This window comes from Ictalurus punctatus, chromosome 18 (genome assembly GCF_001660625.3).
Source record: "Ictalurus punctatus breed USDA103 chromosome 18, Coco_2.0, whole genome shotgun sequence".
Taxonomy (NCBI): domain Eukaryota; kingdom Metazoa; phylum Chordata; class Actinopteri; order Siluriformes; family Ictaluridae; genus Ictalurus; species Ictalurus punctatus.
Window position 1 is genome coordinate 12631233 of NC_030433.2, and position 144179 is coordinate 12775411.

Here is a 144179-nt window from a genome sequence, read left to right on the forward strand (position 1 = left end):
GCAACAATATTCAGATTTACTGTGGCATTTAAATGATGGTTGATTCATATTAAGAGGCCAAATATGTGCCAAGAAAACGATTCCTCACACCATTACACCAATACCAACACAACCAGAGTGAACTGCTGATGCAAGGCAGGTTGGGTGCATGGATTCATGCCATCTGTCCCTACCATCTGCAGCACTGATCTATGGCAACACAACTGAAGCAAAAACAAAATTAGACTTTGAAGTACAGTCTCCAAAGTTCCCGTTAAGATGCAGTATAAACATATTACAATAACCCAACCATGGCAGTTTGATGGTGATTTGAACAAGACCTTCTGATCTACACTTCCCTAAAACTACACCTAAAACTCTGTGCTTCTACATTGAAACTGAATTTCCCCTTCCTTGTATTCTTCAGGGAAGACCATGGAAGACCTTAAGAAGCAAAGTGACTGTCAACCTCGAGAATCTTTGATCAATGTTTATGATGAATTTCCGGACGAGATACAATACACCATTGTGCCTCATTGTGTGCCATTGCAACGGTGTTTGGGCTGCTGTACAGACGAGGAGCAAATGTGTATGCCTAAAAGAACCGAGACAGTTAACTTGGAGGTATGAGTGATGTTCAGCAACAAGATATATCACTGGAAAGAAATTGTTCTGATTCTTTATATTATATTGACTCAGATCTCATAATTAACTCTTTTAACGGTAAACCACATGCTTGTTATATTTTTGAATAGGTGTTCCGCACTTATTCTAATGGCACATCTGAAATAATCAAGTTGCCATTTTTGAAGCACACTCGATGCCAATGCAGGTAAGTCACCTTCATAAAAACACATAGGAATATCACCACAATAAATTGGAATATATGACATTCAGATTCAGAATTATTTGGTATATAATTTACTGAACAATATAATATAAAAATATATCACCTTAAACCAACAGTTATTATTATTATGCACAGTTTTATTAGGAGATAATGTATTAATTGACTCATTGACTGTTTTGTGTGTGTGTTTATTTATTTATTTATTTATTTATTTACAGGCACCAGAAGAAGAGTAATAATTAGACTGATCCTTTTGTTAATAAAATGTACTGAAAGTTTCCCCCGCCCCATCCGAATAATCAATCAATCGAAAAAATAATCGATTATGAAAAGAATTCTTAGTTGCAGCCCTAATGTACTCATTTATACATAATATAAACGAAACATGAATGAATTTCTATGCATATATACACAACACTTACAACAGCACTTTAATGGGAAACAAAATTTCAGTATTTTTACAATACATTGGTTACATAACATATTACATATCCATATGACCCTACAGTGGATTGGCACCCGATTCAGCGTGTCCCCTGCCTTGTTCCCAGACTTCCCTGGGATAGGCTCCAGGCTCCCCCGTGACCCTTAGTAGGATAAACGGTATGGAAAATAGATGGACGGATGGATGGATGGATGGATATCCATCTTGTTACAAAATCTCTCATTTTTAATGCATGAATATTCATGTAATTTCAAAAATATTTCAAAATGTAAACATTTCTGACCCCCAAAAAAAGACGGAGCTGGGCCAGTGCTGGATCAGTATCAGTCCAAAACACAAAACCTTCTCTAACTCTCTAATATTGGAATCTGGGTCAAACGATTTGTTTTTTTATTTGTTTTTTGCTATCTGGGATCATTCTCAAGTTCACAACATATGTTTTTTATGAAATATGAGTTATATAATATTATTCAGTCATTAAATTTAACAAATGTATGAGGGCAGACCTCTTTTGTTATACCAATAAAGTATAAACCAAATATAAAATGGCTTTTTGAAGTAGGTTTAAAAATTAAACCAAAATAAACAGCATTCTCTACAGTATTTTTAAGTGTTGAATGTCTACTGTTGACTTACAAGCTGCAAGATAAGCTACTGAAATAAAAAGCTCAGAATAAAGTAAATAAGGGGAAACTTGCATATATAAATAAAGGAAAATCTCTTGGTCTGCTTTTCTACTGCATTGTTTTTATATTCAGTCCCTTGTTGAATCGGGTTAAGTAGTGATCATTTATTAACTATTACCTATCAGTGTGTTGTGTGTCATATAAGACGTGACTCCAAACACCTACCACTTCTTTTCATATCATATAAATCTTTCACCTTTTATTAAAGATTTCTGCGTAGAGGAACAGCATGAGTAAAAAATAAATAAAAAAGTGGTTAAAGATGGTTGGTGGAGCTTCCGATGAGTGCTTAACAACATAACAGGAAATGCTTAGTAGGTGACTTTTTTTCTCTGTAAAAGCAGTTTTCTGTGTCACATTTGCAGGAAGATTACACCAAAATACATGGGAAATATAGATAACTTTATTAATCTCAGAAAGAAATTCACAGATTACAGCAACAAGCAAAAAGTATTCAAAGAGTAATTAAAAAAAAAAAGTATAAAATATATAAGTATAGGATATAAAGTAAATATGACCGTATATACACAAGTGAATATAAAAGTAACAGTGCAGTGATATTAACTACAGGAAAGCTGAATAAGTGTAACTAGTGCAGTTACTGAAACTGCACTAGTTACTGCAGTTTCAGTTACTGCAGTTACTGAAACTGTGTGTTGCGAATCAATTTGGCTAATGTGGAGGAATTGGAGGATGTTCTGTCTAGATGTTAGGAGGCAATAACAGAGACGACAAAAATTAAACTCTTATATGCTCCTTTACACTCTCAGCACTACAGATTTCTTACCCAATTTTAATACTAATTAAAAAACAAAAAACATACCGTATGTAGATGGACCTACCACTAACATGTCCTGACCATTGCTCATTGCTAGCCTATCAAATGGCTGCTGAAAGCTGATTTACAGATGATGGCCATGCTTTTTAAGAAACTAGTTTCTCCTCAAGAGGACTAATACAAATTAACTTACAGATGGAGAACCCTAAATTTCAGCTCAGTTGGATTTATTGTCTCTGAGAAACAGTTTTCTGAGCTGCTTCCTATTGAAGACCATGCCCACAACTCAGCATACCTTTTCAGGACCTTGTCTGGAAGGGCTTTATAAAGTTCCACTCGAGTCCATGCACATACTCATGAGTTAAAGTTGTGTGAATTAAATTGAAGTGAAGTGTACTTTTCAATTTAATGCAATGGGTTTAAAAAAAAACATGACCTTAACCCTCTAGGAATTACAGCCATTTTTACAGAGTCCCTCCTTTTTCACAGGCTCAAACATCATTGGACAAGGTAACATAATTATAAATATAAGGATTGTTTTTAATACTTGGGAGCAAACCCTTTGCAGTCAGTGACTGCTTGAAGTCTGGAACCCATAGACATCACCAAATGCTGAGTTTCCTCCTGTTCAGTTGCTGCTTATTTGTGGGCCTTTTTGCCTTCAGTTTTGTCTTCATTAAGTGAAAAGCATACTCGGTTGGGTTGAGAACACTGGACATTTATTTTACTGTTATTATTGTTAGGTTTTTTGTTTTTTTTTGCCTTCAGAAGCTCTTCTGTTGCTTTTGCAGTACTGTGATGTGCCGTCCTATCAGTTTTGCAGCATTTTACTGAATCTGAGCAGAAATTATAGCTCAATAGCTCAGAGGCAAAAATAAATAAATAAATAAATAAATAAAAAGTTATTGTACAAATAATTATGGACCCGACTGTATACTTACAACAGTACTATAATATGAAACTAAATGTAAGTATTTATATGATAGGCCTATATAGACTATTGCATATTACATATTCATATTGTTACAACGTCACATATTCTCTCTAATTTAATGAATGGCTTTTTGTGCAATTTCAAATTTTCTTGAAAATTTAGTTTAAAATATAAATATTTCTGACCTGAAAAAATGATGGCGCTGGTGGCGAGTCAGTATTACTATCAGGGATAATTCTATACGACATATATTTTTTTAAACAATGAAAAATGGCCATAACAATTTTGAGCCATAATCTGACAAGCTAGAATCTGAAGTGTGTAAAACCATGAAAGCAGACTTCCTTCGTTATACCAGCAATCTATAAACCAAATATGAAATAACTTTTTAAAAGTAGGGTAAATGTAAAACTAATTGGCAACTTCAGTTAGAGACCGTTGGGGGCGGGGTAATGATATGCATCCCATGGTACATTGCGAATGTTCTTTTATAATAATTGTAGTGGGCCTATTTTAAGTAATTTAGCGTTGTTAGAAGTCTGTTTTTATAATAGATTGATCTTATTTTATATTACTTCACCTGATAAATTGAGTTCGATAGTGATAATTTATTTATCATTACCTAGGAGTGTGTTGTGTTTGAAATAAGACGTGACACTGAAGGCCTTCATTTATTGCTCCCGGTTTTCTTCGTAGCGTTTAAATTTTTCGCCTTTTACTAAAGATTTCTGTGGAGAGAAATATTCAGAGTATTCATTAAATTTTTTGTGGTTCCACTTTATTGTGGGTCTTTCTTTAAAAGTTCAAGAGTAGTTCAGAGATGCAAACAATACAGGAACGAAAATCGCTTAATAGCGCACCTATTCTGTCACCAGGTGAAGTACAGCATTCAGTATCAAATTGCACGCGTATTATATTGTAGATCTAACAGCAGTCTTGGATTAAGAATACAGAGGCTCTTGGGAACAATGTCTTGTAGGTTAAGTGACAATAGTGATATATTCTATTTACACTGTAACAGTAGTGATATATTCTATTTACACTGTGACAATAGTGATATATTCTATTTACACTAAGTGACAATAGCAGTTTCTTAGCGATATGCTATTTACACTTAATGAAAACAAATAGCAATATATTCTATTTACACGGCCGCAGTGGCTTGTGACGTCACACATTATTCGTTCACTCTTGCAGATAAATCATGAAAATAAAAATCATGGTTGTCTCGAATATCTTAATTATTTTTAAAATATATTTTCATATAGGCTATGTATTTAGGGCCGAATTATCCAATGGGCATTATGGGCATTATGGGCGCACTTGGAGCCCAAGCAAGGGGAAGAAAAAAAAGATATTTTCTTTTTTTCAGATGGTGATGTCTGCCACACAAGATTAAGAAGTTTATCGATTAGGTGTAGGGATGGCTTTATTGTCTTAATAAGGTGGCATCCATTTAATAATAATAATAATAATAATAATAATAATAATAATAATAATAATAAATATAGTCATTTGCACTCTGTTATTACTGCATCATGTTAATGTACAACAATACTGAGGTGCAAATAGTATCTGCCACTATAAGTATAAATAGCATCTAACAGCTATTTGAACTTATTGCAAAGAACTTCTACATTTATATATAGCTAAATATAATCAAAACACTATATTTACTTAGACCTACTGTAAACGGCTTTTCAAATTTAACTCACCTCAATGGAAAAGAAACTCACAACAGAAATGAGAATTGAGGGTTTTTTTTTTAAATTTCTCTAAAAACTATGGTATATGCACAAAAAACAAACACACAATAGAAATAATAGAAACAATTAAACATATGTGTATATGTACATATGCTAGAGTTCTATTTGTATATGTACATGTGCAATATCCACAGTATTTATATACATGTGGAAGATCTGTGAAATGACAATTAACTGTTGAGTGTGTGTTTCTGTTAGAGTCAATCAGTGGAGTAGGAGGTATTGGGTATGTTGCATTGTGGAGTCTGATGGCTGATGGCACAAAAGAGCCCCCCCCCAAACGTTTTGAGGCACGTGGCTCAATGAATCTGTTGCTGAATGTGCTCCTGAGCCTCCTCAACTCAGCATAGAGAGGATGAGAAGGACTGTCCATGATAGCTCTCAGCTTCCCACTCATCCTCTTCTCAGTCACTTCCTCCACTCTGTTCAGTTCCATCCCTACCATAGAGCTGGCCTTCCTCGCCAACTTGTTCAGTTTGTTGGCACCACAAGTCCCAATGCCACCTCCCCAGCACATCACAGCAAAGAAGATAACACTGGCCACCACAAACTGGTAAAAACATCCCTAGCAGCCTAGTGCACACATTAAAGGACCTGAACCACCTCAGAAAGAATACTCTGCTCTGTCCTTTTTATAGAGGGCCTCAGTGTTGTCTGACCAGTCCAATTTGTTATTGAGTTGCACTTCTAGGAACCCAATGACCAGAATGACCGAGTTTCATGTCTGTAGCATATGTTATTTGGTCCACAAGACCAATGTGTTTCATAGGAAAAATAACATGAGAGACCATTGGGGGCGGGGTAATGATATGCATCCCATGGTGCATTGCGCATATTCTTTGAAACTGAATGAGGTGATTTAAGTAATTTGGCATTGGTATATATTAAGTAGAAGTCTTTTACACATTATGTTCTTATTCTATATTAATCAACTTGATGAATTGAGTTCGATAGTGAATATTTATTTACCATTACCTAGTAGTGCGTTGCGCTTGGTATAAGACGTGAAACCGGGAGCGGAAACGTTATCACTCTTGTTTCTCTTCATATCGTATAAATCTTTCGCCTTTTACTAAAGATTTCCGTGGAGAGGAACATTATGAGTATCAACTAATTTTTTGTGGCCCCACTTTATCGTGGGGCTTTTATTATATGTTTAAAAACAGAGCACATATGGTTAATTCCGTAAGTATGAATTGGATATTTAGTCATGAGACTAAAAACATCATAAAAAAACACTATTCAAATATAACTTACATGAATAATAACAATATATGACAATGTTAGCATTTGGTCTTCTTGGTGTCCTGGGTTTTATTCCACCTGGACAACCATTTCATACCTTGTATGAATGTCCTGTTTTGGTTAATAAAGTCATCGCTTATCTTGAAATGTTCTGGGAACTTTTAAACTCAATGTGTTCTTATGGCTATATGACAACGTTTAGATAAATAACCAGACTTCGTTTAGGCTATTTATCATTTATATTAGTGAAAAAATAGTAATGTAGGACTACAAATTCTTGTAGTTATTTGTAAACTGTATGATCATTTCCTTATGGTGATCATTAGCCTGTACTTACAACAGATAATGTTCTAGATAGTTTCTACATTGTTAGAAAGTTAGTAGTTAATCATAATAAAGTGAAACAGTTGTGATTTTGAACACCTTATCTTATATTGAATCGTTTTATAATTCATATGAACCTAAGACAAGGGAAATATATTTCTATGATCTCAATAATTATTTTAAAGTACTTTTAAATGAATTTGTGCATCAGTATGAGGGAAATAAATCACCTACTCTTGAGACTTGTAAGAAGACGTGGCAGTGACGTCACGGTGTGTGTTAGAACCCGGATGTTCACGGCTAACAACGCAGCTACACTCAAAAAACAAAAACAAAAGGGAAAGTAGCTGAAGTAGCTGGTCTGTCTGGTAAAACATTGTAGTAGTTTAATTAGTCATATTGTTATATCTAAAACTGAGCTTCGAAATGCATGTAGAATATTTATTCTGAGAGAACAACTGTTAGAATTTCACTCAGTCGACTGTCTACTCTGTTTTACCAAGCTAGCTTATATGGAAGATTATTCAACTAGCTCAGTATAATGGTTTTAATTTCTTTTACCGATTTACCGTCTGTTTGAAAAGTTATTATACGACGTAGTTATATATTATTTCTACAAAATGAGTAAAACTAGCAAAAGCTGATGCGAGAAAGAAGTTACCTAGCTAATGCTTATTGCCAAATACGTGTTGGTTAGCATATTGCACCCTGGTCAACCAGCCTTACAGCTCAGAACTGTACTAATGAATGTCATACATTTTTATCATTACCATGCAGGAAATAAAGATTGTTTTAATATATATTTCTTATCCATGACCGTGCAGGAGATATTAATACATTTTAATGCTTTTTCGGTATTTAGTTTATTTTCTTGGTCGTTTTAATAATCCCTAGATGTAAAATGGTATCCACTTGTTGATGGTCCTGTTCTCAGTTATCTGATGTGTAGCAGCACTCATGAATACCCGCCGGCGCCACACTCCTAGGAACAACCAGGAAGGGGTTTACACTGGGCCTTCACAGACCCAGACCCAATTGGTCCAGCCGCTGGAGAACCCACTGTGTGTACCTCTTCCCCTTGCTCCTTCTGTAGACTCCATCAGCATGTCCTGCCGAGACCGCACCACTGAGTTTCAGTCTGTGTGTAAGTCACTGCAGGGGAGACAGGTGAGCAGGATTACTGTTTGATTCTCTGTGCTATACGTTGTGTTATTCTGGCACACATTTAAAAAAGCAAAAACAAACCTCAAATCCTAAAACGTGGAGAATCTGTTTCTATTCAAATATTCATGATGTGCTTAGTGATTCTGGTGCTAGTTTGTTATTTGGTGTTATATCTACATTATTCCTGTAAGAAATTAACAGCTGTGTGCTCTTAGCTATTGTAGGAAACCATTAGCCAAAGTGAAAATAGAGCGAAGTGTCAATGAAAGAAGGTGAAACTTTAAAAAAAAAAAAAAAAAAAAAAATGCAGCTCTTGTGTAACAGTTTTGGTGGGTGGTGATATGGGGCACATGGTTGGAAGAAATCAAGTGGATTAAGTATTACAAGAATAATTTCAAGGTTTTGGTTTTCAGAGTTTACCTACTAAAAAAATTAAAGTATGTAGGTTCCTAGGGCTGGGTATTGCGACCAATTTGGTGATTTGATTCAATTCTTATTCATATGGATTTGATTCGATTCAATATCAATTAGTTATCAATATTTCATTTAAAATGTATCTGAAACCATCCTACTTGGCTATATTACTGAAATACACAATTGCTTTAATAATAGGGCCCACACAATTATGTTTAATTACTATTACTGCACACATTGCACATTATTGTGAAAAAAAAAAAATTGTAAATGTGCAACAGTGAAATTCATTAACAACTTGAAACGTTTAAGAAATAAAACCGTTTTCAAAATTCAAGACATGAAAGATGGCAACATCTTCAGGACAACAGGCAAACTTCAGATAATATTCACATCCTGTCAAGTAAAGCACAATCAATATCTTTTTGTTAAATTGAAGATCGATTAAAATCTGAGAATCGATAATTTTTTTACCCAGCCCTAGTAGTTCCTAAATGTTTTTCTTGGCATATGTATAATAATCATCTAATTTCAAAGATACCTTAAAAAACTTTAATTAGTGATTCAGATTTGAGCATTTTTCCTTTATAAATTTTGTCTGCCTCTGGAATTATCCCTGTTCCCAGCCAAAGCAGACCTGCTTAGCCCTGTTCATTGAAAGGCAACTCATGAGGCATACAAGGCAGGGAATTGGTTTGGGAGATGGGCAGTACTTGCTTGTTTTCATTTTCATTCAAACTACAGACAACAGAGAGCTATATAAATTACAAACTGCTTCTTTTACCCACTAGAATGGAGCACAGGGCATTAAACCAGTTCACAATGCTGTCAGACAGAGGAGTGACTTCACGCTCATGGCAAAGTAAGTAATAAAGCTTTCTTCCCTTAACTCCTACAGTGTCTTCCTTATACACACTTCCTGAGTTATAAGAATGATATTTATTCTTATGTCTTCTGTAGGAGAATTGGCAGGGACCTTAGCAACACCTTTGCAAAGTTGGAAAAGCTGACAATATGTAAGTGTGCGCAACAGTTCAAGCCACTTGACTTGTCCAAGTCTTAATCCATGTCCTATGTTGAGGTTTGTGACATTCTGTCCTTTTGATCACAGTGGCCAAACGGAAATTCCTCTTTGATGATAACGCAGTGGAGATTGATGAGTTGACATATATTGTGAAACAGGTACATATGTTTATGGTCTTGCATGCATAGTTAATCCTTTTTCAGTTCTGCACTTTACATTTGTCTGTATGCTTGTTTGTTTTTGCTCAGGATATTAACAGCCTGAATAAACAGATAGCCCAACTGCAGGAGCTTGTCCGGTCCAGAAATGGCCAAAATAGCAGACATCTTCAAACACATTCCAATACTATTGTTGTATCATTGCAGGTATGGACACCTCCCAAACATCTACTGACTTAAATAAGTGGGGGAAAATTTTGCAAAGTGAGATGACATTTATGCCTTTTATGTCTCTTCCAGTCAAAATTGGCATCAATGTCAAGTGACTTCAAGTCCGTTCTGGAAGTGAGAACAGAGGTAAATCGTGATACAAACGAATGAGCATTGTTTAGTGAATATTTCACTCATAATAGTAACTGAATTAATTTTGCAGAACCTGAAGCAACAGAGAAGCAGGCAAGAGCAGTTATCTCAGTCGTCAGCCTCCACCTCCTCCATTCATGACTCCAGCTTTAGTAAGCTCCAGCATTACAATTGGCCTTCCTGTAGCTAATAAATAGGTGGATATGTGTCAATATTAATTAATTATGGTCCACGTACCAAGGATGCAGGCATCCAGTTTCACCAACATGCATGACATTTAGTAGGCATGTGTGTCTTAAGACAGGCAGATTTCACAATTTCCAAGGCCATTAACATAAGTCAGCCATTTTGGATTTTGTGTACCAAACTTTTAAGTACTCTTTCTAGATGGTTCAGCTGATTCATACAAGAGTTGGTCAGGATGATGTCAAGATATTAAATTGCAAAGAAATTTTAGATATCTTAAACCGTGTTGCCATGGCGATGCACTCAATCAACATGTAACTACACTCCAACAGGAATTGAGGCATAATTTCGCTGTGCATCATGCAATGTGGCCTAAAGTTTATATTTATGTGCAGTGATGGGGCATCATCACATACACATGCCTTTTGTGATACATTGTTATTGCGCCACCAACTGGCAACAGGTAGTGTGTTTTAATAAGCAAACATTTTAATAGTCTCATAAGGTGCTGTCATGTGAAGGCAGTACATTAACAAATGATGTTCAAACAGGAAGTGTGACATAATTCCACTTCACATGATGCGATGTTGAGCACATACGTTATATGTAGGTTAAATGATGGAACAGTCATATACACATGCTAGTAGACTGCCATCGGCACTTGTGCCTCCATGACATTTTTCGAAAATGTGGGTATCCAATTTCACCTATACTCACCAGATTTGTAAGAAATATTTGTTGTCTTAAAATGCAAACATGTAGGCATAAGCATGATGAGGCATAAGCACATGGACATGCCAGTAGTGATCCACTGTCTTAGTGCCACCAACTGGATACAGGACGTGATGCTTATAAAATATTTTTTTCAATAGTCAACCTAGATATTTCATCAGATTATTACAAAGTATATTAAATGATGTGACCTAGTTGCATACTGATAAGATTAGTGACTCATTGCCATTACGCTACGACATGGCAAGAGTAACGTTTTATACTCTATGTAGAAAGTTAATCAGATTTGGTCAGCATTATGCAATGAAATTTCTGATGTTGAATTGCAAAAGAATTGATAACATTTTGAACAGTGGTGCCATGGTGATGTAATTAAATAATCCATGACAGTTTGAAGAGAAGGTGTGGAATAATTCCCCTGAGTCACCTCCTAAGACATATAGGGCCTATATGTCTTAGGATGTGACTCAGATTTCGAATGAACTTTTCCATAACCAAATGTAATTACACCCACATGGCCATATTGACACATTGTCATAGCGCCACTAACTGGCAATAGAACATGAGGTTATGTATATTATATTTTTTTTTAAAAAGAAAAAAAAAAGAATCATAATCTTATAGGAATTCGTCACATTTCAATATTGCGAGTGTGACTGACAACCTTGAAAATGCTAAATTTTTATGTTATTGATTATATGATAAATGGCAATGCCACCACAACACAGTTAATTAAAATATGACACTTTAAACAGAAAGTGTTCCTTAATTATTCACAGTCCATCTTGTGATTGAGCTGATATTTCTGTTGTGTGTAAATGTAGTGTTCCTCATTTATTTAACATGCCAACTGATGTTGCTTCACCCTTGGTGCTTGGATCCGCCAGTCGCTGCTTGCAACCATATTTTATTTTTAATTTCACATCAGGCAATTCAGTGTTGATGCAGGATAGTTCCAACAAAGCAGATATCTCCATAGACATGGATCTGCGTTCCAGCCAGCAGATGCTACTCCTCAATGAGAAGGTAGTTCATAGTGTGATAGTTTATTCATTATAAGGTAGCAAAAGCTTCTAGTTGAGAGTTTTAATATAATTAATCTAGTCTGTTTTATTAATATGTGTGTGTGTGTCATCAGGAGTCTTTTATTCAGGACCGAGCAAACACTATGCAAAACATAGAGACTACTATCGTAGAGTTGGGATCTATTTTCCAGCAGTTGGCCCACATGGTGAAAGAGCAGGAAGAGACCGTTCACAGGTAAGAGAAAAGAAGGCACGAGAAACCTAGTGACGTGCTGAATCTGGAATACACAAAGATGCTAGGTGTTTTAGTCCTGTATCCTCATATGTGTTTTTTATCCTGTATCTTATCCTCCTTGTCACAGGATTGATGCTAATGTAGAAGACACTCAGCTCAATGTGGACTTAGCTCATACAGAAATTCTCAAGTACTTTCAGTCCGTCTCCAACAATCGCTGGTTGCTCATCAAAATCTTCCTAATCCTCATCATTTTCTTCTTCATCTTGGTCATCTTCTTGGTCTGAAAACTATGGACAATGTGACAATTCAGGACTGAGTCCCTTAGAAGAGCCATTTCTTCACATTAAGGAACAAGTAGGGAGTTAAAATGTAAAATAAAGCAGTAAAATGAGCAGTGTTATTTGATACTACTAAAGTAACTTGGTAATACTGGCAGCAAGTTATTTTCTTGTGGCCAAAAGAATTTGGTTTTAATTATTGAGTAATTTTATACACACAAAAAAACATATTCTCACTGCACTTCTTTAGATTAGAGGACAGGGTAGCTACACCATTTCAGCTGTAATTAGCTTGTTTCATTAATCCTTTTTAATGATCTTTTGGGTTTGAGAATAATATGTATAACGTGTAACTGGTGCTTACGTCTCAGGCATTTTTTTTGCAATGTGATTTGGTACCCATGTTTATGCTGAGACGGCGATCTAGGGCAAAACTCTTAAATAGGGTACTCTGTCAGTTGTGCCTCATTTATAGCTAGCCAAAAAACATTACATTTAGCCAAAATTGGAAGAAGGATGTGTGAGAAATTAATTTTTTTAAGAAAGACCTGGATTTGCAGTAATATTTACTTCAGGAATATGCAAGAAAGGTCATATTGCAGCACCAAATCAAATAAAACTTTACTGAGATAATTGTGCTTCATGGCATTAATGAAGATTGTATTATTGGAAGAGTTAAACAGTATGCTAATTCCCATTAGCATGAAAGTTATAGAAATGACTGCATTTTATTGAATACATTAGTACCATAAATTAAATGGCAGGAAAGTTTACATCTGATATACAGTTCATATCATAAAGTGCAATTTTAGGGTTTAAAATTTAAGGAAGTAGACACTAACTCATTGTTCACACTGACATTCCACTTCCTAAAATGTACAGCTGTACTGTGAACCAGGGAATAAAAATCCAGCAGGTCAATGAGGTGGCTTGAACAAATAATTAATATAACTTTAGTTTCTTTTTTGATCTGCTCTGCCCTGTTAGTTTTCATGTGAAAATATTCACTCTGTCTACAGCCACTTTGTTTCTTGACTGTTGCAGGTAATCCATTTTTAAAGAGTAATAACAACTTCTCATGGCTTCTTTATACTTATGGTCAGTGATTTTTGACAGATTCAGAATTACAGGCATTTCTGTTTGTTCTAAAACTAGATCACATGACCTATTTTACATTCCAACAGTAAATTTGATGTAATATTGATCAGTATCTTAAATAATTTATGTGAAAATAAACTTACTATTGGTCATTGTGTTTCATGTGACTGTACATGTGGATACTATATAACTAAAACACTGAACCCATAACGCTTTTATAAAATTTCTACAGATGCCAGAATCTATAGGTAAGTGTTTATGCACATATTGATTCATGCTTTTCTTTTTTGGTCATCTTTTAAATTCATCTGGTTTATATTGCACTCAGATTTTTGTTCAGCACAATCTTGACAGAAATAATGTTTTGTGGTTGCGGTTAGTATAGAGTAAGTCATTTCCATTCCATGCCTTTTGATCGGACCAGAGTGAATCACCATCTGATCTATTTTGTAGGCAATAATGATAAGGAGAAATAACAGGGCTGGCTGTTTAATGTTGATACACTTTTTTACATTTTGAGAAGGTAAACTGTGCCAGGAAAGAAACTATTATAGCATTTATAATAAAGTCTATAAAAATGTTTCTTATATATCTTAATTAATGTTTATATGTATGTATGTATATATATATGTGTGTGTGTTTGAAAGAAGGTAACTGGTTTGAAGAGAACCCAATTAAACAAACAAGACAATATGATACTATTTATTTATTGAGGAAAATTATCCAATATTACATATCTGTGAGTGGTAAACGTATTTGAACCTTTGCTTTCAGTATCTAGTGTGACCCCCTTGTGCAGCAATAACTGCAACTAGATGTTTCCGGTAACTGTTGATCAGTCCTGCACATCGGCTTGGAGGAATTTTAGCCCATTCCTCAGTACAGAACAGCTTCAACTCTGATGTTGATGGGTTTCCTCACAAGAACCGCTTGCTTCAGGTCCTTCCACAACATTTTTATTGGATTAAGGTCAGGACATTGACTTGGCCATTCCAAAACTTTATTCTTCTTTAACCATTCTTTGGTAGAACAACTTGTGTGTTTAGGGTCGTTGTCTGTATGACCCACTTTCTCTTGAGATTCAGTTCATGAACAGATGTCCTGACATTTTACTTTAGAATTCACTTCAAACAGGCAGCAATGTTCTTTTTACAGAGCATTGGCTTTCTCCTTGCAACCATGCCATGCACACCATTATTGTTCAGTGTTCTCCTGATGGTGGACTCATGAACATTAACATTAGCCAATCTGTCTGACTGGATTGGTGGAGTCCAAACTTTTCAGAGATGGTTTTGTAACCTTTTCCAGTCTGATGAGCAGCAACAACTCTTTTTCTGAGGTCCTCAGAAATCTCATTTGTTCATGCCATGATACACTTCCACAAACGCGTTGTGAAGATCAGACTTTGATAGATCCTTGTTCTTTAAATAAAGCAGGGTGCTCACTCACACCTGGTTGTCATCCCATTGATTGAAAACACCTGACTCTAATTTCACCTTCAAATTAACTTCTACTCCTAGAGGTTCACATACGCTCACATATGTATTATTGGATCAATTTCCTCAATAAATAAATGACCGAGTATAAAATTTTTTGTCTCATTTGTTTAATTGTGTGCTCTAGGTCTAATTTTAGTACTTGTGTGAAAATCTGATGCTTTAGGTTATATTTATGTCAAAATATAGAAAATTCTATGTTCTGTAGGTATTAAGTAACTGTGCATCAATATAATTTTAATATTAATAATATTAATTTGAATTAAACTTCCTTGATTTAAAATGCTTACAGACGTGTTTTATTTTGCTATTTGCAAAAAAAAATATTTTAAGGAATTGTTTGATTGAAGTAAATTGTGATTGAATTTCACATAGTATTGTTTATAAATCAGGAGAGGATGTAAAGTCTTTTTATGTACATTTGCACCACAGCCAAAGAAGTATGAAAGTGAGTATGCACTAATTTTTTTTTCACTTTCTCTGATATTATCATTATCATTATATCAGTGTGTGTATATATACATATATATTGCACGTCATAATTTTGTCAGGTTTGTGCACTCTCCTTTATGGAGCTGAAATCGGGCATGCTCCTGACTCTCCGGCGAAGTGGGACCACCACTCCGAGCTCTTCATCCTTGGCCCAGGCCTGATCCTCTTCGCACAGCGTCTCTCTGTCCTGTCCAGCTTCACCTTTGCTCCAGTGGTTTTTGAGACACTGGTGTGAGGACAGGCCAATAGAGAAGATGCTCTTACTACGATGCTGGCTCCAGAAGATGGCTCGAGCCCGCAGAGATCTCTCCCTGAATGTTAAGTCTTCATGCTGCTCGTCCAGACAGTCACACAGCACCAGGCGGAAGAGTTGCGGCACCTCTGTCACCTCCGGTTCCAACTCTGATACCAACTTCCTGAGTCTGTGCAGAACATAAGAACAGGCAGGTCACAGAGGCCATGAGATGTCAGCGTATAGCAGGATCAGGATGAAGATTCACTTGATCATCTGTTCATTCATGCTTAATGTAGGTCCTGCATGAGAACCCTAACTCTTGTCTATCCACCACTATGGGCTTTCTTTCACACTGCACAAAATACCTGATTGTTTGGAACCAGACATCTATAATTGTGCATTTTCCATTGGTCACTAGTCCAGTAACAAAGATTTCAGTTGTATGATGGTGAAGGTAATAGAACTGTCACTTCTTTATTTTTTTTTCTCAATCAGGCTCAGTGAAAATTGTATATAGGGGATGTGAACTGTAGCAATAGAATTTTAAGACTTTCAAAAATAGCTATAATTTCAGGATCACTATTATTTAAATAACTGGTTAAAATGGAGCTGTTCCTTTGCCCTGATACATGTTTTATATGAATGACTGTTGTGAGTGCAAATTGACCTGATTTCTGACCTAATTTTTCCCCAGTAGTTGGCCATCATGGTGAAAGTGTAGGAATTCTTTTTCCCCATTTTCTCTTCAATTTGTTTTGTTTTCAAATCTCACCCATCAGCAAGCTCTCCCCTATCATACAACAGCTACCAACTGGGGAGGGTGAAGGCTAAGATGTGCTGCTGATGTTGCATCACAGGAGAGAGTAACATATTCGGAAGAAAGTGCTATCTGTCCTCTTCCACATCACATACTTGAGCTCATAGACACCCACAACTGGCTAGTACCAACTACAACAAAGACATAAATTTCATTCATTTTGAACTTAACAATGGTATCATTTTGTAATGCAATCAAATTTACTATCATCATTGTGACTGATTCAGCTGTCCATTTAGTGGAAAATCAATTTAGGGTTTATATGTAGGGTCTTATTTCATATCTGCGTTATCTTTATCATCTACTCACATACACAGCAATGGCTACTATCACACATTCTTGGAGCAACAAACTTGATGACCCACCTGAGAATTACAGGGCCACACTGAGAGGGAGGGATCTTTAAGCAGAGTTCCTGAAGCTCTAGTAGCTCTCCAGGCATGATCTCGTATGAGGGCTTCTGTTGTGTCACTGCTAGCCAGCTGTAGTCCACACAGGAGCTGCGTCTGCGAATCTCGGCTGCCCTCTCCTGACATAAACGCTTGGTGCGCTTCAGCAAAGAGCCCAGCTCCTGCATGAGTGTGTGGGTCACCATCTCAGCAGGCGAGCGCTGACTAGGACACTGGGGCTCCAGAATGAATGTAGCAGACCAAGGAAACATCTGAATAGAGGACAGGAGGACATAATATCCAGCAATGATCTGAGCAGTGTAATTAAATACAAAGTAGACCCAAAGATAGAAACTCTTAGGAAAATGGATAGTTAAGGATTCCTAGCTTCGTATTTTAGAGAAACACTGCTGTAAGGTTCTAGATAGAAACATTGAGTCCCTTTAGGGTTCTTAATTGAACTTTTTTTTGCCTAATAGTATAAGAGTGGTCCGCACATATACCTTGTCATGTGTCACAGCTCCATTGACAGCTTAAAGTCTTAAGAGTGTCAGAGAACTGAAATGAAACAACGCAGTGACAGCTTGTCCTAACTACAGATAATACATGACCAGACCTTACCTTTAAACCCAGAACTATGCTAGAGTCCCCTCTTGTCATCAAATGAGCCAAACATATTTACAAGATCCCGGCACCAATCTGTCCTACATGGCTGGCGAGTGGCTTAAAGCACCGTTCCTGTCAACACAATCTAATGGGCTGAGGATAAATGTTAATCCGTTATTACTACAGTGTACTTTTAGCCTGCATTTTAATGCTTCAGCACTTTGGACTGATAAAAACAAATGCAACCAAGCAGTAGCCTTGATGCTGACACAGTCTGCTGAAGTTATCACACTGTATTTCTAAATCCATACACATATATTTTGAATATATTCTCAGCAACCTTGGATTAGAGTCTTGTCAGTGTGAGATCTATCAGGAGGGCTGAATTTGTACAGTGTCTTGCATAAGCATTCACCTCTCTCGAACTTTTCCTTTTCTAGTGTTACAACCTAAAATGGAAATGGATTATATTATATTGGGATTATATTTCATGAATCTACACAATATAGGCCATAATATTGAAGTGAGAGGAAATCAATATAGTTTGCAAAATTCTAAATAAAAATTAAAGGTTTTCAGTTCTGGTGCATTCAGTTGCCATCAGAAGTCACACAATTAGTTGATCGGCATCAACCTGTGTGTAATTAAACTGCCATGGGACTTGTTCCTGAAAGGCCCTAGACTTTGATTAGAGAACACATCTGAGCAAAAAGCATTGTGAAGACCATGGAGCTATCAAAAAGTATCAATAAGAGTTTGGTTCTACAAGAAAATATCGCAAACTTTGAACATCCTGTAGATCCACTGACCCAGCGATTAAATACTTCAATCTATGCAACTAACAAATTTCTGTTTTGTTTTATTTTTTTTTGTTAAAAAAACCCCACTGTCACAGTAAAATATTTATATAATATAATGATGGAGAAGATATTAAGACTATAAAGCTTTTCTGTCATGTGAAGAAAACTGGATAATGATGTAAACTTCAGTGCTGGTAATCTTTGTACTTCTCACTATTCTTCCATCCTCGACAGTCTCCCCTCCCCGTTCTTATGTTAAAAGCCTGCCAGTTAGATTAGATTATTAGATTAATGTGTAATGTAAGAGTTCTTCACGTATTGATCAAGTGCAGGAGAGTGCTGTTTCTTTGAGGTGTCTGCTCCGCTATTTCCCATCAGGATTGAGGAAAAGCTTATACACGCCGTCTTCTATCGGTCACTCATCATGCATTTCACTGAGCATAGAGTGTTTCAAACTTTAAACACTCACGATTAAATATTATAATTGCTGATGTCCTTTGAGAGTGTTTATTCCTAAATGCTGTGAACTAATGTTGTTTTATAGTATTTTACAATGCATTTTAGAAATCTGTTCAAGTGGGTGGAAATTGTGTTAGAATTGTGCTTTTCTGAGTTGTTTGGCAGTGGTCTGCTGTGTACTGGGCGAAATGGGATAAAATTGCACACGTTTGCAAACGGATCAATTTGCGGCCTCTGAAGTCCATGCATCATCAGAAAAATAGCACAAAGGGGGCTTAATTGAAGACACTTGTAAAGTGGGGGATAAACACAGGCATTAGTGTTTAATCAATTTGAAACTTTTGTCTTAGAACTGAGACACTCCTCGCATTCTGTCTCCAGCCCATCAGGAAGTCATCATCAGAGCACAGCATTTACTTGATGTTTTGTTTTTTGGAGCAAATGTGCAAAACAAATTGAAGACAAAGGAAACTGCCACCTACATTGCCAGTAAAGGGAATGAGTAAGTTTTCTGTCATGCTGTAGATTTTAAAGAAGGGAAATAGCTAAAGCATCCATAATTGTATGCTGTAGTGACAATTAAACGATTGTAGACAATTTTGTTTTAGTGGCTAGCGGTAGTATTGTATTTTTTGACAAGTGTGATCAAAGATATAGATAAAGTAATAACCTAAACTGTAAAAAAAAAATCACATCTTAGCGGGTGAAAATATCTTTAATATGGTCAAATTAATGTAGTATTTCAAATGACAAGATTACCATAAACCAAATATAAGATTATTAAACCTATATCTAGGTTGATTTAAAAAATAAAAACTAATTTCAAGCTTTAAATTTTCCTATTCTATTTGCAGGTAATTTTCTTCCTTTCTAGAAATCAATGCTTAAATTTAAATGTAGGGGGAAAGATGATTTCAAACCTGAAAATAGTTTTTTTTTTTTTTTTTTTTAAAGTCTAGAAATATGTTTAATAATCTTATAACGGGAAATACTAGATACATTTATCTATATTAAGGATGTTTTCACTTGCTAAGATGCCATATTTTTTGCAGTGCATTACTTCACTGAGAGGCAACGTTAACTTTAGGCTGCTTTCCTGTGGATAATGTGTGATACAGTATACAGTCACTTTGGGATTTGGAATGTCTTCATGCCTGCATAGTCGAAAAATTGTTTGTTCATTTTTTGTAAACGTAACAGTGACCACCATTTATTTATAGTAAAATACTTTTTAAAAAATTAAATACAAATAATAACGAGTGCATATTGTAAATGTAACAGAACCCTTTGAATGTTGTTAAGGTTAAAAAGAAAGAGAACAAAGACTCAAGGACTTTCAGGTAGGACATTTTACCTTGATACAGGTCAAAAGAAAACAGACAGTGATCTCTGTGGAAGGATTTTACAGGAAGGATTTTACAGGAAGGATACCTTCCACTTCTTATTTTAATCTTCAGTCTTTGGACGGTAAGTGGCGAATAATCAGTAAGAAGTGGAAAGTATTTTACTTGCATTACTAAGATTGACCATGTTGTGGCAGGTCGTAGGACGTAATCAATCTGTGGTCAGGAAAATGTGAAAGCTGAGAAATAAAAAGAATGGGTGAAAGAGGAGATGGTAAGGCATCACATTTTATCTCATTTCACGCGCCTGATGCTGGAGCAGGCAGGGCTCATCATGAGCTGTTAGCTATTTATTGTAGTCTGGATTGGTTCAAATCTCTAGTCTTTTCTTGAAGCCTCATATATTTGTGCTGGAGCATCTTTGTCAAAAAAAACCAAAAAACTACCAACTGATAACCAGTCAAGCACAGGAAGGTACAGTTTTTTGGTGCTATGGATTGAGGAATTCCTTACGAAGAACATTAAACCGCAGGTAAGACTGCATAAGATCTTAGTCATGGCCATCCTTAGCCACCATTTACTCCAACATCCAAAAGCTCCTTAATTTGGTTGTGTTCCAGACTCCTTTTTTGAGCAGTTTGGCAAGGTCAGCCATCATACAAGACATCTCTAAAGTTTTTTGCAAAACTGGAGAGCTGTTTAGTTCATGAAGATGTATTTGCACTTCACTCCATGGAGAAGGAGGACTAACATATAATGTGATATTCTTCATAACACTGCTTCTAGATTACCAGGTTGAATTGTAAAATTCAGGGTGTCTCAAAAGTCTCTCTCTCTCTCTCTCTCTCTCTCTCTCTCTCTCTCTCTCTCTCTCTCTCTATATATATATATATATATATATATATATATATATATATATATATATATATATAGGGGACTATGTATGCCAGCACCATGTCGACTGTGCCTTCTCTTGTAGATTTTTGTGGACGTCCACTTCTCGGTTGATCCGCAACACTTACAATCTTTTTGAATTCATTAATAAGTTTGGCAGCAGTGTCTTGTGTGATGTGCTTGTCAGTCGCAACCTTGCAACAGCTTCCTGATCCAGCCATGAGAAACATTTCAATGCGTTCTTCTTTTGTCAAAGGCATTCTTAAAGGCTAGCTGAAAAAATATATAATATAAAATAAGTATGAAAATTTTTGGAAGACATTTTGCTAAAAACTGTTAATTTCCCCTTCTGTATGCATGGAGACGTTTGGGACACCCTGTAAGAGCTGTATCAGATGTTACTTATATTACAGTGTAATTTGACTGTCTATTTGTTTGTATGTTAAAAAAGTTAAAGCCTTTATTAGAACTTCTTTTATTAACACATAACATTTGTATTGCTAAACATTTAACATAAGTAATGTAGTCAAATGCATATGGCTCTTTTTAACACACTTTAAAAAAAAAAAAAAAAAAACTAAAAATGGCTAAAAAAAAATACAGAAGCCCTATGCGGCCATGCATTGTTAATTTTTTATTTCTTGTTTTCACATGATCTCGACTTAATTTTCTTGTGATCTCGACTTTTCTGTGTACTCAACATCTATCGTCCTGAAGGGGTTTTTGAATGGGTTTTTAGTTAAATGCCTGAAATAAGGTCAGTGGTTAACACAAGCTCAAGATATGTTCACGTTTTATACTACAACATAAAATACATCAGTAATACCCCATTCAGCATTTTTTAAAAAGCTTTTACGTGTCTTGAAAAAGACGATTGCTATCACGTGGCTAATGGTAATACAGAGGTTGTCGGGGACATTAAACTCATCTACTACAGCCTCGTTGTGTTTACACTCATACTCTTGCAAACTTGTAGATTTATCAATTTATAGTATTTTTGAATTATATTGTTTTTTAAATAAAGATTGAAAGAGTTGTCGGTAGCTTAGTGGTGGTGAAGTCATGTGACTGTGGTGTAGTTCGTTTATAGCCTAATGTTTGCTTTTTTACTTCTGGTGATTGTATTTAGGCTTCAAAATCCTAAAAGGTTGTGTTCATTTGTGAAGATTATCTTAACGAATGAAACATGTAAGAATCATAAACTTTTGTTGGTCACAGGGTTTATTTTCTGCAATAATCCAAAAACCAGTGGAAAAATCCTATTGGCTTTTTCTCGAGGGATCCAGGGTGGTGCTAACTTCTGGGGTGGCCTGCAAAAATACGTCATTCCTGCAGGATTGACGACTTCTATATTAGTGTCCGACACTTGAGAAGGGGACATCACTCTCTTAATGTGGAGATAAAGACCATCTCTACAGTGAGCAATTATTACATTTATGATGGCGAAGATGTCAACGTGCATGTAACACCAGTCCCATTCACAAAGCATGACATTTTCTCAGGATACAATTACAACATGAGAAAACAGCTTTTGGTTATGTCAAGATCACGAGAAAAACAACTTTTGGTTATGTCAAGATCATGCGAAAACAACTTTTTGTTATGTTTTGATCACGAGAAAACAACAAAGAAAAAACATTATAATGCATGGCTGCTTAGGGCTTCCATAAAAAAAGGCACACTGCAAAAAGAAAAAAAAAAAAAAAGGTCTTTCCAAGTGAAAATATCTTGAACAAAGGGAAAGTTATCTAATATTTCTCATTATGAGATTATTATATAACAAATATAAAACCATTAAATCTATTTTTAGACATATTTATATATTTCAAGCTGAAAATCATTTTATTCTATTGGTGCATAGTTTTGCTTCTTTCTAGAAATAACTAAAACCCTTCACATAAGCAAAATTATATGTCAAAAATAGATAGCAATTTCAAGCTTGACATTAGTAACAAATATCTAGAAATAGGTTTAATGATCTTTTATTTGTTTAAAAACCATCAAAAAGAAAAATATTTGCCTATATTTTTCTATATTCATAATATTTTTACTTGCTGTCATTTTTTACAGTGTAACTAACATGTAAGCCTACACATGTAAAAACCTTAGTACCACATTAACACAATTAGTACCATTAACAAAATTTCCCAATATAATAAAGAAAAATAATTTTCTGCTTCATTATCTCCAGACATATAGCACTGCTTAACACTGGATATCATGAATATTTATTCTTTTTAAAGATTTTTTTTAAAGCTACAAGAAACATCTTGTATTGTTTGTTTTGCTTTTTTAAAATTACATCGTGCTGTTCTGATGAAAACAGCTTTACCCCATCAAACAAACTTGAATTTCTAAATAATCTTTAAACATAACCACAGACGCATGCATGCAGTACAATCCTATGGTTCACATGAAGAATTTCTGTTATGTCAATGACCAAAACCTCAAGTAGATCTAATAATAGATATCCTGAGTGATCTTACATGCTGACATGAATCCAAAAGGCAACTGTTCAAGGGGCAGATGGCATATTCTTGCATCTTCAGTATGCACTCGTGTCCTTGTCGATTTCAGCACCCGGCTCAGCAGTGTCCATACTAATGCATTGCCTGATATTTGGGAAGAGCATAAGGTCATCTTGCAGAGGTTGTCTGGGTAATGTCCAAGGACATATTGCTATTTGTCCTAATGGCATCTGGGATGTTTTGTGCTGTTGGTACACTGACAGGATGTGTATAGGCCAAGTATGTAGCAACGCTGACCTTGAAGGTGAGAAGGATCAATAGCCACACTCAACTGTAAAGCAGATCCCTCAATAATATGGGGTTTACTTGATTGAACAACACCTGGGCACCCATGATTAGATCCCTGTGGTTCAACAGACTACCAGTAAAGTTCCACATGGAGTCTATAGACCACTATATACATATAGACATAGCAACTCTAGTATATCATATTCCCCTTCCCCATTCAAAACTACTTTTGTTATACTTCCACTCTCCCTACATGAGTAAATCATCACTCTTCTGTAAATCAGTTCACGAGACACCAGTGATTTACCGCTGCCTCCTGTTTAACAGCTGTTGAATCACATTCAGAGCCTGGGAGAGAAGAGAGCTGGAGGCTCTTGCACAAATTGCATTGAAAGAGCAAAGTGGGCATAAAAGTTCACAACAAACTGAATCAAGCTGCAAATGGAAGTTGTGCTGAACACTTCAGGAGCTGTCGGGATGCAAGCAGATACTGTATGTGTGATCATTGATTTCAGTTTCAAACACCTATTTAAAATGTACATTATGACTTTCTGAATTTGTAGGTGTACTCCCCTAGATTGTTTATGATTGATGGATGATATTTCTGGGTAGTGTCAGGGTGATTTCCCCTTCCCTGTTCTCACAGACAGCAACAACTTTGAAATATTTAGTGAAAGCACCTTAGTACAATGAGCAGCCACTGAGCATATTACATTTTTACTGAATATGGCACAGAGCCCAGTGTTTGGAGCATGGCAGTACATCAGTTAATTACAAATCCCAGTTGGTCAAAAAGAGAGCCACAGTACAACAAATTTAATCAGTCTATCACTGTTGTGCATAACCAGCACAAAAGTCAGAGATGACAAAGGATGGGTCTTAAAAAGAAAAGTTGGACTTATGTGACCAGAAAGCATGTGACCGCTTAACAACTGGTTAAAACTGACTAGGGCAACTGTTGTTTACTTTCATCTATGGAAAGGCAAGATGCTGTGGCTCTATAGTCAAGCTCCCTCAGGAGTATTACTGTAGGTCATTCCTCCATCATCTCCAACTGGTTTACTCTCTATTACAAGTGGATTTGTATCCCCAGTGGTGGCTAAGATTGTCCCAGGGCAGCTGCCCCACTTCAAGATGAGCGATTTCAACAGCAGAGAGAGATTATGGAACTATGTAAAGAAGATCACGAGTATGGGAGGTGGATGAGGCAGCCATTTTAGTAGACATGGCAGTGTAGTGGTACATCTTCATGAATAATAGAGCATCACTGATGTACTCACAGTTCTTACGTGTAATTGATGGCTGAAGACTGGTATTGATTGTTTTACTAAATCTGTTACATTTACTTAAATTTTTGTTAAATAACTTATTTAACACCAAAAACAACATACAACTTTCTTAAACTTTTTCAGAAATTCCTGCTTCTGATTAATGAATGTGTTTTTTGTTTTTGTCTTTTTCAGTAGGACATGGGAATCAGAATCATTTATTCATAAAGTACAAGATGTACAAGGAATTTATTTTGGTGTGGTATCGTTAAAATACATACAACATACACCACTATACAGTACAATACAGTTCAATTAAAAAATGCAGTACACTGAACGCAGTGCATTGGATGTATGTATGTAAATACTACCAGTGGTGAAAAAGCATGCAAATGATGCAATTGCTATTATTGTTACTATTTAAGTGTTGAATAATTTTAAAAAGTACAATTTAATGATGTATATTGGAAGACAATATACAGTTAAATATCTGAGCAGTGAGTGTTTTGTGCAGTAATTACATGTTACACATTACATCAGAGAGGAGGGATGTGGATTCTTATTTCAGAGGATTATAGCCTTGGAAAGATGATGTGCTGTGTGTCGACTGGTGCACGCCTTTAGGATTCCATTGGTTTCCACTGTGAAGTGAAATGCTGGAAGATAGTGTGGAGGGGTCAGTCATGTTTTTCCCATCTTCTTCCCCACCCTAGAATACAGGCATGTGAGGAGGGGGAGTTGGCAGCCTGTGATTTTCTGTGCTTCAGACAATGCGATGTAGCTTATGCTTGAATTGTGAGGTTGCAGATAGACATGTTCCTGAATCAACATCCCTTAATATTGATCCTGCAACAACATTCAGTTTAATCAATCAGTGTTAAACAGTGTCCTTATTTTATGATTTATCTCCCTTCCATTGCTGAGCCATCGAATATTCTTCTAAGAAAATTCCTTCCAGAGGTGTTAGATGGCTTCCGTACAGGAAAGCTATTGTGTCGCTTGGCATTTTAGGTTATAAAGTTGGGCAAATTTACATTCACACATTCACTGGCCACTTTAATAGGAACACCCGTACATCTGCTCATTCATGCAATTATTCAAGTAGTCGAAAATCATGCAGATACACTTCAAGAGCTTCAGTTAATGTAATCAAACACAAGAATGGGGGGAAATGTGATCTGAGTGACTTTGATCATGGAATGATTGTTGGTGTCAAACAGGCTGGTTTGAGTACATCAGAAACTGATGAAATACTCCTGCGATTTTCGTGCACAACATTCAATAGACTTTCCACAGAATGGTGTGAAAAAGAAAAAGAAACATGCAGTGAGTGGTAGTTCTGACAGGAAGGCTATTCTAACTCAAATAAAAACTCTTTATAACTGTGGTACGCAGAAAAGTATCTCTGAATGCACAACATTTTGGACCTTGAGGCTACATCAGCAAAAGACCACATCTGGTACATGTCAGCCAAGAACAGGAATCTGAGGGTACAGTGCACACAGTGGGAACAGTGTTTTTGTTTTCTGTAAAACTCTGTGTAAACTCAGACTGTCACCCATTAAATCAGTTAGTTTCTGAAATACACAAGCTAAACCCTTTGTTGAAAAAAAAAAAATATGAAACTGAAATTGACCATGTAGCCTATTTAAGCCCAAACTAGTACCCTTAATTGGCCAGTTTGGTATGCATAGCTGCCTAACATCAATACTGCAATTCCTAGCTTAGCTGAGTTGATAGCTAGCTACAGTTAAAAAGTACTAAGAGACCTTGTTTTTAAAAATGATGAAAGAAGTACTGTGAAGAATTTTCAAGCCTCAGGAGTTTTGTTTAATTTTATGAACTGAAAGTGAAGCAAAACAATAATTTACTCTTTTTTAACTTTTAAATTTACTCTTTTTAAATAAATGACTCTGCTAAAATTACTCACTAACCTAACATTAGCTAGCTACCTTAACCAAAAACAAAAAAAATCAAACAAAATGTAAAGCTACACATTAGATTTCCTTTCTGGAAACCAGCTGGTACATCTGGAGGGTTTTTTTTTCCATTAAATATTCCAAAATAAATGATCAATTTAGCTCAAGAATACAGCAATTTAGATGTGCACAATGATGACATCACTGCCTTGTGAAGGCAAAAAACAGCAAAGTGATGCTGATCCAGGAACTACATAAAGATGTCACATTCACTTACAGTATTTGGATTATGGTTATTTTAGCATGCTGCGTGAAGAATGACTTTATTAAAATATAAATTGTGCTTTGAATTTGAGGCTTACTTGTAACAACATCTGTCTGCAAACCCAAGAACAGCAGCAGTTATAAGGGAAGTTGTTGTGACATGTCCACAGTGTCCAATATTTAATGCTAGTATGCTCAGATCAGTATGTAGCTGATTGCAATATGACTCCGGGTTTATGGAATTACGCCTGCCATGACTACAACATGTCTGGTGCAAAGCTCCCACAGGTATGCTGAGTTGAATGTAACACTGTTACATACACATACTCCATAAACCAGTATAGTATGTGCTATATATACATTATATACAGAGACAAAAATAGTGATAGAAGGGGGATAGAGAGTCTGTGAGGTGAGGTAAAAGTGCAGGTTAACATACTATGTGTCAACTTTAGGGTAGCTATTATTGATACAGCATTGTTTATTACTAAACGTACAGCTGTGTTTGTTTCTTATTTTGTTAAATGGAGACAACTATATGCTCTTAGAAAAAAAAAAAAGTCAAATCTAAACCCTAAAGAGTATATTTGTCCCTCTAGGAATACCCTTAAGTGATTTCTTTTTAGTTTTAACTGTTCTTAGAATCCTTTTTAGGAGTGTATAAATAAATAATAATTTACAAAACTTATAATCATAAAATAATAATGTTATATTTTTATTCTTTTCCCAGACATCATGATGTTTTATGATGTATATAGTTTTATTATTTATATTAGAAAATAATTTGGTAAAGTATGTATTACAAAGCATTGTTTTTCTATACTTTCTAATATTAAATGTCACATTTTGAAATTATAAACCAACAATAAAACTTACTTATTTCATTTTGCATTTATTTTCTCTTTATATTTTGCTGCTATAGTTCCAAGACCCATATTATTCTCTGTTTATCTCTGTATTTAAAAGATTTTCTTTTGTTTTCCATTTATACATTTGAATTCTTAAAAACTTTAACAATAAATGTACAGTATATCATTTTATCTTCATATATAGAATGATCCATATACAAAAATGACAAATATCCTTTATTGATCAGTTTAGTGAGATTCGGATTCAGGAGTCACAAGTTAATTGTGTGTGCCTTGACAAAGTGCAGGATTAACAGATTGTAAAAGTGGTGGCTGGTCCCTGTTTTCTTCTCTGTAAATATTTCATGGAATGTCTCCAAAACTACATTGACTATGTCCACTGGAGGAGGAGTGAAATGTAAAAGGCAAAAGGGGATGAAATAAGCAGCTAGCTCAGTCAGGCTGAGAATATCTGCATCGACCCCTCCCTTTATTTCTCTCTCATGCTCTCTCGCTCTTTGTTGCTCTCTCTTTCGCCCTCACAGTAGCACCTATTCATTTCTTCTCTCTCTCTCATTCCCTGTCTGGCCCACCCTCATTTATGGAAACCGCTCACTTAAAACTTAGAGGCGATTTGATTGGGTATCTTTTTTATTTCTTGGGCACTCAGCAAAGTCTCTTTCAGACACACACCCAGCAACACACACTATCTGGATAGAGTCCTACAGTTTGTGGTTGCCTCTTTGAATTTCCTGGACCATTTACTCTGAGGTAGGAGATGGACACAGACATAAGTGTCTCTGTGTGAGTGTCTACATGCATGATTGTATTTTAGGTGAAATGGTTCATGGTGATTTTACCATTTTGACACACTAGACTTGTAGATTGTAATAGTCATGCCATGAATCAAATTTGCTTGTAACTATGCAACTGTTTTGCTTGTAACTGTGCATGTGTGCCCTCCAGTTATATACTTTAGATCACTTTATTGTATGTGCTGTGCATCAGAGTTGGTCATGCATGGTCATGTAGCTGCACGGGTGAACATGTGCAAACTATACTGCTTTTGTTGTTGCTATTACACCACTTAATAACAAATATGTGTATAAACTTGTGAGTAAAGACATCATTATAGCTCTCAAGCATGAACGGGTACTATTCCATAAAGATATTAAAATAGCACTTGGGGTAATGTGATGTGTGCATTAAAATGATGTGTATACTTGCTTCTGTACAGTGCAGTTCAGGTTTTAATGTTGATCTTGCAGCTGTAGAGTCAGCAGTAACCTGCTATCTGAATTAGCTCAAGCCTATAAACTGTCACACAAATGTGTTCCTCCACCCCTGGCATCTAGACCTACACACAGAGCCACAAACAGACCACTATACTCCTTTCTCAGTATCATCCTTCGGGCATAGGCTTACCACTTATATCTTCCCCCCGCTATAAAATCTAATTACAACTTGTGGGTGGTCAAGATCATTTATTTGTGCAACATTAGTAATATCGACATCATCACCCAAGCGAGATCACTCCATGCTCCTAGTGGCAGACCATCACATCACATTAACCCTGAGCTTATTCCTTTATGGACCTCCAGAGTTGTTAAGCTGTTAAAATAGTATTCCCATCCTTAGCGCTCTTGGGTAATTATTTATGCAGAGCTGACATGACTTTTCCGTCACTGCACGATCAATTAACTTTGCATGCCTCTTCTATCTCACTCCAGAGCTGATGATACTTTTTTGTTTTTCCTACGGAATTGTTCACCTTTCCCAGTGGCTTCTGGTGAATTCCATATGGTTTATATACTTTACAACTTAGCACAGGTGCATCCATGGTTGTTCATGCGCAATGCTGTTCCAAAACATGAAGCTCTAAAGAGGTGCCAAACATGCCCTGTACAACTGTCTCAGAGCCACCTGACAATCAATGAAAAGACAAAAATACACAGCTTTATTGCCAGCCATGCATGAGGTGGGATACAGGCTGGAATTATCTTGAAAATTGTTTCCAGTGAATTTCATGAAAAGGTTTTACAACTTCATGCCAATTTTTCATATATAAACACAAACGTTTTATGTATAACGTTCAGGTGTATTCTGAGTGTATGCTTTTAGTTTAGGATATATCTTTATTTCTTTGTCATTAGTGTCTCCGCGGTCTGACTGTGAGGATTTCCCTGTCAGTTACGGCTCAAAAGATTCCATCCTCAGCCACAAAAACAGCTGGAGAAAGCAGAAAGGAAAAAACGGAAGAGAGAGGTACATACAATATTCCAGCTTTTTCAATGTAATCTATATTCAGTGCAGATGTACAGTATACTCCTGGAAAAAGAAATGTGCTAAGCACAAAATGGCAAAATATTAAGCTTTTAATGGTCTTAACAACAAATCATTGGTCAGAAAATTAGCAAGAATTAACCAAATGAACTTCTGAGACCTCCTATGCCACCATTTGCTACAGGGAAACAGGGCTATTCACTTATATAGTCTTCTTGTACACAAACAAACACATGTTTGGGTGTACAAAATTAAAATAAAGTAAAAATAAAATAATTAAAATTAAAAAATCATTAAAAGCTGTTCGTAAGTCTACCCACAAGGCTTAAACATGTAAAGAAATCAAAGGGTAAAGCTATCCCATACTAAGTTACTTTATCTATTTGTTTAATTCTTGCTCATTTCCTGACCAATGATTTGCTGTTAACCATTAAAAGCTTAATATTTTGTCATTTTGGGCTTGGCACATATTTTGTGAAGTGTATGGATGATTGACAAAAAAAAAAAAAAGGAAAATCTATTTACTCAAAAATTTGTTGGAATGAAAATCTAAGGGCAAAGCCAAATCTACATTAACAGATTAACATTAACAGATTATGAACGTGTATACTTAAGTATAAAAAAAAAAAACAATAAAAACAGTACTTAAGTAATAAGTAACAAATAAAGTATTTACACCCCTGGATAGACACTAGACTAAAAAAATGGTGTATACCTTTAATAATGTTAAAGCCATAATAAAATTAGGGCCCATGAATAGACACAATAGAAATCTATTGTCAAGACTGCAAATAGACAGTACACATGGAAGTCTTAATTTCCTTCTTTAGTCAGTACAATATCAATCTAAATTTTATGCAGACTGGCATGAGTATGAAGTGATCGAAAATTAAACTCTGAGATTTTGTCTGTTCCATGATCCGTCTTTGTGTGTCAATGAAGTACTCACATTAATTGTTTACGGCCATTACTAGTCGATTCTGCTTCCCTGCAGTGAATCACTTCTATTGAGTTTAAAATAAAAACACATGTGCAGGCTAATTGGACTATCAGTCATTATTGACTGACTAATCTGATGATATAACTAAAAAACCATAAGGTTTTGCACTCCAAACGATTTGCTTTTGAGTGTGTTGTTGTTTCTTGTACAGGCTTGGTACAGACAGGAGCAGCACTGGCAGCAGTGATAGGAAGCAGGTGACCTCGGCCCTAAACGGAAGAACAGCCATGCGCTGCTCCACGGTGCTGTGTATCCTGACAGCTGTGCTGGGCTACCTGGTCATGGGAGCACTGGTGTTCCACTACCTAGAGGCCCCGTATGAGAAAGGAATCCACATCCAACTTCTGGAAGCCCGGCGGGAATTCCTGGACAATTATACTTGTGTGAGCCCTGATATGCTCCAAGCCCTGATAGAGGTACAAGAAGAAAAAAAGCAGTTATTGCTATAAAATGAAGAATTTTTCTTTGTCATGTGCACAAAATGTATTGAAATGCTTATTGTGAGGCTCAGGTACGCTACAACTGTGCAATACAAAATATATATATAGTGCCCACCACTACTATTGGCACCCTAGGTAAATATGAGCAAAGAAGGCTGTTAAAAATTGGCTTCCTTGTTTAACCTTTTGATCTTTTGTTCAAAAACTTCACAAAAATACTCTGCTCTCATGGATATCAAACAATTACAAACAAAACATAGGTTTATGAAAATAAATATATTTGTTAAATATAGGTGTGAAACAATGATTGGCACCCTTTTAGTAAATACTGTGTGCTACCTCCCTTTGCCATGATAACAGCTCTGAGTCTTCTCTTATAATGCCTGATGAGGTTGGAAAATACATGGCAAGGGATCTGAGACCATTCCTCCATACAGAATCTCTCCAGATCCTTCAAATTTCAAGGTCCACACTGGTGGACCCTCTTCACCTCACCCCACATGTTTTCTATGGGTTTCAAGTCAGTAAATTGGGACGGCCATGGCAGGACACTGGGCAGAATTTTGTGGGGTCAGTAAACCATTTTTGTATTGATTTTGATGTATGTTTTGAATCATTGGCCTGCTGGAGGATCCAAACATGGCCCATTTTAATCTTCCTGGCAGAGGCAGTCAGGTTTTCATTTAATATCTGTTGATATTTGATAGAGCCCATGATGCCATGTATCCTAACAAAATGTCCAGGTCCTCTGGCAGAAAAACAGCCCCAAGACCCACCACCATATTTAACTGTGGACATGAGGTACTTTTCCATATGGCTACCTCTCTGTGTGTGCCAAAACCAAAAAGCTATTCTTGGCCAAAAAGCTCTATTTTGGTTTCATCTGACCATAGACCCCGATCCCATTTGAAGCTTCAGTAGTGTCTGGCAAATTGAAGATGCTTGAGTTTGTTTTTGGATGAGAGTAGAGGCTTTTTTCTTGAAACTCTTCTAAACCACTTGTGGTGATGTAGGTGTCAATTCATTCCAAGTTGATTCATAACATTTCAGCTTTACTGGAACTTTTTAATTATTGCCCTGATGGTGGAAATGGGCATTTTCAATGCTTCTGCTATTTTCTTATAGCCACTTCCCATTTTGTGAAGCTCAACATCCTTTTGCCGCACATCACAGCTATATTGCTTGGTCTTACCCATTGTTATGAATGGCTAAGTGAATTTTGCCTATGTGTTACCTCATATTGATACCCCTGTGAAACAGGAAGTCATGGTTGAACAAGTTCCTGTTCCTAGTCATCCAGGTGTACTTAAAAAAATGTAAAATATTGTGCCAATAATTGTTGCACATCTATATTCAACAAAGATTTTTTTTTATAAGCCTGTGTTGTGTTTGCAATTGTTTGATATCCATGAGAGCAGAGTATTTTTGTGAATTTTTTAATCAAAAGATCAAAAGGTTAAACAATAAAAACAATTTTTCACAGCCTACTTTGCTCATATTTACCAAGGGTGCCAAAATTAGTGAATGGCACTGTATATACCAGAAGAGAGAGGAAAGAGGGGGGAAAGAGATTATTTACAAATACAATATATACTGCATACAAAATATGCAGAATATATTGGTATGTATGTGTGCCTAGATAGTATAAAAGTAAAGTGCAGATCCTAACTGTAAACACTGGAATATGTGCAGTCACAGTATGTGAACAAGAGTGCAAAATGTAGTCAAATAAATAGTAGCTTCATGTGGTTGTAGTGTCTAAGCAGTCCACTATAGACATAGGAGAGTATTAAAAGAAGATGAAGCAGCAGTTCAAAGTAGCATTTAAAACATTTTTAATTTAATTTAATTCAATTCATTTACAAGATTGTACATTTTTTTATTACAAAATATGTAATTTTTAAAAACTCTGTTGAATGTTGATTTAACTGATTTAAGTGTGTCCTTTGTCCTTTTATGTCTTAATGGAATACCCAAACAGTAAATCTCAAAAATATATTTTATTCAGGTTTCAGAATTGTTTGAAAATGTTTGAGGATATATATTGTCAAATGTTTCATAGGTATATACAACTTAAAAGTTAACCTGCATCAACTTACTCGAGAAATAACTCTATAAAAACGCTATGCAGCCCTAACTTGCTGCTAATGCAATGAAATATTTGTCAACAATTGAGCTATTAATGTCATTTTATATTAAAATTTGCATACCACAGATAATGCACATTTCACATAATTTAATTGAATTTTAATAGTAGTGAATCGCTCCTGCATGTCATTGATCTTTCCTGCAGCTGAACACAAAAATTGCCCAAATGGTAAGACATTGTCTTGTCCCATCATGAGTAATGAAAAATATGTTCTACAAGATGACAGAATATTGGCACAGTAAGAGTAAATTTTCAGTGACCAATTTGCTCGGTTTGCTTCCAAACAACCAGTGGAATTTCATTAAGAGAAAAGCACTTTGAGCAGCAACTGTCCAAATCAGGAACTAGCCAGAAAGCCAGTTTAAAATTACCAACACTGCAAAATGTAAACACATAGTAAAATGAAGTCCGACTCTTAACAACAAATGCATTTGATGCATTGGTATATTCCATACTTTATGTGAAAACATTTTCACCTCATCATCAGACATGTTTGTTCATACAGTATGTGAGCGGAAGAAAAAATGTTGTGCTTGCATAATTTAATTTAAGGAACATTTATTCTAACAAACTTTATTACAGAGTATACAAGTAACAGGAGCTACTGGGGATTGGCTTGAATTCTAGTTGTTAGGTTAATATGATGATATTGACTCATAGATACAATACATTGCATATTATTAACTGCCAAAACAACCTTAGAATGTTATGTTGCTTTTTATACTTTGTATACATGAGTATACATTATTATTTCTCAAACTGATACCCAGTGAAAGTCTACGGGAGTCCATTTTCGAGATATCTCTACTCGAGTGTAAATAACAGCACTCCAAGCACTCGATAAAAAAGATTTTTTTCAAAAAACAATGAACAGTATAAAGTTAAAATATACTGAGCTGCCAATTTATCACATACACTTACCTTGTAGCTATAATTATTAGCCATTTTAACAGGTAAATCTGAAATATATGTCAACACCATTTATCCTGTTTAACATCACAAACCACAAATTATTTGTATCAGGTGCAGCAGTGTTGTGTTTTTTGTGTTTTTTTTTGTTTGGTTTTTTTTTTAACTATAAAAGTGCACCATATCAGGGCTACCTAATAAAATGGCCAATAAACATAAATGCAAGGTGGTATATACACAGTGTACAGAGCAGAAGGAATCAGATGCTGTTATGTTCAGTTTAAATTGGCTGCCAACTTTCATTCTTACAACCATGACATTTGTCCTAAGCTAATTAGAAAAAAGTAAAACTAAACTGATGGCTGATGATATTTTCATTGCCAAAATTTCAACACATGGTTACACAATGATGCCTTATACACAGTAATCTGATCAAGTGGAAGGAATGCCGGCTTGGTGTGTACATGGTTGCTGTCTAAACATACCAGCCGTATAAACTATTATTCTTTATGCCTCTGCAGAAGGTTACAGATGCCATTGGGGACGGGGTCGACCCAAAGAACAATGACACGTTCAGCAGCAGCTGGGACCTTGCCAGTGCTTTCTTCTTCTCTGGCACTATCATCACCACCATTGGTATGGCATTTCCACAAAGCTGCATGAGCCCTGCTCCCTTTTAACTCCCAGGCATTGGCCTGCTTCATGCATTGTATGGATTGTTCACCCTGCAAGTTCTCTATAAATATCAGGGCCTCAAATCACATAGCGTTTTCCTGTGGGCTCCAGGTTATGGGAACATCTCCCCAAAAACAGAGTGGGGAAAGCTGTTCTGTATCTGCTATGCCCTGGTGGGGATCCCCATGTTTGGGTTCCTGCTAGCTGGAGTAGGGGACCATTTAGGAACTGGGCTGAGGAAAGCTATTGCTAAGATAGAGAAGCTCTTTCTGGTGAGAGACTGAGATGATGATGATGATGATGATGATGATGATGATATTAATGACAAACATAACTGACTAAATTAGCATTTACTTTGTTTGCATGTATTTCATTACACATGCTTTATGAATTTTCTGGCTACTCTAAAAACATTTTCCTCTTAATTTTCTGTAATTTCTTGTTTCTATTCTGACGCCAACAGAAGTGGAGAGTGAGTGCCACTATTGTTCGTATCATCTCTGCTGTACTGTCTATCCTGCTGGGCTGTATACTCTTTGTCTTTGTGCCCACGCTGGTCTTCCAGGAGGTGGAGAGATGGTCCTTGTTGGAATCTGCCTACTTTGTAGTCATCACTCTCACCACTGTGGGCTTTGGGGACTATGTAGCAGGTACACTTCAAAGCCTCATTTCATCCATTATAATATTACTTACTGATATGAAAAACTGCATTGAAGCTGAATATCTCTCAAATAAAACAATGCAGGATAATACCAGTACATCAGAAAGGTGTGTGCATTGAAGGTGTCTTTGTTTCACAAGCAAATGCTGCGAAAAAGAAGAAAAGAATGTCTCCCTTTTCCAGTGCCTCAATATTTTTTGGCTAGTTTCAGATCTTTTGTGTGGTTTTTGGATTGTATTTTGGCTGGAAATTTAGCTGAAACCTAGCAACCCTGCTTGAGTATATTACAGTGGTGCTTGAACGTTTTTGAACCCTTTAGAATTTTCTACATTTCTGCATAAATATGACCTAAAACCTTATCAGATTTTCACACAAATCCTAAACGTAATGTAATATATGTAACATATTTTTACACATATTACATATTTTCTGGTTAGACCCCCTTGTGCAACAATAACTGCAAATAACATTTCTGTTCATTGTTGATCAGTCCTGCACATCGGCTTGGAGGAATTTCAGTACAGAGCAGCTTCAGAGCTGGGATGTTGGTGGGTTTCCTCATGTGATGTGTTTGCTTCAGGTCCTTCCACAGCATTTATATTGAATATCAGGACTTTGACTTGGCCATTCCAAAACATTAACTTTATTCTTTACCTTTATTTTTATCGTTTTTGGTATAATGACTTGCGTGCTTAAGGTTGTTGTCTTGCTGCATGGCCTACTTTCTCTTGAGATTCAGTTCATGGACAGATGTCCTAACGTTACCCTTTAGAATTCACTGGAATAATTCAGAATTCATTGTTCTGTCAATGATGACAAGTCATCCTGGCCCAGATGCAGAAAAACAGGCCCAAACTATGATACTACCACCACCGCCACCACCACCACCATGTTTCACAGATGGGATAAGGTTCTTATGCTGGAATGTAGTGCATTGCTTTCTCCAAACACTTTTCATTTAAACCATTTTCATTTTAGTCTCATCTATTCACAAAACATTTTTCCAATAGTTTCAGGCTTGTCCTTGTGATCTTTAGCAAGCTGTGCATGGGCAGCAATGTTATTTTTGGAGAGGAGTGGCTTTCTCGTTTCAACCCTGCCATGCACGCCATTGTTGTTCAGTGTTCTCCTGATGGTGGACTCATGAATATTAACATTAGACAATGTGAGAGAGGCCTTTAGTTCAGGGGAGGGCAATCTTATCTGGAAAGAGCCGGTGTGGGTGCAGGTTTTCATTCCAACCAAGCAGGAGGCACACCTGATTCCACCTGTTTAATCAGTTGATCTTGGCTTTCAATAGATTCAAGTGTGGCTTCTGCTTGGTTGGAATGAAAATCTGCACCCACACCGGCCCTTTCCGGATAAGATTTCCCACTCCTGCTTTAGTTGCTTAGAAGTTACCCTGGGTTCCTTTGTGACCTCAATGACTATTACACGTCTTGCTCTCGCAGTGATCTTTGTTGGTCAACCACTCCTGGGGAGGGTAACAATGATCTTGAATTTCCTCCATTTGTACACAATCTGTCTGACTGTGGATTGGTGGAGTCCAAACTCTTTAGAGATGGTTTTGTACACTTTTTCAGCCTGATGAGCATCAACAGTTCTTTTACTGAGGTCCTCAGAAATCTCTTTTGTTCATGCCATGATACACTTCCAAAAACATGTGTTGTGAAGATCAGACTTTGATATATCCCTGTTTTTTAAATAAAACAGGGTGCTCACTCACACCTGGTTGTCATCCCATTGATTGAAAAAATCTGACTCTCATTTCACCTTCAAATTAACTGTTAATCCTAGAGTTCACATACTTTTGCCACTCACAGATTTGTCACATTGTATCATTTTCCTCAATCAGTAAATGAACAAGTATAATATTTTTGTCTCATTTATTTAATTGGGTTCTCTCTGTCTATTTTTAGGACTTGTGTGAAAATCTGATGATGATTTAGGTCATATTTATACAGATATATCGAAAATTCTAAAGGGTTCACAAACTTTCACGCACCACTGTAGCTCTTCTGTGTGCATCTCACATACTGCAATGTGAAACACAACTGCTGTACTGAACACAGTTCAAGCAAGGAACATTAAATCTGCTCAGAATGAGCTGCTAGGCTGTATGCTGGATGGCTGTCTGTTGTTGATTCTCAACTGCTTATTACAGAGTTACCTTAAAAATTCATTAGATAGAAGCCTATAGAATAAATTAATTGTGCCTCCACTACGGCTGCTCCTAACGCCATACAGACTTCATATAAATCCATAATGAACTTTTTCACAATATCTGTTGTTACCCAGATGAGGATGGGTTCCCTTCTGAGTCGGGTTCCTCTCAAGGTTTCTTCCTCTTAAAACATCTTAGGGAGTTTTTCCTTTCCACCGTCGCCACTCAGTGGCTTGCTCAGTTGGGATAAATTCACACCTTTAATATCTGTATACCGTGTTGATATTTCTGTAAAGCTGCTTTGAGACAATGTCTATTGTAAAAAGCGCTATACAAATAAAATTGAATTGAATTGAATTGAATTGATAGCCTCTCAAATAAATATTTTGAGGCTATGTCATTTTTAATGTTGTCCTACCAATTTAAAATGTAAAGTCACAAGCCACTGCTGGTTATTTATATGACCATGTCTGGCTTTATTCCCCCTTGGAGGACTATGTGGATATCCACAGCTAACTCTTCAGTAGTTAGCTGTTAGTATATTTAGCCTACTATAAGTCATTTAATTGCTTTAAACCTCTGCGTAGGTGATGGAGGAGCTAAGGGCACAGACCACTGGTATAAACCTCTGGTGTGGTTCTGGATCTTACTTGGATTGGCTTACTTTGCCTCCATCCTCACCATGATTGGGAACTGGCTACGAGTCCTTTCCAGAAAAACGCGTGCTGAAGTAAGTTTTAGTTTTGCAATTACATGCCTACACTGACATCTCATCACTTCCTTTTAGAGCTTATGTTATTCATCATCCTTATGAGAATGGTAGATGATGGTATGTTGAAACAATTGGAATTCTTGCCTTAGCTCTGTAGGGATCTACCACATACAGTGCCTTGAATAAATATTCACCCCCTTGAACTTTTCTATATTTTCTAGTGTTACAGCCTGGAACATATGGACTAGCCCATAATATTGAAGTGGGGAAAGATCAGTGTGCAAATTTATGTACTTTTTTATTTAAAAAAATATATAAAAGTTTTGATTACATAAGTATTCATCCTCGGTTGCTGTGAATGGTGTTGCTTCACTGACTAATACCGTCTTTACTTGATCACTTTTTTTTTTTAGTTTTGGTGGTCGGCCTCCTCAGCGCAGAGCTGTGGCTATATTGTGTGCCATATTCTTTAAATTTTTTATATTAATGGATTTAATGGTGCTCCATGGGATGTTAAAATATTGATATATTGTTTATAACCAAACCCTGGTTGGTTTTTGTTCTAGACTTGTTTTGATAGCTCCTTAGTCTTCATGATGCTGTGTATTTATGTTGAGAACATTTGACACTTTAATTGCACACAGATTGACTCCATTCCAACTAATTATGTAACTTTTAATGGCAGCTGGTTGCACCGGAATTAATTTAGGGCAATTACAGTTTTTACTTTTTTAGTTGTAAATATGTTTGCAATTATTTGATTTTCCAAGTCTCTAAACTGTGGGCAATTTTGTGTAAATTCATGATATATAATCCCAATTACGTCCATTTCATTTACAGGTTGTAACACTACAAAATGGGGAAAAGCTCAATAGGGGGTTAATACTTATGCAAGGTACTGTATAAACCTGTCAAATATCTATATACAAGTTATATTTTTTACTTGCCAGGACATAATATATAATTTAATGGAAACAAATGAAATTTCTTTTCAGTCACTGGCACCCTACAACTTTCCTCTTATTGTACGTGGTAGATTATTGATCTTATGCCAGTATGTACTTCAGATGGAGTTTACCACTCACTTTGGATTGTTTCCAGATCAATCTGACTCCAAACCAGTCCTTATCTTGCCTGGTGCTATATTGTCTACTATCTGTAGAATAAAAACAATGCACATGTAACTTTGTTCCCCTTTTGCAGATGGAAGAGCTCAGAGCACATGCCACTGACTGGACCCAGAACATCCAGAACATGTCTGTGGACTTCCGCATTGCTGGCAAACTGGATGACCCATTTAAGCGCAGACGGCGAAAACGTCGCCATGGCCAGCGCAGTCATGGAACCAGCCAAAGTGTTCCAGGCAATAACGGACCAGGAGAAACCAGGAGACGAGAGAACGGATATTATGATGACCAATCTGAATCTGGGTCCTCTTCATACTCATATACATCCAATGAATCAGACTCGGAATCTGAGACAAGCTCAGAGGCAACTCAGACGGAGCAAGTGCCAGACATGATCGGTAGGAAAGAAATAACAGACCCCACATTCTCACAACCACTGGATTACTTTGGAGAAAATCTAGCCTATATTGATGAGTCCTCAGATGCTGTTAGCGGCAAGCTTCACGTGGACCCACTCCTGGACAGGCATGACTCCAAAACGGCTGCAATGCACAAGGCTAAGAGGAGACGTCCCAGGAGACCAGCAGGAAAGAAAACACCCAAAACTAGCCCCTCTAAGCAGCAGCACACAGCGCCCAATGGAGGAATTCTAATAACACCACCTAATAACACCCCACCTGCTTCACCACAGCCTTAATGTGTCCAATGTGAGGGAAAAGTGCTCCCTCAGAAGTGCATTTTAGGGTTGGTTGGAAAGACTTCACTAGTTTATGCTTCCCTTATGGTGAATGTCTTCATGCCTGATTTAGCACAAGAATGAGAGAAGCAGAATTAGACTATTTTTTGGTCAGCATGTGACTTAGGTGGGAGATCAGTCATCACGTGTGCTTACAGACACCTAAACAAAGCTCTTAGCTCCATCTGCTGGCTATTCTTGGAGCTGCAGCTGGATTGCCTGTGTGATTCGTTAGAGCAAATTCAGCTCTTGTCATGGTGGCCTTCAGCCTGCTTTAGTGCTCTTTACAATAATTTCTTAATTAAAACGACCTGACTGTAATACACACCCAAACATTCTCTGACTTTACATTCTGATGCCTTTTATTGACCCAGGAGTTCGGCCCTTGTGCCTTTTATGCCCCCCCATTTGATCATTTTTAAAATGGACCCAGGAAAAGATGGCTACATTTATCAGCGATTACATTTTGAAACTCGTTTTAAAATGAATCTAAATATTGTGTGTGTATCTGACAGTGAGTCCGTTTGTATATACGTTACTGAGGTTATTGATTTATTGGCATTTTTGTTTAACCCCATAAACACAGGGTTTCTGCTTTTATTATTTTTTATTATCTATGCACTTAATATGCTAGTTGTAAGTTTTGCCCACTGAAATTGTCTGTAGTTATGAATAGAAGGCTCCTAAAATGTGATCTAAAAAACAAAAACAAATAATCAATAAGAACAGATTACATAAATCATTTTACATGATCACGTCTTATTGTGCACATTCAGAAGCCAACATCATTGATGAAGAAGTATGCAAGCTTCCATGGTAACAGGTGACTAGAGTTTATGTAGAGCCACTGTTTGGAGGTGTGCGAAAAAAAAGCAGTAAAATTCAATAGGTGTTAGAGGAAACATGGTTAAAGCTTTCAAAGGGATTTCTTGTGCATCTATCAGCCCACAGAGGACACAAGGGGGAGGGGGGGAATGCTACACTTCACTGAAAACCTCTTCAGTAAATAGATAACTGTTGGATCCTTTGGAGTATGTACACAATATGTTGCTTGTACAAAATAAACTGCAAATGTCATACCAACAGCAAACCCTCATTTCAGCACGGCAAGCTGCACTTCGGAGAGAGGCACTGTACCATGACAGACCCTGAGCACTGACTGCATCTGGGAAATACAAAGACAAAAAATTTACTGTATAAATGTGTAAATGTATAATGACAGTAAAGTCTGTCTTTCTTTCTGTCTTTTCTTTACCATGGCACTGTTTAAGTCTTGATTCTGTTTGGTCAGTAAGCACTGATTAATTTCTACAATTCACAGGTTCAGATTAATCGACTCATTCTAATATGCTATCATTTCTATAGTAACAACTTACGCAGGGGCTTTCATGGTGGATGCTTGACAAAAACCATTAAAAACAGGTACTGATATGGTTTTTCTGAGGAGATTTTCTGTGTTTATGTTTTTGGAAGGAGTCTCCAGTGTCAGTGAATTGTAACATTAAGAGGTAAAGCTGTAACTTTAAGGTGTATAACAAGACTTCAGGACAGAGGACTTTCAAAGCAGTTTCTCTGTGTCAGGACTGGTTGAGGTGTTTTTTGTCTTATTAACTTCAAAAAAATAAAAAAAGAGTGGCTAGTGAGGGAATGACTGTTTATAGTGACTGTTATAACTTAAGTTATAAAGACGTTCCACAGCATTATACAACTATATACAGATAAAACGCACAACGTGTTTCATTCTTATTTTTAAAAAAAGAAATAAAATATTGTTAGTGCTGGCAAATTCCTGTTGTATAAGAGGAAAGGAAGGAGAGGAAAATAACCCATGTTAGGGTGGTAACACATCACACTGTCATGGTTGTGCTGAATACGGCTCAGAACTACACTACCCAGCAGCCCCAGCATGTCACATGACCATGTCACATGTTTCACTGATCTCACATACCTATTTTGTGTTATTCCTAATAAGCGCCCCATTTAAGTTCTGGTTTCTGTGTTTTTCATTGTCAAGCTTTTGTTGTTGTATTCGTGTGTTGTCGTTTCTGCCACAGTATCACTCATAGTTTGTATGTTTTTTGCTTCGTTCATGTTCATGTGTATTGTCCTTTTTTTCAGGTCCTCGTTTTTTTTTTTAGGACTTTACTTAATAATTATCTGCACTTGCATCCATCTTTGTCTCCCAAACCTGACACATACCACCCTGACATTGATTACTTTCCTATAACAGCATGCTCTACTGTTTTATTCCTTACTTATACTTGACTCATACTTATACTATGACAATAATCATTAGATCACCTTAGGAGCCATATATGCAGAAATCCATATAATTCCAAAGGCTTCATGAACATTTACCTCACGACAAAAGATCTGAATCTTTATTTATTCATTAAAGTAGACATTTATATGATGAACTGAAAGATTAACAAATTGGATAGATTAGTCCATCAATATTTCATGTTAGAACACAGTAAACCCATACTGTTGTGCCTCAATCTCTTTTCTAGCTGTTTAACATAAATACAGCAGAATCGTTGAACTGAGTTGTTGATTTCAAAAATTTAATTTAATTCAGTGATTTTTTTTCTAAAAATGTATGAATTCTTTTCATAATGTTAATCAACTTGAAAATATGTGCTTCCAGTATATATTCATGATACAGATCAAGCTTGTTGATCCTCTGAATGTTGATTTTTGACTCTTTTTCTGCACTGAGGAGTCAGGAATGATAATGCTTGTGTCCTTCTTGGGTTAGTAAAGCTAGTTTAAATGGAGAATCTTGTACTAGACGACTGGTTTGAAGGAGAATGCACTTTATCATCTTTAAACAGCATGGTTTTATATGAGGAAAAACAAGTTTACAATTTAACTGTCCGTAATGCATGACAAAAGTATAGGTTTGGATAGTTGGGTTGTTGGTGTCCTTCTTTTGGAAGTTTCTGATAAATTAAAAATAACTTAATTTTTCATCAGAATCCAAATACCTGCTAAGTGATCATATTTCCTGTAATAAAATGTTTTCTCTGAACACATCTTTTTGTTTGTAGTGGTCATCTTTTGGACTGTGGTGCCGGCTGATGCAGACATAGTGGTAGCTGTGTATGTGTGTGTGTGTGTGTGTGTGTGTGTTGGTGTGTGTGTGTGTGTGTGCTTGAATGACTTTGTGATAAACATGGCCTGGCACATCCAGAGATACCTGCTGTTTCCCTCTGCCCAAGTCAGACCAGCACCTATTCACACTGTGCATTCTGCACTGAATCAATGATTCCCGTCTTTATCGCAGCTAAACTCACCGATTTTTTCTGTCTCTCATAGTTGGTCTTAGTGCTTAATGGCACAAAGCAAGCAGATCCTCAATGATTTCCTTCTGTCATCTACAAATACTTTCCACCTACAGTACCTAGTAGCACATTGTACTTCCTTTGGCCTCCAGAGCAGTATTCAACAACATTCTAAATGCCTTAAGGTCAGCTCATGTGGGATTAGTTTCACCTGGGGTTAATTTTACAGGGCGTTTTATAGACTGGATTAAAATCACAGAGTAGCTCTGGAAATGATTGCATTACCCAATCTATACCAATATTAAACTAGTCCTGTCTGAATAGCCCATTAGTGCAAGTATGTTGTACCATGCAGAAATGATTATGCTATTCTGAAATTGGACTTATTGTGAACAGTCCTTTCTGTCTCATCACAAAGATGGTTGATATGGTTGAAATCCATGGACCCTATAGGCCAAAGGAAGCAATACAATCTCAATGTCACGTTCTATAATCTGTTCAATCACAATCATGGATGAGCAGTATGGCAATATGATAAGAGTATCATGATAAAATAAGACTTTTTGTATTGCAGATATTAATGTTGTAAATACAGTTATAATAGTTCATCACAGTGTCAAGTAGCTGATAGGATGCTCATCATTTTCCTTCCTGTATTACATTTTTATGGACCTGAAATAAAAATAACACTAAAACCATTGTTATTTGTGGCTTTTTATGTGACATAGACCTAAATATTATGATACATACTATAGATGTAATGTGCATAGTGGGTATAAATACATCTCTGTGATATTGTGTATTAACATGCTGAAAGCGTCCATCCCAATGCTGATTAACTGTAGCTACAAATGGACAAAGTTTGTCAGGAATGATGTTCAGACAGGCTTTGCCATTCAAACATTCCTCAATGGGTATCAAGAGCAAGGAGAATTTTTCCCACATTATCACACTACCACTACTGGCTTTACACCAAACAAGATGATTCCATGGATTTAAGCCAGTTTTGTTTGTGCCAAAGTCTGATGCAAGAAGATCCTGGATTTTTCCAACCAGGCAATTTTTTTTCTACTCCCCAAAGATTCAGTTGTGAGGGTTCTGTTCTCAACAAAGAAAAACTTACTTTATTTTATTTAACCATCCACATAATCCTTTTCTTTGGAAAAATAAGAACAGTAAGGACTTTGTTGGAAAAATATTGCAAATATATAACATATAGAGCATATTACATTTTTGAACAATTAAAACCTTAATGAGAGAGGAAGAGAGAAATGAAAGAACAGAAGTAGAGAAATGGAAGAGAGGGGGGAGTAAGAAGAATAAAAAGAGGAGAGAAGAAAGAAAAAATGACTAGGCCCCATGTCCCAACAGTTGGGAGATCGCAAGTTTGAAGTGATCGGAAGTTTACCAGAGCAAAATTGGCCAGGCTTTCTGGGTGGGAAGGATGGTATTACTATCTCTCCCATATTCCATGTCACAGTGACACTAGTCATTCATGGGTATGTGTGAGATCAGGTAGAGCTCAGAAGAGGGAGGATAGCACTTTCCTTACAGTGTGTTACACTGCCCTGTGATGCAGCATGAGCAGCAGTTTGAAATGTTGGCTTGCTTCATGTGTCTTGGACAAAGCATTTGTTAGCCTTCACCCTCCTGACTAGTAGATATTGTATGATAGTGGAGAGATGGCTGGTGAGTAGAAATTAGCAGGTGACCAAATTGGGCAGAAACAGTGTGGAAAATAATTGAAACAATAATGAACATTTTTGTGAAGTTAAATGTGTACCTAATTAACTGGCAACTCAAGGTATAACAGCCCAACATTTCTGAGCTTAAAGTGATTCAGTGTAAATGGGAGTCAGGCAGGACATGGTGTCCCTGCATTCACAGAATAAACAGCTCTTTCACTACTACAGAAGCATTTTTATGGGATCAAAAACAATTCAGAATTGGACAGCTGCTATTAGTTTCATCAAATACCTTGTATATTGACTATGTACTTTGTTTTTAGTTGTGACATATGTTATGTTTTTGCCTTATTTTTCATCAAGTGTCTGACTGTATATATACATATACAGTATCTCACAAAAGTGAGTATACCCCTCACATTTTTGTAAATATTTGATTATATCTTTTCATGTGACAACACTGAAGAAATGACACTTTGCTACAATGTAAAGTAGTGAGTGTACAGCTTGTGTAACAGTGTAAATTTGCTGTACCCTCAAAATAACTCAACACACAGCCATTAATGTCTAAACCGCTGGCAACAAAAGTGAGTACACCCCTAAGTGAAAATGTCCAAATTAGGCCCAATTAGCTATTTTCCCTCCCCGCTGTCATGTGACTTGTTAGTGTTACAAGGTCTCAGGTGTGAATGGGGAGCTGGTGTGTTAAATTTGGTGTCATCGCTCTCACACTCCCTCATACTAGTCACTGGAGGTTCAACATAGCACCTCATGGCAAAGAACTCTCTGAGGACCTGAAAAAAAGAATTGTTGCTCTACATAAAGATGGCCTAGGCTATAATAAGATTGCCAAGACCCTGACACTGAGCTGCAGCACGGTGGCCAAGACCGTTCAGCGGTTTAACAGGACAGGTTCCACTCAGAACAGGCCTCGCCATGGTCGACCAAAGAAGTTGAGTGCACGTGCTCAGCGTCATATCCAGAGGTTGTCTTTGGGAAATAGACGCATGAGTGCTGCCAGCATTGCTGCAGAGCTTAAAGGGGTGGGGGGTCAGCCTCTCAGTGCTCAGACCATACACCACACACTGCATCAAATTGGTCTGTATGGCTGTCGTCCCAGAAGGAAGCCTCTTCTAAAGATGATGCACAAGAAAGCCCGCAAACAGTTTACTGAATACAAGCAGACTAAGGACATGGATCACTGGAACCATGTCCTATGGTCTGATGAGACCAAGATAAACTTATTTGGTTCAGATGGTGTCAAGCGTATGTGGCGGCAACCAGGTGAGGAGTAAAAAGACAACTGTGTCTTGCCTACAGTCAAGCATGGTGGTGGGAGTGTCATGGTGTGGGGCTGCATGAGTGCTGCCAGCACTGGGGAGCTACAGTTCAATGAGGGAACCATGAATGCCAACATGTACTGTGACATACTGAAGCAGAGCATGATAAGTATGCAGTATTCCAGCATGATAAAGACCCCAAACACACCTCCAAGATGACCACTGCCTTGCTAAAGAAGCTGAGGGTGAAGGTCATGGACTGGCCGAGCATGTCTCCAGACCTAAATCCTATTGAGCATCTGTGGGGCTGGAGGAGGTGGAGGAGAACAAGGTCTCTAACATCCATCAGCTCCGTGATGTCGTCATGGAGGAGTGGAAGAGGACTCCAGTGGCAACCTGTGAAGCTCTAGTGAACTCCATGCCCAAGAGGGTTAAGGCAGTGCTGGAAAATAATGATGGCCACACAAAATATTGACACTTTGGGCCCAATTTGGACATTTTTACTTAGGGGTGTACTCACTTTTGTTGCCAGCAGTTTAGACATTAATGGCTGTGTGTTGAGTTATTTTGAGGGGACAGCAAATTTACACTGTTACACAAGCTGTACACTCACTACTTTACATTGTAGCAAAGTCATTTCTTCAGTGTTGTCACATGAAAAGATATAATCAAATATTTACAAAAATGTGAGGGGCATACTCACTTTTGTGAGATACTGTACACACACACACACACACACACACACACACACACACACACACATATATATATATATATATATATATATATATATATATATATATATATATATATAGAGAGAGAGAGAGAGAGAGAGATAGATAGATAGATAGATAGATAGATAGATAGATAGATAGAGATATAGATATAGATATAGATGTGTTGTATATTTACTGCTTTTTCTATCATTCTAATGGTTTTTAAGTCTTCTCTCCTCCAGACATAATTATATCTATGGAATTTTAGTTGGGTTGTTGTTGTTGTTGTTGTTGTTGATTTGTGGGTTCTCTTCTTTTTTGTTTTTTTGTTACCGCTTGTCTTTGTTATGTGTTGTTCATCTTTGTTTTTTATGTTTTCCTTTTTTGTAATTAAAAACCAATAAAAAGTTATTCGCAAAAAGAAGCACGTTTATGGGCAAGCTGATCATGATTTACATCACACAGAAAAGGCTAACAATAGATGAAGGATTATATGATCTTCAAACAAAACTTAATTTGTCATCTGCAACTCTGAGGCCCGAGAGAGCACCAGCAGGCTGACAAGATCACACCACCAGCCATTATCTGCAATGTGGAGTACAGATGATGTAATTGTACCATGGTTTGCATCAGAGCCTGATCTTACATAACACTATCCAAAAGTGAGTCTGTGAGAGAACTTTCACAAAACTGCCACATTTGTGGCCGAAATGTTGCAACAAAATGTTTGCAAAAACTGTGCATCACTATATAAAACAAAACAGATTACAAGTTTGGTTGTATAGAAATGTTCCACCGTTCCAACCAAATTCTTGTTGAACATAAAGAATTACATGCTGCGCCTGTGTGTCCATAAATAAAACAGCCTGACACTTAAAAAAGCAGTTTGTCATGTTTAGAGTCCTCTGTTGCCTACGAGGCAAATTGCAACTAACAAACTCTAACGAGCTTTTCTTTTTTTCCATAATCAACCCATCCTTCTTTTTGTGAAACCATACTGTATATCTTGTGAATTCCTTTTAGAGAAAAGCTGTAGAGCTGAGATACACTGCTCTGACTGGAGACAAAGCCTAGTTCTGGATTGGAAAAAATATAAACATAAACCTAAGGAAAAGAAACTAGTAAGATAAACGCATTGCGGTATTGCACATCGGATTAATCCAAGTCATAGTTTTGATTATATTAATAATTATATCATTATAAATCTAGAAGAAAACAACAAAAAGCACAAATTTAGTCATGAATTCGTTTCAAAGGTGATGTATGCAGTCCTATGCATGATAACTTGTTTTGTATCCAGAGGGCTGACTTAAGCTTTGCAAAGGTCGTTTCTGCAACTCTGCTGTCACATCTGACCTCTACTAATCACTACACAGAGGAACATGGCCGCCATTCTGCTCCACTCCGTCTGCATGCTCTCTCTAGGTTCTCTGCTGGGGCAAGCTCTCAAGCTATAGGTAATATGAAAGAATTTGGTAGATGAATATTAGTTACATATTATCACTAATAATATGTGTGCGTATCTGTACTGTATATGAGCCTGGGTGTGTGTGTAGGCATGTTCTTGAATTTCTAAACTTGAGCCTGTCCAAGACTTCTAAAAATGTATGTGTGCCTTACAAAGTGCATTCTGTAGCAGTAAATATAATAATAAGCAATAGGTATCCTTTCTTGCCCAGAAGTGATCTTTTTTATGCAGCTGGGATTTCCAAAGTTTATAAATCTGTCCAGGATTTTGTTTTCTGCATCACTTAAATTAACACTCGTTTTTTTTTTTCAATAGGCTAATAGATCTACATACCTGTGCAATGAGTGAATTAAAACGAAAGCCGTGTGTACAGTATGAAGTTTCATAAACAATAAGTTTAGTGAAAGTTTAAGCTGATATTTTTTTATTATTTAAATATTTTTTTTTAAATTATGGAAGCATGTGATGTGTGTCATCCCTGCCCATTCCCCTGCTCATTTTTTTAAAAGTCACAATATTTATGATGATATTTATGATATTTATTTCACTATAATTAGAAAACCAGTTTGAGCTCACAAAATCAATTCTGGAGACGTTATGCATACAAACAGAGCTAACCCGCATGCATTAGTGTCACCTCAGCTGTCTCAGCCTCTCAAACGTGTGACCTTGTGCTCAAGGACGCTAGGTGTTGACGTCACCGTTCGAGTGAACACTCGACCACTAGAGGGCGCCATATTGTTGCCTAAATTATATACTGCGCTTCTGTATCCTACTCTTTACCTTCAGTCTATTTATAGCCTGGGAATTATTGATGACTGGCGTGATTTGCTGACGACTGTATAACAAAGGACTATGAAGACATAACAAGGACGAAAACATCACATAAAATGTGATATAATTCTGTTTTTTGTTACAGTATAGGATAAGATTATGAATAGTTTAGCTATACAAATATGCTGAGGTCTCTAGTTCCACAATGAATGAATATATAAGACAATATTGAAGCTGTTTAAGTTACTCAGGCGTGCCCAGAAATCCCTTAAGACCTTGTGTTTTGTTTTAAAGCATACATACTATTGCACGTGTCTGGGTGTTATATTAGGCCACAGGAGACAAATAGGAAATTGGATAGTGTAGTCTACCCTACTACAGCCTGGCTTCCCGTTTTGTATAGAGCATGTGTGAGTATAGTATTTGTATACTTGCAGCTGTCTTGGGGTCATGACCCCAGACAGGACTGGCAGCATTTCGGCATGCAGAACTGATGCATGACCTCTTCACAGCAAAGTCATAACAATTTACACCGCACTTCTACGAAGAAAAAAAAAACACACCAAAAACAACATAACTGCAATACATGACGGGGCTGATTTGAGTTAAACTGATGAACTACACAAAGCAGATGGGTTTTTTTGTTTTTTTAAATGCATCTCTTTTCGTGACATGGTTTCTAATTCTCTATGTGGACATAATGCAGCAGCACAGAGCACTTCCGCTGTAAATGCGGTGTATAGCCTATGCGGCGTCGAATGAATGACCTTGAATTCAAGGTCGCTTGCAGATTCTCAATGACACCGGGTACACAGCGTCCCTCCCCTGTAGGCTATACAGAGCTCTTTTATTAGTACTGTATCCGTGCGTACCAAGAGATGACTCATCTTCTATTTTTTTCTATCATTTTTATGTTTATGATTTGTGCAATGGTAGATCAGTGGGCTTTTTTTTTATCAAGCCCGCATGATCTCTGAGGTCAACACAGCACGCGCCTGTGTTTCCGGTTCGAGTTACCAGTGGCACTGGACACTTTCAGGATTGTTTCCTGTGGTCTATTCACTCTGTGAGGAGTGAAGTGTGTGAGCTGCTGCTGCTTTAGTCGAGCCAGCTGAGCGGGGAAGGCCGAAGAGCTGGGTCAGTGTCACGAGACCAAGAATTTTCCATGCCATCTAAAGCCATGCGGGATTTACAAACGGGCCAAACGCATTCTGCCGCATTACAGCAACACCTACTAACCCCCAAAATCATACATAACACAAATTAGACCGTTTGTGAGACAGTGTTTAGGCTAAATGGTTGTCTATATTGATGCGCATGATAAATGTGAATCAGAAGTGAGCTCAAGCACCTCATGCATTCAGGGTTTGTTTGTCTTTTAACTCGAAAGCACAATTACACCACCTTTAAGTATTTTGCAACTGATCAATATTGAATGTGATAAGTGATATTTTGTAACTCAAGTCAGCCTGTCTGTGCATGCATATCTTGAGTTACTTTATGCTTCATATCTATGATCAAATCGAACAGTCTTCTAATCTACAACTAGTGTTAAAGCTCTGTAAACTACCAGATCAGCCCGTTATCTCTTTCTTTCTTTCTTTCTTTCTTTCTTTCTTTTTTTTACTTGTTAAAAGCCTCAAAATAGAAACGTGCCAGTTAAGCAACAAGGGGGGGGGAAGCTGCAAGATCAAAAGCATGTTAACTCGTGAGTCAGACCCAGACTTCACTGTAGACCAGAGGGAGAATCCCGAGTCGCTCCCTCCCTACACACGCGCACTAGATAGGGTGTCTAATAATGGGATCTGCACCCTACATAGTGCACTCGGTGTCTAACATGGATTCATTTCGGTTTCTGTCCGGCGTTGCGGCGTTGATGACGAAGAACGGCGTGGAAAAGGACGTAACGGAGAGAGGAGTGTGTGTGTGAGTGAGAGAGAGAGAGAGAGAGAGAGAGAGAGAGCGTGTGTGTGAGCGCGCGTGAGAGAGAGGGGGGAACGGACGTAAGCAGGATCAGCGGAAGACAGGATTCCAGGCTTCCAGTGGCAACCGAAAGCGCTTTATAAGCACCTCAGAAAGCCTTCCAGCGGACAAGCACTGGATTAAAAACACGTTCTCCTGGTCTGCATTGAAGATCTCGGGGTGTCATGTCAGATCTCTCTCGTGTATAGTCTGTAGTCTCCAGCTCCAATCCAAAAGCTGCTGTGAGGTTAAAGTTGATCCGCCACCCGGAGCCGCGTTCAATATATATCAATTGAGTGTGAGTGTGGGTGTGTGTGTGTTCAGTAAAACCGGAGTGTATTGTTGGAGGACAAGGCGACGATGTTGCGCGAATTGTGAGACTTGCTCCTTGTCACACAAATCGACTTCAGCAATATATCTATTTTTTCCTACAAATGCTGGTAAGTAGTCTATCAGAGATGCAGAAATAGCCTAATCTCGAGCGTAACTCCAATCTCACACTGAGCACGATCTGTCCAATTAACTATCCACTGCACCTATCTAATCATCTACTTTCATGGTGTCCAAGACATCACTAAGTTTACTTTGTAAATTATAGCCTATATAGAGTTTTATTTGCCATGTCAGATAGCAAAAGTCTTTCATAACAATATGCCAGATGTTTGGGTTTTTTCCCCCCTTCCAGTAGTTGTGTATTGGTGGCACGGTGTGTAAAGTAAAGAAGGAAGTCCGCATAAGCTGGAGCAGTGTGTTGATCTGTGCTGACCTTGATCATGTTGTCCTAATCCTTAGTCCATAATAATGTGTACAGTTCCTTCCCACTACATCGGTCATTTCCCATTGGCCTTCAGTTTGCAGTCCGAAAATAAACCCAGACCCACGTCAGAGCCTCATGAGACAAACTGACATTCAGTGAAAAGTGTATCTTTGGTGTATAGTAATTGCAGGATTTGGCTGAGGACTTAATTAATTATAGTTTTATTCGTTCAGCATCTTCACGACACTCCAAAGTGCCACATGGTCCACTTTGACCTACTAAAACAGACTAAATCATTGCTTTAGCAGTTTTTAAATAGTATTGGTTGTTCTTTTATAAAAATGTCTACCTATTTCTGGAGTGTGCGGCCTTCCAAGTGCATTGCATATTATTTCCAGACGTTTACTTTACATGCTGGTTCAGGCCAAAAAGACTGGGATTGACATGGGAATCCTTGCTCTTAAGAAGTGGTAATCCAATTTTAGAAATTAACCTTTTGCCATTCACTTTGCAATGTCACCTTTTGAAATCTGCTTTGGCAGTTTTTGCTGTATGTTGTTACCCATGTGCTTTAGCCAAAAAACAAGAAGGCTAATAACTCTCATTTCATATCTCTGCCCGTGAATTGGTTTTACACACTGGCCTTCAGATAAGGCAATCAGTCAATCTGTGACTTCATTGCATGTGTGTGATGTGAGAAGTTTAACAACACGTTTATGTGAATATCTCGGTCTGATGGCTCGGACGTCTCCTTCACCTTGGGCATCATGCCACTTTTTCTCTTTACTCCCTTGATAATGCTAGTGGGCTGTATTTCTCTGCGGTGTTCATTCCGTATGAAAGCAATATATGAAACAAAACTGCCTTCTGGAAACTAATCTCTTTGTCTGGGTCGCTGGCCATCACATGGCACATTCTGTCAAAGGCTTTGCCTTTATTTTATACCAGTGGCCTGATGTATAAAATATCATATTTTCAGTAATTCACTGACATTCAGTTATAAAGTTTTGGGCTGGTAATAGTCAGGCAAAGGCAACTTTATTAATTGATATTTATCATATCAATAAGTTTAGCCTCTGTAACCACAACATTTTTAAATAAACATTACATTAGTTGCTTTTCATATATTATCGAAATAACAGTAAAAGTATGAAGGAATACTAAGTCATTCATTAAATAGAAAGAAAAGCACAGATGGTTGTTTCAGGTCAAAGAGCAATCTGCCATTAACACCTCTGCATATCTCTTCTAAGATCCCTCACTGGGTCGAAATTACTCGAAATTCACAAAGTTGAATACTTTTGTGCCTGACTTGAGTACTTAAGCTCCTTGATCTTAGCCTTGTTTGCAAGTGTTAAGAATGTGAATTTCATTTAATTTTACCTGTTTTGGTAAAACAAGCCTTTCAAGACTTCCATACAGTCACACTGAGTATTCTTACAAAGTTATTCTTACTTTGAATTAAATCTCATTTTAACATGTCATTTTTTTAGAATCATGACTGCATTTGTCAGCAACAAATTGCACCAAATTGAAGTTTCCTATGGTAGAAATGTTTAACAAGTAGAAATATGTGCTTGTAGTTGAGTCCATATGTTATTGTTCCTCTTTTGTCTCACTTTCTTTGTGTTGTCAACGTCTATAATCTTGCTCTGTATCTCTTAAAGCTTGGTAAATTATCACCCAGGTGGAACTGTGTTTTTCTGCATGCGCATAGAGTAAGTTGCCTTGTCTGTCCTTCAAACCCTCATGTGACTTTGACCTTTGGAATGTGTTGGAGAAGGGGAGGGGGTATTGCGAGCAGAAATGATGTGTGTGTGTGTGTGTGTGTGTGTGTGTGTGTGTGTGTGTGTGTGTGTGTGTGTGTGTGTGTGTGTGTGTGTGAGAGAGAGAGAGAGAGAGAGAGAGAGAAAGAAAGAAAGAAAGAAGAAAAAAAAAACTACTTTCCCCAACCGTCAGCATTTTTGGTCTAATGGTGTTGATGCACTGTGATTGACAGACAATCTGTTAAAGCCTGAAAATCTAATTCAGCCCTGCATGTGGTATAAGGGTGCATACTGTATATATCCTGTGAAATAGTCTTCTTTTTAAGTGATCTATGTCACTGACAGAATACCTTACCTGAAAAAGTCAGACATTTAAGCATAATTTTGCTAAATGCTTTAGTAAATCCAAAGTATTTAGCTTACAAGCTTGATTCAGATCTAGTTTTTATAATTTATACAGCATGCCCATATGTAGATACTCATACAGGGCTGTTTCTATTGTACAGTGTTCCTGATGGCTGGACAAATCTGACCCATCGTCACACAGCGGAAGACAAAAGGAAGTGAGTGGACATTGGTCATAGCCCACGTGGGGCTGAGCATAAAAGCAAAAAAAAGGTAGGGCATCTCTCCAAATAAATTCCAATCCACTAGACTTTTGAATCTCTGATCTCCATGGATATGTATATATGATCTAAATCAGAATTAGTTTAAGGGATATTCTACACCAAAAAGGAATTTGTCCTGGTGGGTTCACATTAGGGCTGCAACTAACGATTATTTTCATAATCGTTTAATGAGACGATTATTTTTTTGATGAATCGTATGAGGTCAAACTTTAAATACCATTTTTAATAAAATACACAAACTGAGTGTTGCACTCAGTTCTTTCCACAGGCACTGATGTCAGCTGAGGAGGTCTGGGATGCAGTTAGTGTTCCAGTTCATCCTAAGTGTGGCCAGTGGGGTTGAGGTCAGGGATCTCTGCAGGCCACTTGAGTTCTTTCCCATCATCCTTGGCAAACCATGTATTCATGGACTTCACTTTGTGCACAGCTGCATTATCATGAGGCCCTTAAATTTCCAACTAAGAGAAAGTTCATACTACAGCATACAAAGACATTCTAGACAATCGTGTGCTTCTGACTATGTGGCAACAGATGGGGAAGAACCACGGGTGTGATGGTCAGGTGTCAACAAACTTTTTGCTATATAGTGTATATTTCACTTAATATTTCTGACCACATACACAGACTTTGATGTTTTGTGCATGTTGAGATGTTTTTCTGCACACAATAGTTGTAAAGAGTGGTTATTTAAGTTACTATAACCTTCCTCATCTCAAGTATACAATTGGCCATATAATGTACTTGACTTGACCAGCCTTACAGCTGAGCGTCTAATATTTTATTCAGAGCAGAAATGTACTGGCTATTTATTTGTTTGTTTGTTGAAATGACAAAAACAAACAAAACAAACAAAACAAACAACAACAACAACGGGGGGAACCCTGTCAGGTTGTGTTTGTGAACTGCTCCTCCTCTCCTTCCTGAAGAATACATAATGAGTACTGCCCATGTGAGGGGGAAAAGTGAAGTTTACCATGACTTAACTCAGATACTAGATTTATGCGTTTAATTGGGGTTTCCTTGCTAAAATTACAAATAAGTGGCTACGAAACAAATAATCTGTGAGGAAACACGACGGCTAAAGTAAGGAAATCTAGTACGCTTTGCTGCTTTCAACAAGGTACAGGCGGTAAGTTAGCAATCCCACCGTGTATGCTAAGCTAACGTTGGCTAGCGCGAGTCTGCATGGTAACGGTAGCCTGTGTGTTGTTGCTACATTCTTAGTTTGGTGGGACACCAGTTTGGTTGTGGCTTTGAATATAAATCCGAAGAGCGGAATATTTAGGCATAGGAGCACTAAAACGAAGCTGTTTCGTGTAGCATGCTGTGTTTGACTGATATCAGATGACAGTCGTGCTAATTTGCTAGCTAGCATAGGTTCAGAAAGGTGAATGAAAGACCTGAGCAAGTTATCACTCACATGTTAACTGTTATTTGGGTTAGTGGAAGTGACACTTCTGTGGTGGTCGTTTGAACGTCTCTGGAGGTTATTCAGTGGAAACCTGGAGTACTGGGACGGAAACACGCACTTGGTTTGCTGCGCTGTTTATTTGCATCAGGTCGTTTTTTAAAGCAGCAGCAGAGATTTTTTTTTTGTCATGCACCATTTGATCAACCGGCGCCTTCACAAGTCATGCACACTGAAATACGAGCGACGGTTAATGTGTTTTAATATGAATATAAATCACTTCAGACATGTGGTGTGATCGCCTGCCTTTCTGTGGTCTCGTTTTTAGCATGTAGTACTGAGGTTTCACTTTTTGCATATAGTGGCCCTTTCTATTGTAACCTCATGAACAAAATGTTAAGCACAAAGATGTCTTCATATTTATTTATCAGAGTTATAAGCTTTTTATTCCAGAACTTTCTTCCCAGAGAACCAAAACGAATTATTGTGAACTTGTAGATTTAGAGATCATATGACACATTCGATTCATAAGACAACAAGTCAGTATTTGACAATACCACTGAATCTGGTACGATACGATTTGGATCATTAAGGCATCAAGTCAATATTTGACAATACCGCTGAATCTGATGTCATATGATATCAATTCTTGGACAATGATTTGATATTTGAAGCTACTGCTGAATCTGGTGCGATAAGGTTTGATTCAGTTTAGTAGCCTCTGATTGATATATGACCAACCTTGTTCAGAATCTTTTGTAGGCTTACTGTTAATTTGAGAATGATATTGACGTAGAGAGAGACCATTTTAAGTACAGGAGTTACAGGCAAATTACCTTGCTATTGCCACACCATATTAACTATTTTAATTCTGTTTAACAAACCATTTATCTGTGTTCTTTTTTTTTTTGTAAAAGAAATCGATTTATAATCCGTTCTAATCTATAGTTAGATTATAATTATGATCGTTGCCTTGATTAATTTCAGTCATTGCATTTTAAATTAATGCTTCGTTCCAAATCATCCGATTGTTACACCCATATCTTTAACTTTAAAGTTAAAGATATTACCCATATCTTTAATTTGAAAAAGAGTTCCGCAGACTCATTCGGCACTTATTTATTTTACGCACCATTCAAATAATAGGCTGATTATCTTTCCTATGTTGTTGTTGCTCTGCTATTAGGTGGTGGAGGCAATATGTTTTGTCTATGCGTTCATATCTGAAGACCAAATGGTTGAATATTTGTAGGATTTATATAGAATGATCGCCATATCAGCAGCATGAACGGATTCGATTTGGGAATTGTTCTTTAATATCATCCTTCCTGTTTGTCGTACAAAGATCATACTTTAAATGGAAATCAAGGCCTATTTTCTGCCTATTGGTCTGTTAGTCAGTCCATCCTGTAGGACTGTCTATCTTGTACCTGTCTATCATCTTAGTCATAAGTGGGATGTAAATGTAGGATTTGTATGGACTTGTTGCCACCAGATGAATTGATTATATACAGGCATGGATTCAAACATGGTCAAGTTATATTTTAATGGTATGTGAGGCATACAAACTTGTGACTTGTTTGTGGGAGAAGTATCTTGTCAGTGCCGTTGACATTGAGATCTTCTTGTTGTTCCAGAACTTTCCACCAGCAGAACAGGTCAGAGTAGCCGAGTTTGTAAAATTACGTTGTTTAACACTGAAAAAGTGAATGGAAAATTCTGTACACAATTATAGTATTATTATTATTATTATTATTATTATTATTATTATTATAATATTTGACATTTAACCAACTGCTTACAGTCTTAATTTGTTATCAGAATACTGACAATACGTAGTGTCATACTGAATGTGTGTGTGTATATGCAGTGTATATCTCACAAAAGTGAGTACACCCCTCACATTTTTGTAAATATTTGATTATCTTTTCAGGTGACAACACTGAAGAAATGACATTTTGCTACAATGTAAAGTAGTGAGTGTACAGCTTGTGTAACAGTGTAAATTTGCTGTCCCCTCAAAATAACTCAACACACTGCCATTAATGTATAAACCGCTGGCAACAAAAGTGAGTACACCCCTAAGTGAAAATGTACAAATTGGGCTCAAAGTGTCAATATTTTGTGTGGCCACCATTATTTTCCAGCACTGCCTTAACCCTCTTGGGCATGGAGTTCACTAGAGCTTCACAGGTTGCCACTGGAGTCCTGTTCCACTCCTCCATGATGACATCACGGAGCTGGTGGATGTTGGAGACTTTGTGCTCCTCCACCTTCCATTTGAGGATGCCCCACAGATGCTCAATAGGGTTTAGGTCTGGAGACATGCTTGGCCAGTCCTTTAGCAAGGCAGTGGTCATCTTGGAGGTGTGTTTGGGATCGTTATCATGCTGGAATACTGCATACTTATCATGCTCTGCTTCAGTATGTCACAGTACATGCTGGCATTCATGGTTCCCTCAATGAACTGTAGATCCCCATTGCAGGCAGCACTCATGCAGCCCCAGACCATGACACTCCCACCACCATACTTGACTGTAAGCAAGACACACTTGTCTTTGTACTCCTCACCTGGTTGCCGCCACACGCTTGACACCATCTGAACCAAATAAGTTTATCTTGGTCTCATCAGACCATAGGACATGGTTCCAGTAATCCATGCCCTTAGTCTGCTTGTATTCAGCAAACTGTTTGCGGGCTTTCTTGTGCATCATCTTTAGAAGAGGCTTCCTTCTGGGACGACAGCCATACAGACCAATTTGATGCAGTGTGCGGCGTATGGTCTGAGCACTGAGAGGCTGACCCCCCCACCCCTTTAACCTCTGCAGCAATGCGGGCAGCACTCATGCGTCTATTTCCCAAAGACAACCTCTGGATATGACGCTGAGCACGTGCACTCAACTTCTTTGGTTGACCATGGCGAGGCCTGTTCTGAGTGGAACCTGTCCTGTTAAACTGCTGTATGATCTTGGCCACTGTGCTGCAGCTCAGTGTCAGGGTCTTGGCAATCTTATTATAGCCTAGGCCATCTTTATGTAGAGCAACAGTTCTTTTTTTTTTCAGATCCTCAGAGAGTTCTTTGCCATGAGGTGCCATGTTGAACTTCCAGTGACCAGTATGAGGGAGTGTGAGAGCGATGACACCGAATTTAACACACCAGCTCCCCATTCACACCAAAGGCCTTGTAACACTAACAAGTCACATGACACCAGGGAGGGAAAATGGCTAATTGGGCCCAATTTGGACATTTTCACTTAGGGGTGTACTCACTTTTGTTGCCAATGGTTTAGACATTAATGGTTGTGTATTGAGTTATTTTGAAGGGACAGCAAATTTACACTGTTACACAAGCTGTACACTCACTACTTTACATTGTAGTAGCAAAGTGTCATTTCTTCAGTGTTGTCACATGAAAAGATATAATCAAATATTTACAAAAATGTGAGGGGTATACTCACTTTTGTGAGATATATATATTATATATATATATAAATAATGTATATATGTATGTGTATATATATATATATACATTATATATATATATATATATATATATATATATATATATATATATATATATATATATACACACACATACATATATACATTATTTATATATATATATATATATATATATATAAATAATGTATATATGTATGTGTATATATATATATATATATATATATATATATATACACACATACATATATACATTATTTATATATATATATATATATATATATATAAATAATGTATATATGTATGTGTATATATATATATATATATATATATATATATATATATATATATATATATATATATATATATGTATATAATGTATATATGTATGTGTGTGTATATATATATATATATATATATATGTGTATGTGTGTGTGTGTGTGTGTATATATATGTGTGTGTGTGTGGGTGTCTGTGTATAAAATATATTTTCATTATGATCAATATTATGTGTTATACTGCCCAGCTCTACCCAAATCCGTGGTGTTAAAGCTTCTCGGATATAAGTCCTCACTTGTGTTGCATATTTAAAATGTTGATACATGCTACACATTAAAAGAAGGAAGTCCTGAGTGTGTTTGCACTTGTGTCCTATCATTACAATCAAAGAGTGTAGCATGCTTAGGCTGAGATGTGTGGAAGGGTGTAATGACAAAGTTCACCAGATTGTGCGAGTTGGAACACAGACTGTGAGCATTGGGCCATAGTTACTCTCTGTACGTCAGCCGGCGTACACTCCCGTCTCTCATGTGCATGGACTGCAGATGACATTGGAGACACCTGCTGTCAGTTCTTTTTCTCATCAAATTCCTACATGTCTTGCCATCATCTCTATATATCAGTGGTACGGTGAACACTTTGAGGTTAGGCTTTTCGCTGTTCTCCAGAATAAAGAAATTGTGCAATATATGTCTGTACTAAAGGTACGAGAACAACTGCTCCTTGTTCCACTTTACAAACTATTTACGGAGTTTTGTACTTTTCCAACCATATCCAAAATCCTAGTTTAGAATGTCCAGTCGGCTTACGAAATCCCAAAATGCACTGCAGTAGGTTAGTGTTAAAATGATGTACCCAGGCTCCAGTGGTGCAACAGTCATGATCTCTAGTTCCAATCCTGATGATGACATCCATGGCCAGGAGCCAGGGAGCAAAATTGGCCATGCTCTCCTCTTCCTGTCAAACAACACTAGCCAATTGTTGGCATCTGTTGGCTCATTTACAAATAAGAGGGCTGGTAGTGCTTTCCTTCATGCATGTTAAGCTGCCCTGTGACACAGCATGAGCAGCAGTTCAAAAAGATGCGGTTGTCTCTGAGGAAGGACATGTGAGCAATAACCTTCCTTGGTTGGTAGCTGTCATGTGATGGGGAAAACTGTCCGGTTGGTCACCAAATTGTGAGAAAATGGGTACCATCCCCAAAACATGATGTACCCCAGCAGGTACAGAATACCCATAATGCATTTACAGATTTGTAGAGACTAGTAATAGGGCACCCTTTGGTATCACAGACACAAGTAATATTTGTATTGCCTGAGCTATTCTGAGCTATTTATTTTGCAACTAGCTAAATCTGTTCGAGCATAAAAGAACCATTATGATTTTGGTCATTACTAACATTAGCCAAGTTGGCTAGCAAGTTCTTTGGCTAAAAGTTTCCAGGTAATAGTTTATCATTTTTTTAAATATCTTTTCATAAGGGGGTAGCGCTTCCACCTCACAGCTCCAAGGTCTCTGGGTAGATCCTGAACTTGGGTTACTATCTGTGAAGGTGTTTCATATGTTCTTCCCCTGTCAGTGTGGATTCCTTTTGAGTTCTCTAGTTTCCTTCCACTGTGCAGGTAGGCAGATTGGCTATGGCAGATTTCCTCGAGGTGTGTGTGTGTGTGCGAGGTGAGTGAGTGAGTGGTGCCCTGGCATCCTATCCGGAGTGAATTCATCCCTGGATAGGCTCCAGCTCCACCACAACCCTGACCAGGATAAAGCAGTTGCTGAAGATGGATTCATGAATTAATGTGCATATGGAGACCATGATTGGTCCAAAGTAGTTATACCTATTTTGTGACCTCACAACCTGAGCTTAGTTTTGAGTATAGGAGTATTTAGACAGTTGTCATGATGTGTGTTCCTCCTTGTCTTTCACTCTTAAACAACTGACATAAAGAACTGACATTTGTATGTTTTTACATTCAGGTTTGCTCCTGGCTAGAAGAACCTGTATTCCTTTTGAGTGTCATGTATGTGTAGGATCATCTGTTGTCAATCATCATGTCCAACTTTATTAGCTGTATCGGTAAGACAGGAAGTAAGAGGACACACTGATACACTCTGACAAGAAGACTAGCCTGGGTTTACCAGCAACGTACTGTAATTAAGATTAGCAGTGCTTTGACATTGCAAAAGTATATCTATATACATATCGCATATCCTCAGAAGGGCCTGCTTTTCATTTTCATAGTCTTGACACCAAAAACAAGTGATATTGGTTTACGACTGCAGTGACTGTGGTGGTGTACTCCGATGATTATATGCATTATTAAATGTCTTGAAGTGGCCAAGAGTCTGCATCGTTCTCAGGCTCTGGAAAAGATGCAGCTAATAGCCTAATCCTACGGCCACCTGGGAGTCTACACAAATGTACAGTTGCAAATCCAATCAAAATTATTCAACCCCCATTGCAAATAAGGTTTGTTGTCAAAATTTACAGACTTTCAGCTGTTTGCAATGAACAAATCAAACAAAAACAATTGAAATAGTTCAACACAAGGAAGCTTTAAGCGGTTTCCCCAAATTCAACTGAAAACTTTGAATGATTTCTCCAGTTTCAAAATTATTCAACCCCTTCATGGCAAGCATCTTTAGTACTTAATAGAGCACCCTTTTGCTGTTATGACCTGCTGCAAACGAGATGCATAGCCAGATGCCAGCTTCTGCTGGCGTTCCTGCGGAATCTTAGCCCATTCCTCATGAGCAATGGCCTCCAGTTCAGTAATATTCTTGGGTTTGCGTGCTGCAACTGCCTTCTTCAAATCCCATCAGAGATTTTCTATGCAGTTCAAGTCAGGTGACTGTGATGGCCCTGTAGAATATTCCAGGACTACTTCTGCAACCAAGCCTTGGTGGAATTTGAGGAATGCTTGGGATCATTGTCTTCTTGGAAGGTCCAATGACGCCCGAGGTTCAGCTTCCTCACAGACGGCATGACGTTTTCTCCTAAGATTTCCTGGTACTTCAATGAATCCATGTTGCCTTCCACACGCAGCAGGTTTCCAGTGCCAGAGGATGCAAAGCAGCCCCAGAGCATCACTGAGCCACCACCATACTTGACTGTGTACAGTGTGTTCTTTCTTCATTCTTCTTCCTCCAGACATACCGCTGATTCATCGTGCCGAAAAGTTCCAGTTTTCTTTCATTGCTCCACAGAACAGAATCCCAAAACCTCTGTGGCTTATTTATATGATTTTGAGCTGGCTTTTTTTGTGCTTTTGGGTCAGTAGTGGTGAACGTCTTGGAGTTCTGGCATGGAAACCTGTTGCTTTTAGCATGTGCCTTACCGTGCTCACTGAAATCTCAGTGCCTGTTGCCACCAAGTCTTGCTTCAGGTCTTTTGCAGTCACTCGAGGGTTTTTCACAACCTGCCTTCTCAGAAATCTGGTTGCAGTCTTTGATAACTTCCTTGTTCTGCCCCGTCCAGGTATTGAATACATTTTCTATCCCTAGCCAGTTCAGGTATTTCATGTGTTCCAGCTCAAGCACACCTGGTGCAACTAATGAAGCCCTTGATTAGTTGCATCAGGTGTGCTTGAGACAACACCTGTTTTGCATATTTGTGCTGTTGTGAGGGATTCTGTTCAGGGGGTTGAATAATTTTGAGACTGGAGAAATCATTCTAAGTTGCATTTTCAATAGAATTTGGGGAAACCACTTGAAATATTTCACTTGCTTTTGTTTTTGTTGATTTGTTCATTGCAAACAGCTGAAAGTCTGTAAATTTTTACAATAAACCTGATTTGCAATGGGGGTTGAATAATTTTGATTGCAACTGTACTTCTGCCAATTTACCGTGGTGGCTGTTGTCATTAGCCTGTATCACAGCAATATTTCTATTTGGCAATCAGATTGTCTTGTGTAATATCATGTTTTGTAATGTCTTAGCTAACAGTTTTGAAAGATCAGCACTTTCTGGGAAAAGGGGCCAATGAGTCCGAGGTTTCTGAGGAAGGACGGGCTGTGGATCCTCTAGTGTGCCTGGGAGACTGCCGGTCTCTGTCTGGCTTCTGTAGGATTGTATGTCCTCCTCACTAGATTAATGACCCTAATCTGGTAAAGGCTGAGGCCTCTGTGTTGGGGATTACGAGCCGACGTTTTGTATAGAATTCACTCTGTTCTGCACACATCCATCTAAGCTTTCTAGGTTCCTGTCATGACAAAGTTGTATCATATGGTGGATATTTGATTGTATTTGCAAGCTTAATTTTTCTAACTGCACATTGTGCATTGTTGTGAATACTGCAGTTTGCTCAGACATGTATGATCCCTGTGGATTCCTTGGGTCTTTCACCAAAACTTCTAGCTTTCAAGGAATATTATTTATGGAGGATTTTATTAGATTTATATTTACCATGATGCTTTTGTTTTCCTTTCTTTAAAAAAACCCAATAATTTTCCTCCTGTTCTTGCTTCACCAAGTTAAATCAGCTCTAAATCATCTACCTTACAGTGTTTGTAGGATATATAACCCAAAAAACATCATCCTATTTCCCAATAACATGTTGGCTTCTGTTCACACGCAAGCCTTCCCAGTAATTTCCCAGGAATGGTAGAAGTCTCAACAATGTATCTGGACTTTAAGTACATATATCAATCTCACCCCCTCTTCCTTTCTCTTTCTGTTTTTCTCCCCACAGGTATCATGTCTTCCAGAGAGCGCCGCTCAGAGCTGCACATAAAAGCTGAGCCCAGCAGTCCGGAGGGCGGCGGCGGTGGCGGGAGGACAAGCCCTGGTGGCGTCTCTTCTGATTCCTCTCACAGCGGAGGAGGAGGCATACGGGGGGAAGGAGCAGTACGCTACTCCTCACCTGTATACAGCCCAGCACTGCGCTGCCACTTTAAGGAAGATGGAGCCGACGGTGCGGACGAGGGCTCCACAGGCAGCAGCGGGGGCCGCTGCAAATACGCCCTGAGCACCCTTCCTAAGAGGCTTTGCCTCGTATGTGGCGACGTGGCCTCCGGCTACCACTACGGTGTGGCCTCCTGCGAAGCCTGCAAAGCATTCTTCAAGCGAACTATCCAAGGTGAGCGCACCTGCCTGTCAGCAAGAAGAGAAAGAATAATAGTTTAGCTAATATAAATGGGAGCATGTCTGGAAATATAAACCATTTACTAAGGCTGTATTCATGCTAGGCATTTTTTTTTTTGGTACAGAATTTGCTGCCTGATGCATTTTTATTGCTGATATATACATTTTAAAAATGCATCTCGGGTGATGTGCACATTGTAACTACAACCGCTGTTACTTCTGCCTTGTATCCGATTGCAAAAGTAAAAGTCTAAAATAGCTTAGCTAGCTGCCTGTATTACTACTATTTATTATTTTATCATTATTAAAAACATTTATCAACATTTAGCTTTATTATTTATCATGCAAATAGCACTTTTCTAAGCACTTCACTCTAGCAGTAGTGTCTTTAAAACCCCCTACAGCCTCAAACTTTAGTATTCTGGTGGCTAAGGAGGGGGAAAAAAAATCTAGTACGTCTGACCACAGCCTAAATTATAACTTGCCAGTACATGTCAAGATAACTAATGAGCTAGAGCTGTATGAAAGTGTAGATTTTATTTTTATCCTTTTTCAACTCCTTCACAGGCAACATTGAGTACAGCTGTCCAGCGTCCAACGTGTGTGAGATCACCAAGAGACGCAGGAAGGCCTGCCAGGCATGTCGCTTTACAAAGTGTCTCAAAGTGGGCATGCTCAAAGAGGGTAAGAATCTGAACATAACGCAGCCTTTACATCAAACTGAATGTACTCTGCTCTGTTCTACTCTACTTTATTATTCTAGTCGCTTTGACTTAGTACTGCTAGATGTTTTCACATAACTGTGTGTGTGTGTGTGTGTGTGTGTGTGTGTGTGTGTGTGTGTGTGTGTGTGTTCGCGCGCACACAGGAGTTCGTCTGGACCGGGTGAGAGGAGGGAGGCAAAAGTACAAGAGGCGGCCAGAAGTGGAGAATGCCATGTACCAGAGCACACCGATACCCGTCAAGAAAGAGGGGGAAAGAGGTAAATAATAAAAGATATTACACAGGTGGTTTACAGTATGAAAAACATTATCCATGTTTAGATGCGATGTTTAGATACGACAGTAGCCAATCATGGCTGTCTGTATGCTCATTTATGTGGAAGAGTGCAGATAGAGCTGTCATATGATCTGGGGGGGGGGATTGTCAGGTGGCCAAAATTGAGGATAAAAGGGAAATGTCCCCTCCAAGAAATTGCTACTCTGTTGAAAATCACATCTACATACACTACCGGTCAAACCTTTGGACACACTTGACTGAAATGTTTCTCATGATCTTAAAAACCTTTTGATCTGAAGGTGTATGGTTAAATGTTTGAAATCGGTGTTGTAGACAAAAATATAATTTTGCCAACATATTCATTTGTCATAAGAAAACTAAAATATTATTTACCAAAAATTATTGTTTTTAAATGGATGACTTTGAGTGAAATATTCCGAAAAGCAGCTAATATGTGTGCAGAATTGGTGAGAACTCCTTTAATATGGTTAAAAAGCATCTCAGCGGGATTTCTCAAGAAATTGGTTGAGAAAATGCCAAGAATACACTTCTGGAAATTCTAGGCAAACAGGGTGTCTAAGATGCTATTAAATTATTTGTTAATTATTAAATGCTAGAAATATTAAATTATTTTGATTTATTTTGGATTTTTTATCACAACATAATTCTCATAGTTCCATTTGTGTTATTCCAGAGTTTTGATGACTTTATTATTGTTGTTGTTGTTGTTGTTATAAAATGTGGAGAAAAATAATAAAGAATTTTTGACCGGTAGTGTATATAGTACATGTAATGCAGATCAAAAAAAATATCAAGGATGTTGGCCAAGTTATCAATTGCATTACTGGTCTTAAATGATCGTTCTCCACAAAACATACTCTGAGCATCCTTATTTAAACAAAAGGATGAGTCCGAATTCATCCTGCGACATTCTGTTTCAAGATATTTGCTGGCTGCCCTGAGTTTGACGACACTTTACTTTAATGCCTACAAAGACAAAGAAGATGAAAAATTGTGTCAAATCAACGGCATCCATTCAGTACCATTTTAATTTGTAAGTATTAAAAAGTATTAAAAAAAAAAAATTAAAAATACATGAACATACCAACGATATCTCAGAAAAGTGTATCACGTAATCATTTATCACAATATCAATATTATATGGATGGGTCACCCAGCCCTACTTATTGAGTTGTTTTTGTATCCACTGTGCATTGTAAACACACACACACACACACACACACAGAGTGTTTGCAAAAATTCTGGAAGTTGCGAGTGTGGAAGTTATTTACAAGGCAATCATTATGTTTGTTTTTAACATATTACTCTGCGATTTTGTGTACATAAAGATTAAATTAGGACCATTAACAGATTATTAGGGTGCATGTAAACATAGCTTTTGTTTGTATTGTTGCTAGTGTGTCTTGTTTTAAAATTGTTCGGTGTGTGTGTGTGTGTTCCCCAGGCTCCCCCAGTATCATTGTGTCACATCTGCTGGTAGCTGAGCCTGAGAAGCTCTTTGCCATGCCGGATCCACTGCAGCCCGACACGGCTCAGCGCACCCTCACCACGCTGTGTGACCTAGCTGACCGCGAGCTCGTCGTCATCATCGGCTGGGCCAAACACGTCCCCGGTGAGAAAGCACCCCTAAACGGAACAATGAAGCGGTGAAAGAATAGTCTAGATTTGAAGGTGCTGATAATCGGCTGGCGTTTCCTGAAGCTGTTAACAGACTAGCTGGAAAAGCAGTGTAATGGTAGAGAATGTGTCAGCCTGTTTCGATGGCCTCCCCTGCAGAGCGAACTGGAATGTCTTGAGCACTAGAGAGTGCTGAGTAATCACACACCTTGCTATGGAGAAACAGGTGCTTGGAGAAAAGAGACTTATAATTGAGAGAGTAGCTGGAGGTGGGGATGCATTGTGTGGGAGGTTTTTTCACCTAATTGCCATCCAGGCCCAAGACAAGCTTTCCAGGCTTTTCCCCTGCAAGGCATGAGTGAGCGCCCTGGCTTTTGTTAGTTCCTTGCTATTTTAAAGAGTGCTCTAAATTAGAGTGTACAGATGAAGCTCAGAATTCCAGGTTACAGACGTTTGATTCAAACAGTAATACCGTGCACATTTATTCTTATAGTCTCTCTCTCTCACACACTCTCTCTCTCTCTCTCTGTATGCCGTGCAGGATTTCTCTCTCTTTCTCTGGCTGACCAGATGTCTGTGCTGCAGTCTGTATGGTTGGAGGTGCTGGTACTAGGGGTGGCGTATCGCTCTCTGGGCTGCGAGGACGAGGTGGTGTTTGCTGAAGACTTTGTGCTAGACGAGGAGATGTCGCGTCTGGCTGGCTTGACCGAACTGAATGCTGCCATCTGCCAGTTGGCACGCCGCTTTAGGGCCCTGCAGCTGGAGCGCGAGGAGTTTGTCATGCTGAAGGCCATCGCTCTCACCAACTCAGGTGAGCAGCTTGATCACTTCCAGTCTTTACCAATATAACAATGTGCGGATTCCGTATTTCACCCAGTTGACACCCAGTTGGTGTGTATATGTAGGCTTTTTTTTTTACTCTTATCCCATGTCTGGCATAAAATGCACTTCATTCATTCATTTTCAGTAACTGCTGTATCACAGGGTTGATTTTGTTTTAAATTGTGTTCCTTTATATTTTGGGAAGTAGAAAAAAAAAACCCTGAACTTCAGGCATGGGGAATTAAAAAAGAACCATTTTCATGCCCATCTACTCTAAGACACAACCACCTAAGTTGTGTCAACTTGGACAAAAGATTTATGTTGCATCAAACATACCAGGTATTAGTGTAGACTTTATTACAGCCCTGTTCTTAATCCATCCATCAGGCATGAAAAATATGTCTGTAAATATACCCAGAAGAAGAAGACTAAGGATGCAATTAGTAATGTCTAGCAGTAGAGCACATTATGCAGCTACTTAATCTATAAGTAAAATATGATTTCAAGTTCTCAGTTGGAAATTTGAAAACAATGGGGCCAATACTTTCATGTTGGTGAAAATAGAATATAGGGTGGCCATGTCACATTAAAATATGAAAGAAAGAAAAAAAACCCCACTGAAGATCAAATTCTGTTCAATGTCATTTTGTTATACTCAATGTAAAGAGCCTACATTAAATACGAAGCAATGTTTTGACTGAAGCTGTTAAATTTTACGCTTAAGAAAGAACACTAGGTATCAGTGATGATAAATAATTAAAAATGAATGATTAGCATCACTTCAAGAAAACAACCTGCTGTGATTTGTGCAAACGTTGTAACGAACATATCACTCTGTTATATAAGACTAGATGTCAAAATAATCTTGTATCTTGCAGAACATGGTAATCGCTACTAGTGCAGCAGGTTATGGCCCTGTTATGACTCATCCTGCTATTATTTCCTCAGAGCTGTAGTGTGGAAGAATAGTCAGCCATTTTGTTTCATGAACTGTACCCACACCAATCTTGCTTTTGTAAGTGTATTGTAAAGAACATAACTGCCCACTGAATATGTTGCCTCCAGCAGGTAGAACACAAGTGACCTGCACAGCATCGGTTACTGTAAACAGTCAGCTAAAACCCCCCATCCCCCCATCCTTAAAAGCCTCTCTATTTGTTATGCAAATACTACAAGTCAGACGTGATCGCCCTCGATTTTAAAAGCACACCTCTGATCTTTCACCACCGGATGTGTTGGCACACGTATTAGCAAGCCCCTATTGTGCAAGTCAAATCTGGTTCTAGCAGATATTTCTAATTATCAGCCAATTTAAAATTTACTGTTTATCTCTAAAATCATGGAAAAGGTTGTTGCCACTCAACATTTCTAGCTCACAGTAATCAATATTACGTATTTCAATCTGGTTTCCGCCTACATCACCGCACTGAAACTGCTCTAGTAAAAGTTGTTGATGATCTTTCCTTTTTCTTATTACTCGACCTCAGCTCAGCTTTTTGACAAAGTCTGCCACAAACTATTACTCTCTCGCCTTTCTGAGATTAGTATCTTAAGAGCTGCATTATCCTGATTCTCGTCCTATCTCAAGGATAGGCAGTACTACATCTCGATGCGCAATAATAAATCCCCCTGTCCCACTCAAACAAGATGTTCCTCAGGGTTCAGTTCTCGGTCCTTTATTATTTACATTATGCTGTTTGGGCAAATTATCTGTTGACACGGCATTAACTATCATGGCTACGCTGACGATATTCAAATATATACAGCTTGTCGGCCAGACTCTATTCACCAGACTGCCTCATTATCCTCGTGTATTAATGAATTGAAGGGCTGGTCAAATTCCAACATTATCAGGTTGAACTTGAGTAAAACTGAGAGAATAATTGGTGGCCCCTCAACTCTAAGTAGAAATTTAACTGTCCCATTGATAATACTTCAATTTTTCCATCTGCCACAGTAAAAAACTTGGGTATCATTCTTGACCTTCCATTAACCCTAGATGCATATATTAGCAGACTGTCTAAAGCAGCATCCTTCCAACTTCGCCGTATCGCCCAACTCCATCCCTAATATTAGCCAGAAAGATGCTGAGTCATTAGTGCATGCTTTTATTCCATCTCACATTGACTATTGTAATGCCCTCAAAATTGTGCTGCGAGAGTACTAACTTGCACTAAACGATCTGCACATATCATTCCCATCCTATATAACCTTCACTGGCTACCTGTTGCATCGTGTATTGTGTATATATAATTTTCTTGTTTAAAGTTAAGTCACTGTATGGTCTTGCTCCTTCCTACCTTTCTGAGTTACTCTCTCCCTGAATTCCCACTAGCTAACTCCGATCTTCCGCGAGCAAACTTCTCCTCCTTGTTCCCAGATTTCGCCTTTCATCAATGGGCGGCAGGTCTTTTTCTGTTGTGGCACCTGAGCTATGGAACTCGCTCCCCCTGGCAATTCAGACAACTCCCTCTATTTCAGAATTCAAAACTCGGCTCAAAACCCATTTGTTCACCCAATATTATCAGTCATAATTTGTATCTGTTTCATGTAATACTAAGTGTTTGTCCCTTGTTATGGTTTTGAATGTTGTAATATTTATAATAACTATATAACTGCATTGTTTCTTGCTCTGGACTCGGCAAATTTCCATTTGTCCTAATGACTCATATGTTTGACTGTTGTACGTTATTGTTATTGTCTTTTACTGTGAAGTGTCATTGAGCCTTGTAAAGGCACTATACAAATTAAACATTATTATTATTATTATTATTATTATTATTATTAAGTCTGGTTCGGTTGGTAGCTCACACCTACCAGTCTCACTCACTCTTTCTCTGCCTCTCTCCCTGTCTCAGACTCAGTCTACATAGAGGACATTGAGGCTGTGCAGAAGCTGAGGGATCTTCTGCATCAGGCTCTGTTAGAGCTGGTGGTGCAGCAGCGTCCGGAAGACCCGCAGCGTGCCGGCCGCCTTCTCCTCACGCTGCCCCTCCTCCGGCAAACAGCCAACCGCGCACTCACCACTTTCTACAGTATCAAGACCCGCGGAGGTGTGCCCATGCATAAACTCTTCCTGGAAATGCTGGAAGCCATGATGGACTCCCCCTAGCGTGAGGTACACAACAAGGTGAACAACAGGACATGTCAGCAAAAAAAGAGAGGAGAAAAATTAAACCCCCCCCCTCCCCCCCCACCCCCCAAGAGATGAAGGTTTTTAAAAAAAAATCTTTTTTAAAGAAAGGCAAGTTAAAAGTCCCTTCAAATATCATTCATAATGTGAAATCTTTGACATCGAGCAGCAAGACAGGCGATCCCTCATTCGTTGATTGGACTTACTTATTCCTCACATCACAATATTCACTTGCTTGTTGGAATCATTTACCCAAAAGATACAAGGATATCAGAGTTGATCAGAGTTATCACACACATAGTTTCCTATAGATTGCTTTAACAAATGGGACTTTCCATCAGCGTAACGTTTTGGGGCTACAGCAGGGAGTTGAAGTTCAGTTACTGCTGTATGAAATCTCCTTCACCTGTAGCGCCCCCTTGTGAAATTATAGCAAAGCCATATAAAACACCACACAAATCCAGTAATTCATTAGGTGACCTCACAAAGAGCCATGTTTAACCTTTGTCCCACTTGTGTGTGTGTGTGTGTGTGTGTGTGTGTGTGTGTGTGTCTGTGTGTGGACCGTTTTCATGTACAAGTACTTGCTATAATCTGTAGGTACTATCTTGATTTACCCAGATAGTTTTGTGGTTTAAATTGAAATATGCAAGACATGTACAGGAATGTTAGCCCTACAGGGTGAACAGGGGGAAGGTAGTAATTTAGGAGTTACATATGACAGGAACAGAAATATACTGTAGTACATGTTATTACATGCAATATATTTTAAAGCAATATGTATCAAAAGTTCAAGTCATGTATTTTTCTGTAGGGGGGGGGCGCTGTTGAGCCAAGCCTTTTGTTCCGTTCAAGCTCTGTAATGTAGTGGTACACCAAGGGAACTCTGTCAAATAGGACACCATTCTTCTTTAGACAGTAATGCACTCTTTATATTTTAGCAGTCATTTCCGCAGAGTGGACGGCTGGAGACTCTTGAACTTTGTACATGCGTTTGTGTGTGTGTGTGTGTGTGTGTGAGTGCACGAATGCATTGGTGCATTTAGTTCAGGGTAAAAGAGCCACCTCAAGCCCTGTAGGCCAGCTGGCTCTGTACACGGAGTCTGCTGCTGTGCTGTGGAAAGACGTTTTATAATCTGCACGAACTCCTGCTCAAAAAAAAAAAAAAAAAACTAAAGCTGAAAGCTTCACCTGATGTCACAAGCTCTTCACGTGACCAATACAATATTATACACTGGGAGCAGAGACAGGAGACTGCACCGAGACTGATCATAGCCGTTGGTTGTTATGCCTCTGCACTCTGAATCCTCCCTCTAAAAGACTTGAGAAGGAGCTGATCCAGGATAAAGAATGGAGTGAAACTTGAATCCTTATGACCGACGTGGATGCAGCGCGTGGCCCTCGTTGGTCATGCGCCGTACGACTTTCACTGTATGAGAGTAACACTTGGTACAACATGAAGAGCCTCACAATATGATGTAAAAAAAACAAAACAATAATAATAATCCCTCACAGCCCTTGACCATTCTTGTAACTTTTTATCGACGTTGTGTTGGTCACTGCTGTTTCCGTGTCGTTTTTGGGTGTTTGTTTTGCAGACATTTGTCTGGTATTATATGCAATCATTTTCAGAGCCCTACAACTCTGCTACCTTTTTTTTTTTTTAATTATTATTATTATTATTATTTTTTTTTTTTGTGTGCATTTTTGGAAAAACTCAACAGTAGGAAGAAAAGCCAACTGCTGTCCAGGCCAAGGCAGAATAAATAAGAAAATCAAACCACTAAAAAAACAAAAAAGTTTCAGACCTCTGAGATTACAGTGTGTCTTCAGGGTGCTTTTCACTGTACGTTTGTAGTAACGATTATGTGTGTAAAAGTTACGCTTGCATCCCATACGCAGGTAATTCCCAATTCTAGGCTGTGATTTGAATTTTTCTTAGATAATTTCCAATTAATTTAAACATCATCTTGCAGGAATCCATCAGCCCAAAATGCCATGGGAATTTCTGATCAAGTATGAGCTTTCTTTTCTTCTTTGTGGTTTGTCAAAGTTTGACTGACTTGAAACATAGACTTTCCGTATATTACATGTCCTCAAGCTTGGTACTAAAATAAAGCAATCTGGTTGAATGTTGTAAAATATTACTTTTACTGTTGTTGTGTTTTTTTGTTGGTTTTTTTTTTTGCCTTTCTTTACAGTCTTTTTTTTTTCTCCAACATTTTGTTTTTTTCAGTGAGTGCTAACAGCTGAAGAATAACGAAAGCCAGGGAAAGATATGTTAATATATTTGAATGTGACTTAGTAATAATAGTGTTGCAGATTTCAGGCAATCAATATGTAGTGTTGAGTTATTTTCCTCCATTTACTGTCACGTTCTAGCACGCAGTCAGTCCTGCTGTCAGTTTTCTGTTGAAGCTATCTTAATCTAATCAACACTAAAATACTTTTGGGTTAGTTTCATATCTAAGTTTCCTATAAGTCTTTTCCTCTTTTGTATACAGAGATAAACACACCTCTGTTCCTGGTCACGTTGCAGAATGTGTACAAAACTATAGATGTCTGGGTCCATTCAAAGAAAGCTGTAAACAATGTCAATGTTTATGTGAATAATAATAATATTAGCAAATATAATTCTATTACATTAGTGTTTTCATCAATTATCAAGATTGTATGATGCCATTTTGTAATTGTCGACGTTAGATGAGATTTTGGGACATCCATCAGTGGGACACATCATTTAGAAATAAAAAAAAAAAGTCACGGGTAGCTGTTAGTGTGTCTGTGTATATTTATGTAAATGAGCAATACCAGAATTTACCAAAACTCTGTTTTGACCTTTCTCTGTATAGTGACCTACTGTAAATCAAACCTCAGCAGTAATAACAGTGTTAAAAATCCACAGAAATGATACAGCTTATAGAACAAATCAATGTTTGTATTTTAAAATATTGTATTTAAAAGATTCAATTCTATTTTTTACTCAATTTGCTGATGTTTATTAATATTATTTGGTTGTTTTTATTTTCTGTGGGTTTTAGTATAATGATTGTGGATGTCTCTGTGTGCTGTTTTTTTTTCTCTTCTTCTTTTTTCTTTTTCGTAAAGCTAAATGGTTCTGCAGTAGTGACTCAGCAATTTGTTCATATTGAATCACTGTGATTTAAAAGGCAAACACTAAAACACCACAGGAACTTAGGGGTACTTCAAGATATTGTCGGTGTCATGTGTTTTGTAATAAATTAACATGCGTCAGAATTTGCCATTTGGTCTGTCTTTTATGATCTTGTTTTTTTTCTGTAAAAATGTGTGTGGGGGGGGGATTGTAATTGTGCTTTCAACATGGGAATGTGGTAATGTGCAATACATTCCCTGTTCTAGTGGGTAAAGTTGTAAGACCACTGTTGTGGTATAGACATCCAGCTAGCTAATGACATTTTTAAAAATACTTTATAAATACAAACAATGTAAAGGCACAATTATTGTGTAAACAATAGAAAACCTGGACAAGCAATCTTTTTCTCAGATGTGTTGGTAAATACATCAATACAGGAAAACATGGGGCCTGGCCTTCAGATCAGGTTTTTGGTGATGGCAAGACAGTGACCCCACTCTTGACAATTTCTAACAATTGGCACAACACAATTCATATGAAAACGTCTAGGATTAATGTTAAGGTTGTTGCTGGGTTAATGGTTCTAACTTAATTGCAATGAAATTGAATGAAACCTAAATACATGGCTTTTGCTTACTATTCATACACAATGTTTTAATGGTATCCATTAAAACACACAGTACTACACATTCACTTCGTTGAGAACGATGCATTGACAGACAGCTCGCATCAACACTTGCTGATAATTAAAAATTTATTACAAATAAACTTAATCTCTGTTGTCCATTTACAAAGTTTGCCAGAGTTTAACTTTTGATGGAACATGAAAAAAATAGCCCATCCCTCACTCTAACCTGTTCATACCTTTTCATCAGAGTTTGCCTGAATTAATTCTTACAATTTTTAAATGTACAGTAATGCAAAAAAAAAAAAAAAAAAAAAAACTTCTGTTTTTTGTGAGGAGTCAAAAGATGAGATACTAATGCTATTCTGACCCTTTGAAACCTCCAAAGCAGACCACTAGCGGCACTGTATAGCGCACCATAGGATTAATTATGTCCCTGAAGAATGTGCATCACCTGTTCCTCCTGGTTTTCGGGCAAGGGGTGACCTGGTGATCAGGTCCTGCTGTGTGTCACCACAGATGACAATGACAGCATAAAAACTTGGTGAGCAAAGAAAAGATAAACAGATCAGTGACATTGAATGGCAGAAATGAATTGATGAGAGAGTACTGTATATACTGTATTTGAGGGGAGCATGGTGGCTTAATGTTTGGCACATTTGCCTTGCATCAAAGACATGCATTGTAGATTGACTGGCATTTCCAAGTTGTGTGAATGTGCCCCGCTATGAATTGACACTACATCCAGGGTGTCCACCGCCTTCTGTCCTGAGGTCCCTGGACTAGCCTCCACCCTCCCCGTGACCCTGTGTAGTATAAGCGGTACACAAAATGGATAGATGGTATTTGATGGTATACTGAATTTGAATGACAGAGAAACAAGATTTGAAATAGATGGACGTGGAGATGACCGTGTTTCTGCTTGACTCATAAGTTTGTGATAAAGTAATAAGGAAGCTCCTTTAACCGTCAATCAAACTGAGAGGGCGGGGCTAAACATAAAAACGACATTGCAGACATCCCAACTCTCCCGGAAGTTCCGGGAGTATCCCGCATTTTAATAGAGGCTCCCTGACGCCCGCAAATTATATACAATATCCTGGAAATCGTTTTTTTTTGTTTGTTTGTTTGTTTTTTTGAGAATGAGATTGAATTCAGTGTTCACTATTAATGGTAGACTCTGGAGCAACGGACTATTAATGGACTCTGGAGCAACCGAGAGTGAATGACCGACCTGGTGAGAGGGCGAGTGACACAGCGCGCGTCTTGATTGGTATGTCTTTGTGCTGTCTAACCAATTAGATTTCTCGGTAGGCGGACTTTACAGTCCCCTCTCTCTCTCTCTCTCTCTCTCTCTCTCTCTCGTTCATCCATCAATTCGGTTCAGTTTAGTGTCTGTAGTGATGAGAAGTTCGGATCATTTTACTGACTCGGAACTTTGAATCTCGTTCAGCAAATTGAACGAATCTATTTTTGAACGAGTCATTTCGTTCATATCAGTAGAATATCATTAAAATGTTACATGTTAAATTCCCCAACAAATCTAGTACTTCATAAACTATTAAATAAACTATAGGCTAATGCAGCCTCGAATTATGAGAAACAGAAATGATTAATTAATAGTTTAGCTGGTCTTAAGGCTATGCAGTCTGTTAGTTCACCTCACTTCCGGGTTCGAGTCCTTCTTTCTTTTGTCACGTCACATTTGTCAAGTCTGTTCCCCGGAAACACTGTCGAGTCTTCGGGTTCCAGTCGTTCGTTCATCCCGTTTTAGGTACAGCATAGTGCATTGCCTATGGGGAGGTCACCGGAAGAACCAACGACTCGAACCTGAAGACTCGAAAAATGAACGAATCACTCTCTGAGATAACTCCTTGTTCCCGAGTCATATTAAAGATTCGTTCAAAATGATGACACATCACAAGAGGCATGGCAGAGTGTCCAAATAAAAACAAGTACAAAACGCAGTTCGCTCCACTACAGTATACCCATGCATAATAGGGGTAAAAATGTATAAATAAATAAATAAATAAATAACGACAGTGTAGCTCGCTGTACTGTTTGCAGCAGTGATTTCTCAGTTGCTCATGGTGGGATAAATGAGTGTAAAAGACATGTTGAGGAGAGTTGAATAGGTGTCATTCGACCATTAGCATAGCTAAGGTTATTTTAGCTAGCTAAAATAAGGATACTGTATTGATGTGGTGATGAGGCCAAACTCGCTGTAGACATGTGTAAAGTAGTTATTGAATATAAAAAATAACTAAATGAGTGGAAAATACAATAATATAATATATAGTATAATATAATACAAAACAGTGTAAGTACATATTTTAATGTTTTCTGCATATATCACACTTAGATTAGGCGAAATCACAAAAACAAGGTATGTATGTAAGCTATTACATAAGACAATATAATAAGGATACACCTTATGCGTTTATTTATCTGAAATGAGTTTTAGCAGGTTGGGATGTCTGGACATTGTTTAACAATTTTGGTAAACAGTGCTGCTTTTGAAAAGTTTGTAAGGCCTTGAGGAAGCACTTGAATGCAAACACTAAGTATGAACACTTAACGCAGTTTGTTTATTTTACAACTACATTAGGTAAATCACTTGTGTGTGTGTGTGTGTGTGTGTGTGTAGGTGTGTAGGGGGCGGGGCGTAAATGAAGAGTTATTGTCCTGACACCGACAGGCTGTGTTCTTCAGGCCCGCCTTTTCTTCCTAACATATAAAACCCGCTGAACCACAAAACAGTTATGCTTCTCAGGCGACCTCGTTTGTTCAGTTTCATCAGACCACTTCATACTACAGTCACTGCAAACATGCCCATCAAGGTAAGACGCTCCTGTAGCCGTGGTGGTGTTCGTACACACATTTTCGGTTCCTCTGTTTAATTTTTTTAAATCTGATTTCCAGCTCGCGCGAAGTGTCGCGGCTATGCTAACTAAACGAGTTACCTTACTTTTCTTGTCACAGTGTGTTTTGTATATTTACAGTAGTTAAAATGGCGTTAAACGGAGTGTTCGTGCGACCAGGTTGGAGTTAAACATATTCTCAACTGAGTCGCGACGTCACGAGTGTATTTTTCTAGAATGTTTTTAGCTTGCTATTAGACACAAGTAGACACACCATCATATTTATGCACAAAGGCTACACCTCTTTTAAATTCATCTTGCGTGCTCTGTCTTATCTTGTTTATCTTGTTGTTTTTCTTGTTTGCAGTACGCATTCTGCCCAAAATCAAACTTGTGACGTAATTGACAGAAACGCAGTGGCGTCGTCACGGTGAACTGCGCATGCGCGTTGTGTTGTCTGAAACAGCTGGTGTCCAGTCCTCCACTTGTCCCCCTAATGCAGTTTAACGGGTTTTTTTTCCAGCCCAGGACATCTTTAACTGTAAAAGAAAATCCCACAGACGACTTTCACTACAAACCTATCTCATGAACATTTAGCATTTATTTAACATTACAATAATCTAGTCTATTGGAGCCATAGAGGCAGGTCCAAGTTGACAAGTGTTTATAGACCCACATGTTTTTTGAGTTATTGAGGTTTGGATTAAACCTGTTTGATTCAAGTGATCGTTGGTGAATAATTATAAGAGCTCAATAATAATAATAAGAAGAAGAAAAATAATATATTTTCAGGTGTGATTTTATATTATATTGAGGAAATAATGTGTAAAGGTAAACATGAAGAGCATACATTGTAAGTAATACATGCTAAATGAAGTATAGGTAGTTCTACTCCAATTGGTTCCTGATGTTGAGAACCACTGTTTTAAAATGTTTTCTGCTGGCAAAACTAAACTGCACCTTTGTTGCGTGGAACATCATGGTAATGCAGAAACAACAACAGTTTATGTCATTGTATACATACATACATGCACACACACACAAGATTCATTCATTCAGTTATTAATAACTGTGTTATTCCAGTCAGGGAAATATGAGGTGGCATCGGTTGAAACTGAGCCATCCATGTTTGTATACAGATCAGATCACAGTAACTATATGTTAGAGCTTACTCTCATCCTATTAAACCTGATTAATTACCAAGCTGAATTGCCTTGAACTGTGTGTTAGACTAAGGGAAAATGCTAAAGTGGACAGGAAGGGGAAAATGAGGAGGATTGAGATACACTAATGTATAGCACTCTTTCAAAGGTTGGAGAGAGTCTGCCAGCTGTGGAGGTCCAGGAAGGAGACCCGGGAAATAAAATTTCCATCGCCCAGCTCTTCAAAGGGAAAAAGGGGGTACTGTTTGCAGTGCCAGGTGCCTTTACTCCTGGATGCTCCAAGGTAGATTACATACACACACACGTGTGCGCACACACCAAACATACGAAAGATACTACAGTATGGTGTAACGGTCTGATGGTGTGGTATTCTGTTACAAAAGATTCCGTTGCTCTGCTTACTTGGTTACATTGTACTTACTGCTCAAAACACCAGCGTTTAAGATCATAATTCATGGATTGTAAAGTCTAACATTTTCATCATGCGCACACCTACATGACTGTTTGTTTGTGTCGCTCAGACACATCTCCCGGGATTCGTTACTGATGCAGCAAAGCTGAGGAGCAAAGGTGTGCAGGAGGTGGCCTGCGTCTCCGTGAACGACGTGTTTGTCATGGCCGCATGGGGAAAGGAACATGGCACAGATGGCAAGGTGAGCATGGATACCATGGTATAAACTGCACATTATCTACTACAGTTGTAGATGAGTAATGATTTGTAATCATATGGCATTACCCAGAAAAGGAGGACTTCCTTATGAGTCTGGTTCCTGGCAACACTTTCTTCCTCATGTCTTCTCAGGATTTTTTTTTTCCTTGCCACTGGATGTAAATCTACATCCAGGTTTCTTTAAAGTTGCTTTGTGACAAGGTCTATTGTTAAAAGCGCTATACAAATTAAATTGCATTGAATTGACTCTTGTATTTAAACAACTTAACGTTGCTGAGCTTCATCGAGGCTGTAATTACACGTCCCACCTCGCAAAACCGTTTATCAGAACACGCTTGGATGCTTTGATCGGAATAGAATAATGTTAGAAACCCGATCTTCAGCCACCATGAAAGACATTAAACAGGTTAGTCGGTGTATTGTTCAACTGGAAAACAGCCTTTCGTTATCATCATAGGTGGTTTTTGGAAATTAACTTCCTTGTGAACTCCCCAGCCAGCACTGTGATTATAAGTGTTTTATAAATAAGGAAATCGTGAGCCTATATTAAAGCTGTTTGGCAGTGTATTGTTTAACTGTCAATCATTATTTTGCCATGTCATCCTATGGGGGGGGTTGTTTTGTTTTTTTTAAACAAATTTTGCTTCTATGTAAATTCCTGGGTAAAGGTTTAATTTCACTGTTTCAAGTAAATAATGTAAAAGTGATTTTTGTGGTATAATAAATGTAAGGTTAGTAGTGGGAGATGTGGAGTCATCTCCCAGTTTGTGGAAAGATGTAAAGGACCACACAGTGTACCCTGATTGCCCAGTGATTTTAAACTTTTTTTTATAATCCCAAATCAGAGACATGATTGGGAGAATTAGAACAGTGAGGGGTGATGAACCCTCGCTCCCCTCCCTTTCCCCAATCTACACCTGTGTGTGAAATCATTTAAGTGGGGAAAGGGTAGGGCTGTGCATGTTGAAGGTGTGAGGATGGTAACTGTAAAGGGAATGATGTAAAACACCACCACCTCCTCATGGGAGTAAATGTAAAGAAGTTTCATTGATTAGGAGTGAAGTTTCCTCTCATGGTTGGCACACAAGGTAACATAATGCACGCAGGGCACTTTCAATAGAGCTCATTAAATATTAAGTTTTGAAATTTGGATATTGCCATGTTGATACTTGAAACCTTTTCATTTCATTATAGGTGCGAATGCTGGCCGATCCCACAGGAGCCTTCACTGCGGTAAGATTTGTTTTTGATATACCTACCATTCTCGTTAACAATGCAAGTGACAGGAAATCGTATGGAAATCCCGATGCAAATGGTGTCTCACCTCTGCTGTCTGAGCCATGGGCTGTGGTTTGCAGGCCCTGCTTCCTGTTCTGACATGTGAGCATGGTGTAACTACAGACTACGTTCTTCTTTTTCAGGCAGTTGATCTCTTTCTGGACAATGATGACATTTTGAAGGTACTTGGTAACAAGAGATCCAAGAGGTAAGAATGATTATTTTTAGGACATATGAAGGATATTTGTGCTTCTGTAATTATAAACTAGCCCTAGATTATTTCCAGGCAACATAAGATACCTGGCAGCATTTTTTTTTCCCTACATACCTTATGTTAACCCAAACTAGCAAAGTTGCCAAGTAGGGAATTGCCACAGCTTAAAGGTTCATGGGCAGTTAAATAATTCTCAGAAACCCTGTATAGTCTTCTATACAAACAGCTCAGACCAGAAAATAATTGACTCAACTGGTGGGACTTGAACCTACAACCTTTTGGAAAGCTTCAACTTTGAGCCCAGAAGCCAAATGTACCACAGAGACCAAAATAGGTTTTGCATCTCTGAGTCAGAGCAAATTCTTAGAACAGAATTTGTGGAAAAAGAAACATGATATAAAATTAAAGAGTGCTGGGATTCAAACCCAGACTCTTGTGTTTACTGCACCAGGCCACAATGACACACTTAGCTTTCAGAATTCAAGTTTAGCTTCTTTATCAAGTCGTAATGCAAAATCTGACTATTGAACATGTGACATGATTAGAGCTGCAACGACTAATTGATAAAATTCAATTCAATTCAATTCAATTTTATTTGTATAGCGCTTTTTACAATAGACATTGTCTCAAAGCAGCTTTACAGAAATATCAACACGGTATACAGATATTAAAGGTGTGAATTTATCCCAACTGAGCAAGCCACTGAGTGGCGACGGTGGCAAGGAAAAACTCCCTAAGATGTTTTAAGAGGAAGAAACCTTGAGAGGAACCCGACTCAGAAGGGAACCCATCCTCATCTGGGTAACAACAGATATTGTGAAAAAGTTCATAAAATCGATTATGAAAATCGTTGTCAATGAATCTCAGAATCGATTAGGCCGTCTGTGCGCAGCACATTTACTTATTGTTACTTCTGACGTTTTGTTCCAAAAACCTGAAAGTTTGCCCCATTGGATTAATCGATAAAATAATCGGCCAACTAATCAAATTAGAAAATAATCATTAGTTGCAGCACTAGACATGATCATTACTGCATTATTAAATGTAAAAGCAGATTAGGTTTCAATATGTGAAAGCAGAAAACAGTTTACGGAGGAAACGGTTTGTAGTGTTGGAAGCAAGTGTTTCAATGTCACATGAAGCAATTATAGTCACTAAAGCAAGTTCTGGGAGACTTTGACCACTAAACATCCATGTTCTCCAGCCCTTGGATTACCTGGTTCATATGTTTGGTACTTTTAAAGAGGTTAAGATTACTGATGAGAAATAATGTTTCCTGTAAAATTACCATTTCCTGTGTAGATATGCAATGGTTGTTGAGGACGGTGTGGTGAAGAAGCTCAATGTGGAGGCTGATGGAACTGGTCTCAGCTGCAGTTTAGCCTCAAACGTCCTCTCTGATCTGCTCTAAAGCACAGACTGCACCAGCTTCTACATCCTGACTGTCTTTTTCTCTGTTCACTGATCAGTATTTCAGTTAAAAAAAAAAAAAAAAAAAAGAGCCATGGCAGTGGCAATGCAACCAAAGAAAGCACAGCGGTACTGTAATAGAGGATGTTATAGAGTTGAGTAAGACATCAACGCACAATAGCATTGCTGTTACTGACACTGACTTATCTACACAATAATAAACAACTTTACAGTGAATGTTTTCTCAGCTTCTTTATGACCACAAACATTTTCATTGAATTTTTCAAAATATTTTTAATCAAAACATTCATAAAGAAAGATTACACCAGAGGAAGCGATGCATACGCTACATTTTTGTACAGAATAAGTAGCTGGTAAATATTGTAGAGAAAGAACCATCAAAAGCAACAAAACTGGTCATTTTAACAATAATCAACAATAATTACAAATCTAAGCCTTGTTCTAGAGCTCATCAGACAAAACATTTTTAAAAAAAAATTTTCTTCACTTTATGAAAGCGATATCTGGGATCTTTCCTTGGACCTAAAAACAGAAACACTGCTTAATAAATGTGTTCAGTAGCAACGATGAACTGTACTGGATTTTATCTACATGCACACTTTGTTTTGCAATGAAACAATAAAATGAAATGACTGACTACCTTAAGGTCTGTGAAAATCTGACCGGCCCGTTCAAAATTCCAGTCGTTGTCTTGGAGGCACCTTTAAAATAAAATAAAAAAATGCAAATGTCTCAATAATTCCAATGCAAAGTACCTGTTATACATTTAGCCCTGTGTGGTTTTGTTGAAATATAGTACATTTCATAATACCTACAGTCAACTCTTATCAGCACCTCTCATGAAAATAAGCAGAAACAAATGTACGTTAATGAGCGCTATGGAGACGCTAGTTACAGACGGATCACGGGCCACTCTTCTACGCAGAACATTTCAAGTTCCTTTAAGTTATTACTGATGTAGGGTTATAACAATCTGGATCAGTGAGTCAACTGAAAAGACGAAAACTCAAACGAATCAAGACAACAGTCCTAAATCTATTCAATCACAGCTGATTATTAATAATTCTTGGAAAACTGAGACAACTTGTGTTTAAATTTAAAAAAATAAATAAATAAATAAAAAAATTTAACAATTAGGTTTCTAACTGATGTGTAAATTTCATAAGCTGGAAATCATTTCAATTTTACCTGGAATGCTGATAATTCACAAAGGATTTTTTTAACTAACAGTACGCCTTTGGTATGCATAGAAATGTCAAAATAACACAATGTGAGATGGCAAAATATTGAATTCCTACATCCTTTTCCTGTGTTCATCTGTACATCAGAGCTCCTTATCTAAATTAAAAATCTACCTGGCTCAGAAAAGCAATGTTTTGGGGCAAGAGATCCAGATTGAACATTGTGTTCTAGTGTAAAGCTTCAAAATCTTACTTCTGAGACCACTCCAGGTTCATGCCAGACTGCTGGGAGAACGCAGAGAGCATTTCCTGTTGGGTGGCAGACAGCGTGGGCACAGGGCTGCTGGAAGGGGTCGGGGCTGGGGCGACAAACGCTCGCCGAATCTCTTCGGTCGTGGCGTTCCGGACAAACATCTCGTCATTCACGATACACATGCTGAGGATACACGACAAAGTATGCATCGAAAAAAAAGGTACAAGGTAGCCATGTCCTCCAAATCATTCAGAGATTCGAGAGAAGGGCCTTACCTTCCATTTCCAGGGGACACAGCAATGAACACGCGAGAGAAAGCTCTGTACGAGTCACGAGAGGTGCCATCCACTGAAAGAAACACAGAATGAGAGAAACCGTTAGAAGCAGCATCGTGTAGCAGAATTACCTGTGATACTGCAGGGGTTTGAACTCGTTGCTGAAAGAATTAAGATCAATCATGTCCATACCTTCTTTAAACACTCCACTGACTGTGAATGACAGCAACGAGCCCTGAGAAAAGAGAGAAAATCAAATTAAACAGATGCGAAACAACTTTAAACGCACTTTAAACTAACTGTAAAATTAACTGTAAGCACAGTAAAATTCTCTCACGGTGTAGGTGTTGACGTCGACATTAAACGAGGCAATGTCGTGCTGGGTCTTGGGGAGCTCGTTCAGAAATGCGACCACGTTCAACCGTGTGTGCTTCAGCAAGCGAAACCTTGTAGCTGAAGGACCAGAACAATAAAACATTACTTAAGATGCAATGATCAAATGGTCACAGGTCAAGTTTGTGTAAATGGGGGAAATAAATAAATATGCCATACAGTAATCATCCAGTAACTAAGCAACAGCAGAAAATAAGAATAGTCTTACTGGAATCTTTCACACGCTTGATGTTACGACTGTCCTTCATGTACTCTCCCAGGCTGCTTCTACAAGAGTAATAAAACAAAGTGACCAAATAAACATACCACATACGCACACTAATGAAAATTTACAGACTCAGTTTGTTAGTCACCTCTTGCACTGATATTCAGTACAGCGTGATTGCAGTCGAGTTATGGTTTAAAGATATTTAAATGACTGATTAAATGACAAATGACTGTGATAAAGTGATAAATATTTATAGAAGTCATTAGCCTGGATTTTGCTAAATATTTTATTTTACAGTCTATTTGCACAAAAAAAATATTCTCTTTGGTCCTGTAAGATTTTAATCTTATGCCCATCATTCGCAATAGCACAACAATGAGTGTAGATACAAGGTAGTACTACTATACTGTAATCTGTGTGTACAAGGACATCCTATAGGTGCCAGCCAGAGAAAACACAAAGCCAGAAATGAAGCGGAAATACTCTACCTGGAAGGGTTCTGCGTGGAGAACGGGACAATGAGCGAGAACGTTGCGCCATCGTGATAAGCATCAAGCAGAAGCTGTCTGTTCGCCGAGTCGTATATAGTGTAATACCTTAGACGACAAGAGAAACACATTTAGCTTCAGTCACACCGCTGCTTTATTTTCATAAACACAAACTAGACATTCAGAAATGCGAAGAGTCACATACTGTTGCAGGAAGCAAGTGATGAGGCCCTTCAGTTCTTCTGAGCCAAAGTAACTGGGCTGGATTGAAAAAGATTCCAATCAGCTCACATTTAAACAGTACACCAACACGCTAAAGGAGCAGTGTCAAACAAACGGTAGAGGTTCTGATCATGACCAACCGATTAAATTTTAGAAACCATGTTTTAAATGAAAAAGTTCAGAATAAAAGAGCTAATCTTTTCTTCCACTAGGGGGCGGAATAGAGCAACAAACGAAAAAATGTGCTAATATACAAGTTTTCATTTCAACTAAACATTTGGCACTGTAAAACCTCTCCAAAAATTATTTAGCGGCTGCTTAGAACTTTTATGCTATGAATATATATTTTAAATATAAAAAAAAAATGTTCATTTTAAATATTCTTTTTTTTTTGCAAACTCTACTGATCGAGTTTGACACTCCTGTGCTAAAGGACAGCGGACTAGCATAACATTATTCGGGAAGTTACCTTGCACGGTGGAAGAACAGCCGGAGCAACCTCCAGGTCAAAACCAATGGGGGGAGGAAGGTCGTGTCCGTCCTGTGGCAGAGATATAAAACAACGTAAAGCTGCGACAGAACTCCTGCCAATCTCTTTGATGTACATGAAAAATTTAAGTGAAGTATAAAAATGAGTCATGTCAAGGTCTAATCTTAGGTGCATTTCCACTGAAATTCAGGAACCTTTTGAGGAACACCAAAAAGTTCTGGAACTGTCCTGAACGAAGACTATACAGTGCCTTTACAAGCGTGTGTACACCACATTATCAAACACAAACTGTATAACAAGAAACAGCAAAAGCACAGAAAGACACCAAACACCAAAGCAGATGCTCTTTATTATGTTTTGTCATGCTGCACAATGATTTATATCTGCACAAAGCATAATTTAACCCGTTTCTGGTGACTACACACGGGTACAAAACAGGCATTTATATATTGACCCCCGACTTGCATCAGAAATGTTCCACTGTGTCACCTGCGCCACGCTGCTTCTGAAACAAAACAAACTTATGCTACTTTCAACTACCATTTGTAACCTCTCAATGAGAAAAAACCAAAAAGAATTCCTACTCTGAAACTCAAAGCACTTCAGTAGTTTTAAAAGGAGTTATAAAGTATAAACTACTTTCTGCTTTAGATCAACCAACATACTGATATATTAGCTTGTTCAATCTATAACAGTTCACTGTTTTGAGGAGGTAAATATACATCACTCATCATAGTTACACTGCCTTTGACTTGAGGTTGTACCTTGTAATTCCCAACCTCCAACCAGGAAAAGACAAAGAAAACGCCCCCACAACTAGACATTCCGAATCGTAAACTTGGGGTAGTCATCTCAACTACGACTTTCTTCTCAATTTACAGAGTGACGTTGAATCAATATGACCAAGCAGGGCATCAGATGTAAACAAACTAACACACACAAGTATTTGCTATAGATCAACCAACATTACAGACATGTTGACTTGATCAATTTAACAGTTCACTATATAGCTCACTGACCGAGAAGGAAAACATACATCACCTCATCACAGCTAGCTGGCTTCCATGGTCCCCCCCTCCCCACATTGTATGTGGAACACACTGATGTCAAAACGGTCATGTCTAGCATCTGACCAATCAGCAGTTTCAGCACATCAACACATCAAGGTTTACCAAACAAGTCACAGGAAGCAAATAAGTGAAACACCCTGAACCAGTTCCTAAAAAGGTACCTGTGGCAGCAATGCACCTATTGTGTGTCAGTAGCTACTGTGAGAGGGCAAAAATGGAAACACAGACTGTGTCAGATACACCAGTGTAAACCAGTGACGTGCAGAGCCTACCAGTTTGAGCAGTCTGGGGAACCGCTCCCGTATGGCACTGTCCAACAACCACAAAGACAGAAGACAAGAGAAATATTCACTGTTATTTGAGAAGAAACTAGAAAGCAGATATTTCCTCCCACACATACACCACTGGCACAGTCTCCCTGAAGACATGAAGCGAGGACATGGTCACTGGGCATAAAAAATTAAACAGGGGTTTTATTTATTAAATAAAACATCAGAGACTCTACAAAATTCAGGACTTAAACCCGAGGTGTTTACATATGCAGTCTGTTTTCGGCTATATATATATATATTTACCACAGCCAACATGATACATAATCTTCAAATAACTGCAGGAATCTTGCTACAGTCTGAGCAGAATCTCTCACAAAAGACGGCAATAACAGTATTCGTAGTGCTTGTATGTTCCCCCACCCCAACAGGAATGTAGTACTTACCCCTCCACAATACTCACCATCGGCCCCCTACGCACAGGAACACACTGACACGCAGGCTCTGGGGGGTGGGGGTGAGGGAAGGGGAGTGTGTGGGGTAGAGGTGGTGGACACGGTCAGTACTTTCAGGCACATTGCGCTTGGACTGAGGTCTCGCGGGGGGCCGTGGTGAGTTCAGTTCGACATGCCATTACTACATAACCGTTTCAAGTCAACTGTAAACCAATTATGAGTAGGACAATGGTATGTTCAGTGCTTAATCACTGTGAGGTGGTTACTGAACAGTTAAGGTAGTAACGAAAAACCATGATCATTTAACAACTCACATACACAGCTGTTGAACTATTGAGATTTTTTTGTTAATCTTTCTGTAATCAAATTTGTAAGTAGAATGCATTTAAGCCAAACTCAAACATCATTGTGAACTAAAGAATTTTTACTATGGAGAACACTAGCCATGTTGATGGAGGCCATTTGCAACAAGCTGGAGGGGAAAAGTGACTTAAAGAGCAGAAAAATTTACATGAGACAAACTTTCAGCATAGAGAAGATGGCATATGAAAGTAAACAAACAAACAAACAAACAAACAAACACAACAAAAAAGATAGCAGCAATGAAGCTGAACCCTGAGCTTTTATACTGAGTACTGCTATTGCTCGTAATTCTGGCGACGCAGCTACAAAAAGACAATGCACTGGCCTAAATCATAGGACCTAACACTTTTGGACCCAACCACTGCAGTTAAAAATGGCCGGGCTTCCTTTCAAGAAAAAAAATAATTGAATCTAAAGTTTTAACGCTCCTAGTCAGCTATGTCTAATTTTATGTTACTGTATCTTCACTATAGTTTCTCAACTTGATGCTTACTCTAATTTTGAGATGCGAATATGGCCACAAAGCCCACATTCCAGTGTTCCTCAGTTTAGTAACAGCCAAGAGAGCATTTGCTTTGATGTTCTAAATGTTCACATTACTGTCCATGCACCATGAACATGGAGGTCCAGTTTTGAGCAACAAAACCCCCATTGGAGTTTAAAGGGTTCCAGCATTGCTGAGAACTGCTTGGCTTGAAGGATTTTCTTAAATCCCCCCTCCCTTTCCTCCTCCACCCAAGAGCTCTCCTCAGTGCAGTGTTAACAATTCACATCTTCCTCTTCTTCTCTCCTAGGGATCTTCATCGTCTGTTCTATGTTGTGTGCTGTGGCCAGCTTTGCGACTGTGCCTGCCTTAGGTTGTCCCGAGTTTATGTTGGGATCTTACCCGTCTTTGGCTAACCAGCCTTCGTCACTGGCCAATCAGCAATCTTGGGTTGAGACCTAAGCTCAACCTAAGCTCATATGAGGGGTGGAGGGGATGGAGAAGGCACCATTACAGAGCGGTTGAGAACTCAAGAGCACTTCAGTGCACATAAACCTTCCACACATGCATTTTCCTTCTCTTCTAGAGTCAGCTTAGGCCCGACGCTCTCGCAGGGTTAAGAGGCATTGGGCATTGAGTGGTTAAATGGCACTGTATCCCAAATGAGCTAAGAATAAGCCAAGAAAAAGCTACATATGTAGACATAACTAATGTTTTCCTCTAAACTGACCTTTTTGACCAACAATATAAATGCAACTGTACGAGCAGTAATCTATAAAGAGCAACAGAGCCAACTGCACTGCAGGAAAAATACAGAGGGAACAGAAAACTTGAATTGCAAAGAGGCAGCGAGCACATGTAGAAAAGATAACAGGTAGGCAGGAAGCTTTATTTGATCCTTAAAACAATACCACCACACTTTTTTGTAACAAATAAAATCCCATGACACATAGTACTGCTATAACCCCGTAGTAAATGCCGTGATTTGATGTCGAGCGTTAGAATGACTGTCGCATTTACAGTTTGGTTTTATATTTCATGACAGAAACCGGTTAATAACAGGTCTCGCGTGCATCACATTTGGACTGGCTAGTATCAAAAACATATCAATTAACCGTAGACATGTTCAGGGTTCACAATATGTATTATGACACCTTCGTTTTTCTAAGAACATGACAAATCGACATTTGTAAGAACAAACTTGAGTAAAAATCGCTCAATATATCCAGTATATTGGCTAAAGTCCAGTCAGTTTCTTGTTGGTGTGTGGTTTTAATTCACTTGATGCACGTCTGTTTACAGACTCATACTTTTTTTAAAAAGATATGAAGTCAGTTAGTGTTTTGTGCAGTACTGACAACACCCACCAAAAACATATTGTGACGTATCACAGCACTATTGAATCCTCAAATCTGATCGGTTGGAAGTTGTGGATTCGTTTTCTATAACAAAGCTCTGTTTCTTGTTACCACGACAACCTGTGATTTTTTTGTCTTATTAAAGAGAGAGAAAAGGCTGGTGATAGCTGCTATAATATTAAAGAATAATAGAAACTAACTTACCTTCCAGAACATAAAGCATAACTAAACTGATAGCATCATACGACACTCTTTAATACATAATTTTTTTTTTTAATCTATCAATGTAATCAATGGGATATTCTTCCAAAATATTCCATTAGCCATCAGTGCTGAAAAGGATGGACGTGGTACATTTATTCCATTTCCTTTGGTTTTTACATAAGCCTTCGTCACTTCTGTTTGGCTCTGTCTGAAAGGGTTTATCGACCTCCAGGGAGCTGATGTGTATGACGTACACAAACACACGGACACTCACTCAACCAAAACACACTCATTTACCCGTTTCCATATTTCTTTGCACTACAGGTTAGAATAAGAACTGACCTAATGTAATCGGCCTGGTCCTTAAAGTGATCGCACAGAGGGTTCCTCTGCAATGACAACTCCACCAGCCTCAGCCCCTTCAGCTTGTCCAACTCTCTCTCCGACCTTATCTGCAACGAGCAGAGAAGTAACTACGTGAACCAGAAAGACAGAGCAACTCTAAACATAATTAAAGACAAAACTCCATACATCATTGTGCGAGAGATTCAGAATCTTCAGATTTGGGACTTTGGCGACGAGGTCAGCGAGGTCATCAAGCTTGTACAATCTGTTGTTGCTTAGGTTTAAACAAACCAGCTGTGAAGAAGATGAAGGACCAGAGTAAACGAGTGTTTTCTTGGATTTTTCCATGTGATCTTTAGCCTACGTCATGTATTCCATTTCATGCTTCGAAAGCAAGATAAGCGATCCTTTTCTGTACCTCAGGGATATTATCCTCAATGATCTTGATGACTGCCTGCATGGAATTTTTCCTGCTAAGTGCCACCTCAATGTTCAAGGAAGCCAAATCTGTCGCAAGGAAAACGACAATGGAATAACATTAGAGAAATACATTTTCTGATACATTCAGCTAACGGCTGCAACCTAGGCCAATCATAGTCATAATTCAACTACATTTATGAACACCCAGCCATTCCAGTGGAACTTGTCTTAAGGCCGGTCCCTGTATCATTTGGAGGAGGAGCTTATGATCACAGGTTCACTTGAACATAACGGGGGGGGGGGGGGGGGGGGGGGGGGGCTGGAGTCCTTGGCACTTTTTCCTATTTCCCCCCCTCACTTTTAAGTCGCGGATGAATGCCCCTGAGGGTGTGTGGGTTTCGCTTTCACTTTCGAATTAGCAGCATTGTTTGAATGGTGGGTTCATTATTATTCTTAATGAAAAGCCCAACAACAAAACAGTGCAATGGCAAACTCACTTATATTAAACAGAGACCGAATCTTCCACCATCATCTTGTCAAGTCAGTTCGCCTCACTAGTCACGTGATCTGACTCCTGCTGATCTGTGCTGTGCCTCGGACTCATTCAGCTCATGCTGAGTTGAGCAGACGCATTCAGTTTTTAATTGTAATATCCATTCTCCAAGCAAACTAAATGATTTTCATTACTATAAAAACGCAAAGCGACAGTGGGGGTGGTGCTGCGGTGGGCAAGTGATGTAATCGGTGTGCGGCCGAACAACGTGCAACACAGGCAACACTGGCTATCACAGCAAGCCCAATATCAACACTCAAACAGCGAGAAACAATGCATGATGTGTGAAATGTCACAGTACAGGTATAGTTGTAAAGGAGGAGCTGTTATCATACGATTTTTAGCCACGCAGACCGGCACGAAATGTGTGCATTTCACAATGCTCTCAGTGCAAGCACACGTACCGTAAAGGTGAGCCGTAAAGGGGGGGGGGGTGTTGACCCGATAGCAATTATCCCACATAAATGATCTTTCCAATTTTTCTTTGTCTTTTAAACTTAATTTAACATCTAGTCTCTCTAAACATACTTCAACAGATCACAGCACAGAGAATGTCTGCGGTCTACACATAATCACACAATCACAAACGTTTAATTAATATGTAAGTGGCGGCATTTTAAAAAGAAACCTACCTGGGTCAACTCTGATGTTGTTCAAATCAAGGGCCTGTTGTGAACCGTCAAAACGCTTGGACATGCATTGCTGTAATAAAAATGTTTTTGTTTTTTAAAGTTTCACTGTGACACATCAACCTCTTAACTACTGCAAGGCCCTTACTTTACATGAAATACAAGATGAGTGCCAAAGTGGCTGCCTCACTCAGGTGTTCACTCACCTTCAAATGCTCTAGGTCCTCTAGCTTCAGGTCCTGTTGGGGTAAGCTTGGAGGCTGGCATGGATTCATCAAGACAGCTATCTGTTAGGCCCAAAGTAGAATACAGGACACTACTGAATTACGCTTAAGAAGAAAAGATATTAAACAATGTGGTAAAATAATTTATTAGATTTTTGCCTACATCACAAACGCACTATTCCAGCCAATTGATACATGTATTTTATAACACTGAACCTTGTATCCATCTTTGTCTGTGATTTTTCTGGACACTTTGACCAAAGCATACGCTGTAGAAGAATCGTCAATGTAGAACTGTACTCTGTTTCCTTCTGTGTGGTACTGTAAAAATAAATAAATAAAACTCACAACAGACTCAAACAGTAAAACCTTACTTTACTTTGCATTTGTAAACACTGCCATAATCACTGCTATATAAAATTAATCAACACCATCTGACTGATGACAAGTAAGAATTTAACAATACTGTAGTATAATCATTCATTTTATATTTCACTTGCCTGTATGGCTTGGAATGGCACTGCACAGATGTTCTGTAGTGAAGACAGAAGCCACTGTTTTTCGTATTTTTTCCCATGAGGAATCTGAAGAGAAACAAACAAAAAAAAGGGATTAGTAAAAAGATTCAAAACAAATACTATATTTTATTTCAAGCCATGGACATTATGGCAAAGCAGCTCATAAAACACGCACCATCATCTTGAACCAATTTTTACGGCCTCCACCTCCGTCAACTCCGTCTGCACTGCCTCCTCCACCTCCCCTATTCCCTCGTCCCCTGTTGTTGCCACCATCTCCTCTTGCATCTTTTCCTCCTCTTCGGCCGTTACGGCGATTTTGGGGCCGCCCATAAGGAGCACTACACAGAAATGAAAACATACATTATTCGGATACATTCACTGCCTTGTAGTAGACATATCACGCACAAATCACTTATTATAAAGAAATAAGATATTAAACAAGAACTGTGCTCTCACAATCTCCGTTGCGACCCCCCGTCATGAAGGTCATCAGTCATTGCGATGTCACCATCATCGTCCTCAAATCTGGATCTGGGACCAGCTCCTCCACCTCCGCCTCCGTGGCCTCCACGATGTCTCTGTTTCGAGATCTGGTCGCTGTAGAGCGGCGCTCTGAAAGGTCCCCTGCCTTTCCTACGATGTTTGGGTCCAACACGATCATCATGTTCTGAAAGACGAATACACCTAGTTGGGCACATTCACCTTTAACACCTTCTATTCTTCTAACACAATGGTCTTGAAGAAATCATACACATCTGTAGCAATACCTGGACTGGGAACTACAACACTGTCACTACAAGTTAAATGTTGGTAAATTGGTAGCTCTTCGGTTATGGTTTAGAAGATTGTAAGCTTAAACAATACAACTGCCACAGACTCACTACAGTGCCCTGGAGCAAGAGCATTTACTCTAAACCCCAGCACACCTTTTCGAGCAGATGTTATCGACTGTCCTGCATACGATGCAGTTCTCCAAGTTAAGAGAGCAGGCTCACTCGACTCACCACTAGTGTGTAAAGTCTGACTGAGTTGCATCGACTTCCCAACACCCAATCCACTGACGGCCACCTTTCCCAACACCCAATCACTGATCTCCATTGTCCTTACTGACTAACCACCAATCACCACTGCTAGTCTCACTTATGCCCTTCATTGTTACCTTTTCCTGGGCAATATACACACACAAAAAAAGCAAAAAGCTTGTGTCACCACGATCAAAGACGACGATGTTCACTACGTTATAATCTATTATTATATATTCTGATAAATCTCTTCTATTTCACATTTTCAGAAAATCGGATAGGCGAATGATCACGCCGATGACATGAATGTGTAAATGGGAGTATGACGTCATCCAGTAACCCCATAACTGCAATCAGCAAGTAAACATACTGGAATAAAGTTGGTTTGACATTGGACATATGATATTCGCAGATATGTGGAAATTAAGGGACCGTCTCTAAAGTTACATACGACATTGTTAAACACGTATATAACTCCAATAGCATTTGCAGGGAATGACAGTCACACAACTAACTGGAAAGTGTTCATCTATGTGTCAGTTATAATGCACACCTCTTAGATTTTTCATATCTAACAAAATAAACTTAAATCATATATAATATTGCCATGTATTTTATGACTGCATGGGCTCATACACAAAATATACCATAATTTAAAGCTCAATAGCATTTGAAGGGAATGACTTACAGTCACACAACCAACTGGAAAGTGTTCTTGTAGGTGTCAGCTATAATGCACACCTCCTGGATTTTTGATATTTAACCCTACAATGAATGAACCAAAAAAAAAAAAACCTTCACGAATGCATAAAGGGGGTCAAATTGACCCGTACTGGATTTAATGGTTTTCTTCAAAAAGTAGATGTCCTATTAATGAAACAATTAATAAATGTGTGTATTATCAGTATATACACACACACACACTTTTTATATATATATATATATATATATATATATATATATATATATATATATATATATATATAATATATATATATATATATATATATATTTTATATATATATTTATATATATATATAAATAATATATATATAATATTATATATATATATATATATATAATATATATATATTTTATATATATATATATTTTATATATATATTTATATATATATATAAATAATATATATATAATATTATATATATATATATATATATATATATATATATATACACACACACACACACACACACACACACACATATACACAGTATCTCACAAAAGTGGGTACAGCCCTCTCATTTTTGTAAATATTTGATTATATCTTTTAATGTGACAATACTGAAGAAATTAACCTTTGCTACAACGTAAAGTAGTGAAAGTACAGCTTGTGTAAGAGTGTACCCTTAAGTCCCCTTAAAATAACTCAACACACAGCCATTAATGTCTAAACTGCTGGCAACAAAAGTGAGTCCACCCCTAAGTGAAAATGTCAAATTGGGCCCAAAGTGTCAATATTTTGTGTGGCCACCATTAACTATTATTATCATCATCATCATCATCATCATCATCATTATTATTCAGTACGTCACAGTACATGTTGGCATTCATGGTTCCCTCAATGAACTGTAGCTCCCCAGTGCCGGCAGCACTCATGCAGCCCCAGACCATGACACTCCCACCACCATGCTTGACTGTAGGCAAGACACACTAGTCTTTGTACTCCTCACCTGGTTGCCCCCACATACGCATGACACCATCTGAACCAAATAAGTTTATCTTGGTCTCATCAGACCACAGAACATGGTTCCAGTAATCCCTGTCCTTAGTCTGCTTGTATTCAGCAAACTGTTTGCGAGCTTTCTTGTGCATCATCTTTAGAAGATGCTTCCTTCTGGGACGACAGCCATACAGACCAATTTGATGCAGTGTGCGGTGTATGGTCTTAGCACTGACAGGCTGACCCCCGCAACCTCTTCAACCTGCAGCAATGCTGACAGCACTCATACGTCTATTTCCCAAAGAGAATGTCTGGAGATGACGCTGAGCACGTGCACTCAACTTCTTTGGTCAACCATGGTGAGACCTGTTCTGAGTGGAAATTTACACTGTTACACAAGCTGTACACTCACTACTTTACATTGGAGCAAAGTGTCATTTCTTCAGTGTTGTCACATGAAAAGATATAATTAAATATTTACAAAAATGTGAGGGGTGTACTCACTTTTTTGAGATACTGTGTGTGTAAGATATTATATATATATATATATATATATATATATATATATATATATATATATATATAACTGCTATTCATACATACTCACATTAATTATATAATTAATAGAACATCTACTTTTTAAAGAAAACCATTCAATCCTGTATGGGTCATTTTGACCCCCTTTATGCATTCGAGAAGTTTTTTTTGGTTCATGCATTGTAGGGTTAAATATCAAAAATCTAAAGGTGTGCGTCATACTTGACACCTAGTTGAACACTTTCCAGTTGGTTGTGTGACTGCAAGTCATTCCCTTCAAATGCTATTGAGCTTTAAATCATGGTATATTTTGTGTATGAGCCCATTCTGTAGTGAAATACATGGCAATATTTACATATGATTTAATAGCTTATTTGAATAAATATCAGAAATCTAAAAGGTGTGCATCATACCTGACATTTAGATGAATACTTTACAGTTGGGATCATGACTGTACATCATTCCCTTCGAACGCTATTGAGCTTTAAATCAAGGTATATTTTGTGTATGAGCCCATTCGGTAGTGAAATTCATATCTAATTTACAGATGATTTAATAGCTTATTTGAATAAATATAAGAAATCTAAAAGGTGTACGTTATAGCTGATACTTAGATGAACACTTTACAGTTGGCTTCAGGTTTGTACGTCACTCCCTTCAAATGCTATTGAGATTTAAATTATGGTATATTTTGTGTGGGAGCCCATGCAGTAATAAAATACATGGCAATATTTATATATACGACTTAATAGTTTATTTTGTTAAATATTAAAAATCTAAAAAGGTGTGCGTTATAGCTGACACCTAGATGAACACTTTACAGTTGGTTATATGACCAAGTAATTCTCTTCAAATTCTATTGAAGTTAGAAACGTGTTTAACAATGCCGTATGTAACTTTAGAGACGGTCCCTTAATTTCCGCATTTCTGCGAATATCGAACGTCAAACCAACTTTATTCCAGTAGTAAACATTCCATTTCAACAAATTCACCGTCACAAGTTGGTTTGCCAGCCGCCATTAAAACAAAAAAGAAGAAGAAATTCACCGTCATCTACAGACGCTGCACACAGTGATTCCGCCATGTTGTTTTTCACTGGCACGACCCCAACTCGCAAACTCGGGCTTCAAAGAAAATCCCGCGTTTCCCCACTTGTAATTACGACTTTGTGGTGGCGTTCAACTAGTAAATATGATCTTTCCGACATGACTTGAAAGCACCATGACTGCCAGTATTCCCTTTATAACACAAACAAGCAGTCCGAGCCGGAAGTCGTTTTCTTTATCAGGTTCTAAATGTCTTCCAGGTTATTTATCAAAGTAAGAATTTTTCCCCCAAAATCGACTATTCCACGTTTAACCACTTTACCTAGAAAAGAACTAGGAGTATTGTGTGGGTTTTGTGCAATTTGGCGTGATTTTCAGTAAAAGATGAAAATGCTGCCGCTGAACAACTTCAACAATCCGGCCACGCAGTGGGGAAAAACGGCTGCTGGCTGAATAACTAGCGAGCTAATGATGTTAAAATTGTGACTTGGATAACGATAATGTAACCAGGACAGCAAGCCTGACATAAACCTGGTTAATTATTCTTCGTAGTAATTAGTTATCTAGTTAAGCGCGCGCTGAGAGTGTAGCTACGTAGCTAGCCAGAGCAACAGTTCCGTGCTGCTAACAGCCAGGTCACACTTCAATGCTAACACTGAAGGTTGTTACTAACAGTCAGCTAACCACACAACTACTAGCTGTAGCTCGGAAGTCATTAAAACAGGAATTGGTAAATAATAATAATAATAATAATAATAATAATAATGAAAGACGCTACATAATGAGGGTCCCCCCCTAAAGAGTTGTGTAACACATTGACACCGCTAAGCTAATTAGCACCGATAGGCTCGCGCGGTTAACTCACCACTGTAGAATCGAGAGTCGTCTGCTGTCGCCATTTTGTGATTAATTAAAACCCAGCTAAGCGAACAGCTGCCTCGTTACCGTTGTGTTTCCAGCGTACGAATGTAGCAAACCAACAAATAACTTCAACAAACGCGACTCAGAAACAAACCTAAGGTTAGATACAGGAAAACAGATTGTTGCTTTGTTTTCTACTTTTTTTCTTTTGAGGAACGCAACATTGTAGTGCACATGCGCGGGTTCATCACTTCTTCTCCGGCTCATTGGTGGCGGTTATTGCAAACGTTCTGTAAGTGGCGCCATCTGCTGAGAGCATGCGCACACTGCAACAACATATAATGAACAGCAGGGGTGGAATAATCCGACGATATGTACTTAATTCTGAATTTAAAAAGGCAACGAGTGAAATAAAATAACTATGCAACAACTAAAAGTTGATTATTGTGGATTAGAGTTCATTATAAATCTATTATTATCTAAAAAGATAACGCTGCTGGAAAAAAGTAGAAACCCTCATAAAATTTGCAATGATTATAATCAGAATTGTATTGGTTTTAATGGAACTGTAATGGTCCCTGTGGGTCTCTACTGGTATTTGTTGCCTTCTATTGGTGGCATGTTATGTCTATACCATTAAGGTCCAATAATGGTAATGGTTTTAATGGTTAGCTGGTGGTTTTTAATTGTGTTTGTAGTGGAAACCATTAGAATTTCTATGAATTTCCTATTGGTTTTTTTTCCCAGCAGGAAACTGGTGTGTAAAAATAAAACATATCAAACTGGTGTGTAAATATCATTCTTGTTTAAAAACTGAACTGAACTGTAAATCATTTAATGGGCTAGCATGCTGACTAGACTTTAAAAATAGTGTTGTTAGTTCAAAACAACAAGAAAGCAACATGTATAAAGGTTCGAACAATTTTCTACATTAAAAACAAAAAAGGAATCACAATGAAGATAAACAGTAAATGCTATTACTGCCATAAAACATCTACAAGTATGTCATTCAATTGATCATGGTCACAAATTGTATGTTTAATGACAGAAACTATGAATAAGCCAGTCTGAACAGGAAGGTCTTCAATCTGGATTTAAAAATATTTACAGAACCTGTCTTCCTTATATATTCCAGAGTTTAGGAGCAATATAAAAATACAATGCAGTTATCCAGTCAGCCAATAATGTGGCAAAGGCGCAATACATAAACTCATGCAGATACAAGTCTACAGCTTCAGTTAAAATGTGATTTCAGTGATCGTGGTATGGTTGTTGGTTTTGTTTTGAAACTGTTGATCTCCTGGGACAGAACTTTCTCTACAGTTTCACCCCACAGAATGGTGAGAAAAGCAAAAAAAAAAAATAATTAAAAAAAAATAATTAAAAAAATTGTGTACCTCAATTAACCTTTGAGTTACATCTTTACAATTGCAGTGTGCAGAAAAGCATTTCAGCAAGTAGAACATGTCAAATGTTGAGGCAGATGGGCTGCATATTCTATGAAACCATGAAATACTGAGTACACCTTATAAACAACATATAAACCTAATAATGTTTCCACACTGTTAACAAAAACAAAAGAAGTAGCACTCCCCCATCTCCTCAATCATAACTGAACCCCTGTGTATCTTATGTTACAAAACCTCAAGTTAATAAATACTATTAATAATATTAGTTGTCCAAACCTGTGACATAATCGGCACGCCTTTTGCTTACATGAGCCAAGGTTTCAAGGTGTTCCCTGTTGGTAAAAACACTTCACTGAGACAGTAGATCTAAAGGATGTTTACTTTTACATTTCCATCCTGTCGGCTTACTGGCACCTGAGATTTACATTGATTCTGTTTACAAGCCTACTGGATACGTGTGTCCTGAAAGAAAGCAATACTGAGGAAGATTAATTATGTTGTAGTGTCTAAACAATGTATGAATCATAGATTAATTTATTCTAAAAAAAGAAAGAAAAAATAAAAAAGAAATTGCTTTTATCACTGGATATGCGGTTATAGTGGCACCATGTATTACATGTTATTATGATAGTAATATTATTATTATTCCAGTACTATAGTTTAGTACATCAGGGCTTGACACACAAATCAGTTATATTTATTTCATACAACGAGCCTCTTGGATTCATGTAATGTTGTGTGACTGTTGCTCATAACTCCACACATGCACTCTTTACCCTCATTTTATTTTTGCACTCATGAACTCCAGCTTGATTTATGATCTTTTTATGTTGTATATCTCATACTCCGCAGTAAACGGGTAATACTCTTGCAATGGGGATACTCTTTCTCTAACATAAAATCACATCTTTTATTTCCTCACACCAGCAGTTTTCTAAAATTCTAGTCTGCTAAAGAATGACTTGGATTTAAAGGTCACTGAAAGGGCAAAGCCTTTTGAGACCCACCGCCTTGAATCATTCTTGGTCGTATTCTTCTGAGAAAGAGGAAGCGGCTGCCATGGTTTCAACAAAACAAATGAGATGCTGTTGTAAAGGCCAGGACGTACAACGAGCTAGAGTAAACCAGCATGAATGGCCTTCGGGACCAATATCACATCCTCCACATGGGACAGAAATTCACTTTCACCTGCCAACTTTCCACACATCACTGCAGTTTTATATTCCTTCACTCTAAACATCAGCAATTGCAAACTGTATTTCCTTACATGTAAAGAATGACAGTTAAGTGATATTACTTATCCCACAGAGCTGTTGAATGCTCCAGATATACTTCTGGCTGCAAGGTTTATATTAATGCCCTTCTTCTAATACGTTATTGTTTCCATAATAAAAGATTACAGAACACAGGGACTTGTATGGCGGATGCTCCACGTCCGTCTAATTTCTGTACCGTTTATCCTACACAGGGTCGTGGGGAAGCTTGGAGCCTATCACAGGGATCTCAGGGTGCAATGCAGCGGACACCCTGGACAGGGTTCCAACCCATCAGAAGGCACAATAGCACACACATTCACAAACCCATTCACATACGGACAATTTGGAAATGCCAAACAGCCTACAGTGGTGGAGGAAACTGGAGTACCCAGAGGAAACCCTAGAAGCACAGGGAGAACATTCCAGCTCTGTGCACACACAGGGCGGAGGCAGGATTCAAAACCCCAAACCCCGGAGTCACGAGGTAAACATGCTAAGCTACCATGCCCCCAGATGCTCCACATAAATACGTTAAAAACATGTAATCATTGATATGGTGAGGCTTTCTGCATTTAGATGTTTATTTAGTATTTTTAGAAGGAGTCTCTGGTGTCAGTGTATTGTAACAGTCAGAGGTAAAGCTGTAACACACAAAGGTCTTTAAGATAGAGGAGTTTACGCATTGCGGTTTCTTGGTAACATGACAAGCTGCATTTTGGGTCTTTTTAAGTGAGAAAAAAAAGACAGGCTGGTGAGGGAATGACTGCTATAATTGTAGCTGGTATAATGTAAGTGATAACAGGAACTAACTTGTTTCGCCCACTTTAATAGGAACACCAGTATACCTATTGGTTCATGCAATTATCCAATCAGCACAATGCATATAATCATGCCGCAGTGAAACTAGACTAGCTGGCCAGGTTTGGAGAGCCTGTGCCGACTGCAACCTCCGATTCTTGTTCTTGAATGACAGGAGTGAAACCTTATGTTGTGTTCTGCTCTTGTTGCCTCAAGGTCTAATGTGTTGTGTGTTCTGAGATGCCTTACTGCTCAACACGGCTGTAAAGAGTTGTTAATTGACTTGACTAGACAAAGCTTTCCCATCTGGTCATTATCCTTTTTGACCTCTCTTAGCAACAAGGTGTCTCCGACCACAGAACTACCAGTCACTGGATGTGTTTTTGTTTCTTTGTTTTCTCACACCATTCTTTGTTAACTCTAGAGACTGTTTTGTGTGAAAATCCAAAGAGATCAGCATTTTCTAAAATACTCAATCCAGCCAATCTGGCACAATTTCCCCCATTCTGATGGTTGATATGAACACAAGCTCTTGACCTATTGCAGGAAATTTTGGGCCACTTCAGCCTGCACTGGCCCTGCTAGCTCACAAACTTAAACTATGAACTTAATTAAACAATCTGACTTGTATTTTTAGAGAAATAACATAGTAGAACTCATGGAGACTGGATTCAGAGGAAGCAGGTTTATTCAGGAATCAGCAGTCAGCAAGACAGCAGAATGAACCCAGCTGGGCCCAGCTAGGCCCAAGGCTACACACTTCACTCAAAGTGAAACATGCAACAAAAACAATCGTTTACAATGTGTCTTATATACAATTAAAGCATCCATGTACCTCTAGTGTGTGCCCTTATCACAATTCTGCACACCTTATTCACTTACATCTTTCTGATGGGCCCCTGAGTATTTTAGTGAAACTGTTGCCTGCATCTGCTCTTCTCCTTTTGCTGAGTCACGAGTGCATGTGGTCCTTATCTATTCCTAATCGATGGCCTTGGTCTTTTTTCTCTATTGTGTTCTGGGCGGGTGCTTTATATGTTTCATTTTTAATGTCTTTTAAAGTTATCCTTGCATCTAAATGTATGATCCAAAACCATCTACCCTGGTTCTTCTAGGCAGAACCCTGGATCTCCCATTAAGAAGAAAAAGATAAATACTTTTTCCCAAACATACTTTACTGTGCCTTTCATAAAGAAAAGATATGCATATATCATATGGTGCACAGACCCCCAGTAGCCCTCTGCTTCTAAATACGCCCAAGTTACCCAGATGCCCTGGACAAAAAAATCTATGTTTCCCACAAGAACTTATGTAAAACCCATGATTGTTAAAAAGTAATTCTTTTATGTGTTTTTATTAAACTACACAAAGTTTTCAAAACTCTCTCTCTCTCTCTCTCTCTCTCTCTCTCTCTCTCTCTCTCTCTCTGTGTGTGTGTGTGAGTGTGTAGGCATGTTTGTTTTACATACACACGGACTTTTCTTATCTATTCTTGCAGGCTCACTTCACTCGGGTCCTCACGACACAAGATTTTTCTCAGTAATTTTAACATGTAAGAGGAGGATTTAAGTCCTATATTTTTATTCTAATATTTCTACGTAATTTAATCTAATAATTTTCCAACTTTGTATCTGCAGGAGTTTATGCATTGCACGGTTGATTGACTGATAGTTACATGAATGAGCAGGGATCCAGGTGTTGCTATTAAAGTGTCCTGTGAGTGTATATGAACAACAATTTTATGATTTTGATATATGTGCAATTTAGATAATAAATTGTAAAAAGTTACAAAATAAATGTGAGGTTTGTAAGACTTTTATAAGGGCTGCCTCTTGTACTTGTCACTAGACATAATTTAAAGAGGGAGGTGGCAGGGGAAATCTGAAATAGCCCTAAGGAAAAGGGAGGTGTCGATGTCCCAAACTTAAGGAAGTCTCACTGCGACATAGACTCAGTAGTGCTATGACTGGAGGTGGATTTTGGATACTGTAGCTGTGTTACACCTGAGTGTTAGAAGTACCTCAGCTTGAATCATCTACCACAGCGTAACCATGTATAACACCGGCTACAAAAGTGGCTATTCAGAAGCCAAACTGGGATGGTCAGCCAAGAAAATGCACAGACCAGAGGAGAAAGGTTGTGGTTACTACATGAAGATGATCTTCTTCTTTTCCTCGCTGATCCAGTCTCTCATCATTGTCAGTCTGGTGCTCTTTCTGGTTTATGGACAGCCGGAGCAGACGATAGAGGAGAAGAGAGTCCAGGATTTGGAGAAAAGTTATAATAAACTAAGTATGGAGAAAACAGCTCTTCAAGACAAAGAGAAGAACCTCACCAAGCAACTGAATCTCACTCTTACAGCCAAGACGGCTGTTGAAAAAGATTTGAAGATATTACGTGACCTGGCAAAAAATTCATCCATTAATATAAATTTGTTGCAAACCAAATTGGTAAGAATTCATTACTTAGTCATGAGTCCTTAATATTATTCAGTGTATTAATCAGAGGACATGCTAATCTGAATTATTATTATTTATTCTCCACTTTTAATCCATCATGTCAGATTATGCATGAAATATTACCCCAACAAATGTAATATTAATTTATCTTTAATCAAATTTGTGGTAGAAATGCTTTGCTTTCTGTAAAAAAATTTTTTTTACAGCATATTTATGACTGTATGTGTTTTAAATTTGGCAGAACCTGTGTGAGACAGACAAAAGGACAGTTGTGAATACCATTTGTCCACCCAGCACTTATGCAGAGAGTGAGCCATCTTCATTCTTCATTAATATTCTGTAAATGAATATATTTAAATGAATGACTTACATTTTCATGTCACAAAGTGAGCCAAACCCCAGTTTAACTGGATGTAATCTAGATGTCCAAATCTAAAAAAGATGCTTCATAGTGAATTTTGTTTTTTTCGTAGGATGTGCATTTATGCTTCAGAGATCTGATGAAATAGTGAAACTTGTCAAGGTGAACTTCACCGAACAAATGGCTACAATGAAACGTAACCTCGAAAACAGCAACAAAGAAAAACTGCAGTATCATCTGCAAGTGATTGAACTGCGGCGGAACAAAAACTCCCTTGAAGAAACGCTTAAAAATTATGAGAAATCATGTAAGGAGGATTTCGTCAATTCCTTACAGGGAATCCCCAACGTCACCAGGGAGTTCCTTAAAAAAGTCGATGAATTGTTCATGAAGCACGAATCCTTCCAGCTGACGTGTGACAAACAAAGCACGAAACTTGAAGACATCCGTGTAAATTGCAGCAGCCTGTCAAGAGAGGTGGAGAACAAGCTTCAGACATATCTGGACAAAGTCGGGAGTCAGGTCTCGTCCATTCTAGGTGCGAATGCCAAATACCAAACACAAAACAAACTACTGACAGAAGATGCCGCTTGGTGCAAGAGGAATCTCAGTGCCACTGTGGAGGAGAACCAAAAGGTTCTCAAGCAAACTCAGTTGAAGTATGACGAAGAAACGGAGAAGCTCCTGCTGAAGGTCAGACACCTGAGTGTAAATAGCGAACTTCAAGAGAATCTACTGTCTGTGAAGGAAATCGACATTAAAATGCTTAACGAGAACGTCAAGAACCTCAATGCGTCTTTGACCATTTGTAAGGTGGGCTTACACCAAGAAATATCATATTATACTTCATAATGCTTCATGTAACAGTAAATAATTTCAAACTGTTCATTGTTTCCTTACAGACAACACAAAAATTTGCTGGAAGGTCCACCGCTTTCCAATGGCCAAGTTCACAGATGAATGGACTTGGTACCATTGGGCAAAATTCATTAGGACTAGCCAATGCAGGTTCAAGCGGTACTAGTCAACTTGGTCGAGCAGGTTTGGTTGGATCGACAGGGTTTAACAGTGCAGGATCAAGTGGAACATCCTTGATCAAAACATCCGCATTTGGAGCAGGAACCAGAGTAAGCGACCAACAGTCGTTAAGTAAGAATTTTTTTTTTTAATTTTCAGTTTTGCACCTTGTGTTGTAACAAATTGTGGTGGAAGTATGACACTTTTAATGCTTCTGTTTGTTTGTTTTTTTGTCCCAGCACAAATCACTCAGCACTTGCGAGAGCTTCAACGATATGCAAAAACAGACTGAAGGGACCAGAGACCAGTGCAAAGATCAAACTTGTATATGGAATATAATAATAGTTTATACCACAGTGCTGCTGACATCTCCAATCAGAATTTTCAGGAGGTGATGAATACTTTTCTATAATAGCAGCTCTGACAGTAGTGCCAACTACCAATCAAATAACAGCTTTATATTAATGCTTTGTCGTTTATATAATAAGAACTCATATTGTAAAGGGGGCACTCCACATAATCTAAGTCATAATCTCGAGTCTGATGGAAAGCATATAATCATTGATATGGTGAAGTTTTATTAATGTTTACATAACATTTGTGGAAGAAGTCTCAGGTTTTCAATGCTTTGTAACAGTAAATCTTCCTCCACGGGAGAGTCTTCAGAACAGACCAAGCAAACAGACAACACTTTCTGGTTTCTTGAGAACAAGTTGAGGGCTTTTTGTCTTTTTAACTACAAGAAAAAGAAAAGATGAGATGCTGGTAGGGTAACAACTGTTTATAGCTATGTTAATGTACATAATAACCAGGAACTAACAAGTTCAATAACATGACTATATAAGTTTAAAATGCTCTACATGTTGTTCAATAATAGATTAAACACTTTTAGACATACTGTTATAGGAAAATAATCAACTTCAGGGTAGTAACAGCATTACACCCAGTCACACACTGTTTTGTTTTTATTCCTTACTTAAATAATGGCTTATAATGTGCATATTTTAATGCATTATCTACAGATGTGCTATTATTCTTATGATGTTAAAAATTGTATTTGACTTGCATGACAGGAAGAATGGAATCCTTTCAATATAAAGTTATAAAACCTTTAAGTTAGACTACTTGTGATCTTGTACTTATTTGGCAGGGTTCATGTATTTCTTCATGTATGACAAAAAAATACAACAATAATAAAAGCACAAATGAAAACGCATTTTTCTCTGTGTCACGAAAAGCATGGATGTTTACACGTTATATGACGCATTTCACATCAAATTGTCGGTTATTGTAAGAAACAGATCAATGGAGAGCACATGGCAAGAATCCCATCTTATGTACGTCAAAGGAATGTGGCAGTAAACAACTGAGTTTAGTTTGTGATTCACTTTAAGGGACTTTACCTAATCTAAATCAATGGTCCACCCCAGCAGAGATGAATGTTTGTCTGCCAGACTGTTTATGGCCCAGAATAGGAAGGGTGGATGAAACAGTGACTCACCCATGCTACAAAAGTCAGGTGCATGCTATCAGTATTATTAAAGGGTTACCCATCTCTCTTAACACCCCTAAAATAACTCTGGCCAACCACAGCCTATTGTGATTTATTTTTTTTTTTTTACGTCAATTGGAATTTTTTTAAAACAAAACTCTCTCCAACCAACGGAAATCCATTTCGAGCCAAAGTTGACCTATCATTCAGCCATGTTGGCAGCAAGGTTAGATAATGTGCTTGAATACATCCGCATGGATGCACTCCTTCAAATAAGAGCCCGCAAACAATGAAAACAGGTCGAGAATGAAGAATAAAATAAACACACCTTCAATTTTGGCAGTTCATTCAGGATATACCCACTGAGAGGACACACTGTCTTTCCAAAAGACAATGTTCGTCATGTCCACAGAGAGACATTGGCACTGATAAGCTGCATTACTTGTGCAGAATGTAAAACAATTAGGACAGTTTCCCATGCTGACTTGCTTCCTGTGAGAAGCAATGCCAAAAGCATCGCAATAAAAAAAACCCCAGAAAAGCTTAAGCAGAGCAGAAACAAGGCGCCAATTAATAAATAATGCAGTTGCATAATGGAAGCCACAGTTCTGCTAAAAGGATATCCTTTGTTTAGCATAAGTGACTTCCACTTAGGCCTGCTTACTCTGAGAGATGCTCGTAAAGTTAGCATCTGTGACATCTGAACAATAAGTCCTTGGCAAAATCTTTTGTTTATTTACTGGCATTATAGATTTCAGCAGGCAGAAAATGTGCAGTCCTTGTCATGTGTTCAAGCTTGAGGATGTAACACAAGAAACTGATTTTCTTTATTCATTTAATATTAAAAATGAATGAAGGTTTTACTTAAAGTGCAAGTTACATCAAATGTCATGTTTTGACATGCACCATTAGACTGCAGGTCTATATATTGTTCAGGTTTCAAATGAAAATTGTATTTTGGAAGCTCAACCAAGCCAGAGCCTGAAAACCTGAAAAAAAAATTAATATGTCTAACATATCTTCTCCCCCTTTTACAGGAAGGGATTGGTGCTTATTATTACAACCTCCTTCCTAGTCTAATTGGTTATGAAACTTGGTCCACTGTTATTCATGTTCTCTCATGATCCCCTCAACGCTAATTGCACTTCCTATGTCGTGGGGCCATCAGGACCCCACGGTGAAGACATTAAGAGGTCAAAACCTTTTGTTCATCTCCAAAAATAATGACAGAAAACAATTTATAAATAAACTCATGTAAATATCTCCTTAATTCATATAGATATCTTTGTCACTGGTACAATTAAGCTGCTGCTACTACTACTATTACTACTATTATCCATTTTTTACCCATAAATGCAATGTTGTGCAGCTGATTTTTTAGCTGTGAGTCTACAGTGAATTAAGGTTGATCAGTATGCTGCAAATTTCAAAAACTCAGGAACTCGGAAAGATTAAGACACACAAGTGGTTTTGATTGACGCTTGAGCTTAGATTTGATGTAAATCTGCACTAGGAACTTGGACATATCTAAAAAAGAAATGCAATTTAAAAAATTTGGTCACGTAATGGCAAATTGACATTCTTTACAGTTTCAGGAGAAATTAAGATTCAAGTCGGGGGCATGGTGGCTTAGTGGTTTGCACATTTGCCTTGTACCTCTGGGGTTGGGGGTTCGAATCTCGTCTCCTGCCTCGCCCCATGCTTTGGGGGTTTACTCCATGTACTCCAGTTTCCTCCCACAGTCCAAAGCTAACTGGCAGAGTGGCATTTCCAAACTGTTCATAGTGTGTGATTTTGTCCCCCACCTTGTGCCCAAGTTCCCTGGGATAGGCTCCAGGCTCCCTATGAAGGATAAGTGGTACGGAAAGTGGATGGATAATAAACCACTCATGCTCTAAAACCCAAAGCATTAATCAAAGTATATACACTAATGGTTTAATAGGAAGCCCTGTATTTATGCATGCAATTATCCAATCAGACAATCACGTGTCAGCAGCGCAATGCATAAAATAATGAAAAGTTTGTTGGAAAAGAGCTTTTCCAATCTTCAGCTGTCCCGTTTCAGTGAGTCCTATTCTTGGCTTAAATGATCTGCTATTTTGGCCCATCTGCCTCAAGGTTCGACATATGTGTCTTTTGAGATGCTTTTCTGCTCAACACAGTTGTAAAGAATAGTTATTTTAGTCATAGTAGCTTTCTTTTCAGCTTCGACCTGTCTGGATGTACTCCTCTGACCTCTCTCATGAACAAGGCATTTCTGCCTGTAGACCTGCCGCTCACTGGATATTTTTTCTCCTATTCTATGTAAACTCTAGAGATTGTTGTGCTTGAACATTCAAGGAAATCAGTCTGTCCAGCATCAACAACCATGTCACAATCAAAGTCACCGAGAACACATTTTCTTACGCTGTTATGATGTTTGTGAACATGAAAGGAAGCTCTTGACCTGTATCTGAATGATTTTATGCATTTAGCTGCTGCAATATGATTGGCTGATCAGAAAATTGAATGTATGAATGTAATAAGAAATAAAGTGGATGGTGAGTATATACTATAGTCTAATCCAGGTGAAAACTGTGAGCCAGTCAAGTCCACATTAATCAGAGTAATGGAAGTAAAAGTAATGGATCAAACACCTTTAAAGACTTTAGATGGCATTTATGAAGGAGAATAGGCAAGAAGTTTGAAAGGTTTGAAAAGGATATAGTAGGTACCAAGATGTGCATTGATGTGTGCCAAGAATTACAATGCTGCTTAAAGGTCAGCAGCTCGGTGTGTCTGTGAAATGGTCCACCGCCCAGCAGTCCTTTAGCCAACGCCTGGTCAGTGCTAAAAATGATGCATCGATGAAAGAGGTGAAAGGAGACTGACACAATATGCGGAAATGAAGAGACAGTCAACATCAGTGCCAAAAGATCAACAAAAAAAGGCAAAGCTCATAACACTTTATCATGAACGGGGTTTGGTAGCAGACAGCCTTACAAAGGTTTGTTTTTTTTTTACCCAAAAAGATAAAGAGAAAAAGAAATAGATATTTTATAGATATCTCCACCTCAAATAATTTCCTGTACATATTTATTCCTCATTCAATAGACTAGCACTGCTATAAGTTTAACCTTTTATAAATTTTTCAATCAATTTGATCAATGTTTTGAGTTCTACGTACACCATCTGAAAATTACTTGAGAATTTTACTCCAATCACATTTTGGAGACAGGAAGTCCTCTGCAGCCTGCGTCCATGGCTGCCCGCGAGGGCGGATCTTCTCAACAACCTCCGAGAGGAAAAAGCCATAATCATCAGTCTCATGAGGCAAGAACAGACGGAAATAGTGGAAAAAGGAAAAATATGGTCGCAACACCTCCACAAACAATATCAGTGACAGAAATAAAATTTGTAAACGTCATAAGGAAAAGAGACTGGCACTTGTTTTTTTTTTTTGTTGTTGTTGTATTTAATAATGGGCATAGAAGCAGATTACACCTTTGGTTTTAGCTCACTAATGTAACCTATGATCCAAGTGCTCAAAGATCCTCACTTTCTCAAGATAAAACATCATTTTCACACCATGCATCTCTGGAAAGTCCACTGAATTGAAATAGCTCATGTGACACACCACATGCCTGAGATGCCGTCTCTTCATGAAGAGTGTGAAGCACAAATGGAGTAAAAATAGATACTGGGGGCTATCTATCAGGCAGACTCTGGAAAAAAATGTTGCATTAACACCTACACAAGGGAATATTGTGATACTGCATAAAAAAAAATGTTTTACAGTACTTTAAAAATATTGTTTGCCTGCCCAACTCACTATAACTACACTGTACCGTGAATGTAATCATAACATAATTTTGTAAAGTTCAAATAAGCTTTAGAGATCTTTATTGGAAAGGGTTTAAACAATGTTTTTCATGCTTGTTCAATGACCCATAAACAATTATTGCACATGCACCTGTGGAACAGTCCTTAAGACACGAACAGTTTACAGGCGGTTGGCAATTAAGGTCAGAGTTACAATAACTTAGGACACTAAAGAGACCTTTCTAATGACTCTGAAAAACACCAGAAGAAAGATGTCTAGGGTTCCTGCTCACCTGTGTGAACATGCCATAGGCCTGCTCCAGGGATGGATGAGGACTGTAGGTGTGGCCAGAGCAATAAACTGCAATCTCTGTAATGTAAGACACCTAAGACAGTGCTACAGGGAGACAGGAGGGATAGCTGATCGTCCTTGCAGTGAAAAATTACATGTAACCATGTGTCCTCCGAAGACATGATCGAGAACTTGCTATTGCCTTGGTGGAAGAGTGGAGTAACATCTCACAGCAAGAACTGACAAATCTGGTGCAGTCCAAGAGGATGAGATGCACTGTAGTACTTAAAGACATTGACCCCCCCACATTTGTTGAGTGATTTTATATTAAAGGGGACCCTTTATGCAAAATTCACTTTTAAGTGGTGTTTGAACATAAATCTGTGGGCACAACCACCCAACAATGGTAAAAATCCACCAGCTCCTTTTTTAATATTCCCAATAAATCGTAAAGTGTCTCAAAATGAGTTGTTTTCATTTTCACCCTAACGTGATGTCATGTTAGAACAAGCCTCGCCCAGGGACTCTGCCCTATTAGCATAGCTCCTCCCTGAGTGAGCTGCACACAGTCCGCCATGGAGCAGCTACAGCAAGAAGAACAATTAGCTTACCGTAATTTCCGGACTATAAGCCGCTACTTTTTTCACACACTTTGAACACTGCGGCTTAAACAATGACGCGGCTAATTTATGGATTTTTACGAGCTAACGCGCTTCATCCCGCCAAAACATTTAGCCTCGTCACATCGGACCAATGAAATTACCGAACAGGTCACAGTGGATTCAGTGGTTCAAATTAAATCAAACGCACTCACACTAAATTCTTCAGATCAGTCATTTTGTGCTTCATGCACACCCCCTCATTACGGAACACACACGAAGAAATGCATATGATGCAGCTTTCAAGTTAAAGGCGATCGATCTGGCTGTCGAAGAAGGAAATAGCAAGCGAAGAGCAACTTTTGCTCCAGTCTGCCAGTGGATCCTAACAGCGTCGAGCAGTGTCATAAAATCTACCATCACCAGCGGGTTTCGAAAGGCTGGACTGCTGCGTGATGAAGAGGACAGCACAAGCTCAAGGGCGAATTTGCCTCGAGACGAAAGTGACATTGAGGGCGACAACGAAAGAGAGACTGAGGAAGTGTGTGACGAAGTACCGGTAATTCTGAGGCTGTTCAATTCCGACACTGAAGAAGGCGTCTTTAGTGGTTTTAGTGCGCAGGAGGAAGATGAAGATAGCGATCAATGACTTTTCCTGGTAGGCAACTGTATTTTTTAATTTTTTAACCAGCCGTGTTACAGGCACTGTTCGGAAAAAAACATTTACGGTACATATTTAATTAAAAGTTAAAAAAAAATCTTTGTGTAACATCTTTCTGTGTAAATATCTCATGTTACAACGTGGACACCTGCGGCTTATAGACGAGTGCGGCCTATATATGTACAAAATTTTTTTCATTTTAAAGTTAGTGGGTGCGGCTTATATTCAGGTGCGCTCAATAGTCCGAAAATTACGGTAGTAAGTTTTGTAAGTGTTCTGTTGTTGGCTGTAAGAATGAACATAAGAGTCTTCATGTACTCCTGGCATCAGAGACAATGGAGATGCAGTGGAGAAGTTTTATTTAAGGAAATGTGCCCCACAAATACCTTAAATCATTTTACACCAGACTGTTTTGTGAATGCTCATTTGCATTTAAAGAGACACACATGATAACAGCATGTTTTGCTTCCACTCAAAAAGGGGCATTTTCAGCATGGCATAATAAATAACCCAAGAGGTATTTTGAGCTGAAACTTCACAAGCACATTCTGGGGACACCCGAGACTTATATTACATCTTGTAAAAAGGCTTAAATACAAATATTTACATACGTAAATGTGTTCAATGTGAGAGGAAGTTTCTTTTTTGCTGAGTATATACACAGGTGCATCTCAAAAAATTTGAATATCGTGGAAAAGTTTATTTTTTACTCATAATTTAATTAAAAAAGCGGAATTTTCATATATTCTAGATTCATTACACAAAGTGAAATATTTCAAGCCTTTTTTTTGTTTTAATTTTGATGATTATGGCTTATAGCTCATGGAAATAAAAAATTCAGTATATCAAAATATTAAAATAAAGAATATATAATACAGAAATGTTGACCTGATAAGAACTCTAATCAGTGAATTAACTCAAAACACCTGCAAAGGTTTCCTGAGCCTTTAATCTCTCAGTCTGGTTCAGTACACACAACCACAATCATGGGGGAGGTGAAAGTAGAGTTTGCATTTCATTTGGAAATCAAGGTCCCAGAGTCTGGAGGAAGAGTGGAGAGGCACAGAATCCAAGTTGCTTTTAGTCCAGTGTGAAGTTTCCACAGTCAGTGATGATTTGAGGTGACATGTCATCTGCTGGTGTTGCTCCAATGTGTTTTCTCAAGTCGAGAGTCAATGCAGCATGTACCAGGAGATGTTAAGGGCACTTCATGCTTCCACCTGCTGACGAGCTTTATGGAGATGCTGATTTCCTTTTCCAGCAGGACTTGGAACCTGCCCACAGTGCCAAAACTACTAGTAACTGGTTAGCTGACCATGGTATTACTGTGCTTGATGGGTCAGCCAACTCGCCTGACCTGAACCCCATAGAGAATCTATGAGAGACACCAGACCCAACAATACAGACGAGCTGAAGACCGCTATCAAAGCAACCTGGGCTTCCAGAACACCTCAGCAGAGTCACAGGCTGATTGCCTCCATGCCACGCAACATTGATACAGTAATTCTTTCATAAGGATTCCCAACCAAGTATTGAGAGCATAGTCGAGACTTCTGTTTTCATTCTTATTCTCAATTCTTTATTTGAATATTTTGAGATACTGGATTTTTGATTTCCATGAGCTGTAAGCTGTAATCTGTAATCAAGATTTTTTTTTTTTTTTTTTTTAAAAAAGGCCTGAAATATTTCACTTTATGTGTAATGAATCTAGATTATATGAAAGTCCCACTTTTTAAATTAAATTACAGAAGAAAAAAAACTGAGGCATAGATGTGACATAATTAATTGCTGTTAACAATATTGTAGTTCATGGAAATGGTGACATTATGGTAGTATTTATGTACATTTATACATGCAGGCTCTTATAATAATAAACTGTAATGAATCCTGTAATATGTTTTCAAGTCTTATAACCTTCTAACCAGCAACAAACCTAGTGCCTTCTAAAACAGTCATCAAGATCAGCCAATGGTCCTCTCTTTCCATTTGGATTTTAAAGAAATGTTAAAAAGCAAGCAGTACAAAGAAACCACATTTTATTAAATAAATAACATGAAAAGGTAATAGCGTACACTTATTAACACTTCTGTATTACACCAAGCCAACATAAAATGTACTATGATACAGTACATTATAGAAGTCATGTAACATAAGACTGAACACAAAATGTTGTATATTGGTACAAAAATATTAGTTTGAATTATCAAGAAGCTTAAAATCAGTTCTTAGAGGCATGCTTTAATACATGTGGCAGCCTGGGAAATAACCTTCAGATTCTCAGAATTTCTGAATTTTCTACAACCCCAATTCCGAAAAAGTTGAGACAACATGGAAAATGCAAAAAAACTAAAGAAAAAATAATAATTTAAAAATTCACTTCACCCTGTACTATATTGAAAACACACTATTAAAACATTATTTGATATTTTACTTTGTGAATTTAATTTATTTTTGAAAATATATACTCATTTAAAACCTGATGACTGCAACACACTCCAGAAAAGTTGGGACAGTCGACTGTTTACCATTGTGTAACATCACCTTTTCTTTTAAGAACACTTACTGAGCGTTGGGGCACTGAAGACACCAGTTGGTTAAGTTTAGCAAGAGGAATTTCCCCCCATTCTTCCATTATGCATTTCTCAGCTGCACAACTGTACAGGGCCTTCATTGCCTTATTTTGCGCTTCATAATGTGCCACACATTCGCAGTCAGAGACAGGTCAGGACTGCAGGCAGGCCATGCTAGAACATGCACTCTCTTCTTGCGCAACAATGCGCTTGTAATCCTGACAGAATGTGGTTTGGCGTTGTCCTGCTCCGGATGGCAGCATATGTTGCTCTAAAATGTGTACATATCTTTCTGTACTAATGGTGCCCTATCAGATGTGAAAGTTACCCATGTCATGAGCACTGACACACCCCTATACCATGACAGACGCCTACTTTTGGACCTGACGCTGATAACAGCTTGTCCTTTACTTATTTGGCCCGGAAAACACGACGGCTTTTTTGTCCAAAAACTATTTGAAATGTCGACTCGTCAGACCACAAAACACGTTTCCACTGTGCTACTGTCCATCTCAGATGAGACCAAGCCCAGAGAAGTCGGCGGCTTTTTTCACAGGCTTCTTTGCTCATATTTACCAAGGGCTCATCAAAAACGTGCCTACTTCTACATTTGTAACTGGATATATTTGTGGAAAAACATGATTGACACTTTATGAAAGATTATATGAGGGTGTCAGTTTTTGCATTGTTTACTGCAAATCAGTGTCATTAAAGTGCATCAGGTTTAAGGTAGCAGGAGAAGGAGCTACTGAGTACAGTGGACCAGTAGAATATTTTTTTTCTTTTTCAACTAGAAACATAAGGCACTGTTTCTCTCATTTATGACACATTTTTAAGGTTTCATTTAACTCTCCCTTGTTAATGTATGATGTAATCACTTTGATCATGAGCTAGTTACATCAACTGAGGTATATATCAGTCATGGCATTTGATTATCTGGAGCTTCACGTCACTCTTGCCCTGACTGATCACTGTTCACATCATTACATCTGTGCTGAAATAATCACTAATTTATTCTGTTGGGTAAATTTCTCAGTTTTTATTAGCATTTCATCAGTGCAACTTTGTTTGCCATTTACAACTGAATTGAGTAGGCTGAAGTTAGTTTTGCTAGTACACATAACCAGATTAGAAAAAAAAGCCTAATCAGTTCTGATGCAAGTTTAGATTAACTTGTACCAGAATGAGGGGAAGAGAAGAGTATGGAGAAGGAAAGGATGGGCTCATGATCCAAAGCATACCATATAATCTGTCAAACATGGTGGAAGAAGTGTTATGGCATGGGCATGTATGGTTGCCAATGGAACCGAGTCACTGGTGTTTATTGAAGATGTGACTACTGATAGAAACGGCAGGATGAATTCTGAAATGTATAGCGCTATACTGTCTACTCAGATTCAGTTAAATGCTGCAAAACTGATAGGATGGCACTTCTCAGTACAGATGGATAATGACCCAAAACATATAGTCAAAGCAACCCAAGGGCATCTTATGGCAAATAAATTAAATGTTCTTAATTGTCCGATGACTTCAACATAAGTCATCGGACCGTATGATTTTCACTTACTGAAGACAAAACTGAAGGCAAAAAGACCCACAAACAAGCAGCAACTGAAGGAGGCAAAGCATCTCAAGAGAAGAAACTCAGCATTTAGTCATATCCATGGATTCCAGGTTTCAGGCAGTCATTGGCTGCAAAGGATTTGCATCCATCCATCCATCTTCTACCGCTTACTCCTTCTTCAGGGTGGCGGGGGAACCTGGAGCCTATCCCAGGGAGCATCGGGCACAAGGCGGGGTACACCCTGGACAGGGTGCCAGTCCATCACAAGGCACAATCACATACACACTCACACACCCATTCATATACTACGGACACTTTAGACACGCCAATCAGCCTACCATGCATGTCTTTGGACTGGGGGAGGAATCCGGAGTACCCAGAGGTAACTCCCACAGCACGGGGAGAACATGCAAACTCCGCCCACACAGGGCCCCAGCGAAGCCCAGACCCTGGAGGTGTGAGGCGAACGTGCTAACCACTAAGCCACCGTGCGCCCGATTTGCATCCAAGTATTAAAAATAATCCTTATATTTATGATTGTTAGTTTGTCCAATTACTTTTGAGCCTGTAAAAATCGCTTTAATTCCTAAATGGTTATTTTTTTTTAAACCCCTTTAACAAATATTAAAGCTGAAAGTCTACACTTCAATCACATTTGATTGCTTCATTTCAAATCCACTGTGGTGGTATACAGAGGCAAAATTATTAAAATTGAGTTGATGTCCAAATTCTTATGGACCTGACTGTATATTTGTTTTCTTAAAGTAGCAGTATGTTATAGGGGTTTTTTTCCCTGCATTTTTTTGGCTGTTTGTCAGCCAGTTTGCTGATTTTCCCAGGTCACCACACATATTTCTAAAATCTTTGGAACAACTGATACCCATGTCATGGTATTACAGTCTTTACAGCTTTCGCATCGTATCAAAATCCTGTTTTTAGGGTGCATTTTTTAGCCTCAAATGGTACATGGTGTCATAAATAAAAGGTACCATTTACTTATTTTTGTTTAGACAAATCTGTATACTTGTCTAAAGTATATCCCTCATTTTAGTCCTAAAATCTCAAACAAACAAATGTTTACCACTTGATACAGACAGATGGGACTTGTAAACAAACTCAATGGAGATTTCCAAGGTTTGTTCAAATACTCATTTGCTTTCTAGTAATGGTGTTACATGAACACACAGAATACATTACTTTGACCTATGACCAACTTTAACTTTAACACAACAAAATTAAAACCAATAACCCAAAGCAAGGGCTGGGCGATACATCAATATATATCGATATCATGAAAAATGATATCGATCATCACTTTTCTGAGATACTGTTGGTATGATGATGCATTTTTTCAATAATTACAAATTAAACGGTACTGAATGGATTCCACTGATTTGACCATTTTTTTACTTAATCTTCATTGTCTTTGTAGACTTTAAAGAAAAGTATCATCAAACTAAGTTTAATGTTTTTTTGTTTAATTTAGAGCTGCAACAACTAATGGATAAAATCGATAATAATCGATTATGAAAATCGTTGTCAACGAATCTCATTATGGATTAGTTGGTCTGTGTGCGGCACGGGGTGCGTTTAATTATTGTGTTACTTGTTCCGAAAACAAGCTTCGTAGAGTAAAAGTTGTATCCCAAATGACGCACTTACACTATGCACTGTGTACGCTTCTGTCTAGTGTATGAATTTTAGAAAATGTAATATCGGCTCAAAAGGAACACTAGCAGGTTTTTTACTAGCGGAAGTACAAGCCGCTTCCTAGTCGACGGCGCATGACGTCATATATGTAATGCGACGCCGCTAGCTTTAGCAGACACCCAGAGTCACCGACAAGGACTTTCTTCAGTTTACTGTTTATGTCAACGTTACCTTTTATAAAAAGTAATGCATAAATACTATTATAATATAAGCTTATATATATATATATATAAGTATTTATGCATTATTTTTATGGATGCATAAAAAGCACTGAATTAAACTACAGTCCTAAATGAATAATATATATTCTGGTGTGTGTGTACTGGGTTCTTTTTAGTCTTATATAATTGGACAAACAGTTGTGTAAAGTTTTAGTCTGAGGTTTATACTTGTAACACTCAGTTTGTGGATTTTATTTTAAATAAACAAACAAACAAACAAAAAAAAACGGTACTGAAAGTTTGCCCCCCCCCATCCGATTAATCGATTAACTGGAAAAAATTAAATCGACCAACTAATCGATTATGAAAATAATCGTTAGTTGCAGCCCTAGTTTAATTTACTACTGTTTTTAAGACAGCTTGTTAGCTAAATTATATATCGTGATACGTTTCATGTATAGTTGAAATGTCCTCAAGCATCGCGAGAGGATATTGTTGTCATATCGCCCAGCCCTACCCAAAGCCATAAAAGTATAATATAACAAATGACTCTTTTGAATCCTGACCTCAAAGCAGCAAGTTTGGTTCAGAATTCAAAACCAAATTAGTGGAATCTGCAACTGTTTACCTTCATTACAAGTGAAAGAAAAGAATTTACGTGCATTTAAAGCGGTGTGTGCATGAAGAACAATAAGCACTGGCTATAAATACAGTATATACATCAGCATTACTAATTAGTCCTATGAAAATCTAATTGGAGTGCGAGCTTCAGACATAGCTGGAGAGCTGAGGGGAATGTTAAAGCTCAGTGAGGTAAACTGTAAAACAAGCTTTTATCAGTAACACACATTGGTACACACACATTAAATCTGTTATGATCTGGCTTGTCTGTGCATGCACACACACACACACACACACACGTCACTAATGTAACTCAAGAGGAAGTATCCAAGCGTGTTGACCTTCACTAAAAGAGAACTCACAGACGCATCCAGGGACCGTGTCTTTGCCTTAAGCTGGTGTCCTGTGTGGCTCTCTTCTCAAGCTCAGCATCATCACTTGTATTGATCTCTGGTACATGTGGAACATTAAGATCTGGTGCAGCAAGGCAGGATGTATGAGATTAACATTCTTGGCATGTCACGCATGTAAGCATGTGCGTGCGCTTTGTTTACTTACGATTCTCTTCATTTGGTGAAGATTCACCAAGTGAACTAATCGCACCAAGTGTGTCTAGAGCGCCTGCCAAAAAAAAGAAAGAGGAAAAAAAAAAGTGTTGAATGGTGTTAGAGTGCTATTCTAACTTTTCCACAACATAAGAAAATTTACATGTTCTCAGTAAACTTGCTAAAAGCCCCATTCAACCTGCCTTATTTTTACACTGGGAGAGCTTTCAGAGACAGTGCTCAGATCCCCAGACAGACTCAATTTCTCCTCTCTCCTGACAAACACACCTGATGCAGACATTTAATGTTCTTGACTGCTTGTTTCAGTTGTGAGCTTTGAGAGAACAACAACAACAACATATATATATATTTGTTATATATAAACAAAAACAAAAAACCTAATTGCCCCCTTAAACTTAAAATCTGGTTGTTTCACCTTTAGCAGCAATAACTGAAATCAAACGCTTCCAATAACTGGAGATCAGTTTTTCACTTACTTATAGGACTTACTTCTACGCTTTGGATCATTGTCTTGCTGCATAATGCAGTTTCGCTTGCATTTCAATTTACAAACTGAAGACTGGACATTCTTCTTTAGAATTTTCTGGTAGAGAGCAGAATTCATGTTTCACTCAACTATTCCAAGTTGCCCAGGCCCTGAAGCAGCAAAGCATCCCCAGACCATCACACCTCCACCACCATGCTTGACCGTAGGTATGATGTTCTTTTTGCGGAATTCTGTGTTTGGTTTACGCCAGATCCAAACAGTTCCACTTTCACTTTTCTTCAATCCACAGAACATTCTCCTAAAAGGTTTAAGAATCATCAAAGTATGTTTTGGAAAAATTCAGATGAGCCTTAATGTTCTTCTGGGTTAGCAGTGGTTTTCACTCCACCACTCTTCCATGGATGCCATTTTTGCCCAGTGTCTTTCTGATCGTGGAGTCATGAACAGTGACCTTTATTGATGCGAGAGGCCTGTAATTCCTTTGATGTTGTCTTTGGCTTTTTTCCATTTGGAAGTAATGGCTCTCACTATGGTTCTTTGGAGTCCCAGAGCCTTTGAAATAGCTTTGTAACCCTTCCCAGACTGATGCATTACAATCACCTTCTTCCTCATAATTTCTGGAATTTCTTAAAATTTTGGTATAGTGTGTTACTGGGTAAGACCTTTTAACCAACTTCATGTTGTTGAAAAAGTTCTATTTAAGTGTTGATTTGAGTGAATAAGGTTTGCAATAATCAGGTTGCGTCTAGTCCAGCTGAACCCCATTATGAATGCAGTTTCAATCACAATTAATACATTTTTCTGTTGGTATTGGATAACTTATTTGCTTCAACAAATAAAAATATCATTTAAAAACGGTACTTTGTGTTTACTAATGTTGCCTTTGTTTTCTCTTAAATTCCGTTATAATTTCTGAAAGAATTTAGTATGAGATACACAAAAACAGAAGAAATCAGTTTTTCACAGCACTGCGTACATGAAATGCGCATGCATGCACAGTCATTTATTCTGAGCAACTCACCTTCAGTTTGCTCAGTCTCTGCTGGTTGGTCTGCAGGTGCATCTTGGTCCTTCTCGTACTTCAGGTCTAGCAAATATTTGCAAGATTACATAAAATATATGCAAAAAACAAACACTGATACCATATAAACATTCACCACAATAGTGTACTACCCTATATACTGAGGTATACTATTATCTTGTTATTTAGCTGAAGGGGGTGTGACTTCTCACTCACACCCAACATACTCACCTATGAAAATACAGCACAATAAAATGTAACTGCTTGCATAATACTGAATCACAATCTATTTCAAGGATCGAAATACGCCCACCTTTTCACCCAATAACGCACTGAAGGTCTAAAACTTTGCAGTACATCACTTCTTGCGTACTGATCATGTATCGAACATGGTGTCATATTGAAAAGGACTGCAGTGGATATGCCAGACAAGGGTTCTTATGGTATGTAGGGTTCTTACTTGGTGCACTAGCTGTTGTGCGCATGCGTCTCCGGGCTTCCTCTCTCCTCTTTTGTAGACGTGTTGTGTCCCCCATCATTACCTACACATGAAATAGAAAAGTCAGAACAAGAAATCACCACATACAGTCTGCTTCAGAACTGTCGGCATCCCTGGTACCTACGGTTTAAAAAAGGTCTTGGGTCCTTTCTTCAGCTCAACCCATAGCCTTTCAAAGGACTTTAGGTCAGGGGACTGGGGTGACCAGGTGAAAAGCTTTTTTCAAACCAAAAACACGCAAACAAGGGAAAAGAACAAGGTCGAAAAACAGGAAACCCAAAACATGGAACAAAGGCTCAGTAGAGACAGGCGGTAAAACGCTGAACATTACTTTGCAAAGAACAAAAGACACAGGGGTTTAAATACACAAACTAATAAGAAGGTAAATGGAAACAGGTATGAGCAATGAAGACACATTACAAGAGACAACTAATGACAGCACATGGGTGGAGACAGGACATAAACCAAAACAAAAACAAATGTGGCAAAATAAAGATGTGACCACGCAGACAGGCGCGCCAAGTGAAGCGAGCTGCTTATGCATGCCGAGTGCTCGAGGGAAATCTCTGACACTAATTAACCACAGACATCTTTAACAAGTGTGCCAATAAACCTGGAACTGACTGTATCTTTGGATTTGGGAGAGGAACATCTGGATTTGTGAGGTATTTGTAGAAGAGTGCAGATGTCATACCTGGACTCTGACCTGCTCTGGGGGCCACAATCCTCCCCAGATGAACTGCAGATAACTAAACAGCACAATCACACTGAGGAACGTGAAGTTACTCGCAACTCCTATGACTGCTGATGTTAGAGGGAAATTATACAAGAGGTATCTGTGGAGAGACCGAGACAGAGAGAGAGAGAACAATGTTATAAGCCGAGACTAATAATATTTGTTATTATTTAACATGTAATTTTTATATGTTTGATTTAAAAATGTTATTCTTTGTGTTATTTCTGCCCACCACAAATAACTCGTTCATGGTCAGTTCGATAGAAAATACAGTAAATGCTAAATAATACAGTGACCTTGAAAAAGTAGCAGAATCTGTGAAAGGTGGACATGGTACACACCTGATCCCAGTGAAGTAGGCGTGGATCCTAAGCTGGGCAGAGTAGATCTGCACACGCCTAGACTGAATCTCTATCACAGCCCCAATGGTGGGCTGATACTACAAAGGGAAAAAAAAACAGAAATTGAGGAAAATTAAGACTTTATTCTTTCAATCTATTACAATAATCTGTCTCTGATATCAATAAAGAATCATAAGGCTTATTTTAGACTATGACTACTCGAAACAAACAAAAAAAAAGGCAAACAGTTTTAACACATTCTGCTGAATTAAACAGCATAGCTGTGTGTCTGGAGTTCATTTAAATTTATTGTACTCACAGAGTCCGACTTGTAGTCAGAGAAGAGCTCCACCTCTATAAGCTGCTTCTGCTCTGAAAGGCCGGTGAGCAGCATTGGTGAGAACACCAAGGTACTGAGGATCTGCAGGAGACTGGAGCGGTAATGCAGCATGGCCTGATCGGAAAACACACAGTTGCATTTATAATCCTGATTCCAGTTTAAAATAGAAAGCAATTTCAGATCCATATCCATGCAAGGCAAGAAATAATGCTGTGTTATGCTTCATATAACGGGGACTTAACAGAGACCTGTGGAGTCTGGAAAAAAGCGCATTTTCTTTTGCTTATTGACTAATTTGAAGGACTATTAACACTCAACTATGTAATCCATGCTGTGTGAGGTCTAGGCTAGGTAACATTTTTATAGTGCTTTGAATTAGAATCGTATTTATACTGAAAAAAAAAAAAGAAAAAAAAAAAAAAAGATGAGTTTATGAGATTGTAGAATTTTATGTCACCTCCTGATATTATTACTAACACTGCAAGCGTAAACAGGTTTAAGGCATAAAGCAATTTGCCTTGATTTCCCCGTCCTACAGCTGTCACAGCTTAAACCCTTTAATATTACCAGTAGCCAATTTGGGACTGAAAAGATTTGGGAACGGAAATGCTGCAGTGGTGATATTTTGAGACTCAACCAATCACAAACCTAGAATTCTGGGCACACTAAAGTACAGAGCACCCTCTTGTGGACCTTGACAGGTAGTTGTTTTTTTAATTCCACAAAAAATCAGCTGATTTCATGACCCAAATATGCCACAGGTTCTAAACAACTGGACCACAAAGTTATAAACAGCTGGCCTAACATGTCCTAGTTCACAGAGGAATGTAATGGAAAATCAAAGCAAAGCACAGCAATGTGAGTTTTAATTCTTACTCACAGAGCGAGACACGGTGGACACGGTTTTTCCGTCTTTGGTGTAGCAGGACATTGTGATCATAAACATGCCGAGCTGCTCGTTAACGGGTGATTCCGGCATCTCCAGTTCGAGCGAGAATCGATAAGGCTGACCATACATCAACACCTACAGCACAGACAGAATTACTTACTATTAAACTGAATTGTCTTTCAAGATAAACATGATTTTTGGATAAAGATGTGACATCTAAATAACTTCAGGCAATACAGATTGATAAAGAAATGAGGAAAACTAGTGAAAGTAGGGCTGTACATTATGTTTGTAGACACTTTATATGAGAAGGAATAAACAATAAATATGAGGATCTTACCTGCTCTTTGCCATTTTTTAGGAGAGAGATGTTAGCCATTGGGAAGGAACAGAGAACTGAGTTGGCAGACACACAATCACTTCTGAAACAAAATATTCAGATATATTCTTACTTATATTTTTACATACATACATACATAAATAATACGTATATACAGTCCCTTCCCAAGTATCAGAACAGAAAGGACAATTCTATTTTTTTTTGCTATACATTGAAGTCATTTGAGTTTGAAAACAAAAGATGAATATGAGGCAATAGATCAGAATTTGAGCTTTTATTTCTGGCCTTCAGGCCATATTTACATCTAAATGTGTTTTAAAAAAAAAAAAACTTATAACATGGCACCTTTGGTGACAGACCCAGTTTTTAGGTGAGCAAATTTTAGGTTTTATAAAAAAGACAGTCTCAATATAAATAACACTGAATATTTGGTTGCATATGCCTTGCTTGCAATAACTGCATAGAGCCCGCGATCCAGTGACATCACCAAAATGTTACAAGGGGGAGGGTGTGGGGTTGGAGTCCTTTATTGAGTTGGCAATGTGTTTGGGCCATTCTCTTAATACATGATGAAGTTCCTCCCAATTAGTTTGGATGCATTTCTCTGTAAATTGGAAGACAGATTGTTTCTGTAGACTTCTGAATTCATTCTGCTGCTACCATCACGAGTGACATCATCAACAAAGATAAGTGAGCCTGTTCCAGAAGCAGCAATGCAAGCCCCAGCCATGATACTACCTCAATCATGCTTGACTGATAAGCTCATAAAATGAGCAGATCCTTTCTTTCTCCACACTTTGGCCTTTCCATAACTTTATTATAGGTTAATCTTAGTTCCAGAACGTTCATAGCCCATCTCAGTATTTCTTTGTTAATTCCAATCTTCTGATACTTACTGCTGATGAGTGGTTTGAACCTTGTTGTACAGTCTCTATATTTTTGCTCTCTAATTCTTCTTCAAATGATGGATTGTGATACCCTGACCCCTGTCCTGTGGAGGTTTTTGGTGATGACACTGATTGTTGTTTTTGGATTTTTCTTCACAGCTCCCACAATGTTTGTGTCATCGACTGCTGTTGTTTTCCTTGGCCGACCTGTCTGATGTCTGGTTATTAGTACATCTGTGGTTCCTTACTTTTTCAGGACATTCCAATTTGTTGTATTGTCTATGCCCAATGCATGTACAATGGCTTCAATATTCCCTCTTTTCTCAGCTTCAAAATGGCTTGCTTTTCTCCCTCAGACAGCACTCTGGTCTTCACGTTGGTCTATCCTGCAGTCTATCCTGCAGTCACAGGTGAAACCCAGGGCTCAAACTAAGATTAGACATTCAGAGCTATTAACATTTTAAACAATTATCTAACAGGGCACACCCAGGCAGGAAGAAAACACCTGTCAGTCGCATGTTCCAATATCTCTGACCACTTGAAAAGTGGGCAGGGTCAAACAAAAGGTGCTCAATATAAGGTGGCCTTTACAGAAACAACAATCCAAAACAAAATTTGTATAGAACAGTCAATACATACGAAAAAATTGCATTAAAATGAAAGCAAGCAATGAAAAAACCCTCTTCCTTCTTCACTGTTACAAACCCTCTAGTCCTACCTATTAAGAACACATCTAACAGACACAATACAACATGTCAGTACCTGTAGTGGTAGTTCACAGGTGTAGAGAAGCTGACAGTGGGCATGTAGGAGTAGTAGAAGCTGCCGTACAAAAAGATCGACACCCAAAGCAGCAGCACCAACACACAGAAGAAAATGGCAGCCCGCAGCAGAGTACGCCGGGCCCTCAGTAGAGTCACAGCTGCCACATCCTGGAGCCAGACCAGAACAGGGCCCATCATCGAGCAGATCCGATTTTGTCCTCAGCCGTCGAATCAGCATTCAGGTCCTCCTGTCCGAATGCCCTAAACTCTTCATACAAGCCCAGTCTCACACACATACAGACCTTTTTGCTTTCTGACTGGTTCTGTTCATTGTGCTCACTGAGGATCAGCCATTTAAACTTCTATGCATGAAGACTCATTTTGAGCCTATGATGTCTGACCGGTGTCTTCTTATCTGAATTTTGACTGCTCTCATCATCAAGAACCTGAGAAAGAAAAATAAACAGTAAATATTAACCTACATGACAGCTGGATGCATCTAGGTCCATGTACACACACCTTCACACACTCAATCACACCTACAGGCAATTTAGTGTAGACAATTCATCTACTGGTATGTTTCTCTGAGGTTGGAGGAAACCAGAGAAGCTGGAGGAAACCGGAGAAGCTGGAGGAAACCCACATGCACACAAAAACTCCACACTGATAATAACCCAGGCTCAGGCTCGAACCAGGGACCATGGGGCTGTGAGGCTGTGAGGCTGCAAAGCTACCCCCTTCACCACCATGCACGCATTTAGGAACATTTAATCTTTTATTTTATTCTTTTAATGAAGCATAAATTAATCCACCATAAAATTTAAAGCTAGGTATGATGTAAAATTTTGAATATGCTTCATTTCTAAATGGATGAGTGACAAACTATGTAAAGCAGCAGATGGGTTATTGTGTACCTACAGCACGTGCACATGTGTGCAGCTGCACCTGACAGGTGTGGAGCGTTAAATAAACTCACAAATGCACACTGACAGCTGTAACACTGAGCTAGTCACACGGGCGGGTACACAATGTTCCCAAGAAAGGTATCGTACATACAAAGAGCCAGCTAACATTTCTATATAGAAAAAAACACTCACTGACAACTCACATTTTCCACACAAATATTAAACATTAATGCAGTAAAACGTTAGACATCATCATTAATCAGTGCGCGCGCAGCTGGGCTGATAGCTAGCTAACATTACTGAAAAAATGAAGTCGTTAAGTAACTAGTTTCATCACTGTTCCTAATTAATCACCCAAAACACGAAAACGTAGGACTGTGAAGTGAGAAATATAATCATATTCACCTTCGAAGAAAATAAACATCGCCTAGCCCTAAGGAAGTGGAAGGAATAGTGATGGATAGCAAACTGCTAACACGACAGCTACACTTCAAATACGGAAAGTGTAGAGGGACTAAAAGTACAGGCGCGCGACGTATTTCAAGTTTCTGTCATGTCTTCATGGCTGTGATGAAAGGAAATGAGAGTAATTGTGAAGGGCAAGATACAGGGGGAAAGAAAGCACAGGAGCCGAGAAAAGGAAAAATGAAAGAGAAAAATAACTAACTAATATCTAAATAAATAGCCTGTTGGCCAGTTTGTCCCCAATCCCAGTGTCACAGAGACACTTCACATACTTTTCCATTGGTATTTGGTCACTTTACACTTTTTTTCTCTTTCTCCATTCACATGTATTGTATATTAGACTTTGTTTATTGTATTGTTATTCTATTTTGATCATTTGTTTAAACACAATCTCTCTCTCTCTCTCTCTCTCTCTCTCTCTCTCTCTCTCTCTCAAAATATATATATATATATATTGTATATGTATGGATGGATGGATGGTATGATGAATGAATGGATGGATGGATGGATGGATGGTATGATGAAAGAATAGATGGATGGATGGATGATATGATGAATGAATGGATGGATGGATGGTATGATGAATGAATGGATGGATGGATGGATGGATGGATGGTGTGATGAATGAATGGATGGATGGATGGATGGATGGATGGTATGATGAATGGATGGATGGATGATATGATGAATGAATGGATGGATGGATGGATGGATGGATGGTATGATGAATGGATGGATGGATGGTATGATGAATGAATGGATGGATGGATTGTATGATGAATGGATGGATGGATGGATGGATGGATGGATGGTATGATGAATAAATGGATGGATGGATGGTGTGATGAATGAATGGATGGATGGATGGATGGTATGATGAATGGATGGATGGATGGATGGATGGATGGTATGATGGATGGATGGATGGATGGTATGATGAATGGATGGATGGATGGTATGATGAATGAATGGATGGATGGATGGTATGATGAATGGATGGATGGATGGATGGATGGTATGATGAATGAATGGATGGATGGATGGATGGATGGTTGGATGGATGGATGGATGGAGTGTATGATGAATGGATGGAGGGGTGGATTGATGGATTGTATGATGAATGAATGGATGGATGGATGGATGGATGGTATGATGAATGAATGGATGGATGGATGGATGGATGGATGGTATAATGAATGGATGGATGGATGGTATGATGAATGAATAGATGAATGGATGGATGGTATGATGAATGGATGGATGGATGTTATGGTGAATGGATGGATGGATGGATGTATGGTCTGATGAATGAATGGATGGATGGATGGATGGATGGATGGATGGATGGATGGTATGATGAATGAATGGATGGATGGTATGATGAATGAATGGATGGATGGATGGTATGATGAATAAATGGATGGATGGATGGTATGATGAATGAATAGATGGATGGATGGATGGCATGATGAATGGATGGATGGATGGTATGATGAATGAATGGATGGATGGATGGTATGATGAATCAATGGATGGATGGATTGTATGATGAATGGATGGAGGGATGGATTGATGGATTGTATGATGAATGAATGGATGGATGGGTGGTATGATGAATGAATGGATGGATGGATGGATGGATGGATGAATGGTATAATGAATGAATGGATGGATGGATGGTATGATGAAAGAATAGATGGATAGTATGATGAATGAATAGATGGATGGATGGTATGATGAATGGATGGATGGATGGATGGATGGATGGATGGATGGTATGATGAATGAATGGATGGATGGATGGTATGATGAATGAAAGATGGATGGATGGATGGATGGTTGGATGGATGGATGGATTGTATGATGAATGGATGGAGGGATGGATTGATGGATTGTATGATGAATGAATGGATGGATGGCTGGATGGTATGATGAATGAATTGATGGATGGATGGATGGATGGATGGATGGTATGATGAATGAATGGATGGATGGATGGATTGTATGATTAATGGATGTATGGATGGATGGATGGTATGATGAATGAATGGATGGATGGATGGATGGATGGTATGATGAAAGAATAGATGGATGGATGGATGATATGATGAATGAATGGATGGATGGATGGTATGATGAAAGAATGGATGGATGGATGGATGGATGGTGTGATGAATGAATGGATGGATGGATGGATGGATGGTATGATGAATGGATGGATGGATGGATGGTATGATGGATGGATGGATGGATGGATGGATGGATGGATGGATGGTGTGATGAATGGATGGATGGATGGATGGATGGTATGATGAATGGATGGATGGATGGATGGTATGATGAATGGATGGATGGATGGATGGATGGATGGAAGGATGAATAAAGCAATGAACAATTAATGAATGAAGTGTATAACATATATGTATGCTAGTAAAGAAACTTCCAAAGACAAATACATAATTTCACATAATTTCATTTTTTCTAAACCAGTAAAGGAGTAAAAACAAATGCTTTTTCTTATTTGTTTTTATATTGCCTTTAGCTTCTTTTTAAATATGAATTAATACTAGAATTTTCCATTAAACAATTCATATCATGCCTTTATTGATATAATATTTGGCACATGTCCTCTCAGAGAGTTTTCATTGTCGCTGTCACCTTTGTTTTGCACATTAGAGCTCTAACTTCAAATCTACCTCTGGATGTCTGTAAAGCTTATAGAGTATATATTAAAAAAAGCATAATTAAAAACTAGAGTATATTCTACTTAAACTATATTCTATATATAACTATAAGTGTGTACTGAGTTAGAAAAATCCTGTGGTATTCTGTGTCTCCTTGTGCTCCTCTGCACAGCACAAAATCAGCAATAAATCAGAATCTAGTCCTCAGTATAACTAAGGAGAAAAAAACCATTAAGGCAACATCTAGACAGGAGTAATAAAATTGTGGCGAAAACCCCACCTAGAGATGAGCTCACTCTCTCAGAAGAGTATAAAAGCCAGTGTATTTTTGCATGAATTTACAATGTCTGCTTTAATTTCTTTTTGACATCCACAATCCCATGTCTCTGAAATGTTTGACTTAGGGTGGAGAGAGTTTCCACAATAAGTTTTAATAAAAGAGTTAATAAATAATGCAAAATTAGAGGTGGAGTTACTACATTATATTTCACATAACAACTGCAAACAAACTAAATACAAACATTCTTATTTTTGTTTAAAAAAACCCCACAAATATCTCTGAAAGCATTGAGAACTAGCAAAACATTGCTAAGTAAAGTGTTGGATAAAATCTGGATAAAATCTACGAAGAAGCTTCTTGTGCTAGATTTCAATTACTATATTTAATATTTATATAATATAAAAAAAATCAGTTTTGCCTTTTAAATGGAGATATTAATTGTAGCATAAGCCAATCCAAAAGCAAATTCAACGCTAGATTTTTTTTTTTTCTGAAAAATCATATGATGATGAAAATGTGAAAAATATTTTCTTAATTTGTGAATAAATTGTTTTGTAATCTTAGTTAATAATATGCTTTAATGAATCTTTTTAGATCCTACTGTTCATAGCTCTCTATAAGATGTGAATTATAGTGTAGCTTGTGATGTGCCTGTGAGCTTGGAGGCATTTCCACATACACAGTCTCAGCATAAAGTAGTGTTCATAAATGTAACATGAGCTGGAATGGATGATGGGGGGAGGAGAATAGGCTGAGATGTTAATGTGACCATATGGAGATGGAGAGAGCTGGAATATCTGAGTGGGAGAGACCACTGAGGCAAAATGGAGCCACACATTCACACAAAGAGGCTGAGACTGCAGCAGTTCCCATGGTAACGAGCGCCATGAGAGACAGGATTTACTGGTGCACAAAAATACACACAACAAACACATATAGGTCTTACAGCACTTTGGTTTAATGCCAAATGTAACATGCTTATCGTTTATATGGTTTTCCTTTGTGCTGTGTATTTTCATCCAAACACACATCACCTCCCCCTCGTCCTACCTAACTGGAGCAGAAATGGTACAGACCGACCCGCAGAATAGTAAAGCCCCCCAGGCTCTTCCTGGCTTGTTCTACTCACTGCAGAGGGGCGTTTTTAATGCATCCATCAGGAGCCTGGTGCTCAGTGTATCAGAATTGCAGTGCACTGGACTGGACAGAACCGGGAAGCATCCATACTGTCGGTGAGGGTGGGGTCCGGCTGCACTGAGAGACAAAACACACACAGAGGGGAAAAGGAATAAGGAGAGAAGAGGAGGGCGAGCACCAGAAGAGGAACACAACAAGGGTAGGACAGAAGAGATAAAGGGGAGATGGGGCAAAATTAGAAGGGCCTACATTGGGTGAAACAGATCTTGAGTTGTCATTTTTTTCCGTCCATCTCCTCCTTTGTCCGTCCTTAATTTGCTCTGTAGCATCTTCTGAAATCAGAAAGACGCTCTCTATTTTAACACTTGTGTGAAATATGCTTTTAATACATGATGTTCATTGAGATGTTATTCAGTTCATTTATTCAATCAGATTTGATTTGGAATCAGTTGATAGCATACAAGTGGCCATTATTGCCATGGACTCGTTTGGCCCAGTTTATTACCTGCAGCTAATTCATGATATATGGACTGGAAACAAATCTGTAGATTTTAGTTGCTGGAGGTTTCTGAGAAATATGCTGCAGAAATATGATGCTGTAACTGTTTATTAGTCTATGAATATGAAAAGCCAGCATTCTGCCTTCTGACGGTGGTTAATACAGGTGTATATCTAGAGAAAACATCATGTGAATATTCTAAAATGCTACTATATCCTTATTGATTTGTTAGTGCAAGAATACAGTTCATATGAGTTGACCTATAAATATAAATATAGATGCTTTAATTTAGCTACAAGTACTTGAACTAAAGGACTAGATCTGAATGTACCAATAATGGTGATTGCAAGGAGTTTGCTGTTCTCCAGTAGCGTGTGATCTATTGCGTTCTGATTGTCACTTATCAAGGTGAGGTTTAGGTTTTCCAGGGCAGGCTGGTTTTAGAAAGGAAGTAGTAATTGACACTAGTAGGGGTGAGTCTCTTAACGAAAGGACACGTGAAAAGGACAGGAGAGATGTAAGTGGTGAAGGAGAGAATGGGCTTCATGAGATGCTGGCCTTCCTTTTGCATCTATCGCTGCATGATTCCTGTAAACCAGATCACTGTGCATAATAATTAATGAAGCAATGGGGAGTCACCGAGGTGTGTCCCTGAGGCAATTAAGATGTCCAATTCATGTACATTCAAATGCAACTTGTGTGTTATTAGTGTGTTACACTAGTGCTGTTTTTTTGCCAATGAATGGATGTCTGTATACGGCAGGATGAAAGGAGACACCCCTGTGAACAGCACCATGAGTGTCGGTCAGGCCAGGAAGCTGGTGGAACAGCTGAAAATCGAAGCCAGTTTCTGTCGGATCAAGGTGAGAGAGGGGGATTGTTTTTAAACCTTTCCTCCACTCACAGACACGCAGAATAATTAATATTACATGCACTCACAAATCTGGAATCAGGTTAATAGATGTGGCCTAATTCTGCCATCCCTCCTGACTACGCAGGTCATGCAGTCATTTAAAGAAAGAACCCAAAATGAAAATGTGCATGAATCTACACAACCAATACATGCTTGTTGTTCAAAGCTCTCTCCTTTAGTTTTGGAGCAATAAGGTATGGGGTGTGTCCCTCTAAATGATGCTTACCTCGTTCAGCAAGTGACCCGGAAATCGATTAAAGTCCTCCATCTTTAAGGAGGTCCAATTGTTAAAATGCAGTCATAGGAATCGAGCATAGAGGAGATACAAGGCATCTAGAGCAAAGATACACAGGTGTTTCCTATGCTCAAGTATTATTATTTTTTGTTTTAGAGTGTAGCAAATTACAATAAATGATACAATAGCAAGAACCACAAATAGGCTACAAAATTCATTAATCCATTCAGTTTCAGCTTTTATCCTTGGTTGTGGTGAATCCAGAGACTATCCCAGGAAAATACAGTCCAAATGGAACGCCAGTCCTTCGCTGGGCACCATGCACACACACACACACACACACACGATTTTTATACAAAATACAAAATTAATCATCTTAATTAAATATACAATTAATATGCAGTCAGGTGAGGAGTAGAATCTTGTTTAGGCCAAAATATCAACATATAAGTGGGCAATAATGTTTTATTTAGGGATAATTTAGCATGTAATCTCTGTTATGTATATGAATTATTCCTTTCCTTGCGTCTTTTCCTCGCTTCCTCAGAAGGGGAATGAGGAGGTGCAATTTAATTCCAGATGAAGCATCCTTGGTTTATGCTTCAGGCATGACTACGCTTGCGTGTGCATCAGCTAGGCAAGAAGTATTGTTCAAGTGATCATCTGTTTACATAATTATGCACATCTGGCAGATTAAAGGTAACATCCACTAGATAGCAAGTCTCAGCTGAAACATCACAGTCCATCAGGTTTCCATGTCCAAGCACATGAGCTTCTGTTTAAAACTTTCTGTCGCCATCGTGATTGTTGTCATGAGCTGCATCTCAAATCGAAAAGCATGCTCAAACATATTGAGGCTACTTGTTTGCTCTACATTTGTATTCAGGACCGACTTTTCAGTAGGTTTGAAGGGAACATAATTTTTTTAAATTCAAACACTAAACATAAAAAATCTGTTAGTGTTAATACTAAAAGCTCGAGAAGTACATTTGAGACACAGCTTTAGTTTGTTCGGTCATTTGCATGACATTGCGCTATACTGATTCAGTTACTGTTAAGGGAGTTACAATATTATAAAATCGTTGAAGTGACAAAGAAATTTTAAACACAAAAGAAAAAAGAAAATTATTTACATTGATGTTGTACCATGAGGAAGCATTTAGTTGTAGTTAAAAGCATCTATAAACCTGGCTAATGTTGCTGGACGTCTCTCTCACTCAAAATCATTCTTCTGTAGTTCTTTGGATCATTAAGGTTCCTAAAAAGGTTCAATATGGAATCCTTCAAGTGTGAGATAAAAGTTCTAAATAGAAAATTTCATTATTTATTATCGAATTCTATTATACTGTATTTCTAATAGTAATGACCAAATCATTATAAACATTCTTACAATGTCATTGTTAAGCTATAATTATTAATTGTGTAAAAAATAATAATAATAATAATTAAGAACCAAGGAAGCAAGCATTAGACAACAAACTTGTCCCAGCTGATTGAAAGCATTTGGGGTAAAAGAACTATTGTATGTATATATATATATATTTTGGCATAACTATTCCTTGTGTTTCATTCCAATTGTTCTTCCTTCTTTAGTTCCATTTTCCTACTGCCCTTGTGCAGAGACCCCAGACCACTCAGGCAATTTAACTTCCATGGTCAAGTATTTCTGCTCACCTCCTTTTCCTCTCCAAAGGTTAAATCTATGTTGGCTTGCTCCACTGGGAAAAATGCCTAAAGCTTCTATGTTTCCCTTTCACAGAGGGTTTCCATTAGAACCCCTTTATGGACCTTAAAATTACCTTAAAACTATCCAAGGAACATCTGAAGAATCACATTTTCTAATTGTATACAGGATCCTAGAGTGGAGTTTTACAGTCATCAGAAACTCTTCAGACATTCTGGTTTTGTCCCAGCCAACACACCTGAACCAAGCAATAACACTTTATATGACAACTGGATTGAAAAACACTGTCCTAGAGATTAAGAAATTGGTTGAATCAAACACTGTTGAATGGCTCTGCTCCTGCTCCCGCAGGTATCGAAAGCAGCCGCAGACTTGATGGCTTACTGCGATGCTCACGCCTGCGAGGACCCCCTGATCACCCCTGTGCCCACCTCAGAGAACCCCTTCAGGGAGAAAAAGTTCTTCTGTGCTCTCCTCTGAGCATGAAATCAGCAAGAATCGAATTAGCCTCATTTAGATGATTGATTTGTGTATGCTCATATCACACACACACACACACACACACACACACACACACACACACACACACACACACACAACACCAAAAAATGTGAGTTTTAAATTTCTGGTTTTGGAATTTGATCATTTGACTGTGGACAAGGCTAAATATCCATAACGTGTGAGGACATTTTGTGCTACGCTGTTTTTCGTGTTCTATGGGAGACACTAAGTCTCAATTTTATTAGGCAGGTGTGCATTAAATAGAAATTAATGACACAAATATAACTATACTAAATTGTGTATACGGTGAACACACACACACATATGCTACACGCACATATGCAAGCACATGATTTTTCTAACAAATGAAAATGAAGTTTTGCGGTTGGTTGTTTTATTATTTAAACTTTTTCAATTACTACACATTTAAGTAACATGTATATTGCTTTTATCCCCCACACGGTATACAGTCGTGATTTCTAAATTCTGTACGTTTTGGGTTTTTTAAGCTTCTTTTTAAGTGGCTCTGTATGTGTGTAGATTTTGATAAAAAGGTATGAGAGCTTAATTTTTTTTTGGAATTGGCCAGGCGGGATGCACCAATCTATACTATAATTACCCTTAAAAATCATCTGAAACATATGCTAAAGGGTTTTCAAAATGGAAATAGCGATCAGCGATCTCACACGCAGGACAAATTCGGAATAGGAGAAGACTGTTAGATAAAAAACGTTCACTTGTTTAAGAGCCCAAGCAACTGTAAACCAAAACAAAAACAGAAAAACAACTTGTGACCCAATCTGGGGTTTTAAAAAAATACTGCAGACAATTAAATGAAAAATAAAAATATCACCAAAACAGTTTGTGTTCTTGTAAGTTTACCCTCTACTGCATGAATTATTACATTTAAAGCAAAAAAAAACTTGTTCAAGTGATAACACACACACACACACACACACACACACACACACACACACACACACACACATCTCTCTCTCTCTCTCTCTCTCTCTCTCTCTCTCTCTCTCTCTCTCTCTCTCTCTATATATATATATATATATATATATATATATATATATATATATATATATAGGGGAGGGGGCTAGGGGTAGTTGGTAAATAGTTGGCAACAGTGTAAAATGGTGGAAAGTATCGTGTATTCAAATATAACACAAAATGTATGAAATTGCAATTCCAATTACTGCATTTTCCAGACTATACATTGGAGTATACGTTTTCTAAGCATTTAAAAGTTTGATTTTCTAGAAAATAATTACAGTTATAAAAAGTATGTGGATGGATTTACTCACTCAAAATACAAACAAAAATTAGATCCAAACATGTTTTGGTCATCTGACATTCTGACATTTTTTACAGTTGTATATGAAAATAGTATTTTGTATTATTACCTATCAACAAATTGGAGATAAAATAATTGTTGATATATGGCAACATCATGAAGTAAAGGGTTAACAAACAAGCATCATAATAAAATAAAATTTGCTTCTTTAGATTTAAACTGATGCTACAAAGCTAATATCGTCCAGTATATTAGTATATAAGTCCAGTACATCTATCTCGCCCAAGGGCAGAAAAAGTACTGAGATAATATACTTGTGAATGTATTGGTAATAGTAGATCAAAATCTTACTCAATTAAAAGTATTTAGTCAACTTTTAAATGTATAGAAGTATCAGAAATTAAGAAGTAAGTTTTTTGAACATAATGAAATTAAGTTAATGTCATGTTTTCATGTGAAACATAACTTTTATTAACTTATCTAAAACAGAAGAGGATTTTTCTTTTATTCAATCTCTGGAAGTTTGCTGGTCGTATGCATGACTCAAGCTACGTAGTTTGCTGATGAGTAAAATTCACACATTCTTGAGATTTTTTTCCACACTGAAGAACTTGACTGGATGCTAACCTGAGCCCATTCAATTGTAGCATACAGTCATTGGCTGATTGGCTGGATGAGAGAAGAGACAGTCAAGATTTCTAAGGAGTACTTTGAAATGTAATTAAGAAAGAGTACACATATTCAATTTCAATTTTACTACAACTAATGAAAAAGTCTAATGTAAATATGCCAAAATAATGCTTAAGTATAGTAACAAATAGAATTACTGGAGTATTTTCCATCCCTAATCGCACATCACATCTTTTCTGTAAGTATCCTTCTCAAACCACATCCATTTATAACAGTATGGGAGCGGCCATCTTGGGAAACCAGAATCACTTGTTTCTTTAATGCATTTTGAGATTGTTACACCAAACCTAGGCTTCTGAATTTTAAACTCAGATCTGTACCATTAAATGTTGCAGATGCAGATAGTGTCACTAAAGTTCTACTTGAAGCAAGAGTTTCTGGAAGATTTTGTGCATCAGACTTCCATTACTGCTTCCTACATTAGCATTATCAAACATACATCAGACACCAAATGTGTTAGTTCAGGCGTGTCCAAAAAAGTCAGTCTGCCAGCCCACGTTACAAGTTTTTCTTGTGTATTAACACAGTTAGCTAAAATATAAGAGCCTTTTTTTCCTGACTACACCTGCAAATTGATTTTCAGAATGATCTTTCATCATGGGAGTGGTGGCTTGGTGGTTAAGGCTCTGGGTTACTGATAGGAAGGTTGGGGGTTCAAGCCCCAGCACTGCCAAGGTGCCACTGCTGGGCCCTTGATCCCTTAGCCCTCGCTGCTCCAGGGGGTGCTGTATCATGGCTGACCCTGCACTCTGACCCCAGCTTCCTAACATGCTGGGGTATGTAAAGAAAAGAATTTCACTGTGCATATGTATATGTGATAAATATAAAAAAGACTCATTATGGCTACAGATGAACAGTGAGAAGGGGTGATTTCAAAGATCTGGAAACCACTTGTGAATGCTTAAATGACAATTTCATTTGTGAGTGTGTCCAATTACTTTAGGTCTTGGAAATGGGGGCGGCAATCACATAAAAAAAAAGCGTTTTAATTACTGCACAGATTCGGAAGTAAATACCCTCAAATTAAAGCTGAAAATCTGTATTTGTGTTCATAGTCATTACTTCATTTTAATTCCAACATACAGTATTTATGTGTGTATATACACAGTTCATCCATAACATTAAAACCACTGACAGGTGAAGTGAATAATGTTGATATTTCATTATAATAGCACATGGCAAGGAGTGGGATACATTAGGCAGCAAGTGAACAATTAGTTCTCGAAGTTTGTGTTGCAAGCAGTTAAGGAGCGATATTGTCGAGGGCCAAACTGTGATGGCTAGACGACTGGGTCAGAACATCTCCAAAACGGCAGGTGTTGTGGGGTGTTCCCCATATGCAGTGGTTAGTACCCATCAAAAGTGGTCCGAGGAAGGACAACCAGAGAACCGATGACAGGGTCATGGGCACCCAAGGCTGATTGATGTGCATTTTTGATACACCCTATTTTTTAGTACAAACTTTGTCAGAGATTTTTTATTTTATAACTGGTACATTATCTGCTACATTACAAAATATTTCAGATTCCCAAACATTAGTTTTCTACCACAACATTAAATGTTAAACAACATATGTCAGTAAAGCATGTCAGTAAAGAAAGAAACAGATTATATAAGAGACATTTTTCAGACAAAAAACATGAAGGCTGCTGGGTTTTGCTCCGAAAATAATCAAGTGCAACAGTCAAATTCTCCAGAACTATGGCTGGTTCTGCAAGATGCTCAATAAAACTTACAGCTCATTTCCTTATAAAACTGCACTCATTGTACTATAGACTACTATTTTTATTTAGATTTTTTTTGTCATTCCACATATTGACTATTTCATTTACTACTCATTTTTTTTTTTTTTTATGTAGAAACATTTAATTTCATTATTTTGAAGGAATCTTTGCTCTACAGCATTTCTTTGCATGAGCCTAAAACTGTAGCACAGTACTGTAATTATGACTGTTTCTATTAAGAGTGTAATTCTATAATTTTTGACAGAACTATTGCCGTAAAACGTGAAGCTATGACAGCAACTGGTGCAGAAATAATAAAAAATATTCTCAGATGGATGAACTGATATGAACTGTGTGTCATACACCCAGGCTTGGGGAGTAATGGAATACATGTAATGGCGTTACATAATCAGAATACTAGAAACTGGTAACTGTAATCCGTTACAGTTATGTCAAAAAATAAAGTAATCAGATTACATGTACATTTTGTTAAAAAGGAATATTATGAGGATTACAATTTTTTCTTCTTTAAAACCAAAGAAATTAATATTTTCACATAACACAACATAGACAGATGCATTATTATAGTTCTGGTCCTCTCTTCCCAGTTGTGACTGCCGTTTATTTTATTAGGACAAATCCAAACACTGAGCACGTTTTTCAGCTCTAAAACAAGCTCTAATTAAAGTATTTTAGATCATATTGTTTTTCTCTTGATTTTATTTATATGAGACCTTGAAGTAATCCAACTGTAATTACAGATTACATTACTTTCATGTTGTGATATTCGGATTACATTACTGATTTGTTATGAAGTAATTTGTAACTGTAACAGAATACATTTTTAAAGTAACCCTCCCAACCCTGCATACACCATAGAGTTTACTTCAATGGTTCATAGTATAATTTTATTCAAAAGAGAAATGCATAACAAACAAAATTCATTCTATCCATTTCCCCTTTCACAGTAAATGCTTGCCAGTGTTTCCATGTTTTAAAACTCACTTTTCAGAAGTAATCCACGTTAAAACATGTGAGGATTGAATGCAGGAGGTGTTAGTTCAGGTCTGCCCACCATTAGATAGCATTTAATACACAGAATGATCACTTACTTCTTTGTTAAGGCATTTCTGATAGAATGAAAAGAGCACTGCAACATAAAAATGTAACAGCTGTTCAGCTGAACGACATTTATTGTGAACATCCTTTTAAAACAACCTCCATGTTAATGATGAGATACAACTGCAGCGATTTTCAATTAAAACATGTGCAGAAATGAAAATTAAACTTCAACATTGTGTCTGTGTGAGGTCATAAAATGATGCTGTCCGTTCCATAAAGAAAACCCATCGGGGAGGCGCAGCTTTAACTCGCACGATATGTTCAGCACCAGGAGGACTGAATCAAAACAGCTACACTCATGCCATGGATAGCATTTAACAATGTTGTTGATTAGATAGTATAAAACAATAAAATTTTGGCAAAATAATGTGTAGTTCCAATACATAAAAACACACAAGGCAATATAATCCTTATGTCTGTGTCTGAAAATCCTACCCATATTGTAGTGCTAAAGCCGAGCCGACTGCTGATGTATCTTTTGGAAAGGGAAACCGATGTTTAAAAGAAAAAAATAAAATAAGAAGAAAAACAAACACACAAGCTACCCAAAAAAAGGAAGAAAAAAAATACAGCAAAAAAACTCATTACAGGAATGAGTCACACCATTCTCGAAGGCAGCCATAACAGTCACCTTGCTGTTTGGAGTTTGCCCCACAGGTATCCTTTAACCACTCCCGAAACAGCTCTTCATCCTTCCTCAGCACCAGGAACTGGCCAAGAACGACATATGCCTGTGAGAAGAACAGAACGTGAAAGCAACAAAGTACCATTAGTTCTTCTCTACTCACAACATCTCGAACACCAGAGTATTTCCACAAACTAGACACACTGCTTTAAGGTAACTCCTGAGGACGCGTGTTCTGTTACAGCTGGATTGCAGCAGCACATCTTACACATGTAAATACACATGCATCACTTCAGGTTAGGCTTGCCGTTGTAACAGGACATTGGGTCTCTCTCTGGAGTAACATGGTGCGCCGTGACATTAGTACCATACCACAAAGTGATCTCTCCAACTTGATTGGACAGAAGGTCTTGGTTAATTTTCTACAACTGTAGCTCTTACAGTAGTTCCAGCTATAACAAATGATAGGTTTATATCTATACCCTCATTCAAATGTGTTATCTTTCTATAGCAACAGCTAAGGGACTTCAAAAGGCAGACGTGCCACATAATCCAAGACATGTTATTTAACAAAAAAATAAAATAAAAAGGCATTTGTATAATCTTTGATATGGTGAAACTTTCTGTAGGTAAATGTTTGTTTAACATTTTAAGTGTTGTAGCACCCAAAGTCTGGAGTTCACTCCCTCTGACTCTTTGCAGAATCACATCCATCTCAGAGTTCAAATCTCAACTTAAAAGGTATCGGTTTTCTCAGTGTTATTTGTCCTAATGTGTTGCTATGCGTTTTCTCTCAGTGACTGTACTATCTGTACTGTGCTTTTCCATTTTCTGTGTTTCTGATTGTTCATTGTTTTTCCACATTTTGTGTTTGCCCATCATTGTTCATGTATTACTATATTGCTATTGTACAGTGTCCTTGGGCTCTGGAAAGGCGCTATAGAAAGTAAACATTATTATTAATAATAACAACATTTATGAACAGAACCTCCAATGTCAGCGCTTTGTAACGACTTGGTACCAACGACTTGGTAACATTACAAAATACCCTATTAATGTGTAGCGAGAGAAGAAGTGGCTGGTGATGAAGCTTTTTCCAACAACATTAAATGTAACTACAAAAGGATAAAAAGTATGAAGTGTAATCAGCATCAAAATGCTGTGGTACCAGAGAAATAAACAACTAAGCTGAAGATGTGAGTTCTTATAACAGTAATCAAATTCAGTGTGGTAACTTTCACTGCAGGTCAGGCCACATTGCACCACTCGCCACTGATTATTTTCCTAAAACGGCATACGGTTTCCTTTCTGATTGTGCCTGTACGTACATACTAACCACACACACACACAAACGGTCTATGTAGTATAAAAAACAACTATAAATAAATTGGAAAGAAAAGTCCTGTGGTGTGAGCATGCAAATACAGTCAAACTACAGATTGGTGTGAATCTTACTAATTCTATACAGGTTATAAAATGTCCAGAATCGCTTGTGTGCCTACTGATGCTGATTCTTATGTAGTTACATAATATGTGCTTCTGTTATACATATAGTTGTACGTATCATCTAGGCGTAACTACTGTTATTAAAGAAACATTTTCTAAGCAATTAAACAAGTTTGCTCACTTTATCAAAGCCTTTCTCCTCTAGTCTCCTTCCGAGCACGTCTCCAATTCCAGCGAGTGCCATCACTGGTTTCTCACCCATGGGCTCGGCCACAAACTCCTTGTGTTTCTGTGATGTCGACGACATTGCTGGTGTAGGTGCGTTTCCCTTTCCTCAAGAGATCACACTGAAAAGACAGAAGGAGAAAAACCATAACATAACTGCAAAACAAATCTATTCATTGTTCCTGGTTGGTTGGTTCCTAGTTAGCCTATTATTAGTGCTGTACCTCAAGGCTCCATTCTGGGCCCACTTCTTCTTAACTTATATATGCGTTCTTGGGGAACACCATCTCAAACTTAATGAAGACAAAACCGAAATAATTGTTTTTGGTCCCGCAAGATGGTCTCATTAATGAGCTTCGCAATAAGATCCCCTCAATTTCTTCCCAGGTTAGGAACCTTGGTATCATAAGAATTATGCTTAAACAAGCAAATAAATTTGGTGGTTAAGAATAGTTATCAATTATGGATTATTTCTAAACTTAAATTTCTGTCTTTCAAAGATTTGGAGATGGTTATTCATGCTTTTATCACATCGTGTTTAGATTATTGTAAATCATTGTACTTGGGTCTTCCTCAGTCATCTCTTGCTTATATCCAGATGGTTCAACATGGAGCTGCAAGGCTGCTGACCAAGGCAAATGTCATCCCAATTTTAGCATCGCTCCACTGCTCGCAGTCCATTTTAGGATCCAGTTTAAGATTCTGTTGTTTGTCTTTAAAACTTTTAATGATCAAGCATCTTCTTCTCAAAGATATTCTTACTCCACAGATCTTACAAATCTAGAAGATTTGTAACATCTTCTGATAGGTTTCTTTTGTATGTCCCTCGATCCTGTTTAAACACTAAGGGGGATAGAGCTTTTTCAGTCACTGCCCCAGTTTATGGAATCAACTGCCACTGGATATCCACCTTGCACCTTCTATTA

General features: G+C 38.0%; 10 protein-coding genes and 2 non-coding genes across 22 annotated transcripts in view; 8 read left to right on the forward strand and 4 right to left on the reverse strand.

Moving 5' to 3' along the window:
• Window positions 1–4346: 4346 nt before the first annotated feature.
• On the forward strand, window positions 4347–4462 carry LOC128635368 (U5 spliceosomal RNA). The gene has a single exon (XR_008398343.1). It is a non-coding gene; the product is annotated as a U5 spliceosomal RNA (small nuclear RNA).
• A 2004-nt stretch (window positions 4463–6466) lies between these two features.
• Window positions 6467–6581, forward strand: LOC124629179 (U5 spliceosomal RNA). Its single transcript, XR_006984089.1, has one exon. It is a non-coding gene; the product is annotated as a U5 spliceosomal RNA (small nuclear RNA).
• Window positions 6582–7244: 663 nt separating this feature from the next.
• Window positions 7245–13844, forward strand: stx5al (syntaxin 5A, like). 4 transcript variants are annotated; one of them, XM_017493130.3, is made up of 11 exons: window positions 7245–7375; window positions 7942–8174; window positions 9377–9447; window positions 9546–9601; window positions 9697–9767; window positions 9858–9974; window positions 10068–10124; window positions 10201–10282; window positions 11977–12074; window positions 12187–12308; window positions 12436–13844. In XM_017493130.3, exons 2-11 carry the CDS (start codon window positions 7965–7967, stop codon window positions 12593–12595), a joined length of 1044 nt encoding a protein of 347 aa, XP_017348619.1. In that variant the 5' UTR covers window positions 7245–7375; window positions 7942–7964; the 3' UTR covers window positions 12596–13844. The 4 variants fall into 4 exon arrangements, with proteins under 4 accessions (XP_017348619.1, XP_047017677.1, XP_047017676.1 ...); XM_017493131.3 differs by having other exon boundaries at window positions 7289–7366; XM_047161721.2 differs by lacking the exon at window positions 9858–9974.
• Window positions 13845–15730: 1886 nt separating this feature from the next.
• LOC108278645 (protein RD3) lies at window positions 15731–17552 on the reverse strand. The gene is made up of 2 exons (XM_017492104.3): window positions 17093–17552; window positions 15731–16097 (listed from the first exon to the last, which is right to left on the reverse strand). The coding sequence occupies exons 1-2, from the start codon at window positions 17386–17388 to the stop codon at window positions 15731–15733; spliced, it is 663 nt and encodes a 220-aa protein (XP_017347593.2). The 5' UTR covers window positions 17389–17552.
• Window positions 17553–28373: 10821 nt separating this feature from the next.
• LOC108278513 (potassium channel subfamily K member 4) lies at window positions 28374–44170 on the forward strand. The gene is made up of 8 exons (XM_017491945.3): window positions 28374–29044; window positions 30427–30538; window positions 31708–31972; window positions 35576–35690; window positions 35841–36001; window positions 36193–36379; window positions 39142–39284; window positions 40470–44170. Exons 3-8 carry the CDS (start codon window positions 31784–31786, stop codon window positions 41088–41090), a joined length of 1416 nt encoding a protein of 471 aa, XP_017347434.1. The 5' UTR covers window positions 28374–29044; window positions 30427–30538; window positions 31708–31783; the 3' UTR covers window positions 41091–44170.
• Window positions 44171–49463: 5293 nt separating this feature from the next.
• esrra (estrogen-related receptor alpha) lies at window positions 49464–75526 on the forward strand. 4 transcript variants are annotated; one of them, XM_017492333.3, is made up of 8 exons: window positions 49464–49551; window positions 55328–55439; window positions 65285–65671; window positions 66244–66360; window positions 66545–66658; window positions 68141–68308; window positions 68855–69124; window positions 71994–75526. In XM_017492333.3, the coding sequence occupies exons 3-8, from the start codon at window positions 65290–65292 to the stop codon at window positions 72245–72247; spliced, it is 1305 nt and encodes a 434-aa protein (XP_017347822.1). In that variant the 5' UTR covers window positions 49464–49551; window positions 55328–55439; window positions 65285–65289; the 3' UTR covers window positions 72248–75526. The 4 variants fall into 4 exon arrangements, with proteins under 4 accessions (XP_017347822.1, XP_053543971.1, XP_053543972.1 ...); XM_053687996.1 differs by lacking the exon at window positions 49464–49551 and adding an exon at window positions 52274–52738; XM_053687997.1 differs by lacking the exons at window positions 49464–49551; window positions 55328–55439 and adding an exon at window positions 56158–56533.
• A 1560-nt stretch (window positions 75527–77086) lies between these two features.
• prdx5 (peroxiredoxin 5) lies at window positions 77087–83841 on the forward strand. Of its 2 annotated transcripts, none has more exons than XM_017492336.3 (7): window positions 77087–77281; window positions 78656–78848; window positions 80181–80315; window positions 80554–80685; window positions 81897–81935; window positions 82124–82188; window positions 83497–83841. In XM_017492336.3, exons 2-7 carry the CDS (start codon window positions 78771–78773, stop codon window positions 83603–83605), a joined length of 558 nt encoding a protein of 185 aa, XP_017347825.1. In that variant the 5' UTR covers window positions 77087–77281; window positions 78656–78770; the 3' UTR covers window positions 83606–83841. The 2 variants fall into 2 exon arrangements, with proteins under 2 accessions (XP_017347825.1, XP_047017891.1); XM_047161935.2 differs by lacking the exon at window positions 77087–77281 and adding an exon at window positions 79237–79410 and having other exon boundaries at window positions 78717–78848.
• nxf1b (nuclear RNA export factor 1b) lies at window positions 83676–99434 on the reverse strand. Its single transcript, XM_017492330.3, has 21 exons — window positions 99182–99434; window positions 94487–94697; window positions 94203–94368; window positions 94010–94093; window positions 93726–93830; window positions 93492–93572; window positions 93289–93358; window positions 92102–92190; window positions 91870–91977; window positions 91681–91790; window positions 88478–88514; window positions 87115–87186; window positions 86629–86684; window positions 86424–86531; window positions 85936–85994; window positions 85672–85787; window positions 85527–85569; window positions 85335–85407; window positions 85060–85242; window positions 84266–84326; window positions 83676–84147 (listed from the first exon to the last, which is right to left on the reverse strand). Exons 1-21 carry the CDS (start codon window positions 99213–99215, stop codon window positions 84109–84111), a joined length of 1905 nt encoding a protein of 634 aa, XP_017347819.1. The 5' UTR covers window positions 99216–99434; the 3' UTR covers window positions 83676–84108.
• Window positions 99435–104558: 5124 nt separating this feature from the next.
• Window positions 104559–107693, forward strand: plvapa (plasmalemma vesicle associated protein a). 2 transcript variants are annotated; one of them, XM_017493552.3, is made up of 5 exons: window positions 104559–105090; window positions 105341–105407; window positions 105573–106273; window positions 106363–106587; window positions 106717–107693. In XM_017493552.3, the coding sequence occupies exons 1-5, from the start codon at window positions 104692–104694 to the stop codon at window positions 106870–106872; spliced, it is 1548 nt and encodes a 515-aa protein (XP_017349041.1). In that variant the 5' UTR covers window positions 104559–104691; the 3' UTR covers window positions 106873–107693. The 2 variants fall into 2 exon arrangements, with proteins under 2 accessions (XP_017349041.1, XP_017349042.1); XM_017493553.3 differs by having other exon boundaries at window positions 104561–105090; window positions 106363–106609.
• A 7648-nt stretch (window positions 107694–115341) lies between these two features.
• On the reverse strand, window positions 115342–128271 carry bscl2 (BSCL2 lipid droplet biogenesis associated, seipin). 2 transcript variants are annotated; one of them, XM_017493298.3, is made up of 11 exons: window positions 128129–128271; window positions 126817–127264; window positions 125168–125249; window positions 124819–124962; window positions 123918–124052; window positions 123599–123696; window positions 123216–123357; window positions 122483–122564; window positions 122023–122088; window positions 120507–120569; window positions 115342–120422 (listed from the first exon to the last, which is right to left on the reverse strand). In XM_017493298.3, the coding sequence occupies exons 2-11, from the start codon at window positions 127014–127016 to the stop codon at window positions 120307–120309; spliced, it is 1128 nt and encodes a 375-aa protein (XP_017348787.1). In that variant the 5' UTR covers window positions 127017–127264; window positions 128129–128271; the 3' UTR covers window positions 115342–120306. The 2 variants fall into 2 exon arrangements, with proteins under 2 accessions (XP_017348787.1, XP_017348789.1); XM_017493300.3 differs by lacking the exon at window positions 128129–128271 and adding an exon at window positions 126303–126452 and having other exon boundaries at window positions 126817–126956.
• gng3 (guanine nucleotide binding protein (G protein), gamma 3) lies at window positions 127808–136202 on the forward strand. Of its 2 annotated transcripts, none has more exons than XM_053687809.1 (3): window positions 127808–127861; window positions 133552–133651; window positions 135972–136202. In XM_053687809.1, the coding sequence occupies exons 2-3, from the start codon at window positions 133553–133555 to the stop codon at window positions 136098–136100; spliced, it is 228 nt and encodes a 75-aa protein (XP_053543784.1). In that variant the 5' UTR covers window positions 127808–127861; window position 133552; the 3' UTR covers window positions 136101–136202. The 2 variants fall into 2 exon arrangements, with proteins under 2 accessions (XP_053543784.1, XP_017348790.1); XM_017493301.3 differs by lacking the exon at window positions 127808–127861 and adding an exon at window positions 132283–132488.
• A 4791-nt stretch (window positions 136203–140993) lies between these two features.
• Window positions 140994–144179, reverse strand: part of banf1 (BAF nuclear assembly factor 1) — a 4908-nt gene continuing 1722 nt past the window's right edge. Inside the window, exons 2-3 of the mRNA XM_017493428.2 lie at window positions 143210–143375; window positions 140994–141688 (exon numbers count right to left, since the gene is read on the reverse strand). Coding sequence (XP_017348917.1) covers window positions 141542–141688; window positions 143210–143335 — 273 coding nt within the window. The 5' untranslated portion in view covers window positions 143336–143375 and the 3' untranslated portion in view covers window positions 140994–141541. The remainder of the gene's footprint in view (window positions 141689–143209; window positions 143376–144179) is intronic.

Excerpts from the sequence above, each read along its gene's own strand:
- esrra (XM_017492333.3), top strand. The coding sequence starts at position 65,290 with ATGTCTTCCAGAGAGCGCCGCTCAGAGCTGCACATAAAAGCTGAGCCC. Across the intron at positions 66,361-66,544 it reads AGTGGGCATGCTCAAAGAGG|GAGTTCGTCTGGACCGGGTG; the intron begins GTAAGAATCTGA and ends GCGCGCACACAG. Across the intron at positions 66,659-68,140 it reads CAAGAAAGAGGGGGAAAGAG|GCTCCCCCAGTATCATTGTG; the intron begins GTAAATAATAAA and ends TGTGTTCCCCAG.
- bscl2 (XM_017493298.3), bottom strand. The coding sequence starts at position 127,016 with ATGATGGGCCCTGTTCTGGTCTGGCTCCAGGATGTGGCAGCTGTGACT. Across the intron at positions 124,963-125,167 it reads TAAAAAATGGCAAAGAGCAG|GTGTTGATGTATGGTCAGCC; the intron begins GTAAGATCCTCA and ends TCTGTGCTGTAG. Across the intron at positions 124,053-124,818 it reads TGTCCACCGTGTCTCGCTCT|GCCATGCTGCATTACCGCTC; the intron begins GTGAGTAAGAAT and ends TTTTCCGATCAG.
- stx5al (XM_017493130.3), top strand. The coding sequence starts at position 7,965 with ATGAATACCCGCCGGCGCCACACTCCTAGGAACAACCAGGAAGGGGTT. Across the intron at positions 9,975-10,067 it reads CTATTGTTGTATCATTGCAG|TCAAAATTGGCATCAATGTC; the intron begins GTATGGACACCT and ends TGTCTCTTCCAG. Across the intron at positions 10,283-11,976 it reads CATTCATGACTCCAGCTTTA|GCAATTCAGTGTTGATGCAG; the intron begins GTAAGCTCCAGC and ends ATTTCACATCAG.
- nxf1b (XM_017492330.3), bottom strand. The coding sequence starts at position 99,215 with ATGGCGACAGCAGACGACTCTCGATTCTACAGTG. Across the intron at positions 94,094-94,202 it reads AAAATTGGTTCAAGATGATG|ATTCCTCATGGGAAAAAATA; the intron begins GTGCGTGTTTTA and ends GTTTCTCTTCAG. Across the intron at positions 84,148-84,265 it reads AGATTTTCACAGACCTTAAG|GTCCAAGGAAAGATCCCAGA; the intron begins GTAGTCAGTCAT and ends TTCTGTTTTTAG.
- plvapa (XM_017493552.3), top strand. The coding sequence starts at position 104,692 with ATGTATAACACCGGCTACAAAAGTGGCTATTCAGAAGCCAAACTGGGA. Across the intron at positions 106,274-106,362 it reads CGTCTTTGACCATTTGTAAG|ACAACACAAAAATTTGCTGG; the intron begins GTGGGCTTACAC and ends GTTTCCTTACAG. Across the intron at positions 106,588-106,716 it reads CATTTGGAGCAGGAACCAGA|CACAAATCACTCAGCACTTG; the intron begins GTAAGCGACCAA and ends TTTTTGTCCCAG.
- LOC108278513 (XM_017491945.3), top strand. The coding sequence starts at position 31,784 with ATGCGCTGCTCCACGGTGCTGTGTATCCTGACAGCTGTGCTGGGCTAC. Across the intron at positions 31,973-35,575 it reads TGCTCCAAGCCCTGATAGAG|AAGGTTACAGATGCCATTGG; the intron begins GTACAAGAAGAA and ends ATGCCTCTGCAG. Across the intron at positions 35,691-35,840 it reads CACTATCATCACCACCATTG|GTTATGGGAACATCTCCCCA; the intron begins GTATGGCATTTC and ends TGTGGGCTCCAG.
- prdx5 (XM_017492336.3), top strand. The coding sequence starts at position 78,771 with ATGCTTCTCAGGCGACCTCGTTTGTTCAGTTTCATCAGACCACTTCAT. Across the intron at positions 78,849-80,180 it reads CTGCAAACATGCCCATCAAG|GTTGGAGAGAGTCTGCCAGC; the intron begins GTAAGACGCTCC and ends ACTCTTTCAAAG. Across the intron at positions 80,686-81,896 it reads AACATGGCACAGATGGCAAG|GTGCGAATGCTGGCCGATCC; the intron begins GTGAGCATGGAT and ends ATTTCATTATAG.
- gng3 (XM_053687809.1), top strand. The coding sequence starts at position 133,553 with ATGAAAGGAGACACCCCTGTGAACAGCACCATGAGTGTCGGTCAGGCC. Across the intron at positions 133,652-135,971 it reads CCAGTTTCTGTCGGATCAAG|GTATCGAAAGCAGCCGCAGA; the intron begins GTGAGAGAGGGG and ends CTGCTCCCGCAG.
- LOC108278645 (XM_017492104.3), bottom strand. The coding sequence starts at position 17,388 with ATGTTTCCTTGGTCTGCTACATTCATTCTGGAGCCCCAGTGTCCTAGT. Across the intron at positions 16,098-17,092 it reads TGTGGCCCTGTAATTCTCAG|ACTCAGGAAGTTGGTATCAG; the intron begins GTGGGTCATCAA and ends TGTTCTGCACAG.